This window comes from Drosophila sulfurigaster, chromosome 2R (assembly GCF_023558435.1).
Source record: "Drosophila sulfurigaster albostrigata strain 15112-1811.04 chromosome 2R, ASM2355843v2, whole genome shotgun sequence".
Classification (NCBI taxonomy): Eukaryota; Metazoa; Arthropoda; class Insecta; order Diptera; family Drosophilidae; genus Drosophila; species Drosophila sulfurigaster.
The window spans coordinates 3,615,938-3,760,116 of record NC_084882.1 but is presented as its reverse complement, the minus strand read 5'-3'; the positions used below and the strand labels follow the sequence as shown (position 1 = coordinate 3,760,116).

General features: G+C 36.3%; 9 protein-coding genes and 2 long non-coding RNA genes across 11 annotated transcripts in view; 5 read left to right on the top strand and 6 right to left on the bottom strand.

Moving 5' to 3' along the window:
* Window positions 1-621, top strand: part of LOC133837455 (uncharacterized) — a 2,042-nt gene extending 1,421 nt beyond the window's left edge. The window contains exon 2 of the mRNA XM_062268229.1: window positions 50-621. Coding sequence (XP_062124213.1) covers window positions 50-579 — 530 coding nt within the window. The 3' untranslated portion in view covers window positions 580-621. The remainder of the gene's footprint in view (window positions 1-49) is intronic.
* A 40,710-nt stretch (window positions 622-41,331) lies between these two features.
* On the bottom strand, window positions 41,332-49,922 carry LOC133836081 (tetratricopeptide repeat protein 21B-like). Its single transcript, XM_062266378.1, has 6 exons — window positions 48,414-49,922; window positions 47,559-48,161; window positions 47,115-47,256; window positions 46,796-47,045; window positions 46,541-46,738; window positions 41,332-41,450 (listed from the first exon to the last, which is right to left on the bottom strand). The coding sequence occupies exons 1-6, from the start codon at window positions 49,920-49,922 to the stop codon at window positions 41,360-41,362; spliced, it is 2,793 nt and encodes a 930-aa protein (XP_062122362.1). The 3' UTR covers window positions 41,332-41,359.
* Window positions 41,715-42,923, top strand: LOC133836082 (survival of motor neuron-related-splicing factor 30). Its single transcript, XM_062266379.1, has 3 exons — window positions 41,715-41,860; window positions 42,135-42,553; window positions 42,619-42,923. Exons 1-3 carry the CDS (start codon window positions 41,819-41,821, stop codon window positions 42,887-42,889), a joined length of 732 nt encoding a protein of 243 aa, XP_062122363.1. The 5' UTR covers window positions 41,715-41,818; the 3' UTR covers window positions 42,890-42,923.
* Window positions 49,923-49,948: 26 nt separating the features above from the next.
* LOC133836083 (protein NATD1) lies at window positions 49,949-51,273 on the bottom strand. The gene is made up of 3 exons (XM_062266380.1): window positions 51,179-51,273; window positions 50,799-51,120; window positions 49,949-50,118 (listed from the first exon to the last, which is right to left on the bottom strand). The coding sequence occupies exons 1-3, from the start codon at window positions 51,202-51,204 to the stop codon at window positions 50,005-50,007; spliced, it is 462 nt and encodes a 153-aa protein (XP_062122364.1). The 5' UTR covers window positions 51,205-51,273; the 3' UTR covers window positions 49,949-50,004.
* A 2,704-nt stretch (window positions 51,274-53,977) lies between these two features.
* LOC133838729 (uncharacterized) lies at window positions 53,978-55,844 on the bottom strand. The gene is made up of 3 exons (XR_009893982.1): window positions 55,711-55,844; window positions 55,475-55,650; window positions 53,978-55,391 (listed from the first exon to the last, which is right to left on the bottom strand). It is a non-coding gene; the product is annotated as an uncharacterized LOC133838729 (long non-coding RNA).
* A 579-nt stretch (window positions 55,845-56,423) lies between these two features.
* On the top strand, window positions 56,424-56,636 carry LOC133838730 (uncharacterized). Its single transcript, XR_009893983.1, has 2 exons — window positions 56,424-56,531; window positions 56,599-56,636. It is a non-coding gene; the product is annotated as an uncharacterized LOC133838730 (long non-coding RNA).
* A 14,472-nt stretch (window positions 56,637-71,108) lies between these two features.
* On the bottom strand, window positions 71,109-99,574 carry LOC133836408 (protein unc-13 homolog 4B). The gene is given in 16 exon segments (XM_062266886.1): window positions 71,109-71,321; window positions 71,381-71,559; window positions 71,617-71,786; window positions 71,846-72,103; window positions 72,170-72,535; window positions 72,619-72,692; window positions 72,751-72,841; window positions 72,910-73,190; window positions 73,244-73,458; window positions 74,630-74,739; window positions 74,741-75,451; window positions 83,298-83,457; window positions 85,508-85,555; window positions 87,966-88,306; window positions 94,309-94,564; window positions 99,397-99,574. Coding segments are annotated over 16 exon segments (3,435 nt in total). The 5' UTR covers window positions 99,480-99,574; the 3' UTR covers window positions 71,109-71,229.
* A 5,048-nt stretch (window positions 99,575-104,622) lies between these two features.
* LOC133836264 (YTH domain-containing family protein) lies at window positions 104,623-120,486 on the bottom strand. The gene is made up of 8 exons (XM_062266651.1): window positions 120,347-120,486; window positions 120,242-120,287; window positions 119,932-119,950; window positions 118,711-118,806; window positions 118,538-118,645; window positions 107,701-107,801; window positions 105,295-105,447; window positions 104,623-105,233 (listed from the first exon to the last, which is right to left on the bottom strand). The coding sequence occupies exons 2-8, from the start codon at window positions 120,257-120,259 to the stop codon at window positions 104,757-104,759; spliced, it is 972 nt and encodes a 323-aa protein (XP_062122635.1). The 5' UTR covers window positions 120,260-120,287; window positions 120,347-120,486; the 3' UTR covers window positions 104,623-104,756.
* On the top strand, window positions 116,664-118,088 carry LOC133836266 (purine nucleoside phosphorylase). Its single transcript, XM_062266652.1, has 2 exons — window positions 116,664-117,575; window positions 117,632-118,088. The coding sequence occupies exons 1-2, from the start codon at window positions 116,760-116,762 to the stop codon at window positions 117,668-117,670; spliced, it is 855 nt and encodes a 284-aa protein (XP_062122636.1). The 5' UTR covers window positions 116,664-116,759; the 3' UTR covers window positions 117,671-118,088.
* Window positions 120,487-124,827: 4,341 nt separating the features above from the next.
* Window positions 124,828-127,670, bottom strand: LOC133836637 (uncharacterized). Its single transcript, XM_062267228.1, has 3 exons — window positions 126,570-127,670; window positions 125,130-126,495; window positions 124,828-125,051 (listed from the first exon to the last, which is right to left on the bottom strand). The coding sequence occupies exons 1-3, from the start codon at window positions 127,668-127,670 to the stop codon at window positions 124,828-124,830; spliced, it is 2,691 nt and encodes an 896-aa protein (XP_062123212.1).
* Window positions 127,671-133,892: 6,222 nt separating this feature from the next.
* Window positions 133,893-140,483, top strand: LOC133835781 (poly [ADP-ribose] polymerase). The gene is given in 8 exon segments (XM_062265846.1): window positions 133,893-134,086; window positions 134,253-134,394; window positions 134,458-134,791; window positions 137,369-137,899; window positions 137,972-138,541; window positions 139,001-139,646; window positions 139,648-139,929; window positions 139,931-140,483. Coding segments are annotated over 8 exon segments (2,985 nt in total). The 5' UTR covers window positions 133,893-133,972; the 3' UTR covers window positions 140,297-140,483.
* The last annotated feature ends 3,696 nt before the right edge of the window (window positions 140,484-144,179 follow it).

Sequence of the window (144,179 nt, the reverse complement as noted above, 5' to 3'; positions counted from 1 at the left end):
AAACTAATTGTTATGAACAATATGCATATTTATAAAATCTAATTTTTAGGAGCTGCAGCAAAGGCCAAATGGAAAAATTTAAAGGATACATATAGAAGGACATTGCAAAAACTACCACGCCTACCATCAGGATCCGAAGCTCAAACATTTAATGTTAAATGGCCATACTTGGAGCTGATGTCTTTTTTAAAAAAGACAGTTGCTCCAGATCCGACTGAGGGCAATTTGCAGCAGGACGATGAAAGCATGAATGACATGCTTTCAGATATGCTTCATGAAGATGAAAGCAATATGTCTATGATGTCAACAACATCTACAAGTATGGTCGCAAAATCTACGCCCAGAAAAAGAAAAATTAATATGGAAACCGAATTCTTGGAGATAGAAAAAGAGCGACTGGAAATGTTGAGAAATCAAATCGGAAAAGAAAAAGAAACAGATGAAGAAAACAAAAACGAAGATTTATTATTTTTTAAATCACTTTTGCCTTTTTTTCAAAAATTTACTGACATCGAAAAGTTGGAGATTAGAAATGAAATACAAAATATATTAATTGTTAAGATTAAAAATAAGGAATAAATATTACATTAAACTACAACTTATGTTATCATCAGTATTATAATATAATTATTTACTTAAAAACACTTACATACACTTCCCTTAATAATAAAACCAATCGTTCTTCAGCAGAAATTGTTGATCTCGGTTTACTTATTTCATTTTCAATTGTACTTAACAGCAAGTCAAATGAATCGATTGACATGCGTAAGTATTGCCAAAATCGATCTGGATGGTTTCGTAGATTTCTGTATAAGTGATGAAACTCGCCATACTCATTTCTCAATCGATTTATGGGATGAACGCCAAACCTACGCCTTTGTATTCTTTTTAATTGCCTATATTTACCATAACGGCTTTCAAACAGATTTCGTAGAACCTCTCTAGAATAAGGCATTTTTACAACTAATCAACTCAAATGATGTCGCTCAGTGCGTGGCCACCTCACTCAAAGCGATCGCTCATTAACGTCGCTCGAGAGAGCGTCGCTCAGTCGCTCAGTCGCTCATCGCTCAATGCGTGGCCGAAGCCTTAGGCTGATGTCAGAGTGCGCGCGAGAAGCGATGCGATAATATTGGGCGAGAACGAGCGATAAACCATTGCAACCTTTTTCATATGCAATCGCTCGAAAGATGTCAGAGTGAGAGCGAAGCGAGTTGCGAGTTCAAGCGAGAAAGCGAGAGCAAAGCGAGAGAGCAGTTTGCAACCTGCTTTATCGCTTCAACTCTCTCAGAGCGTACGATTGTTTTGTTGCATTCTGTGATTTAATTACCGCTTATTTTCAAAATTTGGCCAACGCTTCTCCAGCCGACTACTAATTTTATTTAATATATAGTCAAAAGTTGAAATAGACATCCTTGAATAGTTAAAAAACTTTTCTGGGTGGTTTCTCAAGTCATTATATAAATTTTTGAACTCTCCTTTTTCGTTTCTACTGCAGTTAAGCGGGTGGACGCCACTTTTTTTTAAAACAAAGTTAAATGTTGCACTTCAAGCAAAAAAATCTTCGTCCAAATCCATCACCATCATATTAATAACTGAAAAATAGAACAATGTAGATCGTTCTCGCAAAGCTCTCACTCTGACATCTTCTCGCTTTGCTCATCGCTTCTCGCATCGCTTCGCTTCGCTTCTCGCGCGCACTCTGACATCAGCCTTAGGCTGCAGAGACATCGATGGAAGCGAGAGAGAGCATGAGCGCGCTCTATTGCTCTCTATTGCTCTCTTCGTTTAAGAGGTCGGTCGAGTTGGGGGTAATTGACCGCACTTGATCAGAGCTTGCATTATTTTCGGTCGCTTTAAAAGAGAAGTACGCGTTGTTTCTTTGTTGTGAGAGCCGTCTCTCGTCTTGCTCACGGTGACGTTGTGCACGAATGTCGTTTTGACTCATTGTAATCGAGATTGATTAGTTAGAGTTTTAATTGTAATTAATTTATATTAATTAATTAATCAATCAATATAAACACTAGCGATTTCATGGCAAAGAGCGTCTTTTCGCGTTATTGTAGATTTTTTAAACCAGTCACTGCACTTATGTGATTTTATTGAATATTTTTTCCCGGAGCACAATAAATACACGTCTGCATGGGACGACGGTTTCATATATTCATATCAAAAGAAAAAGATATTCGTAAATTTTGGACAGATATTGAAAGTAAAAAAAAGGTGTTCACGAACCGCTTTTCAGGAGCTTAATAGAATTCATAAACAACTTGATGTCGTTACCACACAGCTCTGGTGCTGCAGAGCGAAAGTTTTTTGAAATTTCTTTAATGAAAACTAAATTGCCAAATAAATTTGAATTTAAGACACTAAATAGCATAATGTATTGCAAGGAAATGATTGATTGTAAAGACCTTCACTATGTTTGGTCTACAAAAGACTGTTCATTTTTAAAAATTAACTAAGTTAGTATAAAATTTGATTCATTATTGTTCAAGTGAAAGTTCTGTTTTTGATTTATTTATGTTTAAAAAGTATAATTGATTAAATAAAAGTTATGTTTTTGTTTTCTTTTATATAGTAAATACTATACTATAATTTGAAGAAAAAAATGAAATATGTAATAATAAAAGATAATTTAAAAAAACTTTAACAAAATAAAATGCATTTAATTAACGTTGTGATACTTACACTGTCCTTAACTATTTTTTGCCAGCTCCACACTTAAAGTCGACAATGCACAGTGGTTGCGTCCATAGGCCAAAAATAAAAAAAAGTCATAACAACAAAAATGTACGAAAAGTAAACAAATCGTTTCTAAATTGTCCAACCTTTTTCATGGCAAACTAGATTTTTCTGGATATCTAACGATTCTTTCTAAAAATAGAATTGAAGTTGCGAACAGGTAGTCATTTGCACAGCACAGCTTGCGCGCATCGCGAATTTTTCACAACAAAACCGAACTTTGAAGTGGTCAGTTCATTTATTACGTGTCCAAATTTTAAATATTTATAATGGATTTTGAAGTTGAAGGTATTTTCTAAAATTTGAGATATTATAAAAAAAACGTACTTGTTAAACTCTTCTTGTTATATTAATTTGAAATAATACATGTTTTTTGTCTATATTTTGAACGTCTTTTTTATGTTTAGCTAAAGTTTTAGTAGTGACGCCACAGAACGCCACAGTTAAGTTGTATACCAATGTGCCTGGCTCTAAAGGTAATAAATGTGTACATTTTTTCGCAGAAAATTGCCGATGTGCTTACAATCCACATTGGGATGAAAGGTTTATTTTGGCAAAAACCTAAAAAGTGCATGTTAATATATCAATAATGTTGCAATTATTTCAAGCTTAGAAATGTCCCTAGACATCAAAAATATTTAATTTGAATTTTATTGCGCAGCCCTCGTCTTGCAAAAGCTGTATAAAGTCAGCTGTTCTTGCCACGTGGTGCGTGCAAGCTTGCTGACTAGTCAAATTTCTTAATTTTGGCGATGTCGTATTTTTAAACAGTTTGACTTATTAAAATACCTTAAATTGGAAAATGTTCTTCATGGTATGTAGAAAATATTTGTATAAGTTTTTAATTATATTTGTTTTTGTGTTGTCATGTTTTTAATGAAATACGTAAGCATTAGTTTTGTTGGTTCTAACCTTAAAATATTTGTGTTTCGTGGAGCATATCTAGCAAGATACAACAGAATTCAAATAACAACTTATGTGGTAGTATGAGTTATTATGTGTATATTCAGGTAGCATTTAATTAATTTGCGGGAATTTGCGGGGGGGGTTAAATATTTCAATAGATACAAGCAAGGTTTCTCTTCGTCGGGGTGACTAACTAAAAATTTGGCTGGATTCAAATCGCAATCTCAAGGCCTCTTTTGACTGGGTAATTCCATATGATTTTCCGGAAAACGATTTAGAGGTGATTAAAAACAAAAAAAAAAAAAAATAAAAACTAAAAAAAAAAAAAAAAAATAAAAAAAAAAAATCCGAAATTCACAAATAATATAAGCAGCAAATTCTCCAAGTTTCAACTTTCTAGCTTTAAAATTACGGTTATGGCCAAAATAAAGGCATTTCATCCCAATGTGCAATCGTAAAAATTCTAACACCGTCTTAACATTTTCAGGGTCAGTTTTGCACTAAAAAAATTTGTTTTCGCTTGTTGTGCTGTTGCCGTGTCTTCGTCTTTTGAGTTTGTGTTTATTAATAGTTTTTCATTTATTAATAGTTTTGATTTATTTTTTGTTTATAAGTGTGAAATCTCACGTTTATATGTTTTTAATGTATCGTGCAGCCCTTGCTTCGATAGGAGAGTTGTCGGAAGAAGCTGCCGAGTCTAAAAAAAAGGATATACAAAAATTTCGAGAGTTTCACACTAGGAAAACGTCTCGGGTAGACACAAATAGGGATTCATTTCATAGATTTCTGTTAACCTCAGACCCATTTATATGTGGGTATAATTTACAATGCACAAAAAAAAAACAAAATTATTAAGTGGTGTGCATTTTTTGCTCGATGAATAAAATAAGTGTTATATGTGAATTTATGGTTGTTTTACTTTTGGGGATTACGATTAAACCAACGATTGTATTAAAAGGTCAAATATTGAATTTAGTCTTGGAAAAAAATAATTTTATCCGTTTTTATGGTAGCTATATGATACGATTTTTTTACAGTGTGTTTAGAATATTTTTATAGATTTTCGATTTTTTACGAAAAAACTCGAAAAGTAACTAGTTTGGTAGTAGAAAGCAGCAATATAATTTAAATACTTACATATATCTTGGATTCTAATATGAAATTTTAGCACTGTAACTCCACCGGAAGAATTTTGGCGCACAATCGGCATATAAGCCATAATATACATATGGGAGCTATAGGATATAGTCCTCCGATGTATCCAATTTTTTTACTGTATATACAAAATATTTTTTTTTAAATTTTTCGGGTAAATTTCATAACGATATCTCAACGGGAGATATTTTTGGCCGCGGCTTCATACAAGCCCAACCACTGTGCAATGGCACTTACTCAGCTTCAAAAGTGAAGAGGAGGATACAAAATCCCAAAATTTTTTGGTTTACCATGTTAAGAGAAGCCAACACGATATTTATTTGCCTATATCGAAGAGATTTTATTTATTTTTTTTTTTATATATATATTTTATTTTCTCAGTGTTTTTGCGGTAATAATACCGCTCAGCTTTGCTATTACTCTCTTACTTTCATGTGTTCCGGTATTATAACTCTGTTAATATATATGTCCTATATGGGATCGCATACGACTCCTACTGCGTGCCAAATAAATATATTTATATATAAACATATATGCTGAATCAACAGTAGAGACGAAATAGCAATGTCTGTCTGACCGCCTATCCGTTTTTTTTCCTTCTTTCCACAAAAAAGCAACTCTCAAAAGAAGCAAGTAAAAAAATTACAGTGAAAAATGACAGTCTGCGTCACAATCTAGCGGCTTAGCGATAAAGAACTTTTAATTTGCTTAAATTTGGAAAGGTTCGTGCTAAGACGTCACATATGCAGTTGGCATACATATGATATGTTATATGTGCCTGTGTTGGTGAATTTTATAACGAGTGTAAATTGCGGACACGAATTCATCAAGCAAGAAGCACCATCAAGTGGCTCAATGACACCATGCAAAACCTTGATACCGCGCAAATCCAAGAAAAAAGGTGAAGAGGGAAAAAGGTATAATATTTGTAGTGAACTCTAAAACTAAGTTGACTAATCAATTCGGGCGAACCAATTTTAAATTATTGAATTTTTACAAAAACATTATTCCACGCATGGTTTTACCCGATCTCAGTGAGGGTGGAAACTTATAAGTAGGAGTCTACTACGATTGAAAGGCAAGAGTGGCATAGAATCCCATTTCCGGCTATGAAGACCAAAAATTGTTCTTGAACGGATTCTAATCTATTTTGATTAACCTTCCTAATACAAGACGCTTATTCAAGAATCGGCCGCATATCTGAAGTGTAGAGGAGTACTGTAAAAAAGGGATCATTTAATTAACGCTTAGTAAACCCCAGTATGCCAAAATAGCTAAAGACATGATATTCAAGTCAAACTTAAGTTTTGAATGCAAAAGGATACTTAAATCATTCGTATTTTAAATACTTTTAAGGGGTTTTGTATATAAAATATAAGTATTTTTAAATGGCAAATGGCTGCAAAAGGATATCACGTTACACTTACTGCAATTAAGATTTAATAAATTAATTTGACTACAAGATTTGAAGCTGTCACTCTTATTGGCTATTGAACCGTTAAAACACACTTTCTGGGGTTTCAATTTACATAGGTATTTGTAAAAGAATATGTCCGTTTACTGCAATTAAATTGCAAATGGCTGCAAAAGGATATCATGTTGCACTTACTACAATTAAAAAAAAAAATGCCACCATGATTGGAAACTGTCGAGGTCAGCTTGCAATCTCTGCTTACAATGAGATTCGGCACACGATAAACATAGATTTGCATCATCAGCAAGGGGCTGACTTGAGGCATCCCGGAAGTGACCTAAACTATCTTAGAAAAAAGTCGTTAAAATGTACTTCTGGGTTCTTACGATTAAATAGCTAGATATCCAATTAATTAAGTTATTTTGAAATTCGAATAGATTAAGTTTATGAAATAATAATAATAATAATAAACAGAATCAAAAGCTTAAATGAATATAATGTCAGTTTGAATATATTTTTTTAAAGCTCTTAATTATCAAACATGTGAACTCTACTATGTTTGTGGTATTATATCCATATTTCATAAGCCCATGTTGACAGGAAAAAAATTTATCTACAAAAATTATATTCTCGGCTAGGCATTTTTTCGCATCGGCGATTCAATTGAAATTCTTAACATTTTAAATTCATCATCTATTTTTCCGTTTCGGGAGGCGTGCAAAAATGACAAGTGCTATCGAAAATTATATAGTTCTATTTGTCAGTCTCTGAGATCCAGTATTTCATATGAACAGTCGGGCAGTCAAACATACGGGCATATGTCGTCTCGTCTGTTGAAGCTGATCAAGAATATATACATATACTTTATGGCTTCTTCAGACTGTTACACAAATTTCCTCTAAGTATCAAATATATATAAATATAGAGAGATTCATAGCTAAACGGGTCGCTCGACCTAAAGGTCTCTATGACACAAAATAAAGTTTAACGCCCTTCCATAATGTATATATATTTATATTTTCTGTTTTGTGTTGTCATACTGGCAGAATGTCGTATATTAGACAAACTTAGATAGATTTCGCAAGTCAATATATCGGAGAAAATAAGATGTGATTTATTGATTTCAGAGTTCCTCTCAGTCCACACTTTATTAGTTGTCTTTAGTAGACTTGGACTTGAGCGCTGCTTAGATGATTTCAGGAGAGATCGAATCTCATCTTCTCTAGCAAGTTTATTTATCGTCCCGAAAGGATAAGAAATAACACTGGAAATAAAACTGGAGAACTTTATTCATTCTATGTTGCAAGGGCTCCTAAATGTTATAATTTTGGAGACTATTAAATTTAATTTTAAACGCAATGTTCTTGAGTTCATACAGGTTCCCTTGGTTTCAATAGTTAGATCTGGTAAACTTTCAAAAGGGAATTAACTTTGGTTATTTTAGTGTGTGGGATTAACTCAAGTATCGACCCATGACGAAAAGTTTGTACTTGGAGGACCTTAGCCCTGTTACTGTGTTGCTCGACGCTACACATGACTCCTGAATGCAAGTTATCACCCAGCTCACATAACAAATCTTATTGGAAATATAAACACTTTCAATTTCTCACTTCAGCATATTTCCAATTAGTTCAATTCCAATTGCGCAGTCATTTTTGATGTAAACAATTATGCCTTAGCATAAACACAATTAACGTAAGGCCCAGATCATAATGCGCAAACCTAAATGTAAACTCAACAGCGAATGCTGACATGTCAAAACGCAATTGAAAACACAATTGCATTTCACACTTCGATCTTTGATTTCATCATCCGTTTTGTAAACATAAAGAAGCTTTGTCCCATCTTAGCTGACTTGCAGCATAAGTCCACTTTTGTACTTTAGTTCTAATTTGATATCCGAATAAAGCGGAAGCTTGCAGCTCCCAACAAAAAAAGATATTTTTTCTATTCAGTACAACTGAATTGATTAATTGGCGCCCAACGTGGGGCTCGTGTTAAAACATACAAAAAAGGATCCGTAACTAAATCCTTTGTATCGCGAGGCAAAAAAGAATCCGTTGTCGGTATCAAAAGTAACCAATAATATAAAACGTTACTCGAACTCAAAAAACTCAAAACTATCGTGAGCATAAAAAATTTTTCTATAGCTGGAAAAACCGTGTGTTCCGAAACTCAAAACAAGTGACGAAGTTACTTGAACTCAAATCATAGTGAGCATCAATGTTCCGAAAACAAAACAAGTGACGAAGTTACTTAAGCACAAATTATAGTGAGCATCAATGTTCCGAAAACAAAACAAGTGACGAAGTTACTTAAGCACAAATCATAGTGAGCATCAAAAAATTTCCTATAGCTGGAAAAACTGTGTGTTTCGAAACACGAAACAAGTGGTGAACAACACAAGTTAACAAGAGCATTAAAAATTTCCTTTAGATTGGAAAAGACGTGTGTTCGAAAACTCAGACAAGTGAGAGTGATCCAAAAAAGAAAACATCAAATAAGTTATGTGAACATAACTCAGTGTATTTGAAAAAAATACACGAAATAAAAACAACTGTATCAAAATCATCCAAAAGAAAGAGGTCTAAAATCATCCAAAAGAAGGAAGACTACAACCAACAAGAAGGAAGTCCAACCTGACGGGAGCCAAGTGAGCTTCAGTTATTTTTAATTGCTTATAAGTAAAATTAATCATTAAACCCTGGACGAATTGATAAAACAATAATTTGACGGCAGATCTTGTTACTAAATTAATAGCCAATCAAACCAAGGCTCTTCAAGAACAAATTGCAGAGTTAAAATTGCAACTCTCGACTAACACGAATACAGTAGAAGAATATAAATCCACAGTCATCAACGATTCAATTTGTTGTGACGAATCTTTCGATGTTGTCAAATCTGTTCCCGAGTTTTCAGGAAATTTTAACCAATATGTCAGTTGGCGTGAATCCCGCACTGGTGCAATGAAAATGTATAAGGAAAATAGTAGAAGATACGTAGGCGCGCTTACTATCCTAAGAAACAAAGTGACAGGGAAAGCGAATGACACCTTAACGAATCATGGTACAGTCTTAAATTTAGAAGCCATCTTATCTAGATTGGATTTCGCTTATAGCGATAAACGTCCAATTTATATAATTGAACAAGAATTGAGTGTTCTAAGGCAAGGCTGAATGACCGTGCTAGAATACTACAATTTGGTTAATAAAAAACTCACCTTACTGGTGAATAAAACAATCATGACATATGGCAACAATGCCAATGTCATAACTGAAATGAACAAAAAGAATAGAGATAACGCTTTGCGGATCTTTATCACTGGTTTAAACGGTTCTTTGTCAGAAATTCTGTTTTCTCTCAAGCCCGAAAACTTACCTAATGCTTTGGCAAAAGCCCAAGAGCTAGAGGCAAACCATCAAAGAGCAAACTTTGCTTACAATTATTATGCAAATACAGTGCAAAATTATAATAACTCGGATTCAAAGGTTCAGGAAAAGAAATCTGAAACTGTGAATCAAAATAACAAAAAGTTTAACAATCATAACGGAAAAAACAATAAACAAACAATCTCCGTTTTAATCGAGCAGTGAATAACCAAAATCAAAATCCGATACAAGGTAATAACCAGAACCAATGGAAATAGATCCATCGATTCAAATTCAAAATAAACCTTATAATCAAAATCATTCACATCCTATGAAACGCGATCATGCTTCTGTTTCTGTACAACAAGCAAATAAAGTAATGCGTATCAATAACCTTGATGAAGACCATTTTTTAGAAGAACAGGGAGACAACTCCCATTCATCTTCAAAATAGATAAGAAAGAAAATAAAAACCTAAAAATACTAATTGATACTGGAGCAACTGCTTGCTATATCAAAAGAGGTATATATAATAACGGTGAAGAATTAGCAATTAAGAAAAGAGTTAGAACAGTAAATGGCTTTAGCCTTATTACGCATTTCCATAATATAAATATTTTCGGCAAACGCCACAGATTTTACGAAATAGAAAACCTGTGTGGTGACCTACTGGTCGGCTACAATCTATTAAAAAGTATTAATGCTATAATAGATCTTTCTAAGGGAAATCTATATTATAACAACAAAATTGAAAAAATAAATGACGAAATAAATGCTCAAGAGACATTAAGCAATCTGCAAAGTTCAGATGAGTCTTTTGACATTGTTCAAAATAAAGCAAGGAAAACTTCGTCATCAAGTGACGCTGATGATCCACTCAAAGTAAAACGCATAAAAAAGAAAGTCAAAAAGAGCAGACGTTCAAACACGTCGGTATCCTCAAAGACAAACGCAGAAAACAAACCAAGCCATAATTCTAATGAAATAAATGAAATGGAAACCTTGGACAATCTGGAACAACAAATTGTTCAAGACATAATAACAAAGCATTCTAAAATTCAAACGTGTTTTCCCTTTAGAACAGATATTAAAGGAGAAATAAGAACGTTGAATGATGATGCGATATACTGTAAACAATATCCTTATCCGCATTCAGTTAACAATTTTGTTAACAAGGAAATTAATAGGATGTTAGCAGAAAACATAATAAGACCTAGTAAAAGTCCCTACAATTCTCCAGTATGGGTAGTAGGAAAGAAAGGCTTTAACGAAGACGGTACTCCAAAAAAATCGGTTAGTAATCGATTTCAAAAAACTGAACGATAATACCATTCCGGACAGGTATCCAATGCCTGATCCTACAGTAATATTATCTAACCTTGGAAAAGCACGATTCTTTTCAACAATAGATTTAGAATCAGGTTTTCATCAAATACTGATGAAAAACGAAGACATTGAAAAAAACAGCATTTTCCATTAACAATGGAAAATATGAATTTCTCCGATTACCATTCGGATTAACAAATGCACCAAGAATCTTTCAGAGAGCAATGGATAATATCTTACGAGATAAAATCGGCAAAACATGTCACATTTACATAGACGACATAATAGTGTTTTCAGAAACCGCTAAACAACATTCAGATGATTTACAAGAAATTATTGAAATCTTATTCAATGCAAACATGAAAATTTCATTAGAGAAATCTAAATTTTTCCGGAAAGAAATAGAATTTCTTGGATATATAGTATCCCACACAATTATAAAAACAGACCCTCAAAAGGTCAAAACAATAGTAGATTTTCCTCCGCCTAACAATATAAGAGAACTACGAGGTTTCTTAGGACTTACCGGATATTACAGGAAATTTGTAAACAACTATGCAGCCATAGCTAAACCATTAACCAAATACTTACAAGGTCATAATGGAAAAGTTACAAAGCATATCTCAAGGAAAACAGAAATAACACTTGATGAAGAAGCAATACAAGCCTTTCAAAACTTGAAATCCCAGTTAATCACAAAAGTTGAATTAACACAGCCAGATTATTCAAAGAAATTTGTCCTTACAACAGACGCATCCGATTTTGCCATAGGAGCCGTACTTTCCCAAGATAATAAACCAATTACCTTCATTTCCAAAACTTTGAATAAAACAGAAAGAAATTATGCAACCAACGAAAGGGAATTATATGCCATTGTGTGGGCATTAAAAAATCTCAGAAATTACTTGTACGGAGAAATCCATACAGATCATCAACCTCTTTCTTTCGCAGTATCTGCACGTAATCCTAATTCAAAAATGAAAAGATGGCATGCATTTATTGAAGAATTCTCTCCTAAAATATTTTATAAACCAGGAGCAACAAACGTCGTTGCAGACGCTTTATCAAGAGTTATTATAAACCAAATAAGTAACGAAAACATTGAGGAGTTGTCCGATATTGAAACAATACATTCCGCTGACAGCAGTAATCAAATTATAATTGAGGAAACTAATAAACCTTTAAACCAATTCAAACAAAAATTGCTTATTGCAAAAAATAGATTCACAATCCATGAGAAATACGAAGTATTTAATAAAACAAGGCACATTATAGAGTACGATACGGTCGATAATTTGATTGCTATTTTGAAAGAATTCCTCCAACCAAATCTTACAACAGGTATTCATTGTACTCCCGAAGATTTGTATGAAATTCAAAATATTATTAAAAACAGAAAAATTATCATTCATTACTTGCGTAGATGCATATTCGAAATTTCTAGTAGTGAAACAAATAGAAAACAAATCTAACATGGGAAATAAAGTAATAATAAATAACAGAGAGAGAATAATTCATAAAGATAACATAAAATTTTAAATACCATTTTACTTATTTAATATTTTTTATATATATATTTTTACTATTTAGCATGAACATATACATGATTCTATGCATTTTACTACCGATTTGCGGTTCGGAAATTATTAATTATTCAAACGACGACTACGTCTTACTAGAAGATACAAACCAATTATTATTATACGAAACATATGGAGAAGTTTTCCACGTTACTAACTTAAGTTTTATAATGATATATTTGAAAAAGAACTAGAATTTTTCAAAAACAAGAACAGTACTATCGATTGGGAAATAACGATGGAATTAAATTTAATCAAAACACTTATTTCTCAACTCACACCTCACAAAGTTTTTAAACGCAGCGTCAATGAGCTAGGTACCATTTTTAAATGGATAACAGGAACACCAGATCATGACGACATGATAAATATTCAAACTAAAATCAATGAACTCGTACAGAACAATAATCAACAAAATAAAATTAATTCTGCAATTTTTAAAGAAGTAGCCGAAGTATCAAAAATTTTAAAAAATATTAAACTTGATCAATAATTTTTATTAAAAAAATACAGACTCAAATTATTATCAATTGACCTACAAGATTTGCTAAACACTATAACCTTTTCAAAAGCCAAAATATTAAACCCAAAAATCTTAAGCAAAGAAGATATGATAAAAATTTTTAACCACGAAAAATTAAACATTACTTTAATAGACCTTTTAGATGTTTCGTCTTTTTCAATTATATCATATCAAGGTTTAATCATAATTTATATAAAATATCCAACTGTTAACTATAATTGTAAGTTATATCACGCAAAAGCAATAGCTCAAAAAGATGGAAAATTATTTGTAAACAACAAAGTAGCTAAATGCAATAACACTTTTTACGCCATCGAAAAATATAAAAAAGAAATATTTAATAGCTTTGCTAAAATTAATTTTGAATCAAATTGTTTTGTAAACCTCCTTAATAAAAAATTTGCAAGTTGTATAAAACTAACTGAAAAAAATAGACCAACAGAAATCATAACAGATGGTGCTCTTCTAGTATCACGAACAAATTATATTAATGAAACATTGTTTATTGGCACTTATCTAGTTACATTTAAAAACATGGTTGTAATCAATAATACATCCTATTTTAACGAAAAAGAAAAAATATTAAACTATATAAAAGACAAAAAATTTACAAACTATTTAGTAACTGAATACCAACCTACTAATAGCACAGAATTACAAATGGAAAACATAAGCGTTTTATCAAAAATTGTTATCACTTTAGAAAATAACCATTCTAAAATAACATTTTTATTATTTGTATTAATTTTAATATTTTTTGTGATAAAGCTTCTTAAGTACCGGCCCGCGTATTTCAATTATTGTAACCTTTTAAAATCAAAGAATTCTGAAAATCAAAATTATGATTTACCAAATCATGAATTAGAGCTTGATACTTTAAGTAAATTAAATCGAAAAGTCGAAGATTTGTTAAAAAACCATTAAGTATCGGGGACGATACTATCTTAGGAAGGGGGAAGTTATCACCCAGCTCACATAACAAATCTTATTGGAAATATAAACACTTTCAATTTCTCACTTCATCATACTTCCAATTAGTCCAATTCCAATTGCGCAGTCATTTTTGATGTAAACAATTATGCCTTAGCATAAACACAATTAACGTAAAGCCCAGATCATAATGCGCAAACCTAAATGTAAACTCAACAGCGAATGCTGACATGTCAAAACGCAATTGTAAACACATTTCACACTTCGATCTTTGATTTCATCATCCGTTTTGTAAACATAAAGAAGCTTTGTCCCATCTTAGCTGACTTGCAGCATAAGTCCACTTTTGTACTTTAGTTCTAATTTGATATCCGAATAAAGCGGAAGCTTGCAGCTCCCAACAAAAAAATATATTTTTTCTATTCAGTACAACTGAATTGATTAATTTGCATGCATGAACAGTAACTTCCCTCATTCGTTTTATCCGCAAATTAGATGTAAAGGGTGGCGCCGCTTACGCTGGTGAGAACTATATCGGCTCCCACCTCCGCTATGAATCCCTCTATTTTGAATGTCTTTTCTTAAGGCGAATGCTCCTAACGCCGGTTGGGAACTCTTGCCTTCAACTAACGCTTGGTTGTCCTTGCATGCATCATCCACCTGGCGCATTCAAAAATAAATATCGGACTATCAGGGGTGCCTTTCATCCTGATCAGCTGCCGGCTGGCAGATTCTGCAATCGTTGTCTCCATTTCTGTCTCTGTCATCTGTTTTCAGTACGAATTTAGAGATTTTGACAGAACCAGAAAGCACTCCATGTTCGATACAAACAAATATGCTTTGTCATATAGCCAAGTCTTGAGGCAAACAGCCGAGTGTGCATAGAATTCTCTTATACTTCCAGCTTACCCTGCCGCTCACAGCCCATAAGAGCCTGCACACCTCGTACCGTAGATTCTGCATCTTACCCTCAAGCCATAAGGCATTCAAAGCGAACGTCTTCGCCAACAGCAGTTCCCGAAGCTTCCGGATCCAAGATCTACTACCCGTTAACAATATTGTATGGCAGAACATATACACCCAAGTATTGATATTTGCCTACCGCGTTCCATTGTGAACAAAAGTTTGGATTCTTGGCTCTAAAAAAGTCAAACGACCAATGACAATAGGGCGACAACTTTGTGCCAACAGGAAATATGTATATTTAACAAGCAGAAAGAGGCATCTCCGACACCATAAAGTATATATATTCTTGATCAGCGTCAACAGCCGAGACGACAAAGCCACGCCGATCTGTCGGCACTTGAGGACGGACTATGAGAGAGGGCCAAGCTGGACAGGAATAATATTCCGTCCATGCCGAATGCAAAGGTCCTGTCCCCGTGCAGGGCAAGCGGGCGCCTCAGGTGCTTAAGAAGCAGAACCCGGCCATTCCGACAAGTGATTGGTCCGTGCTGAAGGTTGATGAACCTTTACCCAGTGGTAACGGGTAAATGGCGTGCGGCTTAGGGTGAAGGTGTACCTTCACCTCAAAAAACGTGTTGAGGTCAGGGGATGTAGAGGCAGATCTCGGTTTAGAGAGCATAACCGACGCCACCCTACACCTTAATTTGACAGAGGAGATGGGGGAGGAACTGCCCACGCAGAATTTTAGCACTGACGATCTAACCGTGGTGGCTATATGGCCCGCGACGAACCTGCTCTACCAGAAGATCTAAGGAGATTGGTGATTGGGTCTGCTCCTCCAACAAACAACTCATAATCGGCACGGTCACCAACGACCACCATAGCGTTTGGGGAAGTCCTGATATCAATGAAAGGGGTGAGTCATTAATTGATTTCATCCTTAACTATAAGCTGAGTCTAGCCAACAGTGGCGAGGAATCTATTTATATAGGTCCCACCTCTGTACCGTATATACTCAAGTCGGGCGATGGAGTGTCGACGGAAAGCTGCCCTTAAAATTTTTGAGGCTCTTAGCTCATTTCCCGGGTATTGGAACAGATAATAGTGCCTGGCAGCTCTTTCCTAGTCTCCCAGTTATGTGACCCCCGCCGTCCTAATCACTACCAATATCCCCACTCTTTTGAGGACTTCTAAAGTCATTTTCCTGCCCAAATTACTTTCGGCCAATCAGCCTAACCTCTTTCATGCTACAAACTCTGGAGAAGCTACTTGATATGCACATCAGGAGCAATTATTTGCATCTGACGGCCCCACACCAGCTCTCCATGCAGACCATTTCAAAGAATATGGTTTTGGGGGCTTTCTGGATATTTCAGGCGCCTTCACGGTTCCAGCGATCCATAGGTGGATTAACCGCTTTCTTAGCGACAGGCGGATGGTGGCCACGTGGGGCGATCCGACCATTACAAAGGAATTGCGAAGTAGCACTCCCCAGGTTCCCCAGGTTCTCTCGCCTCTTCTTTGGAACCTGGTTGTCAAAAGACTATTACAAAAATTCACTAGACGGGCTCCGGCTGCCTATGCCGATGACATAAGCATTTTGATAACTGGGAAATGCCCAACCACCCTCAATTCCGTTATGGATCTTTCTTTACGGGAAGTTAAGGCCTGTGCCGTAGTAGCCGGGCTCAACATTAACGCGGACAAAACGGTCCTTATCCTCTTGACGAGGAGAAATAAGCTACCTGTGTGGTCCCCTCCCAAAATAGGCTGCATTACGCTAAAACCGACCCAAGCAGTAAAATACCTAGGTGTGGTCCTGAACAGCAAACTGACATGGAAGCACAACGTGTTAGAAAGGGTGAAGAAGGCCACCGGACCCTTGTACATAGCAAAAAGATGCTTAGCTGCACTTGGGGCCTCTCTCCTCATCTTATGCGGTAGATATACATTTCTATTTTTCGCCCTATCCTCACCTATGGCATTCTAGTGTGGTGGCAGGCCACGGAAAAAAGGACGTACCTATCCATCATGGAAAGGACACAGCGCCAAGCGCTACTGTGCATCACAGGCGCCATCAGGTCGCCGCCTACTAAAGCCCTCGAGGTAATAATCAGCGTCGAACCCCTACCTATTCGCGCAATCAATAGCCGCAAAATCGGCCCTTAGGATTGCTGCTACAGGCAAAATGGGTCTATTAGGCTATGCCTACAGCGCTATTACAGAACTCAAGCACATCTAAAATATTAAAGCATCGAAAAGCCGCAAACCGGACTGTTATTAAAATTTAATATAAAGTGTCCTCTACAGAAGACGAACACTTTTGTTAGCTTTTTGTTTTCTTTGGAAAACACAAAACAGTACACATATATAATGTTAAACAAATTATCATACAAACAGTGTTTATTATTCTTAATTTACATACCTCCAACTTTAATATCCATTTTAAAAAATAGAAAATTATTATTTCGTTTGGATATGTCAAGCGCACAAAGTCATCAAAAGTTTCATGCTAATTTTGTCACAAACATCAGCTGTTCAATCACCTGACTTTAAATATCGCTGAACGCATCAGCAGTCGTGATGGCAACGATATCGCAGACACTCTTACCAAAGAGGGGGTAGTGCTTGATGTCGGCAACATGTGCAATATGCTGATATTCCCGAAATCTCTAGGCAGATAGATTGAAGTTCGACTTCACTGGGACGCGAGCTGGCATAATACTAACTCGTGCAAAATTGCAATGTTGATGTGTGCTTTAAAAAGGCAATAACTTAACCAAATTCGTCATGCAGCTTTCAAGAAAGATTGCAGGCTAATATAATGCATTTTAACTGGTCACTATCTGTCGACCGTCCATGCTGTAAAGCTGAGTATCACGAACAGTGATCAGTGTGGGAAATGCAACGAGTCTGGAGTTAATGAAACACTTGAGCATATTTTCTGTAGATGCCCAGCGTTATCCCGACTCCGAATGAAATATCTCGATTCGCCGTGCCACAACGATCTTCGCGACGTTTCACAGCTACCACCCAGTATGCTGCCTTCTTTTGCTAAAAATGTTGTCCCGACAACAGCCGTGACATAAAATTAAAATATTAAATTGTTTCTTAAATAACTTCTACAATTTTTAGTCTCCGAGATTTATGTGGACGGACATGGCTATATCGTTTCGGCTGTAGACGCTGATGAAGCGTGAGGCCGCTGCAGATAGGCCACGTACAAGGAACTGAGGAGGAAATGTCATGGTCTGGAGCTGTTCCACTTGGTGGAGCGTTGGACCAATTGTGAAAATAGATGATACTATGTAAAAGGAAGACTTTCTAGATATTTTGCAAACCCATATTTGCGATTTTGTTGACAAATGTGCATATAAGGAGAGAGACATCACATTTCAACAAGATGGAGATCCAAAACACACGTCCAAAATCTTCAAGGAATAGATCGCAAAACAACATTTTAAGTTAAAGGAGTGGCCAGCACAGAGTCCTGATCTCAATCCGATCGAAAATTTTTGGTCGATAATGAAAAACCGATTGGGACTTTACGAATCAGTACCAGCAAGCTAGCGCGAGATGCAGCGCCGAGTCCAGCAAGAATGGAGAGCTATTCTAAAATAAATAATACCAAATTTGGTAGAAAATATACCAGAATGAATAAATATCACAATTACAAATATCGATCTTTGGACCAAGTATTAAAAAAAAAACGTTTGTTGAAAAGTGTTCAAAATGAGCATAACTGAGTACATGCGAGTTTTTTTTGGTTTTTATTTCGTAAATAAACCAATTCGATTTTTTTGGTATATTTTGTATAAGATTTTGTTAATAAATATTCAAAGAATAAACACAAAAAATTTGGACTCATTTACTTTACTAATAACTTTTTTATGCGAATCCAAAGTCAGTAGTTGCAAACATGTACTCACACTTGCACGCCACTGTATATGCATTTCCTGCCGACACAAAGTTGTAATAATACACATATTAAATTCAGGGTATAGAAGCCGAGTGAATAAAGTATCTTGTAGTCTAGCGCTCCATATAAAACCCTGGTCGATACATTTAGAATACATTCTAAAAGTTTTGTAGCGCCCTGATGAAGCCGCCATCAGCGTGTTGGTAGCCAAACTGGAGTGTGGTTCTGCTACATATCTATATCGTCGCCTTGCCCGTGGAGTCGCACGCCCATTTAGGTCCTCGTGCTGCCCTATAGGGTTCGCTGAGGACGCATACGTCCACCCCGTTCCCCCTGACCGACTCCAAAAAGAGGTCCTGAGCCGCTGCACAGTGGTTAAAGTTCAACTGCATAACCTGAGCCTTTGTTACTACGCATGTTTGTCGAAGACCAGCGCCTGCTATCCGCCACTTGGTTAACCTCACTGCTGCCTTTGGCTGAGCAAAGAAAGCATCTTACTGTTCTGCCACACGTTGCCGCTTTATGGTTCTGCTCGCCGCATTGAAAACAGCTATTTGATCTGCCGACCAAGCTTTGCCACTTACTCGAGATGTGTCCGAAGTCCAGATATTTAAAGCACCGAGCTCTGAACTCCTGCTTAGTTACTCTGCATCGCATCCAGCCGACCGTCAACTTGCCCAGCTGTGTAATCTTCGCCACATTAGAGGAACCAAGACAATCGCTGCCTGAGTATCGGCGTATGCAGGTCGTATGCTCTTAACTTGGTAAAGATTGACCGGTATACCAAATTGCTCAACAATCGCATTAGCCACCTCCTCTTAATTTCCATATGTCTCTCTCGGCTTTATCGCCAAGTTCTAGGAATTTTACTGCTCAGGATGGACTTCAGCAGCCTACTATTTGCCGCGTACCTTAATGCTTCAAAATTAGTCCGCCTCTTGATCGTTACAGAATTCTTGTCGATCTTATGCATTGCTTTCACGCGTCTGCGATCTCCTCGTTCCACCAGTATACTGGTACGTGGTGACTTTTGCACGGTCTTCGCGCAGCCATACTAGCAGGCTTCCGTGATTGAGCGCTTGAGCAGGTCGGCGTTGACCTCTGCGTTATCACTCCAGGTAGAATTCAGTGAAAGCTTCCGGATCCCAAGTGTCTAAATTGTAAGCACTGCCGTTGTGAGACCATATTGCACTCAATGGCTCGATGTGACCCAGATCTATTGTCGCTCTATGGTTACTCGCTGTGTAGGCATTAGCGATGTCCATTTTGCTGATCTATCAATTGGGCAGCTAGCAAATGCTAGATCTATAACCGATCCAGTGCCAGCTCTGGTGAAAGTGCTGGTTGCCATTGCTCAGGAGGGCAAGGTATAATAAGGCAAGGCCTTCCAACACTGTTTGTCCTCGGGCCTTTGTCGGGGTGCTACCTTATTCCTCCGCCTAGGCATTGAAATCGGCAGCGATGATTACTTGCGACTTCCCCCTTAAGTCGTGTACCATCTCCTCTATGATGACCGCGAAGCATGTGCTAGATAACAGAGCCACTCGTTCCCCTCTCTAGCCCGCACGAAACCTCGTGACCACTTTTAGCTTCCTAACCGTTTGCCTAAGTAGCTCTTGGGCCACCAAGCAATGGTTTAAGTTATGCTGCAGGAGTCTTTGATTCGTTTTGGCATACGCGTGACCCCGCTGATACCCTTGAGAGGGCAGTAACTGCTTTCTTTATGATGCCTGGTATCCTCCAGCCTCTGCACAAACAAAACATTTTGCTCCAGATTAGCTTGACTGAGATTCGCACAGGGTACAGCACGTCTTTTTTAGAAGCAAGACAGTCGATACCTCTCATCTCCAAAGTGGTTTCTTGCTAGAAGTATATATGGGTAATTCCAAAACGGAATTTGTCCCATGCGAGACTCTTTACATTGAAAATAACAGAAACTGAAACAATTTTGAAAATAAGAAAAGTTAATTTTTATAGCTCTAGATAAGTACTTTAATTAGAGCTAAGAATGGTTTTGGAATTTTTTTTTCTGTTTTGTTTTCTGTTGTGATAATTGCAAAAATTAACCAATTCGTACGCAAAACCAAAAAATGAACGAAATTATATATTTTATCGGAAAACAGATCAAGTTCCTAAAATCAATCTTAGCTTTAAATATAGTGCTTAGGAATCACATTCACTTATTTTTAAAATTGCTTCAGTTTGTTATTTTCACTGCAGCGCACTGTAAAAAGTCTCGCACGGGACAAATTTCACCATGGAATTACCCATATACTTACATATATACATATGCGATATAGATCAAATAAATTCTCCATTTAAAATTTTTTAAAACGTTCAAATAAGTGCAACTAATTGGCGATTCATTAAAAATACATAAAACTGTTTTGACCCAACCTCAAAATGGAACTTATGCAAAAAATCAAGTCCATTTAATTTATAATCAGTGCTAACAGTAAAGATACAAAGTTTTTATGCCTACAAATAAATTACCAAAAACAAAGAATTTTTTTATAAAAAAAAGACGTCTCTTTTTTTATTGAATTCAATTAGAACTAACTTAGGAAATTTTAATTTATAATTAAAAAACCACTGCTGACGCAACGGATGTCGTTAAGGGTTTTGGGTGCCTGAATTTAAGTCCTAAGATAATTCGTCTTTTGTAAGGTGGTAATCGCTGTTTCCAGAGAGCTGGTGACTTAATTTATGCTGACGCAGCACAATTAATAGTTGTTATTTGCTGGTGCGACCATATTGGGGCCATTGTCCCCACGATGTCAAGGTTCTGACTAGCTGTGTATTACTAAATACTATATTACTAAATACGTTAAAAATAATTACTTATATTGTATATTAACTCAATGATTTGACCGATGAACAATTTTAATAATGCGCGAGCTTAACCGGACAACATGATCGATGTCACGTGTTCCAAAGTTTCAAGAAATAATAATAAACATTAATTTAAGATCTTACATTGTTTCGACATTTTTCAAGAATATCTTTGCGAATTATTGTATAGTCTGGGTAAATTTTTAAAACTTGCTGACATACATTAACTGCATTTGTATATTCTTTCTTTTTCATATTGCTCAAAGCTAATTTATAGCCAATATGTGGCTTGGAGCGCCCACAACTTTTCCAGGCATTTTCATAATTCTTGATTGCGTTATTATATGATTGATTTTTTTCTGCAATATATCCCGCCAATTCGTAAGCTTTTGTACAGGATTTATTATATTCTAGGACTCGGTTCACGAGTGATTCCGCAACTTCCAACTTATTGGCATGAATATAGATGTCAGCTAACAGCAACCAGCTTCGCTCCAAATATTCGGCATCTTCATAGCTCCAACTTAAGCGAGCTATGCGTTTTAGCTGATTTTTTGCTCGTTGAATTTGTTTTAATTGAACTAAAGCCAACGCTATGCCATAAACAACTATTACCATTAACGGATTGCCTTCCGTCTGACTAAGTTCTGTAAGATCTTTCAAGGCTGTTTCAATTTGGAATTTTTGCTTGGAAGCTATTTGAAGAAAATTCCAAAGAACACGATAAGTTATAGCATTTTCAAAATTTTCTCCAGGTTTAGGATCCATTTCCTTAATTAAACGCTCTGCGGTGCGCAGAGCAATTAACCGAGATTCATTAAACTCTCCGCTGTCACCAGCTTCAAAAATATCATTTGAATTCGGTGTTTCGCCACCAGGATTAAGGCATATATCGATCATATTTAGTTTAGATTGCAAACCCCAAACAGGATCCCTACGCGATAAATTAAAAAAGCGCAACGCACTGTTAAGACTGCCATTATACCATTCAAATAACCCGTTACAATAGTTAAGTTCCAATGAGTTTTTGTATTGCTCAGAAGCTTGCGCTGCTCGCTGTAAGAACGGTAAACTTTCCAGCAAAGTGCCAAAACGCCGCATAACCTCTATAAGTCGGGTTAATGCTGTCCAGTTACATGGCTGCAATATCAACAGTTGAGAGAAATGATACGCAGCATTCTCGAATTCCATCTGAAATAATATAAAACATACATTACATAAAGTAATGAGCGAAAAAGCTGGTGTCATGCCAAGACCGTGACAGCCGGATATTCCAGTAGACCGTTGGATGACATGTCACGCCAGACATTCTCCGCCAGCGTGACTCAACGCCCAATTTACCTAACGCCTATTTTTCTCAATAAAAGCCGAGTGCAGCAGTCACGCTGGCGGACACACTGTCTGGTATGACAAGTCATCCAGTGAACTACTGGACTGTCCGGCAATCGTGGGCATGGCATAACACGAGATACAATTGGGTTATCACAAAAAAATATTTATGTATATAAAAATGTATTTTATTTTAAATACACAATGAATATTATGAGTGACCAACATTTCTTGTCCTTTCCTTTTTATATCCGCTACCCATAGGGGACAAGGGTATAATAACTTTGTGCCGGCAGGAAATGTATGTAACAGGTATGTTAGAAAGAGGCATCTCCGACCCTATAAAATATATATATTCTGGATATATATATAACACTGGATCTTAGAGACTATAATTTGTTAATTTGGACGTTGACGTACTAAAGGCAGTACCATCAAGTGGCCCAGCGATACCAAGCACGGGCTTGTTGACGCGCGGACAAAACAAAATAAATTTGTAAACAGCATGCATTAAACGAAAACCGTGAATAAATATTAAAAGACGCTGGACAGCTAATTAATTTAGATTAAAAATATGTTAGAATAAGTGTATAATAAAATAAATAACAATTAAATACTCGATAAATAAGCTAATAATAAGGTTTTAAGCAAAGGAATAGATTTACTAGAGCAAACTACGTTATTGAGATTATTATAGTTCACACATAGAATACGGAAGGGATTATGGCAAGCAAAGTTAGTAGATCTACGTGAAATGACAAGAGGAAGAAAATTCCTAGTGATCCTGACAGGAACTGCAAAACTAATTTGACTTAACAGCTCCAAAGAGTCTATTTCACCATTAATTAGTCTCTGTGTAAAAACAGCACCTTGCATAGTTCTACGGTCAGAAAGAGAAGGAAGGTTTAGTAATAAAAGTCTACTTCGATACGGTGGTAATCTAATATTAGGATTCCAATTTAAACTACGAAGAGCAAATAATAAGAATTGTTTCTGCACCGATTCAATCCTATCTTGATAAACCCTGTACTGGGGATTCCAGACAAGAGATCCGTACTCAAGGATAGGACGAACCAGTGAGACGTATAAAGTCTTAGTGATGTAGGGATCATTGAACTCTTTCGACCAGCGTTTTATAAATCCCAAAACACCCATGACCCTATTTATAAGAGCTATAATTATTTTTCGACAGCATTTGTTATGTTGTTATGCAAATAAACAATAATCGAATAACAAGCGCAATTTTCAAGCTACAATTTCGGTGTATAGAATACAATAACAATAGAAGGTATGATTCCTGATTCCCTATGGTATATTTTGAAGGTGGTATTATTTCAATATACCGAATATACTATTTGGTATATTTTTAGTTTTTTTATTTTGAAAAAAATACCGGAATTTTTTTTGCTTTTATTAAAAATGGGTAGCGGGTATCTCACAGTCGAGCACACTCGACTGTAGCTTCTTGAATTGTTTTTATTTGAGACGATAAAACATTAAGTTTGTGAGATCTATCAGTTCATATAGTCAGACAATCAAATTTGTTATGATTATGGCTAAGAACTAATATATACATATATATAAGACATATTGACATGATTTCGAATTTTCTAAACGCTTTTTCGCTTTTTCAAAAATTTGTATAATGTTTAAAATGACAACGAACAAAACAAACCTTTCGAAATGATAAGTCCGCCATTAGTAATGATGCAGATTCATTATTAGCATCAATTTGCAGGATCTGCATGCAAGTATTCTGACATAAGTTCATTTCCTTGAGTTTCATTTGAAGTTTTGCAAGAGATACTAATATGTCAATATCGTTTGGTGTGTACTTAATGCACTCTTTAAAATTGGTCAAAGCCAATTCGTTGTTTTTTATAAGAATTGCTTGCTGCGCCACAAGTAAGCATATTCTGAAAAGAAAAGACAATAATTTTAAAAAATAATTGTAGTCATGATAAAACAATTTAAGTAAGCAACATTCACATCGATACTTCTCTAAAACCATTAATCTTTTGTTCTCATTTCAATCGTAAAACCGTTATTGTAGAAATAATAATTTTCATGTGATACATGAGAAACCGTGGAACCCGGGTTAAAAAGGTATACAATAAATTCTAAAGGCAAATGCAACTGTTAGTACTAATAGCTACAAATAACAAATATTCAGTTTGAGACATATATTAACTAAGAAAGTCTAGGGTAAACCAATAAACACGGCCCATATAAATAGAACAATTTCTTCATCAGCTAAACTATTTTTTATTAATTATCTACCAAAATCAAAAATTCAAAGGTTCTTAAATTTCGCTGTTAAACGCGTGTTACTATGTGGCTGTAACAATTCTAAAATGCTCTCTAAAATAATCAAAATAAACAGTTTATAATACCAATTGAAGCCCCATTATTATTATGAAGCTGCATTTCATTCAATTAAAACGAGAGTCCAATTATAATAAAAGTGCAGCAATGCAATTACTTAGCCTAAAAGGCGATTCTTCTGCGCCATTCAAAACATATTCATAGCTGCGCCACCTAACAGTTGTAACTCAATAACTATCTTTGTTGACATACAAGCTGTCATCAAATCTACGATGACCTTTTGTACTTATTAATTCCTAAGTTACACAGCCGAACAGAATGTCAATATCTCACAAAAGAAATTTAAATGCAATCGCTGAACTATTAAGACGATTAACGTAAGAATCTGCTGCTTGTTTATGCTTTTATGCATTTTAAAGTTTGTTGCACATCCTGAATAGCTGGGCACCACAAATAGCAACGAAATGCAACGAACCTGCAATCGAAGAAACTATAAACCGGTGTTTCCTACGATTCGGCTACAAAGCGCCATGTCTTATGTGACTCCATGATGATCCACGGAATAGTGCTGATTGAAACCTCTTCAAGTACAAACTCCAGAATTACCGTTACAACTTATTTCCAATACAAAATTCATATTAAAAAGCCACATAGACAAACGTAATTCTTTGTGTAAAATCTACTAATGTTATCAGACCTGCTCCTGAACTTTCAGAACTATATCAATTGGCGTGAAGCTGCCTTCGCTACGCGGTAGCTACATATTCAGAAAGTGTGTGGTAAAAGCCAAAACACCTTATTATAGAATAAGACACAGTTGAAAAATTAACAATTTTGAAAGAATTCCTTTATTTTACAAATAAATTCTGGTACACTATAAAGTTTATGCATACAAATAAGACTGTGCTGGCTAAGGCTGTGGCCAATACCTGGCGAAGTTCTAAATTGCTTAATTTTAGATGCAGCCTTCATTTTAGATGCAGAAGTTGAGACAGCTTCGAAGTTTTCACACACAACGAATTGGATTGCATAGTAAGTACAATATATTATATTTATTTATTATGCATATGTTTCCACCATTCATTTTGTGCGCAATTTGAAAAATCTTAAGAAAAATCGACAAAAACTAATAAATAAACCCGTACTGCATTGAATGTCAACAGCAAAGAGACCGACCCAATCAATCAAATTTATATTTTTTAAGCCTCTCCCAAATGTAAATTAACGCTAGACATTCCCAAAACCGCATATTCGCAGAATAGTCTTGCATAAGTAACTATAATGCACCTAGCCAAAACTGAGCAGCGTATGGAGCGGCCAAGAAATAATTACAGAAGAAACGCATGCTTGTGCTTATAAAGGTTTTGATAAAAAACCTTAAGCAAATTGCCAACTTTATTTAAAACGTTGAAATTGTACATATGTACTCGATTGTAAAATTTGTAAAAAACCAAAAATCTGCAGATATTTGTAACGAACCGCCAACGTTAGTTACCTTAGTTAGCTGGGGTCCAAAAATTAAGGTATTTATATTTTCTGAAACCCTACAATTCAAGTTTTACAAGATTCGGGGCTATATATTTATTCTTATGGCCGTGATTATGTCTGAGTACCGCGCAACAGGGGAAAAGATGATATGATACAATGATGGGAACCAATATTTAGTGCGAAGGCTAATCCCACTACCACAACATCGATGTGCTTGCAATTGTGGACTCGACTATAAACGCCAGGTAAGGGCGAGAAGAAAGGAGGCTTACGGAGCAAGTGAAACCGCGCGGGTGTACTGCCACAATATCACCGCACACACTATTCCCTCCCTGGCTTGGTTCTTCTATCATCTAAAACCTCACTTAGTTCTGTTAACACTGCACATGCGTTATTGGAGCGCAGGGTACTACTAACACTGCACACGCGCTGTTTGCTCGATTGGCTTTGCCAACGCTATACAGCTGGGCCTGTTAGAGTGCCTGTATACTCCTATTGTGAGAGAAAATGTATACCAAGTGTATCCGAATCAATGATGAAGTTCTATGATGCAAGTGTTTACATCAAAACTGCAACACGTAAACAGGTGTTTATTGTGAAAAATAAGGAAACTCAAGCAGGAAGAAGAAGAATATCAAAACCAATAGAAACAAGTAAGAAAGTTACAGTCGAGTGTGCTCGACTGTGAGGTACCCGCTACCCATTTTGAATAAAAGCTAAATATATAAAAGCAAAAATATACCGAAAATACAAAAATACTAAAAATATACCGAATGGTATTTTTGTTATACCGATATAATACCACATTCAAAATATACCATAAACGGCATAATATACCAGATTGTCGGCTAAAGCAACTAAAACCCCTAGTAAGTAGGCGTTTTTGCCCATGCAAAAGTATTTCTTTAATAACTTCGACAATTTTTATCTGATTGCAACAAAATTTTCAGGAATCACAAATACTATAAATATTATTGTACATACCAAAATTCGCAGCTCTAAAATTACGCTTGTTATTCGATTTTTTTGATTTGCGGGGGCGGAAGTGGGCGTGGCAAAAATTTTAAGCAAGCTTGATCTGCGTGCAAACATAACAAATGCTGTCGAAAAAAATTATAGCTCTATCTCTTATAGTCTCTGAGATCTAGGTGTTCATACGGACGGACGGACAGACACACAGACGGACAGACGGACATGGCTAGATCGTCTCGGCTGTTGACGCTGATCAAGAATATATATACTTTATAGGGTCGGAGATGCCTCCTTCTACCTGTTACATACATTTCCTGCCGGCACAAAGTTATAATACCCTTCTACCCTATGGGTAGCGGGTATAAATATCGTATATCTTTCAAATCAGTTATTTTAAACTTTTCCATTAAATATCTTTTAAAGTTATTCATTCTTTTTATATCATGTGTAGCTATGCTAGCCATCATCAATAACATATATAATAGAACGTTACCTCTATTAAGAACATATATACAACCATCAACTTGGGAGTTCACAAAACCGCATTCTTTCAAGGCTTTTTCAAAAACTTCAAACCATCATTTAGCTGCTTGGTTGAGACCTTATTTAACTTACACACATTTTCACACACATATCACACGACACACCTTGAGTCAGTTTCATGTATGTAAGTTAATTATTCGTTTTGAAATAATTTTTTTTTTTAAGCTTGGTTTGTTTTTATTGGATCTTCTCTTTATGAGTCTAACAATAAGGTTGCAAATCTTAAAATAATACAATATCTAACAGTTTGTTTTGAACTGAATAGAGACTTCGTGTCGTTGCGGCGAGAACTGCTGGAAACTCGCGTGAGGGCTCTCGCGAGATGATTTGGATGTACTGATAGACTGTTGTAGTAGTTTGTTATGATTTGTGCTATCTCTTCTCTGACGAGTGGTATGTGAAGGTCCCTGTGAATGTTTTCATTGCGAACATACCACGGTGCCCCGGTGATGGTTCTGAGAATTTTTGATAGAGTTCGTTGCATTATATCCACACTGCTGTTACTGGCATTCCCCCACAACTGGGAGCCGTACATCCAGATTGGTTTCAAGACGGTGTTATATAGGAGTACCTTGTAGTCCAAGCTAAGGGGCGAGCGACTATTGATAAGCCAGTGGAGGCTGTTGGCTTTGAGCTTTAAATGCGTTCTTTTGGCTTCAATGTGGCTGCGCCAGGTAAGCCGTCTATCGAGGTGTACGCCAAAATAAGTTACTACATTTGCTATCGGAACCACTGTGTTGTTAAGAATAAGTGGAGAGCAGTCTTGCCTGTTAAGAGTGAACGTTACGTGTTTGCATTTTTGTTCGTTAACTTTGATTCGCCAGTCGGATAGCCATTTCTCCACTGCCACCAGGTGTATAGCAAGTTGCGCCGTTGCTTGCTTGAGGCATCTCGAGCGGCTTAGGATCGCTGTGTCATCTGCAAAAGTGGATGTGGTTAGATTCCCGCTCGTTGGGATGTCCACGGTGTAGATAAGGTAAAGTGTTGGTCCAAGCACGCTGCCTTGAGGAACTCCGGCTCTAATGATGTAGTCATCGGACATGGCTGAATTACATCTTACTGAGAATTTCCTGTTGTATAGGTATGACTTCAGAAGTTTGTGAGTGTTGGTTGGGAGCATTTCTGTAATTTTGTGCATTAGACCTTCTAACCATACTCTGTCGAAAGCTTGTGATACGTCCAGAAATATCGCAGTGCAGTACTCCCTTTGTTCGAATGCATTTCGGATTTCTGAGGTTATGCGGTTGACTTGCTCAATGGTTCCGTGTTTTTCTCGAAAACCGAATTGATGAGTCGGGATTTTGTTGTGTGTGCTGAGATATGGGGTAATGTGTGCCAAGAAGCATTTTTCAAAGAGTTTTGATAGACACGTTAGTAAACTAATTGGTCTATATGATGAAGCGATTGTGCGGTCTTTGCCAGGTTTTGGTATTATTATAATGATCGACTCTTTCCATCTCTCTGGAAGGTGTCCGTGTCTCGTTATTGCATTGAAGAGCTGGCAAATAGATCGAACAGCACAGAAAGGAAGTTCAATAATCATTTTTGGTGATATTAGGTCGCATCCTGGAGATTTTTTGGGTTGAGTTGTTCGTTTATGATTTTGAGTAACTCATGTGGCCTAAATACAATAGGTTCGTACGTTGATGTGTCGATATCTGATGTTGCTGGCAGTGAGATCCCGTTTGATGATGTGTTGGGTTGAAATACATTTTGAAGATGCTCTGCAAATCTGACGGCTCTTTCTTCGTCGCTTCGAGCCCAGTTGCCTGTGGATGTCCTTATTGGCATTGCAGATTCGATTGGTGCGCAGAGAGACGAGTGTGCTCTCCAAAGTGGGAACTTGGAGCTCATTGGGGATAACTGTTCTATGTAATGTTTTTGGGACCTTTCTTCTTCATGACGAAGTGCAGCTGAGAGCCTCCGTGTAGCGTCTTTTAACCTTTGTTTTGCGGATGGTGATCTGTTGGATTGCCATTCTCGCCGTGAGCGTCGCTTTGCTAGAACAAGCTGCTCTATTTCAACGTTCGTGTATCTATTATTGTATGTGTCTTTGTGGAATTGATACGCGAGCTGCTGCGACCAAGACGGATTCAAGAGTGTTTGTGGATAAGTTGATATCAGCTTCGTCACTCAAACGTGGATTCAACTCAATGTGCGAACTTATATATTTTTTTGTACTTAAGCCAATTGGTTTTATTCGTTGTTAGTCTGAATGGTTTATCTACCGCAACTGGATGTAGATTTAGAAGAAGTACAGGCGAGTGATCAGACGATAGATCTGATAAGGAGTTGGCACTTATCAGGTTGCGAGCAATGTTTTTTTGTGACTGCAAAATCTATCAAGTCTGGCAGTTTTCTAGGATCTGTTGGCCAATATGTAGGTGTCCCAGGTGACACACAGTCTAGCTTGTTGCTTGCTTTTATTAGTGCATTGTACAACTGCCTTCCCTTAGGAGTCACAAGTCGAGATTCCCAGTGCGTATGCTTGGCATTGAAGTCTCCTGCTGCTATAAATTGTTCGCTCAGAGAGTTGAAATATTCCATGAATTGGGATTCGGATATTGTAAACCGAGGAGGACAGTATACGGCGGCAAGCTTCAAAGATCGGGAATCCATTTGCACATCTATTGATGTAGCTTACATGAAGTTAGTGGCGAAGCTATTGTGGAAGCAGTGCTTGATGCGATTTCTAATCAGAATCCCAGTGCCTCCATGTGCTTTCCCGTCTGGGTGATTCGTGTTGTAGAATAGGTAGCCTCGAATTTGAAAATTATATTTATTTGTGAGATGAGTTTCTGCGAGTAGCATTACATCGATATGGTTATTATTAAGGAATTGAGTTAGCTCGAGTTTGCGCTGTGAGACGCCGTTGGCGATGTTGGATTGAGTTCATTACTCGGGCTTGGGGTTTTTGATCGCGGTTGGTTATTTTTTGTTGGGTTTGCGGTCACGTTGTCTTGTGTTGACACGAATGAGTGGTATGCGTTGTTACGTTGCAAAGAGAGTCGACGCTCGTCTTGCTGACGTTGGAGCACCGTATGAGTGTCGAATTCACTCATAGCTTAATGTTTTTGATTTTCTTATTTTTATTTACACAAAAAGTATGAAGTTCATCGCACTAAGCGTCTTTTCGCCCACTCTGTATTTTTGTTTAGAGCTTGCACTGCACTATGCTTTGTTTTTTATTTAATTTTCGTTGCACGATAAGAAGACAAAAAGAAAGCACGTCTGCACTCGCCGACGTTCGCGACACGATGACAAAGTGATCAAATTGATCGTCTAGACTATTTTCTTTAAAAGATTATTAATATACCTTATACCTACGGCTACTTCCTTTCATTTGTCGACTTTGGTTTTTTTTAAATAAATATACCACAATATTTATTAAATTACGAAGACGTTTTCAAAATCACTGCCGCGTGATCAATAATGCGGCTCAATTAGCCATTCCTCTCTTACATACAGTCGCTTAAGGAATGATGCGGCGGAAGATTAAACTTAATAGAAATTTATATGATGCAGATCCAGTTTTTATACCACCAACCATCGGGCACAAGAGTATTATCAGGGGTGTCACAGAAAACAGTTTCACTCGAATTTTACTTCAATTTCACTTGTACGTGAAACAGGTGCCCCGTTTTACGGTGGTATCAAAAACATTCACTATTTTGACAAAGAAAAAAAACATGTAAACTTCAGTTTTATCTAAAAATGTCGTTGATTCAAAAGAAGTGTTCAATTTGTGATTAAACTGTGTATTCTGTGAAATAAATGATTAAAATTAGCATTTTTGTAAATCGCTTGACCTGTGATGCCACTTTTTTGTATCCGAATTCAAATCACATGTGATTTAAAAAAAATATTGAACGTAGTTAACATTTTTTAAAAATAATAAAAGAAAAATTTATTTTATTTATAATGGTTGGCTGGCAAAAATCCTCTGCTGAACCCTCCCCGAGGGTGCTGGCTGGGTAGGATCTGTATTACCTCATTGTCAACGGGTAGCAGATCTCTACTATACGTCGATATTTCAGGAACTGCAGATCCTAGCTGAGGACTCTGTTCCTTATCTTTCGGGCATCTGCCTGAAGATAAGTAGCAGAATCCATGGTATGAGGTGTCTGGCGGTCAGACTGAAAACGCTATGGGGGGCTCCCAAGAACAAAATTAGCCACTTATGTCTCAGTAATGGAGCATATAAACCAACCAACTCGAGCTGGGATGTCAGCTCAAACGTCGGTGGAAGGCGTGACTGCTACCACCGGCGGGCACGGGGGGGAGAGATCCTCTCTGCGTGTCGCCAGCGGTCACACCTCTGAGGCGGCGGGAGCAGGCCGTATCAGTTGTAACAACACTGCCACCAAAAATTCGAGGTTGGTGCGCGCGGGTGCTGTGGTCTTAACCGACACGGACCAAAAGAGCGCTGCGCCAACTTCTACGGTGGAGGGGGAACGTCTTCCTCTTCAGTCACCCCTGCCTATCGCCAGCACCTCCAAGGTTGCGCAGCGGGGTACGGGGGGGCTGAAGGAGAAGGCCAAAAATAAGGCTGCGACCCGTATTCACGCAAGGCTTAGTGGCGTAGCTAACCTGGAGAGGCTTGCCTGGGCCAACACGTGGATGCGGGAAAACCAACTTAGCCCCCTTCCAAAAGACACTAAAGTGCAGACCGGTTCTACCGGCCCTGCCAACAACAAGGTGGAGTCCATGGCAAGCAAGCGCCAACGGTCCGCTGAGAGTCCCAAGCAAGGGGCCCCAGTGAGCAAGAGGCTGCGAGCACCTGGCTCCACCAACACGGACTCGAACAAGACGAGACAGAGAGCAACGGTTGCTGAAACTGCCAGGCGGCATCTCGCCGTTGCTCTCATAGACAGAGGGGACCCTAACGGGAAAATGTCTGCAGAGCGGTGGCGGTTGACCCATAGTAAGCTGGTCGACGCACTGTTTGTCAGGATGGAGAATGTCCCAGACAGTCCAATGCCTACATTCGAAGGCACTGGCTGGCTGAATGGTGTCAAGATCCTGACATGCAAGGACGACCCAACATTGCAGTGGCTGCAAGCGACCGTACCCAAACTGGACGGGCTGTGGGAGGGGGCCAAGCTGGACGTGGTGGACAGGAATAATATTCCGTCCATGCCGAAGGCGAAAGTCCTTTTCCCAATAGTTGTTCAAGGAGAGCGGGCGCTTCAGCTGCTTAAAAAGCAGAACCCGGCCATACCGACGAGTGATTAGTCCGTGCTGAAGGTTGATGAACCTTTACCCAGTGGTGGGCAGCACGTGATCATTCAGATCAACAAGGAGGCCGAGGATCTGCTATACAAGCGCAATGGGAAGATGGCGTGGGGCTTAGGGAGCGTGTACCTTCGCCTCAAAAAACGTCATCCCAACGACCAGGACACACACACGCTGAGGTCAGGGGAGGTTGAGGCAGATCTCGGTCTTGAGAGCGTGACCGACGCCACCCTGCGCCTCAGCCTGACTGACAAGACGGAGGAGGTGGGGGAGGAACTGTCCATGCAGATGGGCCCCCCGCGAGTTTGCTAACCTCTAATGAGTGTGCTGCAACTCAACCTCCATAAATCCAAAACGGCTTCGGCGGAGCTACTCCTTGCCCTGGAGGAAGTGTCCGCCTACGCGGCTTTGGTCCAAGAACCGTGGATAGCGTCGGGCAACACGGTGGCTGGGCTGAAGTCGCCTAACTATGATTTATACGTCCCGACATTGGTAAGTAGATCGAGAACTGCCATCCTTGTAAAGAAGGGGCTAAAAGCTCATCTACTACCTAATTACAGCAATGACGATCTAACCGTGGTGGTGCTGGAGAGCCGTGAAGGATGTTTGCTGCTGGCATCCTGTTATATGGCCCACGACAAGCCGGCTCCACCTGACGAGCTGCGGAGGTTAGTGGACATGGTCTGCTCCTCCAACAAGCATATTATAATCGGAACGGACGCCAACGCCCACCATAGCGTCTGGGGAAGTCCCGACATCAACGACAGGGGTGAGTCAGTTCTTGATTTTATCCTTATGTACCTATGTAGGTCCCACCTCCAGTAATGTGCTGGACTTAACGATTGCAACTGAGTGTACCAATGTAGAAGAGTGGAGGGTCCTGGAAAGACCCTCCTTCTCGGACCATAAGTACATTCAATTTACCATTCCTTTTAACAGGGTACCTGCGGCTCAGCCGTTCAGAAATCCCCGTAACACGAACTGGGCGAAATTCTCTAGCCTTGTTTCCAAGTCTCTTGGTCCGCCGGGTAACATCAACTCGGTACAAGACCTGGAAACTACAGTCAATGTCCTCTCAGCAGGACTACTTTCAGCGTTTTGCCAATCTTGTAGGCTCTCAAGACCGACGAGAAGATCGAAGCCACCCTGGTGGAACCCAGATCTCTCATCGCTACGTGGGGAGCTTACTAGCATGTTTCAACTTGCTAAGAAGGCGAATAACGAATACGTCTGGGACGAGTATAGGTCTCTCCTGAAGTCGTACAAGAAGATGATCCGATCATCCAAAAGGTCTTCATGGAGAACCTTTTGCTCGGACCTGGATAACATCAAAGACACCTCCAGACTGAGGAAGCTGCTGTCCAAGCAGGCGTCCAGTCCTAGTCTGCTCAAGTCGGGCGATGGAGCGTGGACGGAGAGCAGTGCTGAAACTCATGAAGCACTGCTCTTAACTCATTTCCCGGGATGTATTGGAATGGAGAACAGTGACTGGCAGCTCTTTCCTAGTCTCCCAGTTATGAGACCCCCTGCCGGTCTAATTACTGATAACAAAATAATTTGGGCTATCGACTCCTTTGCGAAGGTCAGGTCGCCCGGTCTCGATGGACTTTCGCCAGCAATGCTGCAAGCCAGCAAGCCCACGATTGTTCCGTGGCTATCGGGTATGACCTCGCATGGGGTCATATCCCCACTCTTTGGAGGACCTCGAAAGTCATTTTCCTGCCCAAGGCGGGCAAATGCAGTCATGTGGTCCCAAATGACTTCCGGCCTATCAGCCTAACCTCTTTCCTGCTAAAAACATTGGAAAAGCTACTTGATTTGCACATCACAAGCAACTCAATGCATCTGTTGTCCCCAAATCAGCATGCGTATACAAAGGGTAAGTCCATTGAGACTGCTCTCCATGCTCTAGTAGCATCCATCGAAAAAGCAGACCACTATAAAGAATATGCCTTGGGTGCATTTCTTGACATTTCAGGCGCCTTCAATAACGTCACCACTGATGCTATTATGAAGGGCCTTACCTCAGTCAACACGGCACCAGCGATCCACAGGTGGGTCAACCGCCTTCTTTGTGACAGGCGGGTGGTGGCTACGTGGGGCGATGCGGCCATTACAAAGGTAGTGCGAGGTGGCACTCCCCAGGGCGGGGATCTCTCGCCTCTCCTCTGGAATTTGGTCGTAAATAGCCTACTTCTAAAATTTACTAGACGGGCCCCCAAGTTAATTGCCTATGCTGACGACATAAGCATTTTGATAACTGGGAAATGCCCAACCACCCTTAGTTCCGTAATGGAACTTACTTTACAAGAAGTTAAAGCATGGGCCGAATCAGCCGGGCTCAGCATTAACGCGGACAAAACGGACCTTATCCTCTTCACGAAGAGGTATAAGGTACCTGCGTGATCCCCCCCAAAAATAGGCTGCACTATGCTAAAGCCGAGCCTAGCAGTAAAATACCTAGGGGTGGTCCTGGACAGCAAACTGACATGGAAGCTCAATGTGTTAGAAAGGGTGAAGAAGGCCACCGGAGCCTTGTACATGGCGAAAAAGATGCTTAGTTGCACTTGGGGCCTCTCCTAATCTAATGCGGTGGATATACATCTCAGTTGTTCGCCCTATCCTCACCTACGGTGTTCTAGTGTGGTGGCAGGCCACTGAAAAAAGGACGTACCTATCCATCATGGAAAGGACACAGCGTCAAGCGCTACTGTGTATCACAGGCACTCTCAGGTCGACGCCAACTAAAGCCCTCGAGGTAATAGCTGGTGTCGAACCATTAAACCTATACGCGCAATCCATAGCCGCAAAATCGTCCCTACGGATTGCCGCAACTGGCAATCTGGGTCTGCTAGGCTATGGTCACAGCGCCATTGGTAGGGAGACTAGTAGAGACTTGGACTATACTATCCCCCTTACCAGTACTGACTATATTAACACAATATTCTTGGAACCGGAGTGCTGGCGGGAAGGGTTATGCATTCCCGAAGCCCTCAACCTCTTCACCGACGGGTCGAAGATGGATGATGGTGTCGGAGCGGCCGTATACTGCCCAGACCCGGTCTCCAAACAATCCTATAAACTCCCAGACCATTGCAGCATCTTCCAGGCGGAAGTTTTTGCCATTGGCAAGGCTGCCGAATTGGCTCGGGGTTTACAGCGTAATCACACCTCTATTAACATCTTTGTTGACAGCCAGGCTGCAATAAGATCAATGCACTCTGATGTGGTCAAGTCCAAAGTTGTCCTGGACAGCAGAAGAGCAATAGAGTCGCTGAACGCATCAGCGGTCGTGCGTATCTATTGGATCCCAAGCCACCAGGGCATCGATGGCAACGAGATCGCAGACACTCTCGCCAAAGAGGGAGTGGGGCTCGATGTCGGTAACATGTGTAATGTTCCGATATCCCTGCGAATTCTAGGCAGTGAAATTGAGGTGCGCTCTAGACTTCAGTGGGACGCGAGCTGGCGTAATGCCAACTCGTGCAAAACTGCAAGGCTGATGTGTGCCTCTACTAACAAAAACTTAACCAAATTCGTCATGCAGCTTTCAAGGAAAGACTGCAGGCTAATGCTAGGCATTTTAACTGGTCACTGTCTGTCAGCTGTCCATGCTGTAAAGCTGGGCATCACGAACAGTGATCAGTGCAGGAAATGCAACGAACCCGGGGTTAAGGAAACACTTGAGCATCTTCTCTGTAGATGTCCAGCGTTATCCCGACTCCGGTTGAAATACCTTAATTCGCCGTGCCACAACGATCTTCGGGACGTCTCAAGGCTACCTCCTAGGATGCTGCTGGCTTTTGCCAAAAATGCATCTATACTGCGCGATTTCTGAGACGTAGATAAGCTACCGGTACAGCTACGGACCTCCACTGGTCTATGCTTTGCCCCGTACAGGGGCAGCCGGTCCTACCTAAACCTAAACCTATAATGGTTTAATATTTTTTACTAATTTTAATCTAATTTATAATTTCCAAAAACACTTCAACGTTTTGATGCTGATTTTGATTTAGTGTGATGCCAATTTTTTATATCCGAATTCAGATTACAAGTGTTTTAAAAACAATTATTAAACATTGTTAAAATTTAGATTATGTGGCAACACAAAAATTAAAAAAAACAAGTAAGAAAGCTACAGTCGAGCGTACTCGACTGTGAGATACCCGCTACCCAATTTGATTAAAGCCAATACATTTTGCGGTATTATTCTCAAAATATACCAAATATACTGCAAATATACTAAAAATATACCAAATGGTATATGTGGTATATCGATATAGTACCGCGTTCAAAATATACCATGGACGGCTCAATATACCAGATTGTCAGGCAAAGCAACTCAGATCCCTAGTAAGAAGGCGTTTTTGCCCATACAAAAGTATTTCTTTAATAACTTCGACAATTTTTATCTGATCGCAACTAAATTTTCAGGAATCATAACTACTATAGTTATTATTATATATATCAAAATTCACAACATTAGCTTCAAAATTACGCTTGTTATTCGATTTTTTTGATTTGCGGGGGCGGAAGTGGGCGTGGCAAAAATTTGAAACAAACTTGATCTGCGTGCAAACATAACAAATGCTGTCGAAAAAAAATTATAGCTCTATCTCTTATAGTCTCTGAGATCTAGGTGTTCATACGGACGGACGGACAGACGGACAGACACACAGACGGACAGACGGACAGACGGACATGGCTATATCGTCTCGGCTGTTGACGCTGATCAAGAATATATATACTTTATAGGGTCGGAGATGCCTCCTTCTAGCTGTTACATACATTTCCTGCCGGCACAAAGTTATAATACCCTTCTACCCTATGGGTAGCGGGTATAAAAAGTTTGCAGTAAACTAAACAGGCGAAGACGTAAAAGAAGAGCATGACAACATGAAAATGCTTTACCATAAATGAGTCATGAGAAATTAAATTTTTGATAATTAATTGTGTGTATTTTTTATGAAGGGGAAAACATCGCGCGCTTCAACAAAATAATTTCTTAACTTTATGAACTCAGCTGGTAATAGGTATTTTCAATCGATTTTAAAATAACTATGAAATCATCATTTTCAACTTTTATCCTTTGTTTAAAAGTGCAACTCTATAAAACGGAGGTGCAAAATAAATAAATTTTGAATCGATACTCTGATATTGAAATGTATGGTATTAAATCTGCAGTTCCACAAGCGAAAAAATAGAAAACCTATTATTCCGCACTCATAACGGCAAAGTGAAGAGGAGCAAAAGATTGATAAATTAAAAAAAAAAAACGATTGAGGAATTTTTTCGTAAAGAAAAATAGCATTAATTAACATTGTGGAGTCGTAAGACTATATATGCAATTTTATGTGCTTGGGATATTGTCGCCATGGCAATGAATGCAATTTCATATTTTTTTTTTAAATAATTGCATTTAAAAATGTTTGAGTGAAAAAATATTTGTTTTTTCTTTTTCGCAAAACGCTAAAATTCTGTCATACCAAACAATCAAAAATTTTTGGCAACTACCGGTTGAAGAGGGTCTCCGCTGTTTACAACTGTATTGATATTAGGCCAATGCAAATATTTTGTTTGAAAATGCCTATCGCCCTCTGAGTACAACTGCAGTGCAAACCCCTCCTATGCGTCAGCTCCTGCTACCCTATCGCCTGTTGTAAATTTAAAGGCGACACACTATTTAGAAGCAGAACAACTTCACTACGCAGTTAGGTGTGATCTGTGAGGGTTCATCCAACAAATTTTATAAACAATTTATTGTTACAAGGTCGTTTAAAAAATGTGATGACATCTGCAAAATATGCTAGTCAACCCCAACGACGAGATAAAGGTCAGTGAATCGAATACTGCATTTCTCGACGTTTGTAAGAGTAATACATAAATGTATGAAACTTATCATGTATCAGCATTTTATATGCGGTTACTAAATCTAACGATCTTTAATTAGTAGCACTTGTAACGCACAAAAAAAATATTTCTGGATTCTTCTCTTTCTTAATGAAGAAAAATTAATTAGGATTAGAACTTGTTCCATTAACATCGTTCATATTGGGTCAAGTCAGGCCAGGGAAAAAAGGTTCTGCATTTGCAAGTTTGTTTGTTTCACAATAAAATGCGTGGACAACTCTTCTTTTCATCGTTTATCGCGGTTCTATAGCGGTTTATCAACCTGAGAGAAAAGCCATATGCATTTTGGGCTGACAAAGCAGGAAATTCTGTAAGAGATGTCCGAGCTATGGCACCTCATCTTGAGTAATCCACACAAAATAACTGCTCATCAGTCACATTTCTGGAACTACGAAAACATCTAACAAATTTCTACAATTTTCAACCCTAGTTGACTTTTTCTAATAATAATAACATAACAATTTTATGATATTATATTGATTATGTTATGATAGTACTTATAAATGTAACGTACTTGTAAATACAGTAGAATCCGGTTATAACGACTCCGCTTATAGTGTCCGACCGGTTATTACGACGAAAACTCGATGGCTTATATGAAAGGGCCTCCGCTTAGAACGTCTCCGCTTTTAGCGACTAATCGCTTATACCGACAAAACAGAATTCAACCGGATATTGTGCCGAAAAACAAAACAGCGAAATAATGCCAAAAAATTTAAGCATCGTCAAACGACGATTCTCACTACTCTCTGTTAGTTTTAGCTGACGCCTTAGTTTATGCTAAGGAACATGCAGGTATGCGATTTATTATGGAAAAAACATGTTATTAAATTAAATTTATACATTTTTTTTCTTTTGTTAAAAAATTAATTTGTTTTATCTTAAAACCCTATTACAAACATGGCAACCATTAAAAAAAACAACAAAAAAATTTGTTATGCTCCTTTCGGTTAGTGCGTTTTCCGGGTATAACGACGTAAAATCGTCGGTCCCTTGAAAGTCGCTATAACCGGAATCTACTGTATAATAGCATCATTCAAATTTTCATACGTGTTTATGTGAAATGAATCATGGTGTTGTTCGAAATATGATCGTTTTGATTCTATCAGTCTTATGATAAATGGGGTTCCAATGACTCGACACACTAGTTTGAGAGCCGGATTAAAAATAAATTTTGAAACTTCACTGCTATGAAAATTTTGACTGCGATTGTAAAGTTTTTTATTTTTATCAAAGTTTGTGTCTTTTCTTCACAATTGTCAGTTTAGTAGTTGACTGAAAGCCAACTAGCGCAAATGCCCAATTAATAAGAAAAACAATTTGGAAGTCAAATTAAATTAATTATGTAAATTCAATTAAAACCAAATTAAATTATAATCGAATGTGATTTTGAAACGCCAACTAACCGTTATAAGTAAAAGCAAAACTTAATAATAAAAATGAATAGCCTGTCACATTTTGATGCTTCCAACTGAGTGTCGCCATTTTAATGTAAAACAGGTGCTCAGAATATAAACAAACTTCAACCACTATTTATAAAGAATAGTGGATCCTTATATTTCAAATACATGGAAGTATGTGAAGAAAAAACGAATTTTTAATGCATACATATGTATGTACATATGTATATATTGAATAGTTTATATTAGATGGTTGAGCTATAGACCTTTTTAGAGTACCAAATAAAAATACAACGCATTTCACTTCAAATATGTTTTTCTGTTTAAAACGTTTAAAACAACCGATGGCGATTCAAGTTCTAATGGTTAGACGAGGTATCAAATCAAACTGCAGTGGCCAACGAAAATATCATAAGGTCTGATAAATTAAGAGCGCTTTAGAATCTCTTTACATTTATTTAATAATAAAACTTGTAATTAATATTGTATGGTCTAAATTCAACCCGACCTGAGATTATTCGCTTTCATATTTTATTTAATTTGAGAAGACGTGTTAAACAATATATTGATCTGCGGGGGACAATAGCAAATGTTGTTTTGAGAAACCGCGGACCCTGGTGTCTTTCTGTCTGTAAGAGAAAGAGCTGAATTTTGGTTGCGATTAGTATAATGAAGTGTAGGGGGAAGCGTCAACAATTTTTAAGAATAATGTTAAGTAATGCAGTAACACGAAAGGCAAAAATCGATATGAGATTGTCTCATAACATTCAGGTCAAATGTTACGTTCGCCCCATGTAAAAACCCATAAAAGTCAGTTCGAAACGTTAAAGAACTGTGTGGCAGTGGAAAAAGGGTAAACAAAAGGTCATACTGAAACAGTTGCACAAAAGAAATCGATATTATCGATAGACGAATATTATTAAAGGCAACCGATGCTTTTAGTGATTTGTCATCACTAACAAACATAGAACCAACATTTTTTAATTCAGTATCTGAAAATACAAATATAGAAATGGCGGACGATCTACAGAATTATAAATGCCAGCTGCAACAAGTAAGTTTAAAAACACACGGCCTAACACGCGAAATGCAATTAACATTGTCGACGTCGGTGTGTGTACAGAAAACAATCCATATAATGCACGCAGGATTTAAACCCATTGTTTACAATTAACACGACAATTTAAATTTGGAATACTTAATGCAATTCGAATGTTCTTCGCTCAATGTACATACTTAAATATCTGACTACAAGAAGTGTGTAATTTAATTACGCATTCTTTAGCAACATAAATTTACAAATTGCTGTTTATTTTTGCCTTTAAAAGGTTGAAGCTGCTTTGCAAACAGACCCGTGCAATGAGGAACTTTTAAAACTGAAGGACGATCTCGAAGAAGTGATAAAATTGACTCGAGATTTAATAAAAACACAATTGGAAGAACAACGTAAATCATCGTACGTAGAGCCATCTTCGTCAAAATCGGAGTCCGCAAATTATTTCGATGATATTGAAGCTGCTCTTTTAGAGGCTGAGAAATTGGTGACATCCGTCAAAGTTTGGAAGATTGGAGACAAATGCCAAGCCAAATGGACAGAAGATGGTCAATATTACGATGCCACCATCGAAGGTATAACTGGCAAGGGCGAGGTCAGCGTTATTTTTGATGCTTATCAGAACCGTTCTACAACAACGCTTAAGGAGTTGCGAGAGCGTACTACCCGTAATGAAGTATTTCCGTCAAATAAGTAAGAAAATTTATATCCAATTCTGTTAGTACATAATAGTTAATATAATTTATCAAATTCCATAGACGACATCGACCAAACCAAAAGGAATATTTAAAGAAACGCAAACAAAAGAAACAACAACGCTTCAAAGACTTGGAAGAAGAGCGGGAATCAGATAAAAATAAATGGCTTAACTTTACAACGAAAAATCAAAAGAAAGCAGGCATGAAAGTCAACAGCATATTTGCCTCTCCCGACAACGTTAGTGGAAGAGTGGGCATTGGCACATGTGGTACGGCAGGAAAAGGTATGACTGACTTTACCATAGGTGAAAAGTATCGTAAGGGCTTGTAATATAATAAAAACAAAAGTTATAGATTTCTCAAAATATTTTGTTGTACTTATATAACACATCTGAATGTATTTGTACATATTGCAATTTTACGACGATGCTACAACTTTAATGTCTGTAAACATTAGTATCGGGTTTAAAAAAACAGCATTATAGTTATCCAAGTTACCTATTATCTTACTTTATCCGAAAGTACATGTACGTATGTATGTATTATGGTATGTATCAGAGAACGGCTTCGGGTGAATGAAAAAAATTCATACGCGCTCAACAGCCGAATAATCACACTGTTCGGATCAGCCGATCAAACTTGCATGCGCTCACATTTTCGTTGTAGATTTTAAATCCACTCGGGTGCGAGCGATTTTTTGTTTCACTCCAAATTATTCGGCTCGTGTTCAGCATAATGATTTCGGGCGCTACTCATTCGGTACAACAATCAATTTTTTGAACAAGAATAGCAATCAACTCACAAAAATCAACTCGTATGATTTTACTCATGCGCGCAGCAAACGGTACTTTTTCTGCACAGATGAAATGTGCGAAGACAAAAAAAACAAGCAACAACAAGAAGCTTCAAGAAGCTCGCATAGAAATTGTTATTGTACATGCATTCGTTATGCTCACTTCGTGTCGTCTTATCGGTAATCGTTTACTCATAAACGATCAACTCGAATTGATTCGAATGATGCTTTCGTCAACACATACTCATTTTTTTGATAGGAATGATGCGTACGGCAAAATAAGTTGATTTTCACTCATCACTGTTTTTTATTCAGTGAGTTGAGTTGAATGAGAAATTTTGAGCCGAAAACTCAAGATGATCGGAATGATGTGTACAGCAAAATGAGTTGATTTTTACTCATCGCTGTGTTTTGTTCAGTGAGTTGAGTTGATTGGAAAAGTTCGCGTATGATTAAAATCAAGAAAATAGTGATTTTTGCAGTTCTCTGGTATGTATCAGGCTTCGGGGGAATGAAAAAATTCGTACGCACTCAACAGCCGAATAATCACACTGTTCGGATCAGCCGATCAAACTTGCATGTGCTCAGCGTTGCCAATTTAGCTATTTCCCCGCTAGATCTGACGGTTTTCAAAAGCAAAATGCGGGATAAATTGAAAACTAGCGGCTAGCGGGAATTATAGCTATTTGCAAAACAAAACTGATCGAACTTTAGTTTTTTTTGTGTATTTTTATGTTTTACTATGACACACTTTAAAACCTTGCAGTATTTTTGCATTGCAATGGTAAAAAACATCGATATGCCAAAAGATCTTTGCATTTTTATCGATTTATAGTTTTTACTAGTTTTATCCTCTATATACATGACCATCTGGGTATTTCACAATTTCCAAAACGATCGTGTGGGGCAGTTAAAATGCCCAAGATTTATAAACAAAAAACCGCGTCACGCTTAGTTGCAAGACCCCTTCTTTAACAATTGGTTGCCTCTAGATGCAGCCGATGATCCAAAATGCTTTTGAAAATATTGCAAATGCACCATTAATACGAAACTTTATGATTTGCACGCACATGCCAAGACAAACAACCATAAGTCTTCGTCATCTGCGTTTTCACAGACGAACCAAATAACGTTTGTTCCGACTGTCTCTGAAAAAAACTGCCAGCAAGAGGCGGCATTGTCTTTATACATATGTCCATATATTACGACGCATTCATTGGTCAGACCCATTGACCATTTGGGATTGTTGTGCGGGAACAAATTTCACAGAACAAACTGCACGAGCATAGAGCATGATTGACGAAATTTACTAATCAAAGATACTTAATAAAAAAAAATTAAATTAATAAAAATATTCTTTTACTAACGTAGCTTTATATTTTGGCTATCATCCTAATTGTCTGGCGGTTTCCAGCGTTTTTCATATGTTACTTTAGCTATTTTATAAGCAGAAGAATTGGCAACACTGTCATGATGCGCTCACGTTTTCGCTGTTTCCAAATTGTTCGGCTCGTGTTCAGCATAATGATTTCGGGCGCTACTCTTTCGGTTCAACAATCATTTTTTTGAACAAGATAGCACTCAACTCACAAAAATCAACTGGTATGATTTTACTCATGCGCGCAGCAAACGGTACTTTTTCTGCACAGATGAAATGTGCGAAGACAAAAAAAAAACAAGCAACAACAAAAAGCTTCAAGAAGCTCGCATAGAAATTGTTCTTGTACATGCATTCGTAATGCTCATTTCGTGTCGTCTTGTCGCTAATCGTTTACTCATACATGATCAACTCGAAGTGATCCGAATGATGCTTTCGTCAAACATGCTCATTTTTAATCAAAATGATGTGTACCGAAAAACGAGTTGATTTTTACTCATCACTGTGTTTTGTTCAGTGAGTTGAGTTGATTAAAAAAGTTCGCGTATGATTAAATCAAGAAAATAGTTATTTTTACAGTTCTCTGGTATGTATTTAAAACAGTGTTAAGACTATATTTTTATAAAAACACTGTCCAAAATACAAGCTATGGTTTGTACTTTAACTAAGGAATATAAATATTACGGCCAGTAGGTAAGTTAAATCTATTCGTGATGCCATCAAAGGCAAAGGATAGTTTATTCTACCAATTTATAATTCGTTCGCCTCTTCAACACGCGCGCCAAAATCCCAATCTCCTTTTCCTCGACTTTGAATTGTGAAGTGTATCAAGCATATGGTCATATGCTTATGCATATGAAACTTCCTATAGGAGTAGAGGGGTATTATAACTTTGTGCCGCCAGCAACCAGCGGAGTCAACTCCGACTCTATATACTACAAAATATACTATCCGTATGCAACACTGAATCTCAGGGTCTTTAAGAGACAGCACTTGTTATTTTTTCATGCAGATCATGTGTGTCTTAAATTTCTGCCACGATTTAGATTCTTTCTTTCTTTCGATTAGAAAGAGTAATTTCCAAGCTAGGTCATGATTTTTGATACATATGTATGTACAATCATATGATTCATGAAATTTTAAATACGGTCAGATACAAATTGTAATAGTTATTTAAAAAACAATTATTTATGAAAGGAAAATATGCTAGTCAAGTCTTAGCTGCCCTGGTCTGGCATATTTCATACTGTATACCCCAAATGTAGTCTTCGGGATATTTTAGTATTTATTCGGTATATTAATTTGGTATATTCTTAGAATAATAACGCACTGTTTTTCTTTTATTAAAAATGGGTATTTCACAATGGAGCACCCTCGAGCTCTTGTTCTTATACCCGCCACGCCCACTTCCGCCCCCGCAAATCAACAAAACGAATAACAAGCGTAATTTTAAAGCTAACAATAGAAATTATGATTCCTGAAAATTTGGTTGCGATAAGATAAAAATTGTCGAAGTTATTAAAGAAATACATTTGTATGGGGAAAAACGCCTACTTACTAGAGCTCTTAGTTGCTTTGGATGACAATCTTGTATATTGTGCCGACTATGGTATATTTTAAATGTTGTACTATATCGATATACCATATACCAATTGGCATATTGTTAGTATTTTTGTACCATTTCCGGTATGTTTTGAAAATAATACCGCAATATTTTGCTTTTATTCAAAATGGATAGCGGGTATCTCACAATCGAGCACAGTCAACTACAGCTTTCTGTATTGTTTATTTTATAAAAAAAAACTACTTACTTCGACAATATTTTGTGTTGCTCATGTAAACTCTCAGACTGATCAATAGCGCAACGCTTTTGAATTATAACTTGGTTATCGCGAGCTCGATCTAATGCTTTCAAAGACTCGGAAACATTTCCAGACTTCTCATGGACACGAGCCAGTAATAAAAGTCTCTTGGTTCTTAGTTGGAGCTCTGTCAAGCTGTCATCATTTCTGAAAAAGTAAAAATGGAATATTTCTTAAATGTTTTTTTTTTTCTTAAATACATACATTTTATGGCCATCTGTCTCCGATAATATATTAACTGAGTTTTGATAGTGCTTCAATTTTAAAAACAATTCGGCCAAGTCTAATTTTAATGCAGAGCAATCGGGGTTTTGTATTACTTCGTGGTAATATTTTAAAGCTTTAGCATAATGATGACTTTTAACATATGCTCGACCTAATTCTCTAGCCAATACAGCATTTGATGGACTCATCTTATATGCATTTCGGTACGCACAAATAGCCGTGGTAGTCTCTAAAATAAAATCAAGCATAAAAATACACAATACAATATCAATTATAAATTGTTTAATTAAAGTCCAACCTTGAATAGATAGGCACGCCTCCCCTAGCATCAAGAAGTTTTGGGGTTCAGGACGAATTTCGACTAAGTCTTTAAAACACTTTGCGAATCCACAGCGATTCTTTTGATGCTGCAGGTAAATATTAGCCAATTGTATCCGAGCCTTTAAATTACATTAAATTTCAGAAAAATACATTTTTATTTTGTTTTACCATTTTTTACAATAAACTTCGAATTATCATCCAATCGTTAAATTTGATGAAATTATATAAATAAAAAAAAAAATTGTGATAACTTTAATAAAAAAAGGAAGCATTTCTAAATACATATTTATCAAAAAATATGACGTATTTTTTTTTAACAGTGCAATCAAACTTTTAGTGCGAATTTAAATTCAAGCGCATATACGAAATAACATTTCAGAAAAAAGATGATCAAAAAATGTTGTCAATGTCAAATACATACCTGTACGTAATATGTTTGATCTGGCTTAATTGAGGAAAGCAGATCTATTGCCGTTGATATATCACTTTTCTCAATCTTAAGTTTCGAATGGGCAATAACCAATCGACCCATTTCAACAGTTCCTTTAAATTCTTCAATTGCAGTTTGTAAAATGCGCTCACTTTCGTAAATGCCCTGTGAATCAGGCATTTCACGAAGAATATAGATTAGCTCGATATACAAAGTCATTTTATCTGAGATAGTTAGCCTTTTATCAAGGCTATAATCTAGAGGCTGAATTTCCGTTTTTACCCCGCCACCAGCTAACTGCATCGCTAACAGAAAGCTCTGATGTGCTTCCAAAATATTATTTTGATTTTTATATATTATACCCTTAAGTAGATGATACATAGGCATGTCGCGCACTGTAAATTTATGAACCAACGCAAGCTCTAAATATTCGAACGCTTTAGTATATTGTTTTTTCTCTACTAGTATCTGAGCTAGAAGCAAATAAGCATCAGTATATTTCTCTCCAACGACGTTAAGTACACTTCGCAGCTGTGTCACGGCTTTCGAATACTCGCCGCATATGAAGTAAATATTTCCACGCATAAACATCGCCTGTTTAGAAAATGTATTATTACAAATGGTGCAAATAAAATTCTGTCAATTAATAAATGATTAAAGCTGGTGAAGAGATATGTGTGACTTGAATAAATACATAGAACGAGTAACATAGACAAAATGTGTAATAAAATTTTTTGGAAGAATTGAACTGATTGTAATTTATAAAGTGCAGTAACAATAATTATCGATCTCTTTAAAAAATAATTTCTGTTCAATTGGGATAGTTAAAATAATACAAATGCATACTCCTTGGTGTCCAGGGCAAATTTGAAGTATGCTTTCCAGTATGTTCAGAGTGTCTTTAATCGTAATGTGCATTGACTGCTGCCCCATACTTAAGTTGATCTCAAAGTAGGCTTTCTGCAAAAGAGGGGGCGTGTGTCCAATGAACGTCTTGCATAAGTCTAGCATAAATTCCGGATTCATGTGGCGGATGTAATCAATACCAAACGAAAACGATTCAAGTTTTCGGAAATGTAATTCTATAGCTTCCCCGAGTATTTGCACTGGTGATAATTGTTGCTCTTTAATATTATCAGTTTCAGCCAGTAAAGCAGACATATACAGAACCAAAGGGTTAGGTTTGTATTCGGCGAGCTTCATTAGAAATGCCAATTGCTGACGTATCTGCTGCCTGTTTTCCGCATTCATTTGTGCCTTCAGTTTGCACAAAGTTAGACCACAAAATGCTTCAAAGTTTCTACTATTAACATCGCAAGCCAAGCGGAATGTCAATTCTGCATTAACAATTTTGTTTAAAAGCAACTCCTGGTATCCTAATTCAGTTAAAATTAATACATCGGCAGGATTCTGTTGATTCATTTTTTCCACACATAAATGAGTTATTTGAAGCACATCAAAGTTTCGCGAACAAATTCTTGAGAATAGTTGGCATATTTCCAGAAGTAGTGTGTAATTTCCAGGCTCGTTGCGATCCACAGATGCGAGGAGTTGCTGCAGTGATGTTGCCCCTGCTTTGATATTGCTCTCGCGAATTATGTGCAGTACGCCTTTAGTAAGTAAAGCAGCAATATTATAAGGCTCTAAATTAATAACGCGCATTGAAGTATCCATCGATTGGTCCCAGTCCAGGGCTGCTAAATGCAAATTCATTTTTTCAATAAGTAGAATATTTATCTCAGGCAATCGAATGCTTAGCTTCTCAATGACTGAAAGTGCTTCCTTAAACTTGCGAGTGTTTTGATAATATCGAACAAGTGCTAAAGATGCATCAATATTTTTTCCATTGCTTCGAGCAATACACATTTCCAGTGTATTTTGGATTTTGCTTTTAGCTGCCGACTGGTCGAAACTTAAAGAAAGCTGACACCATATTCTCAATATCAATGCGTCATCGTAAGTATTGTCTTTTATTTTCATAACAATTTCGATCTGTTCCATAGCAGTCTTCAAATCATCAATCAAATAATAAAAAACAGCTGCATAGTAGTATGATTGAGCATTACTTGAGTTTTTCAGACTAACTCTGTCGCCAATTCGAGTTTCTAGTATCTGTAGTGCGTCTCGATCTATTACGTGGCAATTTTTATGAGCGTGTATTAGTGCCACTGTGGCAGCCAAGCCCATTTCCGCTTCATTTTTCAAAGGGTTTAATTCTCGAATGCATTCTTGCATTCGATTACCCATTGCTAGTGCAATTCCGTTGAATAGTCGAAACTCGGATTGCATCGGAAACTTGGCTAACCCATCTAATGCAATTTTTTTGCATCGAGTTGTAATAACGCAATCTGCCATAATAAAATATTAAGCTTGTGTAGTCGTTCGAGTCCATACTTGATGATTATATTCTTTATTTAAAAGAACAGAATTACAGCTGTTAATGCATAATATATTTCAGGAACTGCGGTTCGTAAACTTCAACGTAATTCTTCACAAAACCGCACGATACCTTCAGAATGAGACCGCTTTGTACACCATAATCCAATGCTGCCTAAAAAGAAATTATAATAGGAATATGAAAATAAATTGATTTATCTGCCTAACAAAATATTTAATTATGTAGATAAATATTGTCATTAGCCAATAAATAAGTTCGTAAATATGAAATCGCCTTGAAATAAACTTTGTCTTTTGTTAATATATTTTTAATTAGATAGAACGCGCCTGAGAAGGCAATGGATACCGTTATTCCCTACAACGGATTTGAAAATCCCCAATTGCAATATTAACATAATTTATTGTTTGCATATGACTAGAATTGTGCATGTTGACGATAATTATGGTTAAAAAAATTATTTTTTTTTACATATGCATATTTAGAGTGTTTTCCGAGTGTTAACGTTGACGTTTTAAATATACGTACATATGTATGTACATTAACATATATATAAGAATGTAGTACCAGCTTTATCAACAATATTCGTTTAATGATATTCAAGGGCAGTTGATTTCCGTAGCACCTCAAAATAAAGACTGAATAGTGTTGCTCAAAAATACATATGTTTGTACGCGAACGTAAATGTTCACATACATACATATGTACATACATATATGTTGCTTTGCCTCGCAACCGGATTATATTTTGTAAGTTGCTATTGGCAACAGTTATGATAAATATATATGTACATAGAACACACAAATTATACTACTAATGACTAGGTAAGCAAATACCTTAGCTAATAGCTTGCCTATGCCGTGTCCACCCAAAGCTGTAGGAACACCAGTATGCTTAATATGCATGATTCCATCGTTAATGTCATACTTCAACTGAGCAACACCTTCTTTGGTTTCAATATAAAACCTGCTGTCATCATGTTTTATTTTAAAAGTAGTTCCCATCCATCTTCGTGGGGTTGTCAAAATTGCATAGGAGACCAACACGTTAACTCTTTGGAAAACACTAAAATTTTGAGTTCTACGACAAAATTGCGGCTCACGAATTGCTCCAATAATAGAATAGCGTCCTAGACATTTAATGCCGCAGTTGATAACCCTTGAAATCGAATTCATATTAGCTGTTAAAAATATTTATATTTTTTAATATTATATACTTGTACTGTATTACTGTACTGTACATATGACTGTTGATATTTATTTTGACATATACTTAAAAGAGCTGTAAATATGTTATTTCGATCTATTAAAACAAGCATTATCAATAGGGTTGTTGATAATATATCAAAATATCAATATATCGATATTTTTTCTAAAAATTATATATTTATATCGTGATATTTTTTTTGCCCAAATATCGAAATCACGATATTTTTTTTTGATATTTTTTCCTTGGTCACTCTAAATTCAAAGCGTGGATTGAAACTTTCAATTTAAACTTAAATTAAATTTGAAATTTGACAGAAGAATAAAGGGAAAAATGAATGTTAAATCAAATTACACAAACATAACAGGAGGCACCGCGAAGTACATTCATTGTGAGAAAACAATTAAAACCAGCGGTAATTCATCGAATCTGTCGTCGCACTTGCGAAATTTTTGCAATTTTTGATGGACATACACGTAAAGTAAAGAGTGTTTTTAAAATCTTTAAATTCTGCCAATTGGGCTTGATGTTACATTTAGATACATATAAGACATAAGACATGTATATATATATATTGATTAAAAATATAATTAAAAAATGTAAGTTTATAAAACTTATTTTCTTTTTATTATCCAGGAAAAAACATTTTTATTAAAAAAAATCAAAAATATCAAAAATATCGATATTTTTCGGTGATATTTAGAAATATTATTATCATATTATTTGATAAAAACAATATCATCGATACGATATTTTTTAAAATTTTCGACAACCCTAATTATCAACTAGGGATGTCGGAAAAATATCAAAATATCGATATACCGATATTTTTCTTCTTAAAAAATATTATCATCGCTATATATTTTTTTTTTTTTTTTGCAAAAATAGGCTATATTAATATTTTTGAGATGATTTTTGTCTTTTTTGCAAATAAAGATTTGATGCCACATTTTTAATGGATTTCATTCCGGAGATTTCAACAATTTTTTTTTTTTTTTTTTATAAAATTTTAGCACTTAAATAATTAAATTAAATAAATTAATTTTTATAAAACATATTTTACCCAACTTCAACAAATTTAATGCCGTCCTTTTCATTATACAAGTATTTTTAACTTGCTTTTTAATAGAAAATTACTGTATTGACCACAATTTATAGTTATCCACCTCTAAATTGTATTGCACCTTTGGCCATCGCTTAACACGGACTCTTTTAGCACGAACTCAGTCTTACACGGTTACAAATTTGCTCCCATCCTCCTTTTAACATGCTAAATACCCCGTTCTTACACGTTTTTTTTTAGTTTTTGATAAGGATCCACCAAAAGAGAAAACATGTTGAAACAAACTGGCTTAAACTATAAATGCCACCAAAAATATTTCAAATTTGATATATTTATATATTTACTTTTTAACATTTTTAGATTTCTATAAGCTTTAACCTGATAGTTAATTAGAAAAAGCAACTTTTAATACCCGCTACCCATAGTATAGTATATAGTATGGTATAAGGGCAATTTTAAAGCTAGAGTTGCGAATTTTGGTATATACAATAATTACTTTTTCGTAGTTATGAAAATTTGGTTGCGATCAGATAAAAATTGTGGAAGTTATTAAAGAAATACTTTTGTATGGGCAAAAACGTCTACTTACTAGGGCTCTTAGTTGCTTTGGCCGACAATCTGGTCCATTATGCCGTCTATGGTATATTTTGAATGGTGTACTATATCTACATATAAAGCAAACATACCATTTGGTATATTTTTATGTATGTGCACGACTGTGAGATATCTGTTACCCATTTTGAATAAAATCAAAATCAAAAACTATACTGAAAATACTAAAAATATACCAAATGGTATATTTGGTATATCGATATAGCACCACATTAAACAAGTAAGAAAGCTACTGTCGAGTGTACTCGACTGTGAGATACCCTCTACCTATTTAAAAAAAAGCAATATATTTTGCGGTATTATTCTCAAAATATACCAAATATACTACAAAACACTAAAAACATACCAAATGGTATAAGTGGTAAATCGATATAGTACCGCATTCAAAATATACCATAGACGGCACAATATACCAGATTGTCGACTAAAGCAACTAAGACCTCTAGTAAGTAGGCGATCAGATAAAAATTGTGGAAGCTATTAAAGAAATACTTTTGTATGGGCAAACACGCCTGCTAAGTATGTATTGTACGTATGCGTATTATATCCCTGCGAACTCTAGGCAGTGAAATTGAGGTGCGCTCTAGACTTCAGTGGGACGCGAGCAGGCGTAATGCCAACTCGTGCAAAACTGCAAGGCTGATGTGTGCCTCTACTAACAAAGACTTAACCAAATTCGTCATGCAGCTTTCAAGGAAAGACTGCAGGCTAATGCTAGGCATTTTAACTGGTCACTGTCTGTCAGCTGTCCATGCTGTAAAGCTGGGCATCACGAACAGTGATCAGTGCAGGAAATGCAACGAACCCGGGGTTAAGGAAACACTTCAGCGTTATCCCGTCTCCGGCTGAAATACCTTAATTCGCCGTGCCACAACGATCTTCGGGACGTTTCACGGCTACCTCCTAGGATGCTGCTGGCTTTTGCCAAAAACGCATCCATACTGTGCGACTTCAGAGACGCTACCAGTACAGCTACGGACCTCCACTGGTCTATGCTTACCCCATACAGAGGCAGCCGGTTCCACCTAACCTATACGTATTATATACATGCTAGCCTATATTGGTATGTGTATGCATAAACACGACAACAATTAATCGTGTCTTAGAAGCTTAGAGTTAAGTTGCAGCTTCATAAGCACTGCGATAGCTTTGGTGGTAGTCTGCAAGCCCAACATGTTGTGGTGTTTGGGTACCATCGCTCTAGCGACTAAGAGAAAACAAGAGAGGCTTTGGTTAATCAGCTGCAGCGATTGCTTTAACGGCGCTTGATCGTTCTCTCCCTCTCCATCTAGAGAATGTAAGAGCAAGTAACACTGTTAGTTTGTTCTTCTCTATTTTTTCTGAAGGGCAGTCTTCAAAATTCAGCCAAACTTTTAACAAGCACCTTCTCTACACAATTACTAAAATAAATTAAATATTATATATTAAAAGTCAGGATATTTCGTGTTTATGAATTCAAGTTGTCAGATACATTTAGACAGTATAAGTAGGCGCCTCGGTTGGTGAATCATCAAAGGCCGTATCATATATCGGGCAGTTTGGAGCTCCGTCGGTCGGCGCAGTCGAATTAATAAGGATATTCTGTCAATCGGTCTAGAAGCACGTCTACATGCGAGTACGAGATTTGAAGGCTCTTCAGCAGAGTGCATTGGTAGTTTGAGTGAGTACAGTTTGACATATGTATGTAGCTTAGAATGGTGACAAATCTAATTAAAATGATTGCTAAGAATGAGACACAACTGGAAGCCAGGCATAAGTCGCTCGCGAAGTTGCACAATGATTTCAAATTGAATCACTAACTGATTGTGCGGTCAGCGGCTCGTGTTCATGCAGCTACGGAATATTTGGTATTAGGTTACTTTATGGTGAGCAGCCTTGTAAGTTTCTTGCTGGCCAATACAGGACCATTACGTCTAGTTCTGGTATTAATAAAAGGGCATCGATATTGTAGTCCAGCATAGTTAGGTCGGGCTCGAGAATCACGGTTGGAGGACCACCAAACAGTAGATGAGCGGAAGTCAGCAGTCCAAATCGTCAGGATTCTCTGAAATTGAGAGAAACAGGCGACTATTAATCATTGCCGCAGAAGTTTCTTGGCATGGCAATTTGTTGCATTATCGGACCAAATCTGATTGAGCCTCCTACGAATATCATTTTAAATCATTTTAGCGCTCTTAGAAAGCGGCAGTTGTTAAATCCTTCACCAACTCAAGATGAACCGCCTTGCTAGCAAAGCAGATGAAATCGCTAAAGTATCATTTGAAAGGGTCCGCAGTAATCCACTCCGCTCATTGGAAACGCAGAATTTAGAAGACGTTCTTTCGGAAGGCTGGTTCAATCAAAGTGGGCCTGGTTCTGGAGCATTCAATGTAATTGAAAACAACCGTTGACACAGTTCTGAGTCCACAAATCGGACATTATTGTAAACGAATTTATGCTAATAGCTCTAGCTCCAATGTGAAGATTGGTTTTATGATGGTGCGGGATGAGTGCCAACGTTATGGTATGGTGTGGTCCAGTGTTGCCGTCAACTCGTTACAGAAAAAGGCTAGATTGATTATAAAAAAAGGATAGAAAAGGACAAAAATTTTAAAAAAGGACAAAAAACAAGACAAAATATTTTTTCCATACATTTTATGTAATATCACTCTTTATTGGTTGCCAACTCGTTTAGAACATCGTCAATGTCATCATTGCAAACTTCTAAACTTTGATTTATTGTAGATTGGTTGCTTCCAATCATTTTTAAATACTTCTCAGGAATTTCATATTCATGGCAACATACGCCTTTTCGGCGTAGCCCAAACCTAAAAAAGGAAAAACAATTTTAATAAATGTGTGAAACAAAAGAGTATTAAAATATTTACCTGATCGATAAAATCGCATTTAAAGTTTCTATTTGCAGTCGGTTGCGCAATTTGGTTTTTACTAAATTAGCTTGGCTAAAAACACGCTCAACTTCTGCATTTTTGATCACGACACATCCACTGCACCCAGTGTTGCCAGTTTAGCCTATTTCAGGCTAGATCTAGCCTATTTATAAATGATCTAGCCTATAAAATTTGTAAATAGCCTATAGCCATAAATCTAGCCTATTTTAAAAAAAAATTTAGCATATTTTTTTAATGTATTTGTGACCAAGGAAAAATTTTATTTTTGGTGTTCATTGTTTTGTGATCTCTAATAATTAATTGTGGAATAAAAGTGAATCGAAGCGTACGTGCCAAAATGCCGAAAGCCATTTACAAACAATTATTTCGCGATGCTTGGTTGGAAAACAGTGAGTTTAAGGACTAGCTCCGGAAAATGCCAGCTGATCCAGCCAAGGCATTTTGTTGCTATTGTAAATGCTCAGTAGCAGCTAAGGTATACGACATACGGCAACATGCGGTGTCCAAAAAACATATTTCGACAATGGGCGCAATTGGTCAAACACAAAAACTAAGTTTTCCTTCCAAATGCTGGAAGACAGAGGAGCAGGAAGCTACACTATGTTTGTATGTGGCTGAGCACACGGCAATATCACCTGTGGACCACTTGTCGAAATTGTGTGTGAAACAATTTAAAGCGTGCATTGCAGCCGCACAAATACAGCTTGGACGGACGAAGTGCACGCAGATTATAAACAATGTGTTGGCAGTGCACTTCATAGAAGACTTATTGATGGATATTGGATCATCGAAATATAGTTATATAGTTTTTAAATTGTGTCAAACTTATTTATATTTTAATAATAATATATTTCAATGTAACAGATATGGGTTACGAAGACACAATGAATGCTGTCATACCTACTCGTTGCCACAAAAGTATCTTTCCCAAATTAAAAAAAAAAAAACAAATATTTGAATGACGGAGAGAACGGCGATATTGAAAGTTTGTTAACGCGTAATAAAAACATGAAAAATACTTTAATTTGGTAGATAATATTGGATTTTAATATATAGCTTATTTTTCAGCATATTTTTCTGAATTTTAGCCTATTCTAGCCTATTTTTACCCAAAATCTAGCCTATTTGCGAGCTCAATACCTGGCAACACTGACTGCACCAGATCCGGCTGATTTTTTTTTGGCATCTTTCCCGCACGAATTTCACAATAAAAGTAACAACTGATAGCACTGTATATCGATATATACGATTTACGATTACAACAGGGTTGCATTCATTTAAAAGTGCTGCTATCGATATAAAAGTAATGTACATTTTGATTACTTTTCAGCACTTTTCACAAAAATAAAAAGCGGATAAAAAAGGCCAGGTCAAAATAAAAAAGGACAGATAAAAGGCTAGGGGATGTTTTAAATTTTTTCCGGCTGACGCAGTTAAAAACCGGACAGATCTGTCCGGAAAAAGGATAAAACGGCAACACTGGTGTGGTCCGTCGAGTCAATATAATAGGGTGGCGGAAGGGTTGAATTGGCTCTCCGAACGCCAATACGAAGAAGTCTAAATTGGACGACGAGTGGCAGCAAAGAAGCGATTGAACTTGATTTCTTGACGAAGCGCTTCGAACGAATTTCCTTCAAATCACTCAATAAGTTTGATAACTGCAGCATTCGCTTACAGCTATGTGCCCTGTTTGACATCTACCACGTTGTGGCCTAGATGCTGAATATGATTAACAAATTTAAACATAAACGCATACACGCGATACATTGAGGCAAATATGATAAGGTATTTGCAACGAGGGGACTATCATGACTTTGCCACCCATTTCCAATATTGAAGCTTCTGTGCAGAATTGTGAGGGCCATTCAATTCGATTTCCAATAAGAAGCTCAGGTCCATGAAATCATATCATTGACTCTGCTAAGCATTCGGAGGTGACACCTCTTGAAAATAAGTTGGCAGGGTTCATAGACATGGGAACATGTTGCCACTTTATGTTGACAGTAAGCTCCTCCTCCTAGACGCTACTCGATTTACCACAAAACTTGTATGTATCGTCTTTGATCTACGAGAGCACCACCGATGAATCGTCCCAGCAATAGAAGTCACCTTCAAGGAAGCCCATTTTGCGAATTTCATGAAGCAGCTTGGCCAGAAGATAAGCACTACATAATTCCCGCTTAGGTAACGATATATGTAGTTTTCAATGGTATTTTAAAACACAACAGCTGAATCTGCTAACTGTGTTTACTCGACCGTCGGCCTCTTCGCTAGCATCACAAAATCTATGAGCTTCCACGGCACCCAGCAGAGAAGAGAGTTAAAGCTGCTGAACATTTCTACCCAGGCTGCCAAGATAGCCTTGCAGAACTGTTGTGGAAATATTTTGAATTTTGTCATGACTAAGACCTAACGGATCATAAAGGCAGACTGCCTGCACGGCTGGGAACATCCTTTTAAGAATAAAAGCCAGAGCAACAGCTAATCAGATGAGGAATCCCAAGCTAGGCCAAGAGTTTTTGTGATTTCACTACCATTGTCGAACCTCATGTACGGTTCCTTGTCATTATCAGTTATTTCTGTCATTACTTCTGCATGACTTGAACACCATTTTCTATTTTTGAAGTTTGAGCGAGCCAGAATTGCAGCTTTTTCCTGAAGCTCAGCAACTGAATCGCCTCCAGATACAAATTCGCCAAAATATAATTCATGCTTTAATGCAGCAGAGGCAACCGGTAATGAGTCTGTTTTATCATGAGTCAGCTGATGCATTGTGCGAACAAACAAAAATGACGCTGGCTTCGTGCCATACGTAACAGTGTCCAGCTTAAAAATATTTATATGTCGAATCGCGTTATAAGGTACATTGATGAAGTTATGTGCACACATCGATTCAACTTGCATATGTCACCTGGTAAGTCCACCAGATATAAACGAGAGCGAAGAGGAATGTGCATCAATTTGGCCTGTATAACGGGACCGGCCATCGTAACCTCATTTAGACAATTTCCAGTGGATGTTGCTGCTCGTTGCATCGAAGACAACACGAAGCTTTGTTGTCGTGCTATCGGCCTTTAGTACGCAGTGTGTGGCAGAAAAGAATTGCAAAGCTCAATGGTAGACGTGTTCCGATTTTAACAAAAAGGTATAGGTATACATATGTAGGACCGGCTGCCCCTGTTTGGGGCAAAGCATAGACGCACAGCTGTACCGGTGGAGCGTATCTTCGTCTCAGAAGTCGCACAGTATGAATGCATTTTTGGCAAAAGCCAGCAGCAACTTAGGTGGTAGCCGTGAAATGTCACGAAGATCGTTGTGGCACGGCGAATTGAGGTATTTAAACCTTAGTCGGGATAACGCTGGGGATCTACAGAGAAGATGCTCAAGTGTTTCCTTAACTCCGGGACTCGTTGCATTTCCTGCACTGCTCACTGTCTGTGATACCCAGCTTTACAGCATGGACAGCCGTCAGACAGTGACCAGTTAAAATGCCTAGCATTAGCCTGCAGTCTTTCCTTGAAAGCTGCATAACGAATTTGTTTAGGTTATTCTTTATTGAAGCACACATAAGCCTTGCAGTTTTGCACGAGTTGGTATTGCGACAGCTCGCGTCCCACTAAAGTCTAGAGCTCACTTAAATTTCTCGGCTTAGGCTGATGTCAGAGTGCGCGCGAGAAGCGAAGCGAAGCGATGCGAGAAGCGATGAGCAAAGCGAGAAGATGTCAGAGTGAGAGCTTTGCGAGAGCGATCTACATTGTTCTATTTTTCAGTTATTAATATGATGGTGATGGATTTGGACGAAGATTTTTTTGCTTGAAGTGCAACATTTAACTTTGTTTTAAAAAAAAGTGGCGTCCATCCGCTTAACTGCAGTAGAAACGAAAAAGGAGAGTTCAAAAATTTATATAATGACTTGAGAAACCACCCAGAAAAGTTTTTTAACTATTCAAGGATGTCTATTTCAACTTTTGACTATATATTAAATAAAATTAGTAGTCGGCTGGAGAAGCGTTGGACAAATTTTGAAAATAAGCGGTAATTAAATCACAGAATGCAACAAAACAATCGTACGCTCTGAGAGAGTTGAAGCGATAAAGCAGGTTGCAAACTGCTCTCTCGCTTTGCTCTCGCTTTCTCGCTTGAACTCGCAACTCGCTTCGCTCTCACTCTGACATCTTTCGAGCGATTGCATATGAAAAAGGTTGCAATGGTTTATCGCTCGTTCTCGCCCAATATTATCGCATCGCTTCTCGCGCGCACTCTGACATCAGCCTTAGAGTTCGCAGGGGATATCGAAACATTGCACATGTTACGGACATCGAACCCAACCGCCTCTTTGGCGAGAGTGTCTGCGATCTCGTTGCCATCGATGCCCTGGTGGCTTGGGATCCAATGGATACGCACGATCGCGGATGTGTTCAGCGACTCTATTGCTCTTCTGCTGTCCAGGACAACTTGACCACATCAGAGTGCATTGATCTTATTGCAGCCTGGCTGTCATCAAAGATATTAATCGAATTGTGATTGTGATGTAAACCCCGAGCCACTTCTGCAGCCTTGCCAATGGCAAAGACTTCCGCCTGGAAGATGCTGCAATGGTCAGGAAGTTTATAGGAGTATTTATAGACCGGGTCTGGCAGTATACAACCGCACCGACTCCTTCATCCATCTTCGACCCGTCGCGACGGTGAAGAGGTTGAGGGCTTCGGGAATGCATAACCCTTCCCTCCAGCAGCCCGGTTCCACGTACACCATGTTTATGTTCTCAGTACAGGTGAGGGGGATAGTATAGTACAAGTCTACAAGTCTCCCTACCAATGGCGCTGTGGCCATAGCCTAATAAACCCATTTTGCCTGTAGCAGCAATCCTAAGGGCCGATTTTGCGGCTATGGATTGCGCGTATAGGTTAGGGGTCCGACGCCGATTATTACCTCGAGGGCTTTAGTAGGCGTCGACCTGATGGCGCCTGTGATGCACAGTAGCGCTTGGCGCTGTGTCCTTTCCATGACGGATAGTTACGTCCTTTTTTTCCGTAACCTGCCACCACACTAGAATACCATAGGTGAGGATAGAGCGAACAACAGAGATGAATATCCACCCCATAAGATTAGGAGAGAGGCCCCAAGTGCAGCTAAGCATATTTTTCGCCATGTAAAAGGTTGCGGCGGGCTTCTTCATCCTTTCTAACACGTTCAGTGTCCATGTCAATTTGCTATCCAGGACCACACCTACGTATTTTGGAGGAGGACCACCCGCCTATCGCTAATAAGGCGGTTGATCCTTCTGTGGATCGCTGGAGCCGTGTTCACTGAGGTAAAGCCCTTCATAATAGTGTCAGTAATGACATTATTGAAGGCGCCTGAAATGTCAAGAAAAACACCCCCAAGGCATATTCTTTGAAGTGGTCTGCTTTTCCAATGAAGGCTACAAGAGCATGGAGAGCCGTCTCGATAGACTTGCCCTTCGTATAAGCATGCTGGTTTGGAGCCATCAGATGCAATGAATTGCTCCTGATGTGCATATCAAGTAGCTTCTCCAGAGTTTTAAGCAGAAAAGCGGTTAGGCTGATTGGTCGAAAGTCATTTGGGACCACGTGAATGCAATTGCACGCCTTAGGCAGGAAAATGACTTTAGAGGTCCTTTAAGAAATTGGCATATGACACCATGCGAGAGACGCCGTCTAAATCTCCGATAACCATGGAACAATCGCAGATTTGCTGGCATGCAGTATCGCTGGTGAAAGTCCATCGAGACCGGGCGACCTTACCCTTGCAAAGGAGTCGATAGTCCAAATAATTTTGTTTGTAGTGATTAGACCGGCAGGGGGTCTCATAACTGGGAGACTATCACAGCTCTTCAGCATCACCACGGTTAGATCGTCATTGCTGTAATTAGGTAGTAGATGAGGTTTTAGTCCCTTTTTTACAAGGACGGCAGTTCTCGATCTACTTACTAATGTCCGGACGTATTAATCGTAATTAGGCGACTTCAGCCCTGCAACCGTGTTGCCCGACGCTATCAACGGTTCCTGGACCAAAGCCGCGTAGGCGGACCCTTCCTCTTGTGTGAAGAGGAGCTCCGCCGAAGCCGTTTTAGATTTGTGGAGGCTAAGCTGCAGCACACTCATTAGAGGTTTGCACACTTGCGGGTGGCCCGTCTGCAAGGACGGTTCCTTCCCACCTCCTCCGTCTCGTCCGTCAAGTTGAGGTGCAAGGTAGCGTCAGTCATGCTCTCTAGCCTGAGATCTGCCTTTACCTCCCCTGAGGGAGGTGAAGGTACATCAACCTTTAGCACGGACCAATCACTCGTCGGAATGGGCCGGGTTGTGCTTTTTAAGCAGTTGAAGCGCCCGCTCGTCCTGCACAGCTATAGGGAACAGGACCTTCACCTTCGGCATGGACGGAATATTATTTCTGTCCACCACGTCCAGCTTGGCCCCCTTCCATAGTCCGTCCAGTTTGGGTACAGTCGCTTTCGGCCATAACAATGTTAGGTCGTCCTTGCATGTCAGGATTTTGACACCATTCATCCAGCCAGTGTCTTCGAAAGTAGGCATTGGACTGTCTGGGGCATTCTCCATCCTGACAAACAGTGCGTCGACCAGCTTGCTATGGGTCAAACGCCACCTCTCTGCAGACATTTTCCCGTTAGGGTTCCCTCTGTCTATGAGAGCAAAGGCGTGATGCCGCCTGGCAGTTTCTACAACCGTTGAAGCTGAACTCCACCTTTTTGTTGGCAGGGCCGGTAGAACCGTTCTGCACTATATTGCCTTTTCGGAGGAATCTAATTTGGATTTCACGCATCCACGTGTTAGCCCAGGCAAGCCTCTCCTTATCCTTGACAGACAAATTAGCTACGCCAATGAGCTTTGCGTGAATGCGGGTCGCCGCCTTATTTTTGGCCTTCTCCTTCAGCCCACCCGTGGCCGCTGCGCAACCATGGAGGTGCTGGCGATATGCCGAGGTGACTGAAGAAGACGACGTTCCTCCTCCACCGTATCTCTACGTATGACGCAGTGCTCTCTTGGTCCGAGTCGGTTAAGACAACGGCACCCGTGCGCATCAACCTCGAGTTGTTGTTTGTGGCAGTATTGTTACAACTGATTTGGCCTGCACCCACCGCATCAGAGTTGTGACCGCTGGCGACACGCAGAGAGGATCTCTCCCCCCCCCCGTGCCCGCCGGTGGTAGTAGTCACGTGTTCCACCGACGTTTGGGCTGAAATCCCAGCCCGGCTTGAATTCTTTATATGCTCCATTCCGAGACATATTGGCTGATTTTATTCATGGGAGCCCCCCATAGCGTTTTCAGTCTGACCGCTTTTCACAAAAAAAATTCCACCAAAATTATAATCTGCTATAACCCAGCAGCCGGTGTAAACCGAACTCTCGATAGAATTAATTCACAGGTGTAAGCTCAATTGTCTATGGGGAAATTTTGTTACAGAGTGTGAACAAAAAGCCCATTGAAGTCGAATATTTTATGCGCATCGCCTGCTGAATCAAAATACCACTCCTAGCTGTCAATGTCATAAAACATTTTCGTCATTACATGGTCATAAAATCGGGGTGTTTGCTGATTCCAATTCGTTGAACGCTAGCCGCACAAAGCTAGATCTATCATCGAGGGTAGATTGAAAGGAGTCTTTCATAACACACTGCAATGGCAAGAACAAATGTTTACCTGTAATCCTTAGGTCATTTAGATGGGCAGTGATTAATCACGTTCACGAATCTATTATTTGTATTAGATAGGGGAAATCATTGGACAACGTCTATGGTTTGTCGAAAATTGTAATACTTGTATGAGGAGTGAGTGGGAAGAATGACTTAAAGAAGTAAGTAATCATCCTGATAGATGCGTTTAGAATAATAGTTTATTTACACCACATCCAGAACATTGACGCTGACAGTTCAATACATGCCATAGATTGTTTGTTTGGTGTGCCAATTTGAATTATCGCGGATCAGGGTCGAATCTCAGGAAGAATGATATTCTGGTTATAAAAGGTAATTATAAAGTAAAGATAAAGCAATTGGCAACCCAGACAGTAAATCATATTAAAATCCGAACAGAACACATGACAGTATGTCAAAAAGACATACTCAATCAAATAGTTAAAAAACATACTGAACTATTTTCGGAACCTGACGAAAAATTAACATACACCACCGCGGTACAAGGTCAAATCAGAACAAACACAGATCTACCAGCTCATAGCAGACATTATCCACACCCAGCCTCTCTAAGACCAGAAGTCGAGAAACAAATCAATCAGTTGCTCGATGATGGCATAATAAGACCTTCACGGTCACCTTTTAATGCCCCAGTATGGATAGTACCGAAAAAACAGATTCATCTGGTGAAAAGAAATATAGACTTGTTATAGATTATAGAAAACTTAATGCTATAACAATATCAGATCGATACCCAATTCCAGACATTGGCGAGATCATTGCTCAATTAGGTAGAAATAAATATTTCACAGTGCTCGATCCCGCTTAATTCAAAGGATATAGAGAAGACAGCGTTTTCAGTAAACGGTGGAAAGTTCGAATTCACCTGACTGCCGTTTGGCTTAAAGAACTCCCCATCTATTTTCCAAAGAGCTCTCGATGACATCTTACGAGAACATATCGGAACAAGATGCTATGTCTATATCGACGATATCATAATTTTTAGCAAATCTGAAGATGAACACACCCAAGATCTCGATAAAGTATTCTCCACTTTAGCCAAAGCAAATATGAAGGTACAAATCGGTAAGTGTGAATTCTTTAGAAATCAAGATGATTTCCTTGGCTTCACTATTTCTAATAACGGGGTAAAAACAAACAAAGAAAAAGTTAAGGCTATTAATAATTTTCCGGTACCAAAGACCTTAAAGGATTTGAGATCCTTTCTAGGGCTATCAAGTTATTACAGACGCTTTATTCGTGACTATGCCAAATTAGCAAAGCCACTCACAACCCTACTCAGAGGAGTTAATGGTCGTTCTTCAAAAAATATCTCTCATAAAGTAAACATAGTCTTTGACCAGAATTGTAAAAATGCATTTGAAAAAATTAAGAATACTTTAGTTTCGCAAGATGTGATTCTTGCATACCCAGATTTCACAAAAGAATTTCAGCTAACAACACATGCTTCAAATTACGCAATAGGCGCAGTACTAGAGCAGAATGGCAGACCGATCACTTTTATTTCGCGTACACTAAATAGCACTGAAGAAAACTATGCCACGAATGAAAAAGAAATGTTGGCCATAGTATGGGCTCTTCAAAGTCTACGCATGTACCTTTACGGTACTTCTAAAGTTATTATATTCACTGATCATCAACCATTAACTTTTGCATTAAGCAACAAAAATCATAATGGTAAACTCAAAAGGTGGAAAAGCTACCTTGAAGAGTACAATCACGAACTCAGATACAAACCAGGAACCTCCAACGTAGTGGCAGATGCCCTATCTAGAAATCCTCCAGGTGCTCAGATAAATAGCACCACAGCTACCATTCATAGCGACGAGAGTTCATCGCACAATCTTATACCTTGTGCAAACATTCCAATTAACGTATTCAAAAACCAATTATTATTACTGACTTCAGATAAGGAATCCTACGATTTCGAATTACCATTTCCACAGTATCATCGTCATACAATAAAGAAGAGAGAGTACTCTGAAGAAGACCTGATAAAAATCTTAAAAGAAAGACTTGACCCAAAGATTGTAAACGGTTTGCTTACTTCTGAAAGAATAATGGGAAAAATTCAAAATATTTACCCTTTCCATTTCAGTAGTTATAAAGTAAGATACACACAAACCTAAGTAGAGGATATTCCTTTAGAATCTGACCAGAATGAGATCATCGTCAAAGAGCATGTTCGAGCTCATAGAAATCCAATCGAAAACAAAATCCAAATTCTCAGCAAATTTTTTTCCCAGGTTTAACAAAGAAAGTAACGGCTATTGCCAAGCAGTGCGAAACTTGTAAACTTTCTAAGTATGATAGGCATCCTCAACATGGGGAAATCCAACCAACTCCAATACCTACTTACCCTGGAGAAATTATCCATATAGATCTATACACTACACAGAAAACTTTAGTACTTACTGCCATAGATAAATTTTCAAGATATGCTCAGATTAAAATAGTAAAATCAAGAGCTGCTGAAGATCTAAAAACGCTCCTTCGGGAGGTAATGATGGCATTTGGCATGCCAAAGTTAGTCGTCATGGACAAAGAAAAGGCTCTAAACGCAGCGTCAATCAAGTTCTTATTAAAAGAACAACTTAAAGTAGAAGTCTTCACGACCCCACCGTATGCTTCCACAAGCAACGGTCAAATAGAAAGATTTCATTCAACTATGACCGAAATCTTGAGGTGTCTTAAACGAGACGAGTCGACAGCCACTTTTGAGGACTTGATCTTTAAAACAGTAAAAGAATATAACCACTCAATCCACTCAACAACGAAAAAGAAACCTATAGAAATATTTTTTTGGGAATCAATTTAATTCAAACCCAATAGAACTCGAACGCTTAAGAAATCAGATTAGTAATAACATCACCAAAAAACAGGAAGAGGATATCTCTTATCACAACCAGAAAAGAAACCCTATAAGAAAATATGAAAAAGGCGAAACCATTTTTATTAAAATTGACAAAAGACTAGGGTCCAAAATAACCCCTAGATATCGAAAAGAAATCGTAGCTAAAGACAACAATACAACAGTGAAAACTCAATCAGGAAGAATTGTTCATAAAAATAATATAAAAACGTAATTTTGTCCACAGGTTTTTTTTGCCATTATGCTACGGATTGGCAACCGTATTAGATTACTCACACTCACAGCTAATCCCGATAAAAACAGGAATCGCCGCAATCCAGGAGAGTACATTTAAAATAATCCATGTTTTCGACATAAAAGAATACGAAGAAATGACCTCAAAACTAGAAGAGTCATTAAAGAACGTTAGCTACTCTCATCAATTACATCCATACTTAGAATATGAACTAAATATAATTAAAAACGAGTTACGTAGGTTAAGACCGAACAAACGAAAAAATTAGATCCATAGATGCTTTAGGAACAGCATGGAAATGGCTGGCCGGTACATCGGACAGAAGTGATCATGAAATTCTAATAGCAAAATTGAACCAACAACAACAAAAAAATAACAATAGACAGGTAATAATCAATAAAAAATTAGCTGCAGGAATAAATGAAATGAGTCGCGTAACAAACGCAATATTAAAACACACTATAGACACTAATGATATTAAAGAAAATTTTGTAATACAAACTTCAACTTCTAAAAAAAGATAACAACAAACGGCAATAGTATGCTCTATATGGTAAACATACCCCTAGTAGGAACACAACCATGTAACGCTATGATAATTAAAGCAGTTAAGCAAGACAATGTAATAAATGACATAAAATATGAAAACATAATAATTTGTAACAAAACTATTTACGCTATAATACAAGAATGTGAAACATTTAGTGATAAGACAATTTGTAATAAAAATAATGTTATTAATCTTAGTAACGACTCCTGCATAGCACCGCTACTTCAAAATAGAAAACCACACTGCAAAGCCATCAACAATCAACATATCCCAAATCATCAGGAGATAGCGACCGGCACCATCCTTCTCAACAGTTTCAAAGGCAACATTAAAATCGACAAAGAAGAAATGGAGCTAGAAGGAACTTATCTAATACAGTTCCAAAACTCTACAGTCTACATCAACGAAGACAAGTACGAGTCAATAGAAGCAAAATACGCAGAAGCAACACCCCCACTTGTCCAATTAATGGCCGAAAAGACGTTAACAGAAGAGGTTCTTTCGCTACAAATGCTGAAAGAAATCAACATCAATAACACTCGGAAACTGGATACGCTAAGAACTGAGAGCTTTAAGGCAAACTCTATCAGCTTCGGACTTTTTTGGTGTCTTAGTGATAACATTCATCATAATGGCCATATGGATATGGAAGCTGAAATCCGCTCCAGAATTACAGAAGGCCACACAAGCACAGGAAGTCGAAACTCCAAGCAATGGAACGCGAAAACGCTTCTACATTGCGTCCGAGGACGTCCGCGCTTAAAGGGGGGAGGAGTTAACAACAATGTTTACACACCAGAAGGTGGCTAAGTGCATCGACACCTGAAATGCACTCAGCCAATTCTGCAAGCTCTGCAAAGTCTGCAGAACATCCGCCACATGCCCTGGGTCAGCACATCGATCGTGGGACACTTGCGCAACGCGGGATCGCAAGCAGGAGCGAGTGCCACATGCCCTGTGTCAGCACAATATCCACACTTGCGCAACCAGCGCCAACGCGGGATCGTCAGCAGCGACGGCAGCAGCGGTAGCGGCAGCGAGTTTTCATTATAAGAATTAGAATTGTCATAAGTTAGTTCCATTTTGGCAACCAAATAAAGCAATCGCTTTTTTTTTAATAAAATAAACATAACGTTTTGTTAATTCATGTAAAGAACTTGATGAAGATCTAGATGCCTTAAGAGAACATTCATCTGATTCCCAAATGGAAACTGCAGATAGTGCAGAAGGCAAATATGCCTGAATCTAATAGGATTCCCGAGTGGAGAATGAAGATAAGAATCGAACGATACAGGCTTTGGAATCCCAAGAGGGGATGTAATGACCGTACCATAACAGAAGGATTTCTTATGTCTGGAATCACTTGTAAGAGTAACTACACCAGTTAAAAAGGCTAAATAAATTAAAAGAATAGTTGTCTAAGGTTAAGAAGAAAATGTAATGACAAGAATCTATGAATTAATATTACAAAATTAATTTGCTTGTTTTGTATTAACGCTTAAAATGATATGTAAACAATTGATTAGTTGAAAAGTGATGCCGATAGTATTTATATATTTCGTGGCATGTCAAAAATCTTGTGGATCCAGCATTTGCCGAGTTTGAGTCAGTTTGTTAAGCATCGAGACATCGAACTTGCTGTGCTTATTTGAAACGAAAGTATGAAACAAATATGGAACCTGAACCAAATGTTTTGGTACTGTGAATTCTGTGAGGGACGTTTATTTCTTAAAATTTGAGGTCTTATATACCTGACAATAGTTTCTTATAACTAACGGACCTCCGTTTTCTATTTTTATATTTATGTGAAACACATGAGCATTTGACAACCTCCAGTGAATGTGCGTGAGATACAATTTTAATGAGCGCGAGGTCTTGGTTTTTTATGAAATTTAAAATTTCAAAATACGTATGTTTTAAATGCACAAACTCTTGAACGTTTTAAGTTTACGAATTATTTTGGTATTTTAGATCCCAAGATCAAGTTGGATTCGCATATTTTCGTCTATAGCTAATAGTTTCTTTGACGCACTTGGGTTAAGTAGGCGTAGGCTTAAAAAATTTAATGATACTTACGGTACAAAACTTCTCTATACTTCCCATCTTCACTCGATTCTTGAATATGGGTTTTGTATTTGGAGTCCCCAATATAAGGTTCATCAAGATAAATTAGAATCTGTGCAAAGACAAATCTTGCACTTCTCCCTTCTTTCTCTGCCGCCTTATCGTAGTAGACTTTTACTTATAAATCTCCCCGATCGTCGAACCTTCTCTGAACTAATGTTTTTGCACAATTTAATTGATCGGATTTAGGGTTCCGATTAGAAATTGTAGAATTGTAGAAACAATAACGTCATACAAATCCTGAGTGGAAACTTGAGTGAATTCGGTGAATTTTTGATTATTATGGATCCCGTATCACTTTAAAAAATTTTTTTCGATTTGCAAAACAAGCAACTTTGTCTTGCCGAAATGAAAAACAGAAAGCCTTTTTGTACATTAAAACAGATCACAATTCCAAAAGTTAGCGTTGTTAACTTCTGACTAAAACATAAGTAAGCTGCGGTAGTAAGAAATGAAACATTCCGATAGAAGAACGATGACGAAACAAGTAAGAAAGTTACAGTAGAGTGTGCTCGACTGTGAGATACCCGCTACCCATTTTGAATAAAAGCAAAATATTGCCAAACGGTATATTTGTTATATCGATATAGAACCACATTCAAAATATACCAAAGTCGGCACAATATACCAGATTGTCGGCCACAGCAACTAAGACCCCTAGTAAGAAGCCGTTTTGCCCATACAAAAGTATTTCTTTAATAACTTCCACAATTTTTATCTGATCGCAATCAAATTTTCAAATCATAAATACTTTAGCTATTATTGTATACACCAAAATTCGCAGCTGTAGCTTGAAAATTACACTTGTTATTCGATTTTATTGATTGGCGGGGGCGGAAGTGGGTGTGGCTAAAATTTAAAACAAACTTGATTTGCGTGCAAACATAACAAATGCTGTCGAAAAAATTATAGCTCTATCTCTTATAGTCTTCAAGGTCTAGGTGTTCATACGGACAGACACAAAGACACACAGACGGACAGACGAACATGGCAAGATCGTCTCGGCTGTTGATGCTGATCAAGAATATATATACTTTATAGGGTCGGAGATATCTTCTTCTACCTGTTACATACATTTCCTGCCGGCACAAAGTTATAATACGCTTCTCCCCTTGGGTAGCGGGTATTAAAATTGTGAAAACCGGAGCACCTAAAAACGAAAATCTGCACTCATAAATATTTTTTCCCTATGGAACTTACAGAAATTTTTTCTATTTATTTGAACCATTTTTTATCCTATAATATACATAAGTCTGGCGTAAAGTGCACCTCTTGGCCTTATTATATTGAATTTCAACACCTCACCAATTTGTTCTCGAACATGGACAAAATGATTTTCTTTTAACTGTTTTTCGTGGATCAATTAATAGTAATTCAAATTAATTGTAATTAATTAATTCAAAACAATTAAATAAATTGAACTTATGGAAAACACTAACATTCCAAAAAATTAGCACTCTTTTGAAACCAAAACATACCATTCAGCAACTTATATATGAGTTAACAACCAAAGTGGCTCTCGGTCAAATTCCCGGCCCGTTCCCACATTTCAACTCCACGTGTCGCAACGCCAGCGGTTCTACACGCGCAGAAATTCGACCACTGCACACCTGCAGTCAGGTCGATGCACTACCCAGACGACATCCGAAACAGTTGCACCGGACGCAACAGTAATTAGCCAATTGGCATAAGCCTCGGAATTCTAACATTAGCACCGTGGGACCGCCAATTAGACAAAAGACACGCAGCGAAGCTTCTGCTGTCCACGTTACCATTAGCTGGATCAACAAATCAACGCCTCTGCTCGCATCGCCGATCACCGCGGGATAAAAAAAAAAAAACATTGTTAACTTTAGTAATAAATTTAGTATATCAACAAAAAATTTAATTTATGTATATTCAAATATCATTTTTATTTAAATCTGTACATTTACAAGAAATGAAATGCATGCATCTTGTGGTTTTAAATTACATGGTAAAATAAAATATTAAGTAATACCATTTCTTCAATTAAATATCAGAATGTTGACTTGGTTCTCAATTTTTTCAGGAAATCCTTAGCTTGTTTATCTCCTTGTCTATTTTCTAAAGCTCGCAGTGCCATGGAATCTAATAACAGCAAAAAAATCAGCTAAAAATGTGCGCTAATTTAAAATACGTTTAATTACCTGAATATTCTGGCCTACATAGATTCATTAGAATTTGTTCCTCTTGACAAGCTCTGAGATCGGCAAACGTTATATAACATTCACCTATATGTTGGCTAGTTATTCCAAATAAATCTTTGTCCTTAATATTGAATAGAATCAGACTATTCCCATTTTTGCGTTGATCCTCTTTTAAGTCACTAACATATAAAACTGTTTTGGGATACAATTGCATAATTTCATTTGTAAATACTTACACACTAAATTGCTCATCATAAAGAGGAAAGCAGTTTTTATTATGCACTGCAGTTTTAAATGAGGTAAATCCGATAAAACGATTCGTTGGCATCAGAGAAACTTTTACAAACGAATCGCAAAGGCCGTTCTTATCCATGGGTCGCAAATTACGAGCATTTAGTATTTTAAGCTAAAATTATAAATCAGATAGACTAAGCTCAAAACATTTATATATTACTTGAAACTTACCGTTAACTCAGAATCTGTAAATTGAGCACTAATTGCTAGTTGGCCAAAAATGACAGTCGATTCTTCTTTTTGATATTTCAATCGATCGAGATAATATTGATGGATTAGTTCGGAAGTTTCTAGGGCATATAGATCCAGTCTTGTCTCAATTTCCAACAAAATTTTAACATCCGTTACGGCGTTCTCAATTTTAAAACACGATATCATTGTACGAAGAGTCTCCCTTAAATTTTGGAAAAAAGCTGGAGGGCGTCGTTTCTAAAAATATATAAATTAAGATAAGAAACCTTCGGGTTGAAATTTGTGTATTTGTTTAATAGTTACATCCAGATTCAACTGAATAAGATCATAAATGATTATTGACAATTCTGTCCAAATACAGTCCAAAATTCTACTGAAATTGACTTCGTTGAGAGTTTTATAAAGTGTTTCTAGTGACTGCTCTAAGTATATCATCAACCTTTCCATGGAATTGGAATCTTTGTGCAGTACTTCGGCTCCTTCAGTTAAAAATCGTCGAATTGGGGGAGACATTTTATGCGCCACATGCTCAATTAATTCAACGATTTGATTACGTTGGGTATCAAGGGCATTATCGATAACTGCCTTAATAGTATTGGTACATCGCTCTGCCTCTAAATTTGATCTGAACTCTCCTATTCGTTTAATTACATCTTCACTTCCAAGTTCCTTGACAAAAAAAAGAAAAACATTAAAAAAACACACGTTATTGTAATAACAAAATAAAAAAACTGACTTCATATGAAACAAACCTTAATAAATGACGGTAAGCTTTGCCGAATGTAGTCCATATTGTTAATGGCCAAACACCATTCTTCTGATAGCACTGAAAAATTAACATTACAATAGTAATAAGGATATTTTCTATAAAATAAATTACTAACTAAACATATCGCCGTCTTCACCCATCTTAGTTAAACTCTCTACTCGCCGAGACATTCGCTGCGCATAAAACACACAACATCGACATATATCCTGATTGTAAATAAAATGAATAGGATTATATAGATAATGTACACAAAAAATTCAATTTTATTTCTTACATTCACAATTTTAGCAACAAATGTGTATGATCCTTCCACTTCTGGCCAGTCCAATTGTTGCCAAAATATTTTTATTTGATAAAAAATAGCTAATGTGTCCACTGCGGATGAGCTATATTTTACAGTTTCATCAACAGCATGAAGTTGGTCCAAATCTATGGCTTTCTGAATGCGGTTAAGTGCCTTTATAACTGAAATATCTAGCCAGTGTGTCACACCTCTTTCAAACCATTGATAGAAATCAGACATTTGTAGCTTATCATTGGGACTTAGTGATAGGCCTAATAATAACAAAATTTAGCACAATCAAACAAATATTGTAAAAGATACAAACCTAAGATAATGTATCGCTTGAGTACCAAATAGGCTTCGAATAATGTGGTTCCCATATTCACATTATCAATATTTGGTAAATATTCGAATTGATCATCAGGAACATCCAACATTTTAATGTTTGAACATACACCTATTACTATTGCCTTGCACATTTCCGTTAGCTTCAAATCGTAAAATAAGTATAATATTGTGGAATAGTTTAACCGAATTTTGCTGTAAGAAAAATGTATTCAAATATATATGTATAATCATGGTATCAATATTAATTGGCGGGTCTGTATCTCTGCCAATATCAAAATATAATTTTTTCTCTGAGCTAAATTTGCTTGCTAATATATTTTTGCTTATCTGTCATCATATCAACCTATATCTCAAACAATCACGCGTGAGAGATACCCGCTACTTATTTTCAATTAAAGCAAAACCGGGCAATATTCTTAAAATTTATGAAATGAATTTACTATAAACATCGAAATATAACAAATCCTATATTTTGTATATCGATATACTATTAAACTAAAAATATACCATGGAGTACAAATTTGGCAAGATTATCAATCAAACCAACTAACATTTGACAGGAGTAGTCTTTTTTCCTATATAAAACAAGTAAGAAAGCTACAGTCGAGTGTGCTTGACTGTGAGATACCCACTACCCATTTTGAATAAAAGTAAAATATTGCGGTATGTTTTCAAAATATACTGAAATATCACAAAAATGCTTAAAAATATACTAAATTGTATATTTGGTATATTGATGTGGTACTTCGATCAATGTATACTATAAAGTGCAAAATATACCACATTGTCAGCCAAAGCATCTAAGACCCCTTGTAAGTAGGTGAATTTTGCCCATACACAAGTATTTTTTTAATAACATCGACAATTCGATACCAAAATTCGCGACTCTAGCTTTAACATTACGCTTGTCCGATTTTTGTCTATTTGCGATGCGGAAGTGGGATTGGCAAAATTTTGAAACAAACTTGATCTGCGTGAAAACATAACAAATGCTGTCGAAAAAAAAATTATAGCTTTATCTTTTATAGTCTCTGAGATGTAGTGTTTCATACGGACAGACAGACAGACGAACAAACGAACATGGCTAGATCGTCTCGGCTGTTGACGCTGAGCAAGAATATATGTATATACCTTCTACCTGTTACATACATTTCCTGTCGGCACAAAGTTATAATACCATTCTACCCTATAGATAGCGGGTATAAAAAATTTTTAAATAACTTCTACAATTTTTGTCTGCCACACCTAAATGTCAAACGTCTATACTTAGTTTGACATTTAGGTGTTCTTCGCTTCTACACTATGTATGAGTAGTGGAAGTAAACATATAAAACAGTTAATTTTTCAGATGATTAATACGTACTGATAGAACAACTTATCAAAATATTCCATTGCACGTTGAAGATCTGATCGAATCATTTGTATTATTTGAATTAGATATTGCAATTTTTCTTCATCGTTTTGATTATCTTTTTACTTGTTTACTTCCTTCCATAATGTGTTCAAACCAATCCTTTGCTCCATTATTTATAGCATCTACAATAATGGTATCAATATTGTTCGACTCTTCACAGTTGACTTTTTCGATCCAACCATACACAGTTGACGGAAATATTTCAATTTCCGGTGGAATTTCAAATGTTTTAATCTTTGCTAGAATATCCAGTACATCGCTAAGTGCTTTTAGTATTTTATTGTCACCGATGTTTTTCAAACGTAGTTTCCTCAATACCGAAAAACAAGATGGTAAAATTCGCTTTGCTCCGTCCCAAAATATTTTCACATCTTCTGAATCATTCTGCAAACAGTTTATTGTGGGAACCAATATGTCCAGTATGGAATTAAAAAGTGTAAAGCTAAGTTTATGAGTTTCGTGGACTGTACTATAAGCGTGCCATTGACTAACTGCACAATCGTATGGTGAAAGCCCACTTTGAACAGCATGCTGGGTCCTTATAGCTTCTGCCATTGAACTAAATTTTCCATTCCACCAATAATTGGCAACCTGAGATGTATCTAATTCGTGTATTAGCAATAGTTTTAATAGGTGTTTATGTTCTTGAATTGCAACATTCTTGTTTTTTTCAGCACTTAGTGCGACACTAACAAACACTGAACCTCGGCTTTTAGTCTTGGTGCCCTTTTCCAGATTATACCAATGTGTGAGTCCTGAAATTGGAATAGACTGATCGAAAAATTATAAATTAGAATTTTTAGTTCATTTAAAATTGCTGTGTGCAAATTAATTTATATAGACCCAATATCTTTTATTATTGGTTTTACAGGCTTGAACCATCTTCGTTGTTAGCCAAGCCCCAACAACAGTTATAAAATTACTTTGCTTCAATGTGATTCTATGATGCAAGAGTTTTCACAAAGGCGCATCACACGAACAGCTCTTTAAGTGTAAGCCAGTAAGAAAGCTACAGTCGAGTGTGTTCGACTGTGAGATACCCACTACCCATTTTGAATAAAATCAAAATATTGCGGTAATATTTTCAAAATTGCCAAATCAAAATATTTAAAATAGTAAAAATATAAATATTAAAAAATGAAACAAAATGTGTATGTATTTCCGACCGGGACTCGAACTCGCACACCACAATTACTATAGTAATTATTGTATATACCTTAAAAAAATATATATATGTATGTACTCCGGACGGAACTCGAACCAGCACACCACCATATGTTGGGCTTGAGCACTACCAGCACAACCATCGCAGTCTTTATGCAGTCGCTATTTAACTCTAAACATCTAAGCCACGAGCAATCGTTGTCGTGTTCATCTTCGTTGCAAAACTACACATGCATACACACACCAATATAGGCGAGCATGTAGTCACAGAGACGCATACATATAAACGAAAGCATATCAGGCGTTTTTGTCCATACTAAAGTATTTCTTTAATAACTTCGACAATTTTATCTGATCGCAACCAAAATTCAGAAATCACAATTACTAAAGTTGTGATTGAATTCGCAACTCTAGCTCAAAGATTGCGCTTGTTATTCGATTTTTATTGATTTGCGGGGACGGGAGTGGGCGTGGCAAAATTTTGAAACAAACTGGATCTGCGTGCAAACATAAATGCTGTCGAAAATTATAGCTCTACCTCTTATAGTCTCTGAGATCTAGGTGTTCATACGGGCAGACGGACATGGCTAGATCGTCTCGACTGTTGACGCTGATCAAGAATAATTATAGGGTCGGCAATGCTGAGATCGAGATGGTCATACAGACAGACAAATAAGTTAATAGAGTTTAATCACAAATCGAATTCTTATTATGGATAAATTACTGAAAAAGAAGAATTCAATATAGAGGTGTACAGTAAAAATGTACTTTTTATACCCGAAGGGTATTATAACTTTGTGCCGGCAGGAAATGTATGTAACAGGTAGAAGGAGGCATCTCCGACCCTATAAAGTATATATATTCTTGATCAGCGTCAACAGCCGAGACGATCTAGCCATGTCCGTCTGTGTGTATGTCCGTCTGTCCGTATGAAACATTGGATCTCAGAGACTATAAGAGATAGAGCTATAATTTTTTCGACAGCATTTGCTATGTTTGCACGCATAGACCCAATATCTTTTATTATTGGTTTTACAGGCTTGAACATATTTATTGTGCTCCGGGAAAAAATATTCAATAAGATCACATAAGTGCAGTGACTGGTTTAAAAATCTACAATATCGCGAAAAGACGCTCTTTGCGATGAAATCGCTAATGTTTATATTGATTGATTAATTAATTAATATAAATCATAACAATTAAAACTCTAATTAATCAATCTCGATTACAATGAGTCAAAACGACATTCGTGCACAACGTCACCGTGAGCAAGACGAGAGACGGCTCTCACAACAACGAAACAACGCGTACTTCTTTTAAAGCGACCGAATATAATGCAAGCTCTGATCAAGTGCGGTCAATTACCCCCAACTCGACCGAATTCTTAAACGCAGAGAGTAATAGAGCGCGCTCATGCTCTCCCTCGCTACCATCGATGTCTCTGCAGCCTAAGAGCGCAGTAACCAGCACCGCAATTTCGCTGACAACGTCAACCGTAACAACAACAACAACCGCAACTGTATCGACAGCGCGTTTAACGACATCATCAGCTAACAGCGCAAACATTACTACGTCTGTCGCTGCGCTGCCCGAAAAAGAACAAAAACAATGAACCTATTAAGCCGGCTGTGCAGACTGGTATGGATCGCTACATTCAAATTAAAAGAAAGATGAGCCTCTAAATTCTCAACGCAAAATAACCCGTGGCAATGCTAGCCTAGCTGCAATAGAAACGGACATGAACTCGAACCGATTCAAAATCTTGGCAGACGCCTATGAGGTTGAGGCGGCCGAATCTACTGAAGTCGAGAAAAGGAAGCCAAAGCCTCCGCCTATTTATATACGAGAAAAAAGTTCCAATGTTCTCGTCAACAAAATTATTGAGCTTATTGGCAAGGATAACTTCCACATAATACCCCTTGTAAAGGGCAACATTCACGAAACAAAAGTTCAAATGAAGTCTGAAGATAATTACAGAGTATTATCGAAATATCTTACCGATAATAAAAGAACTTTTACACGTATCAGCTTAAAAGCAGCAAGGGTTTGCAAGTCGTACTCAAGGGTATAGAATCTGAAGTAACGCCTGCAGAGATAACAAAGGCACTACAAGAGAAGGGATTTAGCGCAAAGACAGTCTTCAATATCCTTAACAGGGATAGAAAGCCGCAGCCACTCTTTAAGGTTGAGCTCGAGCCAGACAATAAGCCCCTGAAGAAATACGAAGTGCACCCTATATACAATCTTCAGTTCCTGCTGCATCGCCGAATTACAGTTGAGGAACCGCACAAACGCAATGGTCCGGTACAATGTGCGAACTGCCAAGAATATGGTCATACAAGGTCATACTGTAAACTGCGCCCGGTGTGTGTAGTTTGTGGAGAGCTTCATGACTCCGCACACTGCCCAGCGAGCAAAGATGACTGCAACTCGAAAAGTGCGGCAACTGCGGTGGCAATCACACTGCTAACTATAGAGGTTGCCCAGTTTATAAGGATCTGAAAAGCCGCATTCATCAAAAGGAATTACCGCCCGCACCCAAAATAAAACGTTGAAAGTCTCCAGATCAAACCCTGAAGTCTTCTTCTCGACTGCAGCCAGATCCTCACTAGGACCTATTAACTCTGACAAAAGTGTGACATACGCAAGCGCTTTAAAATCAGGACCGGCTATCCCTGCCTCAAAAGTTCATTTCTGCAATCAGCATACCAAGAACCGAACATGGCTCAGCAACATCAATCGCCGGAGCAGTCAAAAGCAACTTCGAAGCTATGATATGCAGCTTACAACAAAGCCTTACAGAATTTATGTCATTTATGCGCACAACTATGCAAGATTTAATGCGAAACCAAAATCTATTGATTGAAATGCTGGTTTCACAACAATCCAAATAATGACTCCCCTACGGATCTCTACGTGGAACGCTAACGGCGTTTCACAGCATAAACTTGAGTTAGCTCAATTCCTACTCGACAATCAAATCGACGTAATGCTGCTTTCAGAAACACACCTTACAAACAAATACAATTTTCATCTTCGAGGATATACTTTCTACGGAACAAATCATCCAGACGGTAAAGCACATGGTGGGACTGGAATTCTAATCAGAAGCCGTATTAAGCACTACTATCATAACAAATTTGCTAAAACTACCTACAGGCCACATCTATAAATATAAAACTAAATACCGGCAACGAACTTACACTAGCCGCCGTATACTGCCCCCTCGCTTCACTATAGCTGAAGATGAGTTTATGCAGTTTTTCAACTCACTAGGAGACCACTTCATAGCAGCAGGAGACTACAATGCCAAGCACACACACTGGGGATCTCGTCTCGTGACTCCAAAAGGAAAGCAGCTCTACAATGCCATTATCAACGCCAAGAACAAGCTCGACTATGTTTCTCCTGGCACACCAACATACTGGCCGGCAGACCCAAAGAAACTGCCCGATTTAATAGACTTTGCGATTACCAAAAACATTCCAAAAATCTGATAAGCGCCGAATGCCTTTCGGATCTTTCATCTGACCACTCGCCTATACTGTTTATTCTACTCCGGCATCCAGGAACATTGGAACAATCACTAAAATTGACCTCACAGAAAACTAATTGATTAAGTACAGAAAGTATATAAGCTCACACATTGAGCTAAGTCCCCATCTCAATAATGAAGCCGACGTAGACAGCTTTGTTAATTCACTGGAGTCTGTACTTGTCTCTGCAGCCCAAGCTTCAACACCTCAAACCATAAATACACAAAGCAATCGAAAGAAGACAAATCTACAAATCGAGCAGCTCGTCCTCGAAAAGCGACGCTTACGTCGAGAGTGGCAATTCCACAGATCGCCATCTTCTAAGCAACGTTTAAGACATGCCTCACGTGAACTTACTAAAGCTCTACAGCAAGAAGAAGCATATGTCCAACGCCACTACATAGAGCAATTGTGTACTTCTAGTACGAAAACTCACTATGGAGAGCTCACCCTACTCTGAGCTCACCGAAAGAAGCCGTGATGCCTATAAGAAATCCCACAGGAGGCTGGGCGCGTAGCGATGCAGACAGAGCCAGCACGTTTGCCAACCACCTTTAAAAATGTATTCCAACCAAATCCTGCCACGAGTGCGTTTACTCTGCCGACTTTATCAAATGAGCCTCAGCTTCAACGTGAGCCAATCGAATTTCGCCCAAATGAAATCGTTAGCATCATCAAAAATCAACTGAATCCGAAAAATCCCCGGGATGCGACCTCATAACTCCCAAAATGATCATCGAGCTCCCATATTGCGCCGTTTGCACTATCACCCAGCTTTTCAACACCATCGCAAAACTTGGCTACTATCCAATGAGATGGAAGAAGTCAATTATAATAATGATAGCAAAGCCGGGAAAAGACCACACAGTCTCCACGTCGTATAGACCTATAAGCCTACTTTCATGCTTATCTAAACTCTTTGAAAAATGCGTTTTGATTCGGATAAACACGTACCTAAGACTCCAGGAAGGAATCCCGTCACATCAATTTGGGTTTCGTGAAAAGCACGGAACAATTGAGCAGGTCAACCGGATAACATCAGAAATTCGGAACGCGTTCGAAAAACGAGAGTACTGTACTGCCATATTTTTAGATGTCTCTCAAGCATTTGACAGAGTCTGGCTAGAAGGTCTAATGTACAAGATCAAGACAATGCTCCCCAGCAACACCCATAAGCTTTTTAGAGTCTTACCTTTACGACAGAAAATTTGTTGTGAGATGCAACTCTGCTATATCTGATGTTTTCACTGTTGAGCTGGAGTTCCTCAAGGTAGTGTGCTAGGGCCAACACTATACGTCCTCTACACAGCAGACATCCCGACAAGCACACGAATAACAACATCTACGTTTGCTGATGATACAGCTATTCTTAGCCGCTCAAAATGCCCGAGGCAAGCAACTGCGCAGCTAGCTCTTCATATGGTCGATGTTGAAAATGGCTATCAGATTGGCGAATTAGAGTGAACGAACAAAAATGCAAGCACGTTACATTCACCCTGAACAGACAAAACTGCCCGCCGCTAACGTTAAACAACACTCCACTCCCGCAAGCAAACGAAGTGACATATCTAGGAGTACACCTCGACAGAAGACTCACATGGCGCCGGCACATTGAAGCCAAAAGAACACACCTAAAGCTAAAAGCCAGCAGCCTTCATTGGCTTATCAACGCTCGGTCTCCCCTTAGCCTTGAATATAAAAGTCCTGCTGTATAACTCGGTACTAAAACCTATATGGATGTACGGCTCCCAATTATGGGGGAGTGCCAGCAATAGTAATATTGACATAGTCCAGCGAGCTCAGTCGAAGATCTTGAGAACCATCACCGGGGCACCGTGGTACGTTCGCAACGAAAACATACAACGCGACTTAAACATCCTACCAGTCAAAGAAGTGATCGCAGAACAGAAGGAAAAGTACTTTACCAAGCTACTGTTGCACCCTAACCACCTGGCGAGAGGTCTAACAAGGTTGAGCAACCAATCACGTCTTCGTCGTAATGACTTACCTACCCAGCGACCGACCTGAGGGACGCGCAACCAGAATGCAGTTTTAACACACTGTTAGCTAAATTTTAATGTTAAGATTCGTAAACTTATTGTTAGTCTCAAAATCTAGAGAAGATTCAATAAATAAAAGCAAAGTCCTCAAAAAAAAAAAGGCTTGAACCATCTTCGTTGTTAGCCAAGCCCCAACAACAGTTATAAAATTACTTTGCTTCAATGTGATTCTATGATGCAAGAGTTTTCACAAAAGGCGCATCACACGAACAGCTCTTTAAGTGTAAGCCAGTAAGAAAGCTACAGTCGAGTGTGTTCGACTGTGAGATACCCACTACCCATTTTGAATAAAATCAAAATATTGCGGTAATATTTTCAAAATTGCCAAATCAAAATATTTAAAAATAGTAAAAATATAAATAGCATAGCTACATAAATCGTATTAAAAAAAATGAAACAAAATGTGTATGTATTTCCGACCGGGACTCGAACTCGCACACCACAATTACTATAGTAATTATTGTATATACCTTAAAAAAATATATATATGTATGTACTCCGGACCGGAACTCGAACCAGCACACCACCATATGTTGGGCTTGAGCACTACCAGCACAACCATCGCAGTCTTTATGCAGTCGCTATTTAACTCTAAACATCTAAGCCACGAGCAATCGTTGTCGTGTTCATCTTCGTTGCAAAACTACACATGCATACACACACCAATATAGGCGAGCATGTAGTCACAGAGACGCATACATATAAACGAAAGCATATCAGGCGTTTTTGTCCATACTAAAGTATTTCTTTAATAACTTCGACAATTTTTATCTGATCGCAACCAAAATTCAGAAATCACAATTACTAAAGTTGTGATTGAATTCGCAACTCTAGCTCAAAGATTGCGCTTGTTATTCGATTTTTATTGATTTGCGGGGACGGGAGTGGGCGTGGCAAAATTTTGACACAAACTGGATCTGCGTGCAAACATAAATGCTGTCGAAAATTATAGCTCTACCTCTTATAGTCTCTGAGATCTAGGTGTTCATACGGGCAGACGGACATGGCTAGATCGTCTCGACTGTTGACGCTGATCAAGAATAATTATAGGGTCGGCAATGCTGAGATCGAGATGGTCATACAGACAGACAAATAAGTTAATAGAGTTTAATCACAAATCGAATTCTTATTATGGATAAATTACTGAAAAAAGAAGAATTCAATATAGAGGTGTACATAAAAATGTACTTTTTATACCCGAAGGGTATTATAACTTTGTGCCGGCAGGAAATGTATGTAACAGGTAGAAGGAGGCATCTCCGACCCTATAAAGTATATATATTCTTGATCAGCGTCAACAGCCGAGACGATCTAGCCATGTCCGTCTGTGTGTATGTCCGTCTGTCCGTATGAAACATTGGATCTCAGAGACTATAAGAGATAGAGCTATAATTTTTTTCGACAGCATTTGCTATGTTTGCACGCAGATCAAGTTTGTTTCAAATTTTTGCCACGCCCACTTCCGCCCCCGAAAATAAAAAAAAATCGAATCACAAGCGTGATATATACAATATTTACTATAGTAGTTATGATTCCAGAAAATTTGGTTGCGATCAGGTAAAAATTGTCGAATTTATTAAAGAAATACTTTTGTATGGGCAAAAACGCCTACTTAGTTGGTTTGGCTGACAATCTGGTATATTGTGCCGTCTATGGTATATTTTGAATGCGGTACTATATCGATATACCAAATATACCATTTGGTATATCATCGGTGATATTTTTGCAGTATATTCGGTATATTTTGAGAAAAATACCGCGAAATATATTTCTTTTATTCAAAATGGGTAGCGGGTATCTCACAGTCGAGAACACTCGACTGTAGCTTTCTTACTTGTTAGAATTATTATACTTTACCTTAAGTGTAACAACAGTACGTCCAATTAACTCGTTATCATGTTTTCCTGAAGAAGCAGTTACCGCAATTTCTTTCATTAGTCTACTGAGACCTCTTACACCTCGAACATCCAAAATTTTGTTAAACTTTTCCTTGAATGTCTCTGCAGCATCAAAATCCCTACAAAATAATTAAGAACAAATATGATAAACTTTAAAATATAATACGATAATGTTAAAAACGGTTGACATTAAATACTTTACAACAAGCGCAATTAACATTACATTGTTGGAAATTGGTCAAACTAAGAAAAATGTGTTCAAATCAAATTTCTTTGCAAAGAAGTAAGTAAAAGTTGGTACCAAAATAATATAGAGTTAGTAAAATATTTACAATTTAGTTGCATCATTCCTTAATTATATCCAATACTCTTATTAAAAGAGCAACACAAAATTATAAATACATATTACAAAATGGTAATTCATACAAACAAAACTAGATTTATCTTTACTTTATCATTAAAAACAAAATATAAACAAAAAATTTGTATACAAATATCAAAAATATACTTTATGCATAATATTGCTACAGACGGCAAAAACTATCGAGGGGGCTATAAATCAAAACACTTTTTTCCTTTTAAACTTATTTCATATTTATTAAAGTGATTCTTCTCATATCCAATGCATTTTCAATTCTTCAACTATGCTAAAAAAGTTCTGTTCGGCCATATTTTTAAATTTCCGTTTTGATTTTTTCTTTTATATCTTTTACCGCTCCCCATAGGGTAGAAGGGTCTCTCCGACCCTATAAAATATATATTTTCCGAGACATAGCCATGTCCCTCTGGCCTAGATCTCAGAGACTATAAGTGATAGAGCTATAATTTTTTTCGATAGCACTTGTTTTGTCCGCACGCAGATCATTAATTGTTTGAAATTTTTGCCTCCCCCACTACCGCCCCTACGAATTGACAAAAATCGAAAAACATGCGAAACTTTGAAGATTGTCTCAATAGTGCATACAATAATAACTATAGTTTTTATGATTGGTGAAAATTTGGTTACAATCAGATAAAAATTTTAGAAGTTATATAAGAAATACTTCTGTATGGGCACTAGAGGTCTGCATGAATACAGTCAAAGCAGCATTTGGTACTCTCACTCAAAGTTCTGACTGACTGAGTGAGACATTGAGTAAAACGGATTTGGCAAATGTGGTAAAGGCATGAGTAGAAAATTTACTCTATCCAAACGGCGACACAATACACGAATGAGTTTCGCGACCGAGTACTCGGTTAGTTGTGCGCCGCATTGGAGACGTCAAATTTATTGCGTGTTTGTTTTTGTTGTTTTTGTATTGCTTTTCAATACAAGACATACATAGAAAAATAGAAAGACATGAATTAATTATTATATACATATGTATAATTTATTTAGTTTATTTTTCAATGACTAAATGCAGAAACATAATTTTGTGCATACGTAAAACACTAAGTTCTTACGCTTTCGTGCAAGCTCTGCATTCTTATCGCTAAATTTTTGCTCCTGCTCTGCCTGCCATGAACGACGGACAATGCCAAAATTTCATTCGAATACTCGAAACATTTACTCTGCATTCACTCATTCTATCCATTACGCATTGGTTTGAATTTCACTCATTCTGCATTTAACGAAAACAACCCTTACCAATGCGCAATTCACTTTGTTGAAACCGGTTTTGCACGCCGAATTGCGACTTAAGCTTATTGTACTCAAATAACCGAACATTTTGAGTGCAATCATGCAGACCTCTAATGGGCACACACGTCCACTTACTACTGGTCTTAGTAGCTTTGACTGACAATCTGGTATATTTTGTACTATTTATATATTTGTATATTTTAAAATTAATACCGCACTGTTTTTCTTTCATCTTAAATGAATAGCGGGTATCCCACACATTCGACTGTAGCTTTCTGACTTGTTTACCTTGAACTTATCTGTTGATTTCAATGGTCCGGCATTTTTGCGAATTCAATGCTTTTTTAACTTCTATTGAAAATCATTTTATTTAATTACTGTTGTTTAAGATGCTTTACAACCTATTCAACGTTATACATATCAAAACTAATACATATCTTGAATCGAAAATATCCATGGACATTAAACCTTTTTCGTGATTTACGAGTCTCGATACTTTTTTGCCGAAATTATTACATAAATTCATTGACTCAATATGTAGTACTTACCAAATTTCAATAATCAAAGCTTCTTCTCGATGTCCTTCAGAAATTGGTCTATAAAATATACGTAAAACACATGAACATTAGTGATATTCCAAATTTTTTTTATAGGTCTAGAGACCAGATTCTTGTACGGTATCGACAACCTCTACAATATCCTATCCTGAAATGGTTCAGTATCCTACTTTAGAGACTTTTCTTGATAATATTACAATGCTTACGGTGAAATTACGTTAATTACCGATAAGCCTCATTGTCCCCACAAACTATTGGTTATCTGCCGCCGACTATATATACATTCATAATGTCAACTGATTTAAAAGAAAGAAAAAAAAAGAACACTTTTTGCTTTTGTCTTTAAAATGCAGTAAGACTGACTCGCATACAATGGTAAGTTCATCTTGCGTAAATCGCTTCTTAATTATCAAATGTGCAACTATATAACAATTTCAGGAAGGAATTAACCTTCTGTAAGGGTATTGACAAGAATACGTTTTGGAAAGAAAACCCGTCGAATGATACGTTAGTGGACATCAACTATTTAATTTATTTGCTCGGCTTGTCGATATGGAAAGTCTAAAGCCCAATCAATAAAATCGGATCAAGAATTCTAAAGTTATTAGATTCATAAGGGTACTTCGTCTTGTATGTCAGGAGGGGTCCATTTTTATACCCGCTACCCATAGGGTAGAAGGGTATTATAACTTTGTGCCGGCAGGAAATATATGCGAAAAACTTTAGTGAGTTTTTAGGTTGTGTTATAACATCGCAAATCTATACGAATCAAATACAGTTTTGTTTAATTTAAAATAACTTATTTCTGACTCCATCTCGAATCCGGAAATTAAATTATGCTACCGGCAACAATTTTTGTTATGGTGAGCAGCTGATAAATCCGTCACCATGAGTTATCGCATACTTTTAGTGGAATGAAAAAGCAAGTTAAAAATACTTGTATAGCGAAACGGATCGCATTAATTTGGTTGAAGTTGGGTAAAATATATATTTTTATTAATCTGAAGTGGGCGAAGCAAAAAATTAAAACAAATGTGATCTGCGTGCAAACATAAAAAGTCCTATATTAAAGCTCTATCTCTTATACTATAAGACTTATAGTCTCTTAGATCGTCTTGGCTGTTGACCCTGATCAAGTACATATATACATATGTATAAGTATATACTTTATGGCGTCGACGATGACTCCTATTGCCTGTTATATACATTTCCTGCAGGCACAAAGCTAAGACCCTTCTCCCAATGCGTAGTGGGTTTTAAAATGAGGTCATCTGTGATCAGGGTTGCCAATTTGTGGGGAATTCCCCAAAGTGCGGGGAATTTTAAGTTGATTGCGGATTTATTGGGGATTGACATTATGTGGGGAAAATGCGGGGATTTTTACATTTTTTGATTTCCTGTCCTTTATAAATTTGTGACAGCACAAAAATTAGACGATGAATGACGAGCTCACGCAATGCTGGATTTTTGTCAACATGGGCTTAAAGTTCAAAATAATATTGATGCTGAATGTTACTGGGATACTGCCTTTTTTCAAATGCATCGGTCGAGCGCAAATTTATTGTTCTGAAGAATATGAAAACGGAAAACCGTAATCGTCTGAATACAGATACTGTTGTATCATTTATGGGTGCAAGAGAAGGCATTAAAAATCTAGGCGGCAGCGTCAAGTTCAACCCGTCGAGCAAAATGCTATCCACAAAAATATGGAAAACAATATAAATGAGTTTTTATTTTAATTAATTAAAAATACCAATATGAGTTATACTCAGCTTTTTATTGTTTCATTTAAAAAAACCTATGTGGGGAATTTGTGGGGAATCAGCGGATTTTTGTCCCCAAATTGGGGAATTTTATCCCGATTTTTGGGAAAATGTATAAATTTGCATTGGCAACCCTGTCTGTGATACACTCACATTTTACAAAAACTAATATTTACTTCAGAATTCTCCAAAAAATGTAAATGAGCTGGAAATTAAAAGCCATAACTTATGAGCAATAACGGTTGCCAAACAAATGAGCAACTAATGTCATGTTGGAATAAGTCAGAAAAATTAAAAAAAAAAAAAAAATACAATTAATAGTACATAGAATTGTTTGGTTAACTGTATCAAACGCCTTTTCAAAGTCAATTATAGTCCGAAAAGCTACTTTTCCATATGTCTTCGAATATTGTCCGTTATATTCGAAACTGCTGTTGTACAACATCTTTAATATTTTCTGAAGCCTTGTTGGCTTTCACTCAACAGAGAATGCACAAACTTACTAATTTGAGTTGCCATTATGTTTTGAGATGCTTTCGATAAAAAGGAAAATGGTTTAGAGTCTGATTTATGTAGGGATTACAATCACTTCTTTCCATTTGTTAGCAAATAGACAAGTCATTAACACAGTGCTAATAAGGGTTAATTGTGTAAGAACATTATTTGAACTACTTTAAATTACTTACAATGAAAAGTGTTCCTCCCAAATTGGATTTAAGGTGGCAGTTTTAACGGATGAATTGTAACGATGGGAACTATTAGATTCCAAGAACAAAGTTACGAACGGGTCAGACAGACCATTTGAATCCTTTGGTAGTAAGTTTTCTGCTTTTATGATTTCCACATTTAATCTAATTTTGGGTGGCTCTTTATTTTTGGCAATCTCCAAAATCTCGTTATGGGTTGAATTAGGCATTTTGAATACTTCTTGGGCAAACTCAACCATGGTTTTTGTATATTCTTGGCTTAGGTCACACCCAATGTTGTTGTTAATTTCAAATAAAATTTCTTCATATAAATCGTCAACCTGAAAATATATATAATTTTAAAATAAATTGTTATTTCCAACGTAGAGAAATTCATTTTATCAATTACGATACAATTATAAGAGGATTGCATTTTACTTTTAAGTTTCTTAAAAAAGCATCAACTCATTAAATATCAACTTAAATCGAAAATTCATAGTCGTGAAGTTTTAGCCAAATTAAGTTAATTAAGTTACAATTCCTACAATCCGCATGACTTCATCAATGCCAAATTTACATTTTCAAAATGATTATTTTAATGTATGAAGCAGAAAATGTGCATAATGTCAAGCTATAAATTATTTAATTCAATTATTACGACAATAAAGCTCTTGTTTAGAATATTTGCATTCAGTGATGGCAGAGGTTGAATGGTTGAATCGGAATGAAACAAATATGTGGGTTAAAACTCAGCTAAGATTATATAAATTAGCGACCGTCAAAAATTTATACGGCGTCACTTTTGCAGTTACCAGAACAAAAAAAATAGTTAAGAGTATCGATACTCCGATACCGGAATATATGTGGATGTCAAATGTCAAATCAAATAAATAGACAACCTATTATTCCGCAGTCATATCGTACAAAGTGGATTATATAAAAAAAAATTAAAAAGAAAGCGTGTGAGGCATTTTCTCATAAAGAGAAAAGCTTTAACATCAAAATGGCAATGAATGTGATGTCGTCAGTTTTTTTTTAATAATTGCTTTTAGTTAATAGGCAAATGTTTCAGTTGTGTAGCCATACATTTTTGTTTTTTTACCATTTCTGTGCTCATTAGGGAACAGCGCTTTATACATTGATTTTTTTGACGCATTAATCAGACAGTGGAAACGAGTAAGAAAGCTACAGTCGAGTGTGCTCGACTATGAGATACCCGATACCCATTTTGAATAAAAACAAAATATTGCGGTATTATTATCAAAATATACCGAAAAATACTAAAACATACCATACGGTATATTTGGTATATCGATATAGTACCGCATTAAAAACAAACCATAGACGGCACAGTGTATCAGATTGTCAGCTAAAGCAACCCCTAGTAAGTAGGCGTTTTTGAACATACATAAGTTTTTCATTAATAACTTCGACAATTTTTATCTGATCGCCACCAAGTTATAATAACATTCTACCCTATTGGTAGCGGGTGTAAAAAAGGATGGAAAAATTCCGTTTTTTCCTTGGAGGTGCATTTTAATGGCCTTAATAACGGTATTATCTACCCAAAAAACATTACTGTTATTATTATTTCACTAAATACTAAGCAATTGTAGAAATAAGTCAAGACCAAAAGAAATGCCCTAATTTAATAAAACCAAATCAGACGGGCGAGCATCGGCTTGAAGACATCAGGAGCTGTCCAATGTCCCAAGGTGAGAAAAATCTATCCCAATCAGTGTTGCCAAAGTTTGTTGAAAAAAAGCTGTTTTTGACGGGAAGAACGATGAAAAAAAGCTGAAAAATGAGAAAAAAAAGCTGATTTTTTAATTCATTGTATACTCTATATCTTTCTGATAGTCACAGGGTGACCGCACGAAATCGGTTATATTGAAACATATGTATAGAATTTGTACAGCAGCTGCTCTAATATTCACAATATTTGGAGAATTTCATTAAAACTATCCTCATTCTCCTCATTTTTATTGTCATATGTTCATCCAGTTCCTATAATTTTTAGGAATTTATTAGGACAGTATATCTATATCAGCATTTGTCAAGTCTACGCAAGCCATAACTATAAATGCATGATTTAGAATAAAAAGTATTTTCATTTTAAGTAGAAAACAACGAGTAGAAAAACGAATAGCGCTGTCGTCTTCAAAGTATTTAACTACCAACAATGTATGCTCGGCCACAAAAAGACATAGCATTGCTTCTTGCTCCATCGTCTTGACCGACAAAGCTACAACATCTATTTGATGATAAAGCCACCCCTAGCACTTTTATGCTTTTTGGTCAAAATATGGGCGCGCAAATCAGAGAGTTTTGCGGTGATAGTACATTTGCAGTAACTGTCTTCCGTGTCATCCGATATTTTTGTTTTAAGTCTTTTGACTTTTTTTAAAACAATTAAAACACAGTGAACTTAAGATCAATTCACTTTTGCCTTTAGTGACGCTACGATAAGAATTGGTGTGTTCTAAAATCTAAATCTAAAAAAAAGCATTTACATGAATAAAAAAAAAAAAAATTCCCGCTGCCCCGCTGTTTGGATTTTTTTTAAGTAAATGGTATTTGGAAAAAGCCAGTTTTGACGGAAAAAAAGCGACTCTGGCAACACTGATCCCAATCTATAAATCTACCCAACGCAGATTCAAGGTCGATGTCGCCATAGGACTTAGTAACTTTTTCTGAAACTTTTTTATAGGCCTAAGTATAACAGACTTGTAAAATTTTTCTGATGATCATTCATTTTTGTTTGAAAAAACCTACAAATGGACCAAAAACAAAAAAGGGTCTTATGCCTAGACCGTAAATCGTTAGATCGAGATCAGAAAGAATAACACAAATATTATTAATTATAACAAAATATATAAGCGTCATCAAAAGCTCATGTCAGAAAAAAACACAAAATAAAAAGAAAGAATTTTCCCTTTCAAATCGAATATTGTTTATTACAGGCACCACAACCATTATTATTTTTTAAATAAACACGTAAGAAAGCTACGCAAGCTATCTGTTTTGAATAAAAGCAAAACAGTACGATATTACTCTACTCATTTTCAATAAAAGTTATTTATACTGTTTAATTTAATATTATATATCATAGTAAATGAGCGACATTGTCAACCAAAACATGTAAGCCTCGAGTGTGCAGCGCCGATGTCTCTCGATTGTAGATTTCTTATTGGTTATATTGTGATCAACCACATTTTCACTGATCCTTCTCTACGGATAAAGCTCCCACAGGATAGAACCTGCATCCACTGCTGCATGTGTCTGTGTATATAATATATGTAGGTTCCAACACTAAGTAATGTTTATGTTCAAATACATACATATGTACATACTTACATATATAGAAACAAACATTTGAATAGCCTCCCAATTTTTGTGAAATTAACACAGTACTTGGGCAGAATGTTTACTTACAGTCATTGAATGACAAACGGCCTTCGAGTGAGATTCCAATAAATTCTTATGTACTCCACGAAAATGCTGACTTGATATACTTCCATTCCTGTTAAGAATTCGTTTATGTCTCTCTGGCGTTTCGTTTAATGAAAGTGTAGACAACACTTTACGCGCATGATGGTTCTCTTGATAAATCGTTCGATTTAAACTTAAAGTTTTTAATTTTTTACCAGACGAATTACGTTCACATTGAGTAGTTAAAAATCGGGGCAATGATAAATTGCTCATTTTCAGTACACGGAACGCACTGTTCAAATATAAAATATTTAACAAACTTTTAAATTAGAAAATTACGTTGAGCATTTAATATTGCGATTATGCAAATATTTTGATACTTTTTCATTTAACCGTTGAAACACATATTTAACAAATACTTCAAAGGGGTAAGAAAAATTAAATTGAACAGCTCTGTAACAATGCTAATACGTTGGCCGTGAGCTTATTTGAGTGTGTATGAGTAAAATTCAATTTCATTATTATTTTCTATAGCAGATGCTGAAGATCTCCAAAGAGAAAAACATTTTAATTTTAAAGTGCTCTGAGAGAACGATTTATTTTTGGAACTGAGAGAAAAGCTTAATGATAATGGAATATGTGATTTCTACAGTATTCAAGAAAAGCTGTTCACATTAAGTGTAAATATCTACATACATGTGCATACATATCCATGTGTACATTATGCAGATAAGTATTTTCTAAAACAAACATCTATATGTAAAATGAAAATCGTTCCTTAGGAATAATGTTAATTTGCTTGAAGGTCGAACTTTGGTTAATTTAATAACGAGATAAGTTAGATCATGTAAATTAATGTCATTTTTTGAAGCATTTATGTGAGATTTACATTTTTGGTATTTAGAAAGCCGAAAAAAATATGGGTCTGGTCTATATAACATGTCGGTATAATCGCATTAGGATTAAAAAAAAGTCTAAAGATTTAGTACTTTATAAATTCTAATTTATTTATTAATTACGCAAATTAGGATAAAAATAATGTATAATAAAATTAAAATTTCATTTATACAAATATTTTTACTTTCTAAAAGTTTTCCAACTGTCCACATTAAGTGTAAATATTTATATGTGCATACATATCTTATGATACATTGTGTAGGTAAGTATTTTCTAAAACAAACATCTATGTACATATAGTATATGCAAAATTAAAATCGTTCCCTGATAATAATGTTAATTTGCTTATAGGTCGAACTTTGGTTAAGTTGATAACGAGATAAGTTAGATCATGTGAATTAATGTAATTTTTTGTAGCATTTATGTAAGATTAAAATTTTTGCTATTTAGAAAGCCGAAAAGCATATTGGTCTATATAACATTTCGGTTATAAACGCATTAGGATTTAAAAAAAAAAGTCTAAGGATTTAGTACTTTATAAATTCTAATTTATTTATTAATTACGCAAATTAGGACAAAAATAATGTATAATAAAATTAAAATTTGACTTATAAAAATATTTTTACTTTTCAGAAGTTCTCCAACTGTATGCAACCTTTATTAATCACACATAATCAATAATATGAACTATAATTAAGTGAAACTAAGTTGTATACTTTCGATAAGCTTTATTGTTTTAAATTTGTCGTCTCTCACTATATTTCCATTGGTACTTCCCGCTGCATACATACATACATACATACAAAATGTGAGAATTGTATGTGCCCGTGCTTAAATTGAAACATATTTAATGTAAGCTCTGCTTTGCAACGCTTTATTTTAGTGAATTAAAGTTTTTTTTACTTTTAAACTTTTAATTTTTATTTTTGTTTTAGAAACTATAAACACTAAAATGTATGAAACGCTATATTTTGAATATCAATTTACTACATAAATATTTATTTTAAGACTTGTATTCATTTGCGATCAAACTAGATCTGCGAACAACAATCTAATAATTTTTGAAAACTACATTAATACGGACATACAGACAGACGGACACGGCTTTATTATCTCGGTTATTGTTGGTGTAAGATGCCCACATCTTCAGTAAAATGACCGATTACAATAATTTTTTCAGTAGTCACAAATTTTTATCGTATATATGAAAGAAAGCTTTAAAACTACCCCTATATAGATATTTTTGTTTTAGTTCGTGAGATTTAGATATTTATACGAACAGTCAGAATAAAGTAAGAAAGTTACAGTCGAGTGTGCTCGACTGTGAGATACCCGCTACAAATTTTGAATAAATGAAATATATTTCGCGGTATTTTTCTCAAAATATACCGAATATACTGCAAAAATACTGATGATATACCAAATGGTATATTTGGTATATCGATATAGTACCGCATTCAAAATATACCATAGACGGCACAATATACCAGATTGTCAGTCAAAGCAACTAAGACCCTGGTAAGTAGGCGTTTTTGCCCATACAAAAGTATTTCTTTAATAATTTCAAATTTTATCTGAGCGCAACCAAATCAGGAATCATAGCTACTATAGGAATTATTGTTATTTAAAATTACGCTTGTTATTCGATTTTTTTGATTTGCGGGGGCGGGAGCGGGCGTGGCAAAAATTTAAAAAAAAAACTTGATCTGCGTGCAAACATAACAAATAAAAATCATAGCTCTTTTAATTATAATCTCTGAGATCCAGTGTTTCAAACGGACGGACGGACAGACGGACATGGCTAGATCGTCTCGGCTGTTGACGCTGATCAAGAATATATATATATATACTCTATAGGGTCGGAGATGCCTCCATCCACCTGTTACATACATTTCCTGCCGGCTCAAAGTTATAATACCCTTCTACCCTATGGGTAGCGGGTATAAAAATGTACTATGTACTTAAGATGATCTAAAAATGTTTCCAGAAAAAGAAACAGTATTTTCCAACTTACATTCATACAAATCCCTTTGTCGAAAAGGGCTTCACTAATGTTTTCCACCGCAGATACACTATGTAGACTCTGTACTTCAACTTCAGCACAATTGACATCTTTAGCCAATCCACTGTCTGTACAAGATCCATCATTACTTTTATCCTCATCGCGAAATGGAGCTAAGGAAGTTTCAAACGTATGTTCTTCATATTGCGATTTTTGGCGTAACAAATCTCCGAACTTTTCAAAAAAACCTCCATCGGAATCCTGTAGCCTAAAATTAAAAATATTAACGACTTTTTAATAATAATAATAATAATAATAATAATAATAATAATAATAATAATAATAATAATAATAATAATAATAATAATAATAATAATAATAATAATAATAATAATAATAATAATAATAATAATAATAATAATAATAATAATATATAATAATAATAATAATAATAATAATAATAATAATAATAATAATAATAATAATAATAATAATAATATATATATAATAATAATAATAATAATAATAATAATAATATATATATAATAATAATAATAATATATAATATATATAATAATATATAATATATATATATATATATAATATATATATAATATATATAATAATATATAATATATATATATATATATATATATATATATATATATATAGAGGGTATGATAAATATAAATTTTGCTCATCTGGGAAAAGTTTTTTAAGCAGTTGTGGAACTGGTGACATGACATCCACAAACACTCTAGTATAGGAGTATCGAGATCTTTGTGCTGGGAACTGCGAAACGAAGTGACGCCGCTCACGTACACGGACGTTTCTTTTAATGGAGTTACGCGCAAAAAACACGATTTCGCACATCAGTGCTTAACTTGTCGCATCCGTAAACGACAATCTTGCAATATATTTTAAAATAAGCCAAATAATTTACTTTGGATGAAAATGTTCACAAACCAAATTCCTTTTTTCTATTTTTATACCCGCTACCCATGGGGTATTATAACTTTGTGCCGGCAGGAAATGTATGTAACAGGTAGAAGAAGGCATCTCCGACCCTATAAAGTATATATATTCTTGATCAGCGTCAACAGCCGAGACGATATAGCCATGTCCGTCTGTCCGTATGAACACCTAGATCTCAGAGACTATAAGAGATACAGCTATAATTTTCAACAGCATTTGTTATGTTTGCACGCAGATCAAGTTTGTTTCAAATTTTTGCCACGCCGACTTCCGCAAATCGCTAGAGTTTCGAATTTTGGTATATACAATAATTACTATAGTAGTTATGATTCCTGAAAATTTGGTTGCGATCAGATAAGAATTGTGGAAGTTATTAAAGAAATACTTTTGTATAGGGAAAAACGCCTACTTACTAGGGGTCTGAGTTGCTTTGGGTGACAATCTGGTACATTGTGTCGTCTATGGTATATTTTGAATGGTGTGCTGTATCGTTATACCAAACATACTATTTGGTATATTTTAGTATTTTCGGTATATTTTGAAAATAATACCGCAATATTTTGCCCTTATTAAAAATGGGTAGCGGGTATCTCACAGTCGAGCACACTCGACTGTAACTTTCTTACTTGTTTTTAACTTTGGTTGTTTAGCCGTCGTTTTTAGTTATGTACATATGCTAAATGATAAGTACTGTGACATACCATTTTTGTTATTATGGCTTTATAATTACGATTTGTTTATATTTATATTTAATTTAATAATGAATATTTATATAAGTACCTTTCACTTCCACATATAGGTATGGCATGTTGTTTCCTAAATTGTTTTATTCTGTCCCTAAACTTCATTTATATAAAGAAGTAATTCACAACTTGTATAATTTAAATTGAGAGCGTCCTCAAGAAAATAATATACTCATTGAATTACGAGTTACACACACCCAAACACGTATATAATTTTTAGCATTTAACATTCTTATTTACATAAGTCTGTAATGCAGAGCAACAAAGTAAAGACAACAGTAAAAATAAAATAAAAGAACTGCTTTCTAACACCGCTATTGTGTAACTATTTCAATATACATAAACAGAACAGGCCAAAGCCAAAAATTAGGGAAACGTGACCATCGCAACACAACAAACAATTCACACACACCCACTTACAATTTATATGTGTGTATATGTGGACATGGATGCATGATGGCTTCACGCTTTGTGAACTTGGACACAATTTTATATGGAAAGTTATATGCAGCTATAGAGTCCATAGTATGTAAATATAAGTAAACCTACACCTACATACATGTCTGTGTATGTATGTATGTATGTGACTACTATGTTCAACCTATTGTATGCATTTAAGCGCATATAACATTCCTGGAGTATAGCGACTGTGTTCATTACATGTACATATGTCTGTTATGTTATACGTGGTGTGCTGAAGGGTACATTCCCTCAGTTTCATTGGGAATTGTAGCTTCCGTCGACCAACGAATTTGGTGCCGCCTTCGATATAATAATTTCCGTGCTTTCATGGTAAGATAATGTTGGATTGCTTATGAGTGAGTGAACAAAAAAGAGTTGTTCACTAAACTGAGCGTGTGAAGATGTTCCTTCCTTTTTGTTTTTTATTGTTTATTTTTGCTCACTTGCTCATTTTTGTTCACTTGCTCCTTTCTGTTCACTTGTTCATTTGTGCTTAGTTACTCTTTTTTGCGCACTTTGTTTCATTTAAAAAATGAGCAGAATTCTATCACCGCCAAAACTGTTTAAAATTTTAAATTTTTTGATGATTTGGGAAACCAGCAATCCAAGTGTAAATATTGCAAGACCACTTTAAGCTGCAAATTTCAGAGCAATTTGTCCCGACCCTTGAAGAAAATAAATACATACATATGTATGTATAAACTGTTTTTTGCCATAACTCTTTATTAGATGGACAATTGTAAGATTCCAAGAATATGGTCTATGAAATAATACTGGATTTTATTCTTTTCAAATACCTTGTTTTTGCATGGATATAAATAACTATCTTATGGATTATATTTTTTAATTAAAATTTTTGGTACATAACATTATTTCATTTAGTTGTCATTATTTTACCATTCCAAATCAGTGTCACCCAAGAACTGTTGTGTTAAATTGGTGGTAAAAATATACGCGAATGGCTTTGCTCCTTCGAATCAAACCAATAATCTTCAATTTGATCGCATCGGCGATTTTCTCATTCTTCTGTCCATTTTCTATTGGCTTATGGACTGATGCGGTGGTTCTACTTTTTTAAAAGTTTCAGTGATGTGACCAGTATAAACTGGGCTCTAGTGCTATCGTGAAAAATTTCAAATTCTATTTTAAATATTCAGTACGCGTGGCGATTCTCGTTTAATGTCTTCAATTGACTCAAAACGGTTTCCCCGGAGCGATCGTTCGAGTTTTCTGAACAGCCAGCCACACGGAGCTAAATCAGGCGAATACGGTGGTTGTGGAACGACATTGGTTGAATTTTTGGTAAAAAAAAAACCCACGAAGAATCAATGCAGTATGCGTCGGTGCATTATCGTGATGCAAAAACCAACAGTTGTTGACCCATAATTCTGGTCTTTTTAGACGAATTGGTTCAAGCAAACGACGCAGAATCCTCAAATAATATTCCTTATTAACAGTTTGGCCGGATGGAAGAATTTCATAGTGCACAACACCACGAAAATCGAAAAAAAAAAACTATCATCATGACCTTGATTTTTGAGTGACTTTGACGTGCTCTTTCTTGACCCTCCTTGAAGTCTTTGTACCACTTATAAACATTTTTTGAGACATGGTAGAATCACCGAAGGCCTTTTGCAATATTTTGAACATTTCGACACCCGAAATTTGATTCCGCACACAAAATTTAATGAAACTTCTTGGTTGAATAATTTCACTCATTGCAAAAATCGTCGAATGCACTTTTTGTACTTCAGAAAAACAAGCATATATTAAACACTAATGATTATTTTGATGTGATATTTGGCATAGAAGTTACTGACAGTCTTGCCGACCTAGAAACAAAATATTTCGACGAATGGATTTCCGCGCGAAATATAAATTAAAAAGTCTTACTACTTTTTGCCCACAGTAGTACAGTGGATCACAGCTTATTTCAACCACCACCAACCGACAACTTTGAATCAGTCATCAATCATTCAATCCTTTAAGCGCAGAATTTTAGTTTAATGTATTAACATACAAGATATTCTTTCATTTATTCTCTAATGTTTTGTTTACTATCGAAAAACAAAAAATGGTGAAAAAAAAGTACCACAGCTTATTTCAACCAGCAATTTTGCAGCTGTACGAAGTTCAGTTTCCTAGGAAAACAGCCGTTCTTTATTTAACCGCTTTGTGCTTTGCTTTGCTTTGTGCATAGTATTTTCAATGTTTAGAAGTTAGATTTTCGACATTTTAAGCCTTAGATATCAAAAGACAAGAATATTTTACAAAATGGGTCCGTGAGCCACAATTGAGAAGGAAAATCACGTCAGAACTCCATTAAAGAATGGATATTCCCATCGAAAAATTTATGAAATGGTGCATCTGAGTGTTTCACGGTTTTTTTTGAGAAAATATAGTGCATGAGAAGGCTAAAAATGTACCCAATAAAATTTTTACTGAGACCGACGCGTTACAAAGTGAACTACATACATACTTACTTCTTTTTCACTGAAACATATAATATATTAATAGCAACCACTGCTCTAAAGATACTTTTGTGACTCAAAATGCATACTGGGAGCAGTGTACTAGTCAAACTGGATTTTCTAAAAACATACATATGTATGTACATACATACATATGTACATGTGTATTGTATGTATAGAATGTGTGTCATTCAGTAAGTTCAACATTTACAGACATACATACATACATATCTATAAACATATAGTAAATTGAAAAAATTTTTATTATGATCTTAGTTATAGACAAATAAATAACAATGTTATTTTAACCTTTTACCCATTACTAGAATTCAAGAAGTAAGCTGTGATTCACCTTTTAAGCAGACCTACATACATACATATGTATGTATGAATGTACTTATGCATGTATGTATGTATAATTCTGTATGTACATATAATTAATTACTTACTGGTGTTCATGCTCCGTTGGAGGGTTCATTTTAATCTCCTGCACTTTGTTGAAGAAACCTTTCCACATTTGTTCCTCATCCATTTTCAAGGTAAATTTCTGTGATCGAGGAGCGATAGAATTTTATAAGGCAAGAGCTCAAAGCACAAAGACGGCACGAATCGAACTGATGTTATTTCAGCAATGACTCAAAGCTTTTCTCTCATTTGTGATGATTTTGTTAATCTATATTTACATTTATAATAAACCCTTAAGTACCTTGCTTATGGGCGGAGAATTTAATTCAACATAAAAATTGAGTCTCTGAAAACTTGACCCAACTTATATAAATTATTGTTTTAGTATAAAAAAGAGGAAGAAGTGTCATGAACCATTTCAAAAGCATGTTCTTATAGGGTCTAAATCATCTCGTTAACATATGTACATAAGTATAAACAATTGACCAAAAAAGTTTCTTTAGGCTCACATTTAGTTTTTACAGCCTCCATACTAGGGCTGGAAACAAAAACAATATTATTATCGATTTTTTAGATAAAGCTACATATGTACATGTATGTTTTTGTTGCCAACTTTGACGTGAATTTTTTTTTTGTCGCTTTTACGGAAAACAGGTGCCCAGAATGTACGCAACCACATTCCATATTATAAATAAAAGACCGTTCAAAGTAATCGATTTCGGAATTCGCGTAGCTTTACACGCATATTTATTGTCTAGGGTGAGTCCGTTTCGATATCTCCTCGATAAAATATCGCGTAACTGAAAAAAATATACCGAAAATAATGTTCAATATTTTTTTTTGTTTTGTTTTGTTCGTTTTTGATCGATATTTATGGAAATGCTTACATCATAGTCGCATTTAAACAGGGGTTTAGCGGTGCAAAAGTAAGCATCAGGCAGGAAGCTGAAGAATAACAAGGGCAATACAAACAAATCAACCAAAAATGTGAAATTTTATGAATATTTTTTCGACATCGTTTTTTTTTAAAGAATCGCAAAAATTTCGAAATATATTTAAAAGCGTTAAAATTTGATAAATATCTATCTAAATAGTTCACATCATTGCCGTATCATCAATGATGTGTCCATAGCATAGACTGTCCTTCTCTTACGTAAATCCGCTTATGGAATGATGCGGCGGAAAAATGGAATGATGCAGAAATAACGGAAATTTTAAACAATGCAGCGCAGTCTAAAGTGCTGCTGAAATGTGACATTTCAAATGTATTTAAATATGTATATGGCTCATATTATTACAGCCCTATATTACAACCTTATTATGTATTTGTCTGCGATTCCGAAAGCATTTTCAAAGATCATAACTTCTCAACTGTAACATCTGTGTAAATCTATAATTTCAACTTACCAACATGGGTTTGTGAAATCTAGATCCATTTCTACTAACTTATTGTCGTATCATCAATGATGCATTTATTGTAATTAAAAGATTCGAGAATAAAATGCAAACGGATGTGATTACTCCGACTCAGTAAATCATCACCTCTTACTGTATAAACTTGATCTTTTAGGGTTTCCTCATAGCCTAATTGAGTGGATCTCCTTATATCTTTCCAACAGAATACAGAATGTTTATTATAATGGTTTTGAATCTAAATGTGTCCAAGTTACTTCTGGTGTGTCCCAGCGTAGTCATTTGGGTCCTCTATTGTTCACTTTGTTCATAAATTATCTTTCTTTTGTTATAGAGCATTCCCGTGTACTTATGTACGCTGATGACGTTAAGCCTGACATTTAATGATAGTCTTGCGCGCTCGCTGTTGCTATGTGACCTTAAGCGTCTTGAATCTTGGTGTAGAGTAAATATGTTACATCTCAATTGCAATAAATGTAAGCTTTTGACCTTCTGTAGGGGTTCTTCCCAGGTAAACAACTATATTTTATATGATAGTCCTCTAGAGCGAATTGAGTCTGTGAATGACTTAGGAGTTCTGCTTGATGCAAAACTAAAATTTGATAAACAAATTCTGGTTATTGTAAATAGGGCCAGGGATGTACTAGGATGTAAAAAACGCTGGTCGAAAAAATTCAACGATCCCTTCACTACTAAAACTTTGTACGTCTTACTGGTTCGTCCTATCCTTGAGTATGGATCTCTTGTCTGGAATCCCCAGGATAGGGTTTATCAAGATAGGATTGAGTCGGTACAGAAACAATTTTTGATATTTTCTCTTCTTAGTTTAAATTGCAGTTGACTTTTGTTACTAAACCGTCCTTCCCTTTCTGACCGTAGAACTATGCAAGGTGCTGTTTTCATATAGAGACTAATTAATGGTGAAATAGACTCTTTGGAGCTGTTAAGTCAATTTAGTTTTGCGGTTCCGTTCAGGATCACTAGGAATTTTCCTCCTCTTCTCATTTCACGTAAAACTACTAAATTTGCTTGCCATGATCCCTTCCGTATTCTGTGTGTGAATTAGAATAATCTCAATAACGTAGTTTGCTCCAGTGAATGTATTCCTCTGCTTAAAAGCTTATTATTAGAATATTTATAGAGTATTTAATTACTTTTTATATCCTAACATATTTTGCTTCCCTATTAATATAGTATTACTTGTGTATTTAATTAGCTGTCCAGCGTCTTTTAATATTTATTAGCGGTTTTCGATTAATGCATGCTGTTCATAAATTTATTTTGTTTTGTCCGCGCATCAACAATCCCGTGCTTGGTATCGCTGGCCACTTGATGGTACTGCCATTAGTACGTCAACGTCCAAAAAAATAAATAATGAGAAAGCTACTATCGCGTCTTCTGTTGTTTTCTCTTCATTTAATAATATTGCTGCGTATGTTGCTGTTGTAATTGACGTTACTACCGCTACGCGCTATCCTTAGAAGGGTATTATAACTTTATTCCGGCAGGAAATGTATGTAACATGCATAGAGAGGCATCTCCGACCCTATAAAGTATATATGTATATTCTTGATCAGCGTCAACAGCCGAGACGATCTAGCCATGTCCGTCAGAGAATATAAGAGATTTAGCAATTTTTTTTCGACAGAATTTATTTTTGCCACGCCCACTTCCGCATAGTGTATATATTGGTATATATTTTGGTATATATTATAACTTTAGTCTTCGATATTCCTGAAAATTTGGTTGCGATCAGATAAAAATTGTCGAAGTTATTAAAGAAATACTTTTGTATGGGAAAAACGCCTACTTACTAGTTGTCTTAGTTGCTGTGGCTGACAATCTGGTATATTTTGCACTACATATTATATCTTGAGTATAGCACCATATCAATATACCAAATAGACAATTCGTAATTTTATAGTATTTTGGTATATTTTGAGAATAATACCGCAATATTTTGCTTTTATTCCAAATGGGCAGCAGTCATTTGTAGCTTTCTTACTTTTTTGATATAGATTCACAATAGAATTTATATTTTTGTTTTTTACTATAATATATTTAATAATTCAATTTATTCTGGGAAGAATGTAAAGAATAATGGTCAGTCCACAATGATTCAACTGTTAACATTGATAAGAAGTACAGTTTTGGGGTGATCACAAATATTTGTAATTCCTGGTATCAATGGGTACTGTATACAAGTCGCAAGGGGATTTTCCAACCGATTTTTCAATTTAGAAAAATAGGCTATCAAATAATTTATTTTTAGGACATTAATATTTCTTGTATATACTATCATATAAATTGATTTCAGTGCAGTGGAGATTGAGGCAACAATGGGTATAATAAGAACGGTAACTTTAATTACGCAGTTTACACTTCACATACATAGATGAATTTTAGTTTAATATTAGCACTAAAGTTTTAAGGAATGAATCAAGAAAACCTTTATCTTTAGGTGTGTTGAACCGTTCAAATAAAGCGTCAATTATTTTATATAAATATAATAAATTACATAAAATTTTTATTATATCAATTTTGTTAATTCTAATTTACCGGTTGTTGGCTTTATTTTCATCTTAATTCTACCTCTATAAATTACTGCATATACACAATCGTTAAGAAAGTCTTAAACAAAAAATCAGCGAATGTTACAATATTACGTTGACCTTCAGTCAACATCATTCATTAAATTATTTTTACCGCAGCTCAGTCACAAATAGACATTGTTTTGCATTCTACATTGTTTTAATGTTTTGCAACGCAAAATATATATATATATATATATATATATATAAATTACTTCATATGTATCTATGGTTCAAGGATTAATACAGACTTTAGGCAAATCCCCTTGATGATGATAGCTCAGTTCTCACACGCACATCACTTTTCATTTGTTCAGTATTATATTCCCGTTTATTAAGCCTTGATTTAGTTGAATAGCTATGTAAATGGTCGTCCTTTCTGTTTGATCCATGTTGACGTAATTCAAATAAATTTTCCCTATCATTCTGCACATTTTCCCTCTCGAATCCTCTTCGATAGTCACTGTAGCTTGAGCTGAAGCCACTGGGTCCAGTAGTACTTTTATGAATAGAATTGCGATCGCGAAAATTATTACCTCCGTTAAATGAATTTTTTTGTGTTGTAGTCATAACTAAGCTACGAGAGTCGCTGCGGACATTTCGCTCTCTTTCTCTGTCATCGATTTGTTGTCGATTGAAATGACGATTAATTGACAATTGAGATTGATTAATGACATCAGTTGAGTGAACAATTGGACGCTTCGATGAGACTTCCTCTTCTTGCTTTTTTTTCGTAATGGGAAAAGTCATCAAATATGGATGTTGTGTGCTTATATGAGTGTAATATTTGTAGAACTTCAATGCCTTTTGCGTTTTGCACCTCTTGTGTATCTCTTGAATATGTCACTGGCTTATTGTCATTATTTTCAAGACGTATGTGCCGCAGCTTTCCATTAGGCACATCCTTGACATATATCCATTTTACTTTAAACTTTCCCCCTCCATTTGTCTTGAGACCAAACGCTGGATGTGGAATTATAATCTACCGATGTCATCATTTGAGCCATACCACAAAAGTGACCTGAGCTATTTACCGAAAAGAAAAGCAAAATATTACCGCCTTCTTTGTATCGTTCCTTAAAAGCGTCATCCAATCGCTTATTACCATGATCTGTAGAGCACCAGATCTCATACTTTATACTACGATGAATATCATCTTCAGAATATGATTTTATAACAAAAAAGCTAAAAAAAAAAATGTTTATAAATTATTTGTAGATTTATGAAAAAAATGTAATTACCGTGCAGTGGCTGCTTTATCTAAATCAATTTCAGTTGGATTATAATTGTTTTTGTCCTTTAATTCATCCAATAATATTTGCGGATCAGCAACCACTTCTTCTATTATAGACGTATTCGGCGCCGCAGCTCTTGGATTACTTTCATCATTATATTCATGCTTAATGTTTTTTCTCAAAATCATGTCGATGATGACCAGTGAAGTTTCCCCTACGATCTGAATATCGATTATGAGTACTTGTAGCTACAATACGTCGAATTGGCTGCGCTGATGCACCACTAGTCTGACGTGCATCGGTAGCTTGCTGCTGCTGAAGGGATGCCCAATTTTTGCGAGATTGTCCTATTGTTAACGGTTTTGTGCTACACACATTGAGGTTGCTAGGTTCAACCTCAAAACGGTCATCTTTTTCAGATCGTCCGCCAACAGATTGTGTGGATTCTTCTTTAGTCGATGTAGAAAAATGAATATCCGAACTGGTCAATTCAATGGGTATCGGCGGGGATGGTAAAGGAGGTGGAGGATTACTGTCGGGCAAGTCCCACACATTAACATCTAAATTATGCTTGCCCGGTACCATTGGTGGCGGTGGCATACCCGGACCTTTTTTTTTATTGCTGGAACTGGCAAATGTTGTCTGTATATGCAGAAAAGGAAAATAAAAATAATGAATATTTTGGAATAAAAAAAATGCATACTTTTGAAGTTAGTTTAGCTGGCTGCGAAGCAATTGAAGCCCATGTCATCTTCTTCGGGACAGTGATGGCGGCGTGTGCCTTAACTTCATGGACAGATTCCCTTGTACGTGTGTCGAACTGACTGATTGATTGATCATCGCCATTTTCATTAATCTACATATACATATATATAAATATAAATAAGAGGCAGAGCGAAATTAATAATATGTATAGAAACTAAAATGAAATAGAAAATGTATAGAAATTAAAATGATTTGTAAAAAAAAATTATTTTATGAAGTGGCTTTATGAGCTAAATCTAGAAATGTGCTCATGCTTTGCCCGCTGCATATAAAACTAAAAGCAGATTCAATTCCAATATTAACTTCAATTCGAATGTGACTTATACCAATTAGCATTTACAGACATGTGAAAGTTACCCATCTAACCAAAGCAATTAGCCAATTTGATTGATCTTCTATAATTCCTGGATTTGCTTTATGGACATAATTTCTGTATTAATAAAAATACCACTGTCACATGGAATAAAAAAATGTGCTCACAATAAATTTAACTTTATGGAATTTGTAAAATACTACTGTGGGCAAAAAGTAGTAAGACTTTTTAATTTATATTTCGTGCGGAAATCCATTCGTCGAAATATTTTGTTTCTAGGTTGGCAAGACTGTCAGTAACTTCTATGCCAAATATCATATAAAAATAATCATTAGTGTTTAATATATGCCTGTTTTTCTGAAGTACAAAAAGTGCACTCGGCGATTTTTACAATGAGTGAAATTTTTCAATAAAGAAGTTCCATTTAATTTTGTGTGCGGAATCAAATTTCGGGTGCCGAAATGTTTCAAAATGTTGCAAAAGGCCTTCGGTGATTCTACCATGTCACAAAAAAATGTTTATAAGTGGTAAAAAGACTTCAAGGAGGGTCAAGAAAGAGCTCGTCAAAGTCGTTCAAAAATCAAGGTCATGATGACAGTTTTTTTCGATTTTCGTGGTGTTGCGCACTATGAATTCCTTCCATCCGGCCAAACTGTTAATAAGGACTATTATTTGAACGTTATGCATCGTTTGCGTGAGGCAATTCGTCTAAAAAGACCAAAATTATGGATCAACAACTGTTGGTTTTTTGCATCACGATAATGCACCGTCGCATACTGCATTGGTTCTTAGTGAGTTTTTTGCCAAAAATTCAACCAATAACGTTCCACAACCACCGTATTCGCCTGATTTAGCTTCGCGTGACTTCTGGCTGTTCAGAAAACTCAGACGATCGCTCTGGGGAAATCGTTTTGAGTCAATTGAAGACATTAAACGAGAATCGCTACGCGCATTGAAGGCTATTCCGGAAATCTACTTTAAAAACTATTTCGAGGATTGGAAAAAACGTTTGCGAAAGTGTATTGTGTCCGGGGGGGATTACTTTGAGGGGGACGAAATAGATTTGACCGAATAAATAAAGAATTTTAAAATTATGAACAAAGTCTTACTACTTTTTTGCCCACAGTATTATATAAAGTAAATGTACTCAATGATTAAATTATAAATTTGGAAATTGTTAAACTTTCATTAACATTTATTAATTAATTATGTGGTATCTTTTGGTCGATCCCTCTCCAATGAAGCCTTATTACTTAATCATACATTAATTATTAAACAAGCTAGAGTCGACGTGAATAGACTGGTTTCAATTAAACCATGTTCTACTGAAAATACACCGTAAAAATACTAAAATACACTGAAAGCTATATTTAGTATATCGAGAGTTTCAAATATACCATAGAACAAAAATAAGAAAAGGTTATTCTTATAGCTCTAGATAAGTACTTTAATGAGAGCTAAGAATGGTCTTGGGAAAAATAATCTTCACTTATTTTTGAAATTGTTTTAGTTTATGTTTTTTTTACGGTCGCACGAAACAAATTCCGTCAGATTGCCAGTCAAAGCATCTAAGACCCGTTTGCTGTAGGCGTTTTTTCGAAATATGAAAGTTTTTATCAAATAAATTATACAAATTTTTTCTGATCGTTAGCAAATATTCCTGGAATCTTGAATACTGTAATGATTGTATGTACTAAAAATTGATTTTTATAGTTTTCCGCGAGCGGAAATGGTAAGAATTTAAAACAAACTTGACCTACAAGTGACCAACAAGTGTTGTCGAAAAATTATAACTTTAGTGTTTGAGATCCAGTGTTTCATACGGACAGGCAGACGGACACGGATATATCGTCTGGGCTGTGGCACTGATCAAGATTATATATAATTTAAAGGGTTGGAGGGTTGACTTCTTCTGCCTGTTACATATATTTCCTGCGAGCTCAAAGTTATAATACACTTCTGTATTTATAAAAGTATCTAGTAAGTAATAGTGGAATTCAAGCGACAGTTTTTATGTAAAATTTCACTTACCTTTTCTGCAAAAAAACGTCTTGAATTCCATGCATTTATTTGTTGATTTTCTCTCTTTGAGTTATTAAAACTGCTTGAATTTCCATATTTCAGCTTTGTGTCTGCAAAGAAATAGGTATTTTATATTATTTTTCTTATTAATAATTTTTAAGGTAATTACTAAATAAGCTCAAGGAGTTAAAGTTAAGTTTTGGGATATTCACTGTAAAAATGAAAAAAAATATATATATTGTGAACCAATTTGCAAGTATAAGAGCATATCGTATACTTTCATCTAATAATGATGGTGTTCATAATTTTAATTTCTATATTGGTTAATATTTTCTTAAACTCTTAACTGTATACTTGGACCACACAATGTAATCTATGCATCCGGTCTTGGCTGAAATTAAAATTCTAATTGTTAGATTGAAATCACACATACTTTACGAACTCGAATGAATTTTTACTTAAATCTCTAATATTGCATTACAGTAAAATCTTCTTCAGCAGATCAATATTAAACCGTCATTCCTCTTAGTAGCATTCTAAGCCGTTGCATAATTTTCCAAAACAATTTCGTATATTTTCAGCGGATGCCCTTTTTGTTTTATTTTTCTTAAAATAATTTTATAAGTATGCGTGAAGCAATGAAAATCATTGATAAGGTTTAGGCATAAACAACATTGCCAACATATAGTTTTTTCTATTATTTTTATTTAATTAAAATTTTTTTTATTAAAAATACTGTAATAAGTGGTGTTCTCAGTCTTCGTAAACGCGAATAAACAAATAATAGTAAAAAACTACTGTCTACTACTACTAATACCAAACTGATTTTCAGAAAAATGCACTCGTGAGAGACCCATACACCGAGTTTATTTTCGGGACAATCTTTTAGTAAATGGTTGTAAACATGCTTCCTCTAAACATGCTACACCAATATTCGCATTGCTTATGTACTTTTTAATCAGATTTTTAAAAATAATTTATTATATATTATCTTTTCAGTGCTGAGACGTGCATCTTTGCATTTTTCAAATTACATTAAATTACAAGGAAAGTGGGAAAACTTATTTCGAACCTTCGATTTGATAAAATAATTTAATGGCATATTACACAAAAATATTTTGAAAAATAACAAAAAATCCTGCCAATGTTTCTTTCAATTTCTTCATTTTTTTTTATCACGAATAGCCATTACAAACTGGGATGACTAGAACAAATATTGCTGCATAATTGACATTTTTTAATATAAATAAATTTGTACTAATAAATCAGAAAAAATTAGTAGCCTCGTATATTTATGTCTCTTACAACACGCATTCAAAGTTCAAATTTTAAAATAGATTTTAATGAAATCGCAGAATATTGACTTTCCGTATTCGCAGTAACTTTTCATGAATTTATTAAATAATTTTTTCAGATAATGTATGTGCATTTTTAGATCTTGATTATATTTTTATGTATTTTGTATTATTTGTATGTATGTATATATAAATTAAAAATGAAAAGCTAGAAAAGTGAGATAAGATAATAATACGAAGTAATAGACAAGGTGCTATGTCTAATAGGACCAAAATTATTATATTGTGAGCTAAGAGCGGAAAGGGTTATGTATGGCATAATTTTCACTACAATGCCGAAGGGAAATAGGTAAGAAATTTCTGGTGCTTCTAATAGGAAACCTAAAACTGGTTTGGCTAATCAATTAATAGGAATCGATTTTACAATTAATTAACATTGCTTCAATCATGGTTCTACTATCGAAGATTGACAATAAGTGTCTACTACGATAAGGCGGAATTGGAATCTCAGTTCAGAGCACGAAGGACTGGCGAAGAGCAACATTGTTTTTGGATGAATTCTAATCTAATCTATCTTGATTAACCTTATATTTGGGTCTCCAAATACAAGACCTATTATAAGTATAGAGAACTTTTGTAATATAAGGATCATTAAATTCTTTAGACCAACGCTTAACAAGCCCTAGCACGGCAAAAGCACTACTAGCTACAGACGAGATAAAAAGATACCTAAATCATTAGTAAACTCAATACGTTCAAGAGGTTTGGCATTTAAAATATAGGTATTTTCTTTCTGGGTTCTTACGATTAAATAGCTAGATATCCTATTAGGTTGTTAGGAAATCCCAACAGATAAAGTTTGTGAAGGAAAAGAGAGTGAATCAAAAGCTTTGCTGAAGTTAGTATTCAACTAGTGTTTAGTGGTAATATAGTCACTTTGCATGTGAATGAATGTGAACTGATGTATAATGTTAGTGGTAATAGATTTAGATAGATTTAAATTTCATAAAACCATGTTGCTTTGCGAAAAAAGTTAGAAAGCAACAGTCGAGTGTGTTCGAATGTGAGATACCCGCTACCCATTTTGAATAACAGCAAAATAGTACGGTATTAATTTTGTAATATATCAACTTAATATATAGCAAAAATACTAAAATACACTAAAGGCTATTTTTAAGTATATTGATACAGTACCACATTCGAAATATACCAGATTGTCAGCCAAAGCAAATAACTTATAATAACTTTAATAACTTCTACATTTGTTATCAGATCGCAACTAAACTTTAAGAAATCATAAAGACTGTAGTTATTATCGTATGTAGCAAAATCACCACTCTAGTTTCTAGTTTAATAACACATCGCTCAATAAGTTCCCGGCCCGACATAAAGGGGGCAGTAGTAAGCAAACATCGATATTTTTATGAATAGTGTCAATTATCATAAGCTCTGTGTAAAAATTTTACAACTCTGCGACCACGTGCTTTTAAGTTACAATTTTTAAAGTGAAACAACATTTGAGTTTTTCTACAATATGGAAAAAAGGGAATTTCGTGTCCTCATTAAACACTGTATTTTGATGGGAAAGAATACGGTAGAAGCCAAAATTTGGCTTGATAAGCATTACCCGGATTCTTCTCCAGGAAAATCAACCATTAAGGATTGGTACAATGAATTTAAACGTGGTCGTGTGGTCACCGAAGACGCTGTGCGTAGCGGACGCCCAAAAACAGCAGTTACGCCAGAAAATTTCGCAAAAATATGAAAAATGGTATTGGCGGACGCCCAAAAACAGCAGTTACGCCAGAAAATTTCGCAAAAATATGAAAAATGGTATTGGCCGATCGCAAATTAAAATTAAAGGAGATAGCTGATGCCTCAAAGATATCAGAAGGCTGTTTGTTTACGATTTTGCATAAACATTTGGATACGAAAAAACTCTACTCAAAGTGGCTGCCGCGATTGCTAGCACCGGACCAATAGCAACAAAGTATCGATGCTTTCGAGGCGTGTTTAAGCATGTTGAAGCGCAAAAGAACCGATTTATTTCGCCATTACGTAACCATGGACGAAACATGGATACACTACTATACTCCAGAATCCAGTCGTCAATCTTCTGAGTGGGTGGTAGCCGGTGAAAGCCGTCCGAAGCGTCCCAAAACACAAATATCGTCGGGTAAGGTTATGGCGTCCATATTTTGGGATGCATACGGGATTTTGATTATAGACTACCTGGAGAAAGGTAAAACAATCAACAACGAATATTATATAAAGCTGCCAGATCGACTGGGCCAAGCGATTTAGAAAAAACGTCCACATATGGCAAAGAAGAAACCGCTGTTTCATCAGGATAATGCACCTTGTGACAAGTCTATGGCAACAATGCTGAAATTAAGCGAATTGAGGTTCGAACTAGTGCCACACCCACCCTACTCTCCAGATTTGGCCCCCAGCGACTACTGGCTTTTTGCAGATCTCAAAAAGCACCTCCAAGGCGAGAGATATCGATCAAATGAGGAGGTGATTGCCGATACTGAGGGCTATTTTGAGGGTAAAAGTTCATCCTACTACAAAAATGTCATCGAAAGGTTGGAGAAGCGCTGGACTGACTGTATAGCCTTAGATGGAAACTAAATTGATGAATAAAAGTAAATTTTTAGAAAAAAATGTGTTTTTCCCTCTCAGGCCGGGAACTTATTGAGTGGTGTGTTATGCTTGTTATTCGATTTTTGTCGATTTTCGAGGCACGCGTGTCAAAAATTTTGATCTGCGTGCAAACATAACAAAACCTGTCGAAACCTGTATAATTATTATATTATATCTCTTATGGTCTCTGAGATCTAGATGTTCATACGGACAGACGGACATGGCTAGAACCTCTCGGTTGTTGACGCTGATCAATAATATATATACTTTATATTTGTGCCTGTGTCCACAAAGATATAATACCCTTCTACCCCATCGATAGCAGGTATACAAATAGAAGTAAACAAATGTTGTAATTGTATGTTATTCATTTTTTAGCAACAAATAGATTATGTAAAGACTTTACAAAAACTTCATCAGACCCTGAGGGGAAAGTAGGATTTGTACTATTTAAAATATTTAATATTGAAGTATTGGCAATTATGAGTTCCAGAAAACAATTTGAGCCATTTATCTTATAAGGATACGGCAATACCAATCGAAATTTTTGATGTGTATAAATTGTCAGCAAACAATTCAGATATGGACTGACTTGTATCAGCTGTATTTCCATCAAAAAACATGGTTGTTGGAAGTGTTGACGAACCACGCATTGCATTGACAAAGTTAAAAAATCTCTGATCTCGACGGATTTGCCGCTCACAACTCACAAGATATTTATTGTGGACAATAAAATTAGATCGCGGAACGGTGTTTGTGGATCTCTCTGACCTTGATGAGGCTGAACTTGCCACTGTTGTAGGAAAATCCATCAACACTTTCAATGTAGGATGATAGGGGTCTTCGCGGCTGTCAATATATTTCGTAATCACTTAGGGGGTGGGAGGGGGTCAAGGAAATGATTATGTTTGATTACATGGGGAGGGAGGGGTCTTGGACAATGATTACGTAATCATTTTATAAAAATTTTGTTGTTAAATGTATTTATTCAAAAATTAGTTTAGCGCCGATTACTCTGTCGATAGGTACCGAATGCAATATTTCTTATAAATGTAGCTGTAAGCTTCGATTGGAAATCAAAGAAACCCCTTTATCGTGTGGCTGGACGGCGATAGGGAGAATGCCTAGTAATTCAGTCATACGAAGGATGTGAAGACCTCGAATGGCTTAACGAGGACTATGTAGACGACGAAGATGATACCTGCGGATATAACGAGATTTTGACAAGACAACTTCCAATAATAAAAATATTAAAGATTGGCTGGAATCTCCTTTTGAAAATAACGATTAAAAGAACAAATTTTCATATTTTTCTTTTTTTGTGATTACGTAATCATTGTTAGGGGAGTTTGTTCATTAATTGATTACTTTTGATTACCAGGGGGGGGGTCAAAAATCGCAGAAAACGTGATTACGTAATAAATGGACAGCCCCTTCAGGATAGATCAAGCGTACTTTTCGATTATTGGGGACATTTAAAAGATGCAGCCCGGTGCAACATGAATGTTTTTCTAACGAAGAATTAAAGTATATTTATGAAAGCAGCGTTGGAGGATTATTAAATATACATAAATGTTTAATTATGTTAGTATGAGTTGCGGCTGTTTCGAAAAATAACAAGTAAGAAAGCTACAGTCGAGTGTACTCGACTGCGAGATACCCGCTACGCATTTTGAATAAATGAAATATATTTTGCGGTATTTTTCTCAAAATATACCGACTATACTACAAAAATACTAAAAATATATCGAATGGTATATTTGGTATATCGATAGTACCGCATTCAAAATATACCATAAACGGCACAATATACCAGATTGTCAGCCAAAGCAACTAAGACCCCTAGTAAGTAGGCGTTTTTGCCCATACAAAAGTATTTCTTTAATAACTTCGACAATTTTTGTCTGATCCGGAATCATAACTACTGTAGTTATTATTATATATGGGCAATTCTTGAAAATGGTAAACCACGACCGAAAAAAAAATCTTCACATTCATCGTATTTTTTTGTATAATGTCATAAAGAAATATCCAAATTTTCATAATACAATGGATCCGTAGCATACGAGGGTGGGCTGATAAATATTCGGCCTTACAAAGAAAATACTTTTTTTTTTAATTTTGCTTTTTTATTTCTCAACATAATCTCTTTTTAGACGTATGCACTTGGACCACCGATCCTCCAGTTTCCCAATACCTTCCATAAAATAGGATTAGTCCAGGTCTTCAAAATAGACGTTTTTTCACAGATTACCTGTTCATTTGAATGAAATTTCTTACCCCCAAGCCATTTTTTTAAGTTTGGAAATAAATAATAGTCACAGGGTGCTAAATCTGGAGAATAGGGTGGATGGGGTAGAATTTCGTAGTGCAATTCACACAATTTCGACATGGCGAAAACGCTCTTGTGAGCGGGAGCATTGTCCTGGTGAAACAAAACTTTTTTCTTCGCCATGTGCGGCTATTTTTCTTCAGCTCCGAATCAAATCGTCCCAAGAGATTGGAATAGTATTCTCCCGTAATTGTTCGGCCTTTTTCCAGATAATCCACATGAATTACACCTCGGGCATCCCAGAAAACCGTTGCCATCACCTTGTTGGCCGACAAACCGATCTTTGCCTTTTTCGGTGCCGTTTCCCCAGTTGAAATCCATTGCTTTGACTGTTCCTTACTCTCTGGTGTATGGTGATGAATCCAGGTTTCGTCAACAGTCACAAAACGACGAAAAATTCGTGTTTGTTTGCGTTAAGCAATGCCAAACTCTCCTTCGCAATGTGCAAGCGGTTGCGCTTATTTTCCATTGTGAGCAATCGCGGCACCCATCTTGACGAAAGCTTTCTCATGTGTAAAAATTCGTGTAAAATGTTTCCAACGCGTTCCCGAGAAATGTTTAGAGCATTTGCAATCTCGCAGCTTGATTCGGCGATCATCCAATATCATTCCATGGACTTTTTCCACAATTTCTGGTGTTGTCACTTCTCTAGGACGACCCGGGCGATCATCGTCAAAAATGCTTGTCCGCCCGCGTTTAAATTCAGCAGTCCAATATTTTATGGTTGAAAACGATGGAGCTGAATCCTTATAAACTTTGTCTAACTCATTTTTAATATCGTCGTTGAATTTCTCTTTTAAAAACAGAAATCTTATGACAGCACGATATTCGATTTTATTCATGTTGACGACAATGCAAAAGTGAATGCGCTAAAAGTCCCGCCAAAATTACCAGTGTTGATAAAACCGCATGAAACTTTCACAGTAATCGGCTGATAGAAAACACTAATCGAATAAAATACTTACGGATTTTTTAAAATTTTTTTCTTTGTTAGGCCGACTATTTATCAGCCCACCCTCGTATCTCCGTTGTTTTTATAAAAAAATTTGCCTGCAAACTGAAAAAATGTAATTTTTTCACTTTTAGCTCCTTTTGTATGCTGATATGTTTGCTCTTTTTCTACCAAATCTCTTTATTGCAATCCAATAAGAAGAGAAAAATGCAAAGAGAGCGAACAAATGTTCAATTAACTGTTAATTTTTATTTTGCTTCTTATCTATGTTCAAATCGTACGTTCGCGACCGAAAACATCATTTTATTGTAATTGCTTCGCATTAAGGGCAAGCAGGTGGATGAAACTTCGCGTGTTAAGTTATTTTGATATATATATTTTAAATATAAAAAAATCATTGGGGTTACTCTAACCAACCTTTTTTTATTGATTGTCAAAGTAGCGTAAGTTCGCGACTTATGTCGATTTTTACTAGCGTCGCATGGATTTAAAAAAAAAAAATTTTTTTTTTGTTTTTGTTTTTGAAATAACTAAGTCGTTTGCAGTTACTTATTACTTGTTAGTTATTACTTATTACATATTTTTCTTTCTATTAATAAATTTCAGTATATATTTCATATTTAATACAAATTTATTTTTTTGCTTTAAATGTTATTAGACACATTAAATTGAGTTAAATCCGCTTGTTTTTTATGAAATTTGAAGTTATTAATCAAAAAAGTTGTGGTAAAAAATGAAAATTTAATAAATAATACTACATGGAAAAATCGTACGTTCGCGACCGTACGTTCGCGACCGGAACTTAATTAAATTAAAAATAAATAAATGGAGATATTTTCTTGGGAGTAGACTTAATAGAAAGCTACATGATTCTATTTTAAAAGTAAAGTTATTTCTTTAAAAAATTCCGTCTCAATTCGCAGAGTTTTGCATTTGTTCGCGACCGCATGTTTTTTGACAATATTATGAAAATTCAAAATCGATAAGCCCCATAATTTACACTAACCAAAGAGCTAAACAAATGCTATTGAAGAGTAAAAAAAGTTTCAGGAAACGTTTGTTTTCGATTTTATTTTTTTTAATTTATCTCGTACGAACGTACGTTCGCGACCCTGAGAAATGCCCATATACCAAAACTCGCAACTCTAGCTTTAAAATTACGCTTGTTATTCGATTTTTTTGATTTGCGGGTGCGGAAGTGGGCGAGGGGTGATCTGCGTGAAAACATAACAAATGCTGTCGAAAAAAAATTATAGCTATATCTCTTATAGTCTCTGAAATTCAGTGTTTCATACGGACGGACGGAGAGACACACAAACGGACATGGCTAGATCGTCGCGGCTGTTGACGCTGATCAAGAATATATATACTTTATATGGTCAGAGATGCCTCCTTCTACCTGTTACATACATTTCCTGCCGGCACAAAGTTATAATAACCTTCTACCCTATGGGTAGCCGGGTATAAAAAGTATGATCTTTTCAACTAGTGTCTACTGGCACCGCTCTTGTTTTTCGTGAGTATTCGGTATATCTACACACTCGGTTTTAAGCCAATTCAAGATTTCGCATATTAATGGTATTAATAAAGAAACCTTAATATTTAATTTGAATATAAAATTAATAACCTTATTCAGATATTTGTTATTTGAACAAACTTTTGTCAAAGTTGTATATGTAACCACGATAGACCACATTTTAAGAGTAGTGTTATTTTATTATATACAAATGTAATCCAAACATGCCATGAAGAAACAAATGAAAATATCATTTAGATTCAGAAAATCAACAATTGAAATTATTTGGAAATTTTTTAAAATATTAATTTTTTGGTAGGAAGGACAATGGGAGAGCCACTTACTGATTCTAAAGAAGTAAAGATTGGTATTATTGGCGAATCTGGTCTCGATACTCCTTTGACATTAAATGATAGAAAAGAATGTGCTGTATGTACACCATTTGGAAAGCCTTCAGACATTATTATTGAGGGAGATATCGAAAATGTCAAATGTGCACTGCTTTCAAGAAGTGGTCGTCTTCACGATATAATGCCATCTAACGTTAATTATAGGGCTAATATTTGGGCTATGCGTAAGTTGGGATGTACTCATATCTTGGCAACGAACACTGTTAGTTCGCTACGTGATTATATTCATCAAGGCGATGTTGTAGTTCCACATGATATTATTGATAATACTACAAAACGGGAACAAACATTTTATGACGGTGCCGTGGGTAGCCCTTTTGGTGTTTGTCATTTGCCAATGTACCCTGTATTCTGTGAACGAACAAGAAATCAGCTAGTAAGAGCGGCAAATTTGCTGGAGATTGCGACACATTCAAAGGGAATAGTAATCACTTTAGAAGGACCGCGTTATTCTACAATTGCTGAAAACAATTTATTTAGAAGCTGGGGGGCTGATATTCTTAGCATGACGTTATGTCCCGAAGCTGCACTCGCTAAGGAAGCAGGAATTCTATATGCATCTTTCTGTTTTGTAACTAACAAAGAATGCTGGTGTGTTAACCAGCAAGTAGCAAATACTCATGAAATAATATATGCATTTAAGAAGAATTTAGACAAAATTCAAAATATTCTAATTAATACTATTAAAGGCATTTCCCAAGAGAACTGGTCAGAGGAGATATTAAAAGCAAAGGTCAGTTAATTGTAATTTTGAGGAAACTTTTATTTATTATTGTATACTTATTACAGATGTTAGTTTGTAGTAACTTTTCAAATCGAAATCAATAAAATAATATTACAACTTAATAAATACAGCAATAAGGGCTATTCTCAATTTGATCAACAATTTATTGCTGAAGATTTTTTTTCTATATATATTCATTTGTGCCAAAAATGATTGATGGCAACGTAGCAGCCGTTTGCAAAAATATATCAGCTAATTATTAATTTAATCAAATCGAGCTGAGTTAAATTTAATTGATTAAAAATTCGAATAGTAAGAATACTGTCTATCTTTGAAATGAAAAATATGTAGCAATATAACTGAACTCAATACATTTGCTTCAAAAATTTATCATTCGGAACTCGGATACAAAAAAGTGGACTCCGTAAATGAAAATCGGCTTGAAACTACTGTCTACATCTCTGGATGAAAGGTATTTAATTGGTGATTTATTAAATTTCTAATTTTAATAACCAAAAAAAATAAAGCATGTATTATAGTTTTTCACAAATTAAACAAGAAATTACATAAAAATTGTCTATTGTTGAAACAGTGGAAAAATATTCCAGTTTTTAAGATCTCTGAAAAAAGTGTCTGTGGCTCCTTGAAATAGAATTCGAGTTGAACTGATTTCTGTGGCATCCCTGTATTGTTGTTATTATGTTAAAAAAATAATAATGTCAAAAATAATGATATATTTTAGACAACAACACTGACAAAATTCAAGAGATTCCAAAATCACAGAAGAAAGTAGACATCCTGAAGTGAAATATTAGTATAAGTGTTTTCTGTGATATTTCTCACTTTTTCAAGAGAAATATAAAAATATTTGTGCTCTTTCTCGATTTAGAAGCCGCGACTAATAATACTTTATTCGAGCTCACATTTTCGAGTTGCCTTGCTTAAACCTAAATTATTTCAGACTTACTTACCATTATTGTGAGATGTTTTACGTCCTTTCCCTGTGTGGCTTAATGATGTAATATTATTTTCTTTCACATTGAATGGCGGAAATTGGAATTGCATTGAGCTTTGATTACCTGATTTAATGCGAAATAGATTTAATTAAATAATTTATTATATTTTTTATTTTAATAGAAAATACCAGAGTTATCATCATTGGCTGGAGAAGATAAGTTTTCATACGATGCCTCATCAACTTGTTGGCTCCATGGTATAGTGCGCTCTCCAACAGATTTCACTATTTCCGTTCATATATTAATAAATAATTATAATATATTGGAGAAAAAAAACAGTATTAAATACCACTATTATAGACCATTAGAATACCAAAGCTGATATTCACTTATATATATTATATTGCCTACAATTTTAAACGCAACACAACACGGGGACATGCTTCCGCTTTAAGAGAATAGTCAATTTTGTATAACGACATAAAAGACATGGCCTGAAGCTTTTGATCTAAATAACTTCGGATATGAGAAGAAAATCTTTTATATTTCTAAATGATCCTTAATTATTGTTGACAAATTTGTATTCTTTTACTTTATAGTGTTACCCTGACCCTTTAAATGATTCTTGGAATCTGGAGAGATGTTGGAATAGTTAGCATTGTCCTTAAATAGAAAAATAGCTTATGATAAAACAAAAAACCAATATTATTTTTTACACCAAAAGCTTTTCAGGTTATGTGTAATTAGTTATTAATAGTTTCAACAATAAAACTTCAAACTTTGGTTTCAGTATCATTGGAGTAACCTTTATGCTAAAACTTTTGACATTAAGACGGGGAAAATTGGTTCATATAGAACTGATTAATAAAAATCCGCATTTTTACAGGCTTTTACACTTGCACTTTAATACGACATTAAACCGCAGTATAAACTTAGTCACATTCAGTTAAATTTATTTATTTGCAACTTGAAGCTATAGTCCTAGAAGGTTTACACAACAAATTAAGTTAAGTCAGACTCAGAAGATTATATAAAATATTTGAGACCAGCCTTTAATAGTTATTGTGTGATGATTATGCAATATTTTAAACTATTTTAATAGTCTACCTGTAAAATCTATTTTGTGGTTTATGAGAACTTTTAAATTTCAGAAAGGGTTCGGCAATTACACCAGCTATCCAGTTGGTGTAATCTAGAAGAGTTAAATCGTATGTGAGAAGAAATACTCCTACTACCTTTTAAATATTGTGAGACCACATGTATTGTTTTATGCTTAATTTTATGCAATTTATACGTATTTATTAATTACGGTAATGTAAAGATATATCATCATACACACACACAAATACACATGCACATTTATCCAAGAGATTTTGAAAAATAAAGACATTGAATATTTATGAGTATACCTGCAGTTCCTGATAATTTCTGAAAGAAAAAGAAAAATGGTTAAATTAGCACAGTAAAAATATCAATAATTGTGAGTACACCTAATATGTAATTGCATATAAATGCATGTATGTATAAATATTTAATTATTAAATTGTTTAATACAGACTACTTCAATAAATTTTGAGTTGATTAAGTTATATTGACAAAAACATTCACGTATATACATATACATATGTTATGTACATGCACATATTCTACAAATATACATATGTAAGAATTCTGTAAATATGTACATACACATATGTATGTATACCAAAATGCCATTACCTGATCCACGCCTGACATTTGCTGCCGAATTCAGCTTCTTTGTGTGCTAAAAACAGAAAAATACATATAAAATCACAATCGCTAAGCTAGAATTAATTATCTCACCAAAAAAATAATTAATTAATTAACAGGTTAAGTATTGAAATTGAGTGTTTTAATAAATTAAAATACGCGTTTTCGACATGTAGAACTGCACACTACACTTAAATGTGTAAATTACACAGACCCATACAATTTGATATAGCATTTGTCGTGTGCGAAGCCATCATTTTTTTAAACGCCGTTGGTATATCAAAAACAGGGTTGCCACCCATGCATATAAAATCCATTTTTAAACTTATGAACAATTTAACATATGCGTTATATACATATGTGTAAATATTTATATATTAATTTACATAAAGCGGTGTTCCCAGATGCGCGAAATCGTATTTGTTTATTTCAATTGTTTGCACGCCCACCTCCGTTCCAGCAAATGGACAAAAATCGAATACCAAGCGTAGAGCGACGATTTATGTTCATACAATAATAACTATAGAATTTTAAATTTCAAAAAATTTGAGAATAGATAAAAGTTTACGAAGTTACATATTTAAAAAATCTACCACAATGGGGTATTGCTTGTTTTGGCTGACAATCTGGTATATTTTGCACTCAATGATATACATATATGTATGTATTCTGAATATAGTGCTATATACCCTATACAGCCTTTAGTATACTTTTAGTATTATTGCGATATATGAGTGGTAGCGGGTATTTCAATGTCGAGCACCCTCAACTGTAGCTTCTTTGTTTTTATATGGAGTTGAGCGGAAAAATTATGATGCGATGTTTACACCAAAGTCACATCATTCAAACATCTGGTCAGGGGCACAAAAGTAAAAAAGAAGAATAGCAAAGATAATAGAAAAAAAACAACGAAAATTAGCAATTATTACAAAACAAATTTGAAAACCTTTAAATTAAATAAATAAATAGAGTAGGCGTTTCCTCTCTGTGCATCGCTTACCGCTTCTATGACGCACTGCAGCGCTCCAGCTGTCGATTTACCTGGTCGAAAGCCATGCTGTCGGTTTGATAGGCAACCTGCCCTTTCTATGGCTGTAGGGGCACAAAAGTAAAAAAGAAGAATAGCAAAGATAATAGAAAAAAAAACAACGAAAATTAGCAATTATTACAAAACAAATTTGAAAACCTTTAAATCGCCAAAATTTGTAACTACAATAATGTGTGTGGCCAATCTAAAAATCGATTATTTAAAATTCTAATTAAAGTTAATTTTTATTTTTATGAATGAGAAACTTGCTTACGGAGTGCATCTGCGTAAAGACAACTCGTGCATCATCTTGCCTGACATTGTTGAATCGGCTTCTAATGTGAAGAAAAAATTCAAGTAGCAAAGTCGAAAGTTAGGCCGTAGTACGCGAAGAAACTTGTTAATGTTCATCCAACAGATCCCTATTTTAGATCGTCTCGAAGCGGTATATTCCTAATGAATAGTTTCATCAGAAGACTAATGTCAATCTGTGGTGTCAAAAGGAAAGTTCAAGGCTTGTGGTCTAGTCGTTTTGAAGTAAGATGGAATCGGATCCTTCCCATCTTGGTGATTCCTTTTTGAAGTTTTGAAACGACGGTTTTTGTCGCTTGAAAAACGCTTAGCGAAAGTTCTTAAGTTACTTAGAATTTATAAATGAATACAGAGGGACGGGCTACGTATCCGAGGTGTCTACGACCCCACAGCAAATCTACAAAGCTTAGGTTCGTAAGTAATGCTTCGTGTTGTACTTCGTCACATAAGGCGTTGAATGACTTTCTTTTAGACCACTCAAGGATAGCTGTCTAACGGATCATTCTCTACGTGACATCTCGGATGTTTGATCAGCTTGGTCTGTTAAGCACTTTTGATATTAAAAGCAAATATACTGCTTCAAGAGCTCTGACTTCAAATGTGTAATGGGACGAATGTATTCGCAGTTTTGATACATCGTGGCAGCAATTAAAGCAATGCAATGCTTACTTTTCCGATGGCGCATATTCTCAGGAGGCAGTGTAATTTTCGAAATTTGACTTGTGAGCCGTTTTCCTTGCAGAGCTCTGCCATCGCATTCGAGGGCTGGTAACATCAGTGGAGTAGATCTTGATATTCGTTTTTGTTATTGCGGGTTGATGTCGACTTGTTCATACTCATATTTTTTTATGATGCTAAGATTCTACTGTTCGTCAATGCGACGGACTTTTTTGGAGCAAGTAACCCGTGGTAGATCTCGGGAAATGCATCGAGGCCAAGGAGATCTCAGTTTTTGACGTCGCATCAAGAGCCAATGAGAATTCGCCACCGACGGATCCGTACTTCTGAGGTCTTTGGGAGGTAGACGTAAAGGCTGCAAAGCAGCTACTTCAAGGGACGGTGGGCACCGCTCACTGCCGAGCAATTGCAAACAAATGGGTGCTCATCAGCTATGATCCAAACGACCGCTGGTAACGCCGACAATTGCCCTTAGTTAGTCCACCATAAGTTAGTATAAGAAAAATGGATTGCATTGTTAGAATAAGGGAAAAGTGAGACCGTAATAGTTTTATGTTCTAAGCCAGGGATGCTCAACGCCTATACACTGAGTGCACTTTTGTTTTTGTAGATGCTCTGTGCTTATGGCTAGTGCGCCCATACGCACCGTGCATATGGGCTTCGATTTGCATGCGAAACAAAAACAATTTTGCTTGTTTCTCCATTCCATCTCTTTCCGTCGTCACGCTTCGCTGACCGCAATGTATTTTGTTTTTGTTTTTTTCTCGAGCACATGCACTGGAACTTATTCTTCTGTCTGGGTTGGGTTTTGATTTATTTCGTGGTCGACCATCGTAAGCGTTATGTTAAATTTTTTGGTGGGTTAGAAAAATGAGTGATGAATTGGAGAGCACTTTTTTTTACCAAAAACTTTAAATGTGAATATAATGCGAAATATGCTTCGTAGTTCTGGATGTAAACACAAAATAGAATCGTAATTTCTCTCAGTGCACAGCTGCGCCCCAACACAAAAGCGCCGCTACATATGTACACGTTTTCTTGTGTCTGTGTTAGTAAACGCACTGCCATAAGACGAATTTGAGCACCCCTGTTCTAAGCGATTTTGCCTTGCATCGACATCTTAATTAAGTTTTTTTTTTTTTTTGAGGTAGGGAAGAAAATGTCTACACACCACCATAGCGACGTCTCAAACTATGGCTGTGCGGGGATCGCATATGCATGCTGACCCGCTAAAAACTCCCCTTTCGCTGTTTCAGGGCGGAATTTCCCAGCCCGGAACCGCATTTGAGTGCGCATAACTTCAGGCTGGGCGCTCTGGTGTTCTTAGCTCATCGTTTCACCTGCGTCCAGGCGCCTCTTTTTGCGTCGGAGGATTCTCTCGACGTGTATCGCTATTATTTTCCAGTTTTGCTCGTTACTTACGAGCAGTTTGGCAAATTTTTGTGGCCTCCAGATTCCATCGATCTGCGATTCAAGCAGCTCTCTTTCTGTTTGCCACTGAGTGCATGAGAAAAAAGTATGTTCTGCGTCATCTATATCGGCATCGCCATACACGCAGCTTGGCTGTTGGCGTAGTCCTCTTTGGTGTAGGTACTTTCCGAAGTATCCGTGCCCAGAAAGCAGCTGCGTCAAATAGTAGTTTACTTCGCCGAAGTCTCGGTTGCTCCATATTTTACGTCAGGTATTTGCTTGGCAGTCCACCTACCGGTTGCTTCGTTTGTCCAGCGATCTTACCACTGTTGCATAGTTTCCTCTCTGGGGTCAGTGTCAGATTCTTGGTTATTTTGGCGCTTTAGCCAGGTGCGCCGTCGCTCTCTGGCCTTCAGATCTATAGGGATTTCGCTGCTAATCACCAAGACTGCTGCTGTCGACACTGTCCGGTATGCGGACGTTACTCTAAGTGCCGCCGTCCTCTGAAGGGCCAACAGTGTTTTGCATTTTTGTTTTATGGTCAGGGTGTCTGCCCATGCTTCAGACCCGTAAAGCAGTATTGAGTTTACTGTTGACATCAGCAGTTTACGCTTACTCTCAGTTGGGCCACCAACGTTTGCCATCAGCTTACTGAGTGATGCCACTGCCCTTGACGCTTTTTCCACTGTATGGTGTATTTGGGTCCAGAAAGTCATTCTTGGGTCGATACGGATGCCTAAGTAGTTGAGTGATAATTTTGTTTTTATTATGTCGTCGCTTACGTGCATGTTCACTTCGAGAGGGATGTGCCGTTTTGTTAAGATTATTAGTTCAGTCTTCTCTGTGGCGAGCTTTAGACCATGGGTTTCGAACCAAGCCATTGCTCGCATCATGACTTGGTTTAGCTTCCGCTGCGCTTCCGTCATGTCGCGTGCCTTAATGATGGCGGCGATGTCGTCGGCGAACCCGACCAGGTTGCAGTCGTCTGGCATTTCTATTGAAAATATGCTGTCATAGCTAGCGTTCCACAGGTCCGGGCCGAGGATAGAGCCCTGTGCAGCACCCGAAGTGACGGTCTTTCGCCTGGTCCCACTTTGCGTCTGGTATATCAGCTCTCGTTTGCTTAGGTAGCTGCGGACCATGCGCATCAGGTAGGCTGGTGTTCCGAAGCGTTGATGACGTTAGTCCATCGCAGACTGTTGAAGGCGATTCTAACGTCAAGAGCGGCCAGGAGCACTATTTTTCTAGAGTAGGCGTTTCCTCTCTGTGCATCGCTTACCGCTTCTATGACGCACTGCAGCGCTCCAGCTGTCGATTTACCTGGTCGAAAGCCATGCTGTCGGTTTGATAGGCAACCTGCCCTTTCTATGGCTGTAGATAACCGAGGTTTTAATAATCTTTCTAGAAGTTTCCCCGCTGTGTCAAGCATGCATAGCGGGCGATATGCACTTGGGGTAGCTGGGTCTCCTTTCCCTTTGTCTATTAGCATTAGGTGCTGTCGCTTCCACACCTCTGGAAAAATTCCTTCCATCAAGCAAGCATTATACATGTTTAGCAGGATTTTCGGGCGTGCGTCTGTTATGGCTTTTAGTGCTTCGGATGGAATCCCATCGGGTCCGGGTGCCTTGTTGTTTTTCAAAGATTTTGCTGCCGATCTGAGTTCATTCTCTGTAAAGAAAGGAGGCTCTTCGAGGGCGGGCGTCTCTGGGTCGGTGCGTCGTTCGTGCTGTGGGAAGAGCGTGTTTACTATATTGGCCATGACGTTTTCGTTGAGCTCCGGAGTCGGCCTTTGCGCTCCTAACTTGCGCGTTACGATTTTGTAGCCAAGACCCCATGGGTTGGTATTTATGTCGTTTCGTAGCTCTTCCAATTTGCTCTTTTTGCTGTGGACAATGGCAAGTTTAAGGCGCTTTCTAGCTTGTTTGTGCTCCTCGATTTCCGCCGTACCGCTGCTTCGAGATCTGGCTCTAGTCATTTTCCTTCTCGCGCGTAGGCAGGCTTTTCGGAGCTCCGCGATCTGCTCGTTCCACCAGTAGGCAGCTTTCCTTTTAAGGAAGTTTGTCGTTTTGGGCATCGCTGCGGTGCAAGAATGCTCTATGGCGCGCATGGTGTGGCGTACTACGCTTCTTGCGTCCCTAGGGTCTACGGCTGTTTCCATACTTGCGTCGAGTACTTCGATGAGTTTCTCGATGTCCAGTTTTTTCGCGTTCCACCTTCGGGTGGTTTTCTTATCATGATCGGGCCGACGTCTATGGTTTGAGTTTATGGAGAAGCAGATATACTGGTGGTCACTGCCCGTGTAGTCCTCCAAGACACCCCACTCCTGTAGTTTGCTCGCTGCTCTTTCTGTCGCCAGAGTGATGTCTGGGATTGTACCCTCGCATCCTGGTCTGCAAGAAGTGGGTGTGGACCCTTCATTTGCGACCACTAGTCCGAGCCTAGCAGCCATGTCAAGTACCCGTCTGCCCCGGGGGTTTGTTGTCGGCATGCCCCACTCGATGGCTCTAGAGTTGAAATCACCCGCGATGATCAAGTCTCCGCCAAGCTGCCGTGCTTGGTCTTCTATTGCGTCTAGCTTCGTCTTAAATTCATTTATACTGACACTAGGCGTAAGGTAGCAGCTCATGATGGTACAGATTTTAGTTTGTGCCCATACGAAGCCTTGTCCGGCACCACTTCTTGTGACGGTGAAGTTGTTTATGTTTGGCAGCCAGATGGCTGCCGTCCCGGTGTTGTCAGTTAGGAATGTACCATTGTTGGGAATCTTGTACTGCTCACTGATGATGACAACATCAACCGCCTTCTCTAGCACGAGCTGAGAGAGAAGCGAGTCGGCTGTTTTGCTCCGGTGCATGTTTGCTTGGAGGATCTTCATGTTTGGGCTCTTACCGATGCACATTTGCTGGAGGCAGGGATGTTGTCAACTGGTTTCAGTCCGGCAGTTACGCACACGCAGCATTTTGGAGGATTTTTGCATTCCTTGTGCTTGTGTCCAATTTCGCCGCACCGGATGCAAAGGTTTCTTCTGTCTGGGCCTTTGCACTCTCTTTGGGTGTGACCCGACTCGAAACATCTAAAGCAGCGCGTGGGGATTGTTTGCATGCGCATTCTGGCGCGTATCCAGCCAACAGTTATTCTTTCTGCTTTGAGAAGCGTCTCTGCAGCTTCAGTTTGGAGTGTGACATATGCTCTCACTTGTTCCCGACTATTTGGTTTTGTCACCACTACTTTTAGTCGGTCCCCTATGTCCGGAAGGATATTCTGTATGGCTTCCTCGACTTCGTTGACTGTAGTGAGTGCGTCTAGATCCCGGATTTTCAGCGTGATCGTCGGTTTGAGTTCCTTTACTTCCGCTGTTTTTTGTAGGGCACCTTTGATTTTGTTAATGAAATCGGTGCTCACTTGAGTGCCTTTTTTCATTTCTAGTAGTAGCGCTCCAGACATTGTTTTTCGAACTGCATGAATTTTAATGTCAGCGTCGTTTGGGTCCACAGTTTCCTTAAGGCTTTTGAGTATGTCTGCATAGGTGTGTCCTTCGTTTGGTTTCACAAGAAGGGCTTCATTTTTTGGCCGTCTTTTTTGAGTGCTGCCGTTCTCTGAGTTTGGCTTGACTCCTGAGGGTTTATTTTGTTCGCCGCCTGTTGTTTGTTTGGGAGCGCTGGATTTTTGCTTGTGTGCTTTATCAGTCTTTGACTGCACAACCTGCCAGTTTGCGCCTGTGCTTGTGGCGCATGGTTTTTTTGTGTTTGGTGTGTCGACGTCCACTGGGCTTGGGAGGGGCCGTTTTGACTGCGGAGCGGCAGAGGTTTTCGGCGTAGTCGATTCATCCACATTGTTTTTCTTAATGTCACTTATGCGTTTACCTTCAGCCTCCTGGCTTAGCCAGTTTCGTCGGTATGTTTCCACTTGGTCGAGAATTTCATCGAGTTCGCCGACTCCTTGCTTAACATCTCTAGAGATGTTTTTTTGGATCTTCATTGCGGCTTTCATGTTCCGCAAAACCCGCCGGCACTCTTGCAGTGCATTTTCTTCTTCCCGTCGCATCTTTTGTATGAATTCTTGACGTGGGGAAGAGTTGATCCTTGTTTGTGTTTGTTTTTTGCGCTGTGAGTGGTGCTACATCGTGTGGAATCCTTGGTGTTTCTATGTCACCTAGCCTCGAGAGTAGAACATTTCTAGGTGTGCTATCATCGTTTTGTTGTAGTTTGGGCTTGCTCGTGCTCAGGGAGTCAGCTTTGTTTGCTTCCATGTTGTCAGCCTGCTTAGGTGGTGTTCTCGCTGTTTTCGTGTTTTTGTTGAAGATATTTTCTTCCGTCTCTTTCTCTCTTGTTTGTGTGGTTTTTGTTGTTTGTATGTTCATGCTATATGAGTCCAAACTTTAGGCCGCTATCTCCTCGCGTATGTACAGTTACCTTGTTTCGTCCCCATGGGTCCCTTTGCAAGCAAAGGTTCTTATGGAACTCGTATTCAGAGCCAGGACGGCGTTAAGCAGGAGTGCCCGTCAGCCATTTCGCCAGGGGTTCAAGCTGGGTACTGAAGTGAAAGATTGCCTTGGTTATCAGCGAGCGAATCTTCTTTTGTGTCTCCCGATCCGGAGAAAGACATGTTTGATAGCCGTCCAATGTGGAACAGACGCTAACCAGTTTGCCGCCCGACTCGGGAACAGACGCATGCTGGATTTTTTACGCCTTCTCACCTTAGCTAAGAAGCTATCGGATGATGATGATGATGATGATGATGATGATGATGATGATGATGATGATGATGATGATGATGATGATGATCGGATCGGATAAACAATATGGAAGTTATTCAAGAAAAAAAAATCTCAAAGGCTTGACCGAGGGCTTGTTTATCAGTTTGCGAAAAGTGACGATTTTTTCAGGGTTTAACGCAAGTAATCTTAATAGGACAGCAAGATCAACAAGTTATGAAAGTGTATATGGCATTTTGTTTCTCGCAAAAGCTCCTTGCTTACGCCACACTTCTAGCAGCTCTGCAATTCTGATCAAAAAGTTGCTCCCTAATAATTCAAATTATGCAAAAAACCGCAAAAAACGCATAATGAGCTTACATATTATGAATTCAGAATTGACAAATCTACGACATGTATATACACACTCATTGAACAAATTTGAACATTTTAGTTAAAACCTTTTGGAAAGTTCAACTTTTTTTCGAAAAGTGACAAGGGGACAACACTTGCTAAATATACAAATTATTAGAAAAATACGAACAAAACACGCAACATAATAGTATCAACACATAGTAATAACTTGAAGAAGTAATATTCTTTTTGAATTTTATTATTTAATGTTATTTTGTGGAAGATATGTCAATTTGAAATTGCACCGCAAATTTAACATTTAACACTGCACGTGGTGTCTGCTTGCAACAGCTTACTTTAACAGCTGTTATTTTAACATTAAACGCGATTTGATCATTTCTTAACATGGTAACATTAAAAAAACGGAATTTTGAATACTTGCGAAAAATGAGTTTTGGCCACGAAAACGGGTCAAATTCAACATACTGCACTGGATGGATCAACCACTTTCTTAGCGACACGCGGGTGGTAGCTAACGGTGGTAACGGACCTAACGACCTTGACGAAAAAGTGAAAGGCAGGCGTGTGGTCCCCACGGACCTTACCCTCTTCACGAAGAAGTGAAGTACACGTTTGCAACGTATGTAATATTAAAAAACTATTTAAAACTCTATTTAAAAGAAGTTTGAACAATTATAAAAATTGAGTTTCTTTACTTTTGTACCTCTAAACTGCTGTTTGATTGCTGTGTCTTTCGTGTAAGCCCTTTCATCATTTAAGCAGATGCACTTGGTCTAATTAGGGCATTAGGATTTTCGTAACGAAAGTTTTATCATGGTATTAGCAACAAATAATTTGCTTTCAACAATAACAGCAATATCGCGACAACGGCTATGTAACTTAGTACATAATTCAGTAATCTTAAGAATTTGTCAATGGAATGATGGAAAATTAATTACATACATATGTTCTTTAAGAACAAATTCATTGCGTAAATACAACAACTTGGCTTATTTCTTAAATAGAAACGTTTATTTCTTAAAATTATCGATCTGATATACATAGCTAAAAATAGTTTTAAATCTCTATCGGAACTTTTGTATGCAATGTTTGAAACATTATGTTTCGCACCACCAGAGTACTTGGAGATCTATTGCGATGTCAAGTATGCCTTTGGCGATTTCAAGTAACGACGCAACGCTCTGTGTATGCGATAAACTTTATTATCGTGCTACCACATTTTTGTTTTTTTTTTTTATGGACGCAAGATAGCTTCGCAACTTTTACCTTTCGATACATAAATATTCGAAGTTTTATTTATTTTTTATTTTTGCCTGTTCACATTAAAAAAAAAGTTTATATGCAAAACAATACAAAATTAAATTATCTTAATCCCTAAAGCAGTTTTTCAGAAAATTAACTTTTCGTTAACCCACCAAAACAAGAACATTACGCAGATGCATCGAGTACTAGGGACTAGTCCGGCTACAGTCGGCTCAAAGCGGAGCGAAATAGCGTTATGCCACGTTTCCACAGTCACTCAGTTGCGAAAAATTTAAGCAACTGTTTGAGATTTTGTAAGATGAACAACTTTTTAAATTTCAATATTTTGATGAAGATTTGGACGAAGTGAAAAAAGTTCTAATGGAAGATAGGCTATTAGTAATGTCAAAGGCTTGACCGAGGGCTTGTTTATCATTTTGCGAAAAGTGACGATTTTTTCAGGGTTTAACGCAAGTAATCTTAATAGGACAGCAAGATCAACAAGTTATGAAAGTGTATATGGCATTTTGTTTCTCGCAAAAGCTCCTTGCTTACGCCACACTTCTAGCAGCTCTGCAATTCTGATCAAAAAGTTGCTCCCTAATAATTCAAATTATGCAAAAAACCGCAAAAAACGCATAATGAGCTTACATATTATGAATTCAGAATTGACAAATCTACGACATGTATATACACACTCATTGAACAAATTTGAACATTTTAGTTAAAACCTTTTGGAAAGTTCAACTTTTTTTCGAAAAGTGACAAGGGGACAACACTTGCTAAATATACAAATTATTAGAAAAATACGAACAAAACACGCAACATATTAGTATCAACACATAGTAATAACTTGAAGAAGTAATATTCTTTTTGAATTTTATTATTTAATGTTATTTTGTGGAAGATATGTCAATTTGAAATTGCACCGCAAATTTAACATTTAACACTGCACGTGGTGTCTGCTTGCAACAGCTTACTTTAACAGCTGTTATTTTAACATTAAACTGTTAAGTTAACATTTTATGTATACAATATCGCGATTTGATCATTTCTTAACATGGTAACATTCAAAAAACGGAATTTTGAATACTTGCGAAAAATGAGTTTTGGCCACGAAAACGGGTCAAATTCAACATACTGCACTGGATGGATCAACCAAATTCTTAGCGACACGCGGGTGGTAGCTAACGGTGGTAACGGACCTAACGACCTTGACGAAAAAGTGAAAGGCAGGCGTGTGGTCCCCACGGACCTTACCCTCTTCACGAAGAAGTGAAGTACACGTTTGCAACGTATGTAATATTAAAAAACTATTTAAAACTCTATTTAAAAGAAGTTTGAACAATTATAAAAATTGAGTTTCTTTACTTTTGTACCTCTAAACTGCTGTTTGATTGCTGTGTCTTTCGTGTAAGCCCTTTCATCATTTAAGCAGATGCACTTGGTCTAATTAGGGCATTAGGATTTTCGTAACGAAAGTTTTATCATGGTATTAGCAACAAATAATTTGCTTTCAACAATAACAGCAATATCGCGACAACGGCTATGTAACTTAGTACATAATTCAGTAATCTTAAGAATTTGTCAATGGAATGATGGAAAATTAATTACATACATATGTTCTTTAAGAACAAATTCATTGCGTAAATACAACAACTTGGCTTATTTCTTAAATAGAAACGTTTATTTCTTAAAATTATCGATCTGATATACATAGCTAAAAATAGTTTTAAATCTCTATCGGAACTTTTGTATGCAATGTTTGAAACATTATTAGTAATGTCAATGTCGACAAACTTTCCTCTCGCAACTCAAACAACATTTGAATGCCAATACACGAGATTGCCGAAGATTTGTTTAAAAAAAAAGATGTTTTTTATTTCTATTTTCATACTTTGGCGCACTTAATTATTACCCGTCTGATGAGTGGTGAGCTCTTTTTCGGTTTCGCATCGATAAAATATCGCGTGGTCATCGTTTTGCTATCAGAATGTTTGATTTCTTACTGCCGAAACAGCTGACTTTTGTTTTTGCCAGAAGTAAACAACGCGAAAAATGCCTTTCGTGTATTGAATTTCCTGCGTGGATAGTGCTCACAATGATTTTTTCATCCTGCTCAAATGATTTATGCTTTCGCCTTAAAGTAATATATTTGCCTTTTGTCCTTTTCGGAAAATAAGATTTGAAATTTACATTTATAAAATCACGTCGATCAGCTGTTTACCAAAAAAAAAAAGGGAACGTCACCCTTTAACCGATTTCTTTCCGTTGATTTCAACGACTTCTTTATGCAATTTTAGCATTTAAGTAATTAAATTAAACAAATTATATTTTAAAAACATTTCATCAACTTCATCAAATTTAATGCCATCCGTTTCATTATAATAGTATTTTTAACTTGCTATTTCATTCCACCAAAAGTATGACAGCTTAGGCGATAACTCATGGTGTCGGACTTATCGGTCGCTCACCAAAACGGAAATTGTTGGTGTCGACGGCAAAATTTTATTTGCATATTTGAGGGGGGGGTCAGAAATTAGACGTTTTAATTGATCTTCTGGCGGTCTTAAAAGAACGAAAATAAACCAATGAGTCAACTGTTTTTTATTTTCTTTTGTAAATAAGATCCAATTTGATGTAGAAAATGGCATTTACTTTTCATTTCGCCAAGACAAACTTGCTCGATTTGCAAATCGAAAAAGTCTTGTGAAAGTGAAAGCAGGAGCACTAATTTTTTCGTTTTTAAAAGGAAAACGAAAGGTGAATGTGAAAACCGGAGCTTTGCTTTATATGTGGGTTTTTGGATGTAGCCATTAAAGCTGAAGAGCCCAGACACAGCAGTAGTTATAACTACAACAGCCGTGGCTACAGTTACAGACGCACCCATAACAAAAAAAATTTGATATCAAATTTAAAAATATATATTTAAAAATTAATAAAATGGCAACTTTCATGAATGACTTCTAACCATTTTCGTAGGATCATTAACCGCATCCTGATAGATTGAACGTTGGTACTTGTGGAGTGTGTGTGTATCCGTTTAAATTGATCGCTGGCACTCACGAATATATTATAAGTGAAAGCACACATAACAAGAAATGTTGCCAACCTTTTCTGTTGTGACTATAATTTCTTATGTGCTATTTTTGCCCGCTTATTATTTCTATTATATTCCCCACGGTGATTTTAAGAGTCATAGCCGATAGATGCAAGGTAGTGTCTTCTTATCAAGCACAAAAATTAATCTAGATCTGGCGGTATTCAATACCAAAGTGCAGGATAAATTGTGAACTAACGGTTAGCGGGAGTTGTATCTATTTTCTTACGTTTTTTCGGCTTTTGAAAAACATCTGTAATAAAGATACAGATTCTGTATGTATTTTTGTACTTTATGATGCCACACTTTAAAAACTTACAGTATTTCTTTATTTGAATGGTATAATGATATGCCAAAATGTACCTCATTTTATACCATCATTAAAATCCGCGTCATGCCTGGATTTTACGCTCCGCATTTAGAAATTGGTTAACTTTAGATTAAGTTAGTCTAGCAGAGAGGTTTGTATATTGCTACTCATTCATCCGTCAAAAATTCAGCTGTAGAGGGCATGACTTACAAATTTAATTGAAATACTCAAAGATACTTAGAAATAAATAAAATTAATAAAAATATTTTTTCATTAATCTAGCATTATTTTTTTAGCAATCAACAACATTTTCTGGAGGATTTTAGCTATTTTCATAAGTTACTTTAGCTTTATTATGACCTGAAGAGTTGGCAGCACTGCTCCGAATGCAGAAGTAGTTGGGTGTTGAACGCTTCCATTGGTATGATCGATATTGGCTGAAACTGATGAAATATCGATGTTACAATCGATGTTTTCCCACCATTACCGTGCGTCATTTCGCATAGCTCATTACTGAGTTTTGATCTAGAGAGTTGCCGGTTTTTTATTTTTGTGAATTGAAACTAAATTACATGGATATAGAATTACCATACTCGGTCGAGTATGCCAAAAGTGGCCGAGCATCGTGTAAGGGGTGCAAAACGCCAATTCCAAAAGATTCAATAAGATTGGCAATTATGGTTCAGGTATTGAATACTTATTTGTATATTAATTATGTTCTGCTGGAAGCACATAAATAATTATCATTGTCTGTGTTGAACTGCATAAAAAAAAACATTTACATACTAATGTAAATGTTTTGGATTAAGTGAACTCTGTGCTAACTAAATACTACATCTTTTTGTTTATTAGTCTCCCTTTCATGATGGAAAAGTTGCACAATGGTATCATAAGAACTGTTTTTTCAAGAAACAAAGACCGGCGTCTGTGGGTGACATTAAAAACTTTGAAAATTTAAGATATGCGGATCAAAAAGAAGTCGAAAAACTTATAGGTACGTAAAGTAGAAGAAATAGTTTATTTATGAATATTTTAAACTATGTTCGATTTGATAAAGGAACTGGTGATCAAATTGTGGAAAGTATTACTGGTAAAAAACGTTCGAAAGAGGAAAGTCAAGCTTTAAAAGATTTCGGAATTGAATACTCCAAATCAGGTCGAGCATCATGCCGTGGTTGCGAATTAAAAATAAGTAAAGATGAAGTCCGGATATCAAAGACCGTGTATGATACAGAGGTGGGAATGAAATATGGTGGCCAGAAATTATGGCATCACTTGGAATGCTTCGCTAAAATGCGATCGGAAGTTGGTTGGTTTGACACTGGAGAAAATTTACCAGGCTATAAGCAGTTGAGTGCCGAGGATAAATCGGAGGTTAAAAAGTATCTACCGTAAGTAAACTCATTATTTATAAATGTTTGTTTTTATTTTAATAAATAACTAGTGAATGAGGTGGAATTTTTTAATTTTTATCCCAGTACATGTTCTACAACATCTTATTTTTAGTAGTTTATTCTGGTAGTGCATTTTTTAGCCGAAAACTTACCCATCCATTTTTTAAACTTGTAGTTCTAATTTAAAACCAACTTTAAAACTGGCAACTTATTTGTTTGAGAAATATAAAATAGACATTTATATATGTACATATGTATATAACAGTCTGATAAAATGTGGGGCAATTAATGAAAGTATATGCTGTCATATATATATATACCATATGTTCTTAACATATTAGACTTTCATTGCCATTAGTATCTCTATTAATTTGTGACGGGGATAATACTGCAAAGTATATTTGTATAGTTGAGGTTTATAGTACACTAATCTTTTTTTTGGTTTATTTTTATTTAGAGTACAAATTTATTTAATATTCTGTTTAACCGACTTTTCGTACTTTTCATTTGACGGTTCGTCGATTGCTGCTACTTTTCTTCCGTTTATAAACGGTGTTGGGCAGCAAAACATATTGGAAGTAGTCGGCAAGTGTTTTGGCTCATTGTCAATGCGGGCCCAGTTTCCTGAAGTCCTTATTGGCATTGCGGACTCAATTGTTGAGCCTAGTGATGAATGGGGTCTTCAAATCGGAAATTTTGAACTTTTTGTGAATAATTTGTATGCAGGAGAGATGTTGGGATCTTTCCTTTTCTGATAATGTTTGAAAACTTACATATTTTTGTACCCGCTACCCATAGGGTAGAAAGGTATTATAACTTTGTGCCGGCAGATAAAGTATGTAACAGGTAGAAGGAGGCATCTCCGAACATATAAAGTATATATATAGACGATCTAGCGATGTCCGTCTGTCCGTATGAAACACTGCATCTCAGAGACTATAAGAGATAGAGCTAGCAGCTTATGCTCGCACGCTGATCAAGTTTACTTCAAATTTTTGCCACGTTCACTTTCGTCCTCGCAAATCGACAAAAATTGAACAACAAGCTTAATTTTGAAGCTAGAATTGAATTTTGGTAAATACAATACTAACTATAGTCCTTAAAAGTTATTACTAGGGGTCTTGCTTTGGCTGACAATCTGGTATATATCAAGTGTAGTACCATATAAATATACCAAATATAATAGTCAGTGGAAGTGCGTCGCGAAACAAAATTTAGCCCATTGCTTGGGTTTATAACGAGTCAAGGTTACATTTTGGTGTCACAAGTCGAGATCTCTAGAGTGTTTCGTTATAGTCAAGCTATTTAGTGTTCCCCTAGTGAGATTCGGCGCTCTTCTGACGTTGGTGAAGCTTCCGAATTTCGTGTTGATTAATAACTTTTTCCCACAATATATAAACAGAACGATTTATTTGCATCTTTTTTCCATTAATATTGTTTTTAGTTTACTTTACTTTTGTTTGTTTTGCCAGTTCACAAAAAAAAAATAAATGTAACTGCACACGCCGACGTGTCTGGCCTGATGTGCCTGGCGGCTTTCTAAGATACTGAATACCGTTAAAAACACTGCATCAAGTTTTTTGCTAAATATATACATAATATTTTTAATTATTATGTTGGTATTATTTATGTTCAAATTTATAATGTACAGAAGCGACACTCTTGTAGTTACAGGTGATCGTTATAGATCTTTGAGCGCTATAAACCGATGGTCAAACACACGAATACAAAGGATATTTCAGCTTAAAAATGTAAAAAAAAGATTTTTGCGGATTCACGAAATTTATCGAAATTTGAAAAATATTGCATTGTTGCTATAAAAGATGATCAATATGCGCTAAGTTCGTCAACTTTCAATAGCTAAATAGTGTTTAACATAAAGAAACAACATAACAATAATATCGAAATTTTCGGGATTATATATTTATAAAAAATTAAAATTAAAAAACAATGTGAAAAGCATGAAAAAGCCAAAGCCTAAAAAAGAGGAAATTTTGCCTTTTTTTAAGTAAAAAATAATTTGAAATATTTGAATTTTTGTTCCTTTTACATACAGTAAAAATTAATAAAGATTATTGGAAACAAGAAATTTAAATCGATTACTATATTTTTACGAATTTAACATCACCTTAAAGTCAGAAGTGACAAACATATATCCACTTTTGCTCACGGTATGTCTTCTAAGTTGAATTAGCTTTACTTATACCATAACTATTTATTATTCCCGGTTAGATTCAATTTTGTCATTCACTGAACACAAAATAAACTGAAATGAACTTTAGACACACGCGTTTGCTTACACATTCAAAAAGTGACTTGTTACTTACCGGCAGTACTTTTAAATACAAATGAGCCATCGAATGAAATTTACTATTTTTATTAACTTTTGAATAAAACAAATTAGTAATAGTATATAAATTCATAAATTGTAATATATATTATTTTATATAAACATTTTTTTGCTCATAACTTGTATATTCTGTTACTATTTCTTTCAAATATAAACAAGAGGAAGATGCGAATAAACACGATAATAATAATAAATGATCAATTTTTATTGTTTTTTTTTTACAGAGCAATTAAATCTGAAGATACACCAGATGCTAAAAAGCCGAAACTGGAGTTAGAAGATGAGTCTGAGCAAAACGAAAAGGATAAAAAATTAAAAAAACAGAATGACATCTTATTTAAATTTCGCGATGAATTGAAGTCTTCAGTAAAGAAGTCAGATATTGAGAAACTTTTAAAATATAACAAACAGGAACCCATACTCGGCGATTCTGAGAAACTCTTGGATCAAGCAGCTGATTTGCTGGCCTTTGGCGCTATTGAAGCTTGTGCTGATTGCAAAAGTTGTCAGTTTACTTTTAATAAATTTGGTTATAGTTGTAATGGTAACATTTCGGAATGGTCTAAATGCACAAAGGTATTAGTAGAGCCTAAGCGTTCGTCATGTAAAATTCCAAATGAACTGAAATTATTATATCCGGGTTTTAAAACATATAAAAAAAAAAAAGAAATAAGGATTATTCAGTACACACCCCCAAGTGCTTCAACTATAGCTAAGGACATTGCAATTAAGAAAAATCCTGAAGATCTTGAAGGGTTAGTAACAACAATACATATGCTATTTATCTATATATATTCTTAAAATATCTAAATTTTTTGTTGTTTTAGACCAAAAGTAAAAAGGGAGCGACCACCACTATATAATTTTACATTTTCAACAATTGGGCTGAAGGATTGCGAGATGATAATAAGAAAACGTATTGGAAAATTAGGCGGTAAATATGATTCAAAAATTTCTGAAGATGTCACTGCCATAATATCAAATGAAATTGAAGTTGAGAAGCAGAGTTCTCGCATGAAAAAAGCTAAAGAATTTGGCATACATATTTTACCAATGAAATATATTGATTGCGTTGAAAGCGATGGTTCGGCTGCACTCACCCTTATAAATAGTATGACACTTTGCGATTGGGGTACGGATCCGTCAAATCGAATTCCTCATGACGAAATAAAGAAGTCAAAGTCAAAAAGTATCTACACTAAATCCCTGCCAAAGTCCATGACCCTTAAAGTTAAAAATGGACTTGCTGTTGATCCAGATAGCGGCTTGGAGGATATTGCACACGTATATGTGAAAGGAAAAAATAAGTATAACATTGTGCTCGGATTGACTGATATACAGCGCAATAAAAATTCTTACTATAAACTTCAACTATTGGAATCAGACAAGCAAAATAAGTAAGTATTTCTAAAATTAAAGAATCTTATTCCTGCTGCCCATAGCGTAGAATTGAATTATAGCTTAGCGCCAACGGGGAGCGTATATAAAATAACAACCAGAAACGGGTAGCTCTGATTCTATATCAAAGGGTAAAGATTGACTTACCTTGTAGACCCACGAAGACGCCAGCTTAACAAAATGCTTATACCCACCCGTATCCACAGGGAAGAACTATAGTCTAATTTGTATCTAAATAATATGTACATATATCAGCGATACCATCGGAGACGATATAACCATGTCTGTGCGACTTTAAGAGATCAAGTATGCTTAAGATAACAATATTAACAACAGATTTTACGATCCCTGAGAAGTTGTTTGCGATCAGATAAAAACCTCAAAAGATATTTAAGCAATAATTATATAAGCCGTATTAGCGATTTAATGTTTTTTTAATTTAAATTTTCAATCATCAGGTATTGGATCTTTCGTTCTTGGGGTCGTATCGGCACAACTATCGGTAATTCAAAGGTTGAAAATTTTAATACTGTAATAGAGGCAATTCACAGCTTTAACGAGGTATACGCAGAAAAAACTGGAAATGAATTTGAAAACAGAAATAACTTTATTAAATACCCTGGTCGAATGTACCCAATCGATATTGAATATGATGATGATAAGAAGCTTGAAAATGCTGAACAGGTTTCACATATTCCATCTAAGTTAGACATCGCCCTACAAAATTTAATCAAGCTTATTTTCGATGTGGATTCCATGAAAAAAACAATGGTAGAATTTCATATAGATATGGAAAAAATGCCATTGGGTAAACTAAGTTTAAAGCAACTTCAGTCGGCATATAATGTTATAAATGATATATATGAAATGATCCTGAAACAGGCTTCAAATGCTCGTTTTATTGATGCAAGCAATCGATTTTACACATTAATTCCCCACAATTTTGGGGTAAATGCACCACCATTAATTGAAACGGTTGAACAAGTTGAAAATTTGCGTCAAATGCTAGACTCCCTTTCTGAGATTGAAGTAGCTTACAATATAATAAAGAACGAAAATAATGTTGATAATATCAATCCAGTCGACAAACATTATGAACAACTAAAAAACACATTTGGTATCATTGGACAAAAAGAGTGATGAATTTGTTATTCTAAACAATTACGTTCAAAATACGCATGCATCTACTCATAGCTCATATGAGCTGGAAGTTATTGACGTATTTAAAGTATCACGTCAGGGCGAAGCGCGTCGATTTAAACCATTCAAAAAGTTACATAACCGTAAATTGTTGTGGCACGGTTCACGACTTACTAACTTTGTGGGCATTTTGTCGCACGGACTAAAAATTGCGCCGCCAGAAGCACCACCAACTGGTTACATGTTTGGGAAAGGGCATCTATTTTGCCGATATGGTGTCCAAATCGGCAAATTATTGTTGTACCAGTCAACAAAACTCTACAGGACTGATGCTTCTTTCTGAAGTAGCATTGGGTGACATGATGGAGTGTACTTCTGCCAAATATGTTAAACAGTTGCCGAAAGATAAACACAGTTGTTATGGTCGTGGTCGCACAATGCCAAACCCAAAAGAGTCGCACATTCGGGATGATGGCGTTGAAATACCTTTAGGAAAACCTATAACTGATGACGCTTTGAAGTCATCCCTCTTGTACAATGAATTCATCGTATACGACGTTGCACAGGTTAATGTTCAATATTTGTTCCGCCTTGAATTTAAATATAAGTACTAATAAACAAACCATGTAATTAATAATCGATGTAAAATTTCATTCCATAATAATTTTTACAAAAATGTCAGCAAAATTATATATTAAAACGTAATTTAATGCGAACTATAAAAGCAAATCGTTACTTCTTATTCTGTTGTCGATTCCTACTATTATTAAAAAAATAAATAAATATAAACTGATAAAACTGTCCCATATTGAGAGATTTCACAAAAATTATGAATGTATTAATCTACAGAAAATTTTGGTGACTGCACCTGCCGAAACAAATGAAAAAAAAATTGCAGGCGCTATTCTTATGACGCAAAATAAATGAAAGCTTTGCAGTCGAGAACATAACAAAATGCCAGCAAACTCTAAAGGTTCTTCTCGCGAAAATTTGTTCGATGTGAGAAAGCGCACATACGATGATTATTAAAACAAAACCAAAACTACGAAACTGTGTGCAGCTGAACAGTAGTAATAGAGGAAAATAAATCAATTAAAAGGGGGCTCTGACCTGATGTCGCGTATTGTATATACATATGCGAGCTCTGTTTCGCTTTAAAGGCAATAAATAAGTCGATTTCCGAATTCATTAATTTTTTTCTTAGAAAAAAAAAATGAAGTACATTAATCATTTATTATAGTTTCTGCTCTGTACTTGATACGCGTCCTTTTTTAATTTCTTATCAGGCCCAAAAACAAACAATGCAGATGGTCTTCCGACCCGTGAACATGCTACATATAATTGACTATGGGAAAAACATGGAAGTTCTAGATTCAAACCACATACTTTCAAGGATTGGCCTTGTGATTTATTGACGGTCATGGTAAATGCAAGACGTATCGGAAATTGAAGTTTTTTAAATTCAAACTGCAAATCGTTTGGGATCATCAGGACCCTCGGAATGAGAACTTCGTCACCTTTGAATTTTCCTTTCAGTATCGTCGCATAAATTACATTGTTAATCGATTTTCTAACTACCTAACGTGTGGGGCTGCCCAATGCAAACGCTAGGATGCGAGCTGTAATCATTGCAGCCATCGTATCGAAATGCTATTCGATTCAAATCAGCACTTGATAAATTTATTGTTCTGCGTCGCAAATAATCTATTTGTTGACCTCTGTTGCTCGCTCGAAGATTTTGCATTGTCGATACGAGCTGTTCTATGGGCTGCCTCACGCTGCTCTTCTGACTGAGAAGCACGAAGTCGAGCCATACTAACGCGCCGCTGTTCACGTGCAATTTCTTGTTCAACTTCAGCCTTTTCCTGTGCAGTTTTTCGAATCCCTCTTGCAGCATTACGGCTTTGTCGGGAGAGTCAATCGTCTTGGTCGCGGCACTAAACTTCATTTCACCTATATTTATATAACACGTCAGTTTGGCTTCGTTTAACCTAATAAAAGTTATATTTCTATTTTGCCGTACATATCGTCGCAACACTGCTGAAACAATCGAAATAATTAATAAATGCTATGTAAGACGATTTTGAGCACCCCTGTTTTAATGATATATATATCTACATATATACATACGTAAGATTTTGTCTGGTATCCTATTTCCTTCTCGTGGCTCTAAGCTACCTCCTCTAGCTGACCCGGCAAACTGTTCCGCAATAGTTCAAAATAATTAATTTTTATACCCGCTACCCATAGGGTAGAAGGGTATTATAACTTGTGTCGGCAGGAAATGTAGGTAACAGTTATAACGAGGCATCTCCGACCGAAGTATATGTATATGTATATTGTTGATCAGCGTCAACAGTCGAGACGATCAAGACATGTCGGTCTGTGTGTCTGTCCGTATGAAACACTGGATCTCAGAGACTATAAGAGATATAGCTATAATTTGTTTTCGACAGCATTTGTTATGTTTGCACGCAAATCAAGTTTTTTTTTCAAATTTTTGCCACACCCACTTCCGCCCTCGCAAATCAAAAAAATCGAATAACAAGCGTAATTTTAAAGCTAGAGTTGCGAATTATATACATTTATTTAATTTAATTTAATTATATACAATAATTACTATAGTAGTATAGTAGTAGTATGGGCAGAAACGCCTACTTACTAGGGCTCTTAGTTGCTTTGGCCGACAATCTGGTCCATTGTGCCGTCTATGGTATATATTGAGTGGTGTACTAGATCGATATACCAAACATACCAATTGGTATATTTTTAAGTATTTTCGGTATATTTTGAAAATAATACCGCAATATTTTGCCTTTTTTAAAAATGGGGCGGGTATCTCACAGTCGAGCACACTCGACTGTAACTTTCTTACTTGTTTTCTTCAAAAAAATGTACGATAGGTACTTTAATCATTTATTATTGTTTATGTGTTTTAGTACTTATGTTGCTCTTTACTTAAGTACCTTATGATTCACGAGATTTTTTGAAAGTTGAAAGAAACGGTACGATTCGTTTCTAATTTGAAATTCATGTCGACGCAACACTGTTGAAACAATCGAAATAATTAATAAATGCTATGTAAGACGATTTTGAGCACCGTTTTGATGAGACAATTTTAGACAATTTTAGTAGGTATCCTGTGTCCTATTCCTGCCTCTAAGCTACCTCGTCACCAATTTTCAACCATATCTGTTAAGCCGATCTTGAGTTAGAAACAGTGTAACTAACATAACATTCTTCTTTTAAATATAGATATATGTAAAAAATGTGTAAATGAAAGAAATGTGTAGATAAAGAAATAAATATAAGATGAAATTATATATATTTGTATATATTAAAAAAATTATTAAAAAAATTTTTTGCATTGCATTTTGCATTGATTAAATAAAATCAGTAAAAAATGCAACAACAAATTTTAAGTTGTAGATCGATATTTTTGTCATTGTTAATCTTACAGTTAGTTGAAGACGTAAAAAATCCTGAAATCTGTTTTAGACATTTGGTTGAGTGATACTTTTTCTTACTACTACTACTTGTTTTTCAAATGGGCTTTTGTGGCTTTCAGCATTAAAAAATACAAATAAAATTAGTTGAAATAATATTGGTAATTGGTAGCATTGTGTTGGAGTCAATGTGTACACTCACTTCATTGATGTAGGAAATACTAAAAGTGCGCTTGCATATGGAACTATAAAAAACCGCTTTTTAAAATGCACCATTGGGATTTACTTTAATAAATAGTGATGGAGTTCGCTATTAAGATTTCGCCGTTTAGACTGTAGTTCGATATATTATATGTATTTAGTTTTGATTTAAGAAACTTACTCTTAAAAAGGCCTTTAATGCTTGCTTTAGGGTGAAGACACATGACATTTTTTTGACGCACGCAGATCAATTTTTGACACGCCCACTGTCGCCACAAAAATCGAAAAACAAGCGTAATTTTAAAGCTAGATCACGATTTGCATGTAATAATATTACAGTACGTATAGTTCCTGAAAATTTGGATACGATAAGACAAAATTTGCAGAAGTTATTTAAGAAAAACTTTTGTACGGCAAATAACGCGTACTGCAATTGGGTTTTAGCTGATTTGGCTGACAATCTTGTATGTTAAATGTCTATGGTATATTTTTAATGTAGTGTATTATAAACATATCAATATAGTATAGTTCGGTAAAATTCGATATTTTCATAAACATAAACACTGTTTATGCTAATTTTCTCATGAGTGATAAAATAAAAATAATAATAAAAAAAGTTAAAATTAAAACTGTAATTTTAGAAAAGTATATTTCAAATTAATAAATGTAATATCTTAAATGATACTTAATTAACATTTATTATACCCGCTTGATTCTTGATCAGCGTCAACAGCCGAGACGATCTAGCCATGTCCGTCTGTGTGTCTGTCCGTCCGTCTGTATGAAACACTTGATCTCAGAGACTATAAGAGATAGAGCTATAACATTTTTCGACAGCATTTGTTATGTT

Coding starts and splice junctions, on each gene's coding strand:
- LOC133836637 (XM_062267228.1), bottom strand. CDS start 127,670: ATGAAAGCCGCAATGAAGATCCAAAAAAACATCTCTAGAGATGTTAAG. Junction 126,496..126,569: donor CCTCCAGCAAATGTGCATCG/GTAAGAGCCCAA, acceptor CTTCTCTCTCAG/CTCGTGCTAGAGAAGGCGGT. Junction 125,052..125,129: donor AGGAGACCCAGCTACCCCAA/GTGCATATCGCC, acceptor GGTTATCTACAG/CCATAGAAAGGGCAGGTTGC.
- LOC133836264 (XM_062266651.1), bottom strand. Junction 118,646..118,710: donor AGCCAATGATGATAACTCTG/GTATTTTCTATT, acceptor GCATTAAATCAG/GTAATCAAAGCTCAATGCAA. Junction 105,448..107,700: donor GACGTTTTTTTGCAGAAAAG/GTAAGTGAAATT, acceptor ATGTATATGTAG/ATTAATGAAAATGGCGATGA.
- LOC133836266 (XM_062266652.1), top strand. CDS start 116,760: ATGGGAGAGCCACTTACTGATTCTAAAGAAGTAAAGATTGGTATTATT. Junction 117,576..117,631: donor AGGAGATATTAAAAGCAAAG/GTCAGTTAATTG, acceptor TACTTATTACAG/ATGTTAGTTTGTAGTAACTT.
- LOC133836082 (XM_062266379.1), top strand. CDS start 41,819: ATGGCGGACGATCTACAGAATTATAAATGCCAGCTGCAACAA. Junction 41,861..42,134: donor ATAAATGCCAGCTGCAACAA/GTAAGTTTAAAA, acceptor TGCCTTTAAAAG/GTTGAAGCTGCTTTGCAAAC. Junction 42,554..42,618: donor GAAGTATTTCCGTCAAATAA/GTAAGAAAATTT, acceptor CAAATTCCATAG/ACGACATCGACCAAACCAAA.
- LOC133836083 (XM_062266380.1), bottom strand. CDS start 51,204: ATGTACAGTACAGTAATACAGTACAA. Junction 51,121..51,178: donor AGTACAGTAATACAGTACAA/GTATATAATATT, acceptor TTCGATTTCAAG/GGTTATCAACTGCGGCATTA. Junction 50,119..50,798: donor TAGGCAAGCTATTAGCTAAG/GTATTTGCTTAC, acceptor ATTTCTTTTTAG/GCAGCATTGGATTATGGTGT.
- LOC133836081 (XM_062266378.1), bottom strand. CDS start 49,922: ATGGCAGATTGCGTTATTACAACTCGATGCAAAAAAATTGCATTAGAT. Junction 48,162..48,413: donor TTTGCCCTGGACACCAAGGA/GTATGCATTTGT, acceptor TTTTCTAAACAG/GCGATGTTTATGCGTGGAAA. Junction 46,739..46,795: donor GAGACAGATGGCCATAAAAT/GTATGTATTTAA, acceptor TTACTTTTTCAG/AAATGATGACAGCTTGACAG.